General features: G+C 50.1%; 3 protein-coding genes across 15 annotated transcripts; 1 reads left to right on the forward strand and 2 right to left on the reverse strand.

Moving 5' to 3' along the window:
• Positions 1-8,133: 8,133 nt before the first annotated feature.
• On the reverse strand, positions 8,134-24,692 carry FAM186B (family with sequence similarity 186 member B). Of its 2 annotated transcripts, XM_055336997.1 has the most exons (8): positions 24,491-24,692; positions 23,479-23,704; positions 19,587-19,769; positions 15,871-17,533; positions 15,163-15,355; positions 13,518-13,696; positions 12,605-12,787; positions 8,134-8,309 (listed from the first exon to the last, which is right to left on the reverse strand). In XM_055336997.1, exons 1-8 carry the CDS (start codon positions 24,584-24,586, stop codon positions 8,150-8,152), a joined length of 2,883 nt encoding a protein of 960 aa, XP_055192972.1. In that variant the 5' UTR covers positions 24,587-24,692; the 3' UTR covers positions 8,134-8,149. The 2 variants fall into 2 exon arrangements, with proteins under 2 accessions (XP_055192972.1, XP_055192971.1); XM_055336996.1 differs by lacking the exons at positions 8,134-8,309; positions 23,479-23,704; positions 24,491-24,692 and adding an exon at positions 8,943-9,674 and having other exon boundaries at positions 19,587-21,631.
• Positions 24,693-32,423: 7,731 nt separating this feature from the next.
• On the forward strand, positions 32,424-53,455 carry PRPF40B (pre-mRNA processing factor 40 homolog B). 8 transcript variants are annotated; one of them, XM_055337268.1, is made up of 26 exons: positions 32,424-32,540; positions 38,490-38,570; positions 39,336-39,479; positions 39,790-39,855; positions 40,541-40,568; positions 40,797-40,822; positions 40,951-41,061; positions 41,344-41,464; positions 41,547-41,571; positions 41,794-42,003; positions 42,238-42,367; positions 42,450-42,514; positions 43,010-43,174; positions 43,276-43,384; positions 43,770-43,920; positions 44,648-44,781; positions 45,460-45,574; positions 45,723-45,814; positions 50,221-50,337; positions 50,566-50,703; positions 50,912-51,007; positions 51,202-51,288; positions 51,509-51,686; positions 52,031-52,092; positions 52,204-52,347; positions 52,452-53,011. In XM_055337268.1, exons 1-26 carry the CDS (start codon positions 32,538-32,540, stop codon positions 52,542-52,544), a joined length of 2,691 nt encoding a protein of 896 aa, XP_055193243.1. In that variant the 5' UTR covers positions 32,424-32,537; the 3' UTR covers positions 52,545-53,011. The 8 variants fall into 8 exon arrangements, with proteins under 8 accessions (XP_055193243.1, XP_055193245.1, XP_055193242.1 ...); XM_055337267.1 differs by lacking the exon at positions 32,424-32,540 and adding an exon at positions 32,899-33,622; XM_055337264.1 differs by lacking the exon at positions 32,424-32,540 and adding an exon at positions 53,382-53,455 and having other exon boundaries at positions 33,540-38,570; positions 52,452-52,567.
• Positions 53,273-107,717, reverse strand: FMNL3 (formin like 3). 5 transcript variants are annotated; one of them, XM_055337258.1, is made up of 27 exons: positions 107,364-107,717; positions 75,614-75,697; positions 73,171-73,251; positions 72,814-72,890; positions 69,657-69,740; positions 66,614-66,766; positions 65,314-65,422; positions 65,026-65,102; positions 64,581-64,674; positions 63,438-63,512; positions 62,732-62,842; positions 62,250-62,396; positions 61,780-61,881; positions 60,127-60,406; positions 59,598-59,666; positions 59,383-59,507; positions 58,983-59,185; positions 57,970-58,204; positions 57,775-57,843; positions 57,592-57,672; positions 57,374-57,503; positions 56,555-56,715; positions 55,981-56,082; positions 55,559-55,651; positions 55,150-55,273; positions 54,912-55,029; positions 53,273-54,197 (listed from the first exon to the last, which is right to left on the reverse strand). In XM_055337258.1, the coding sequence occupies exons 1-26, from the start codon at positions 107,487-107,489 to the stop codon at positions 54,938-54,940; spliced, it is 3,084 nt and encodes a 1,027-aa protein (XP_055193233.1). In that variant the 5' UTR covers positions 107,490-107,717; the 3' UTR covers positions 53,273-54,197; positions 54,912-54,937. The 5 variants fall into 5 exon arrangements, with proteins under 5 accessions (XP_055193233.1, XP_055193232.1, XP_055193234.1 ...); XM_055337257.1 differs by having other exon boundaries at positions 62,250-62,399; XM_055337259.1 differs by lacking the exon at positions 66,614-66,766 and having other exon boundaries at positions 62,250-62,399.
• Positions 107,718-115,864: the final 8,147 nt, after the last annotated feature.

Consider the following 115,864-nt stretch of genomic DNA (forward strand, 5'->3'; position numbering starts at 1 on the left):
CTAAAGCTACTACCTTCTGGGCACTCAGAGGACAGAGGCTCTATCCACTATTGGCTCAACTATGCCAGTTCAGAAAGTCAAATTTCATAAAGCTGTTAACCAGGACAAAGTTACCTTTGGATTCACAATGCATTTTAAGTCAACATATACTTGGTATCTGTACCCATGTTTTTTTCTCCAAGGGAAGAGAAACTATCTGCCAAGGAAGAGCCTTTACTGGAGCCTCCTGAAACAGCAATCCCTAGGGCAGAGAAGGACAGACAAACTATGAAACATGTGGCTTCATGAACATGACAAGGTGTATGCATCACAGTCCAAAAGCCAGAGTCATGCTTAATGAGAAAACCTAAGTTTTTCCCATTAAAGTTAATAAGTTAATATTCCACAAGGATGGCCCCTGTGACTATTTTTATTTAATATTGTTTTGGAAGTACTAGCCTACTTAATTACAGAAGAGAAAGGAATGAGGTAAAAAAAAAAAAACTGGAAAAGAGGTAAAATTATCTTTATTCATGAAATAATAGCCTACCTGGAAAATCCAAGGACATCAACTGCAAAACTGATAAAAATAAGACATTTTAGCAAAGTAGGTACAAGTTAATATGTAAAAAGCCAGTGAACAACAGCCAATTAGAAAATATAGGGGAATAAAATATATCATTTACAATAGCTACAGCAAAGTTAACTAACCAAGAGTAATCTTAATAAATTTAGGTGCCCAATACTAAAATGCTAGCAAAGAACACAAAAAAGAGGCTTGAATAAATGGAAAGGCATATTCTATTTTGGGTTAGAAAGACTCACTGTCATAAAGATGTCAGTTCTCCATAAATTAATCTATAAATTTAACACAATCTAATAAAAATATCAACAGACTACATAATCTGAATACAAAGCTCATATGGAAATTTCTGCATCAGAGTAGCCATGAACATTCTGAGAGAGGTGGGTGAGAGAAATATTTCTACCAGATATAAAAGCTACAATAATTAAAATAGTAAAATCCAGGAGACACGTACATACACAGGCAATTCGATCCAGAGAACCAAATAGAGAATCCAGAAATAGACTCGAGACATTTAAAATGTAAGTGTATGATAAAGATGGAATTGTCTATCAGCAGGGAAAAATGGATTATACAATAAGTGGTATCGAAACAATCGTGTGACTGCCTGAAAAAAAAAGTCGTTTCTCTGCCTTGGTTTTTACACTAAAATAAATCCATATGAATCAATTGTGTTTAAATAAATGTAAAAGGATACAACCAAAGATGTATAATGCTATAGCAGAGAAAGCATTTGTCAGAATAGCACAGAATTTCCCAAAGCATAAAAAAGAAAGACCAATTCTGTCAACATGAAAATCTATAATGTCTGCAGAGCAAAAAAAACCCACCATAAACCAAGACAAATGGCACGCAGGGGGAAATATCTGCAACTCCTATCAGACAAAGGGACTAATTTGCTTAATATATACAAAATCCCCTCAAATCAATATGACAAAGAACAAAAATCCAATAAGAGAATAGGATGGTTAACATAAAAGGGAAGATAAATGGCTCTTAGACATGAAAAAATAGTCAACCTCACAAGAAAATTGAAACTACATTTAGATATAATTTTTAAGCTACAGATTGGCAAAAAATCCAGACATCTGATAATATTCCCTTGGCATGGTTGCGGAGAAATAGGCCCTCCTATTTGTTACTGGCAGAAGTGTAAATTGTTGATATTTGTCAAAATTTAAAATGCACATAATTTCTGATCCAATATGCCTGCACCCATACAAGATAATGTACAAAGTTATCAACTATAACATTGTTTAGAGTAGCAGAGGTTTACAAATAAACATCTATCACTAGGAGGCTTGTTAAATAAATTCTGGCCCATCCATACAATGGAATATCATATAGCCAAGCTGAAGAGCTGTCAGAAAAAGCTTTGTAGGCCATGATTAAACTCATGAAGAGCTATTAAAGAATTTTTATCCAGACATATAAGATCTGGATTTGAGAAAGCTCTCTCTGGCCTAGCATGAAACATGGATTGCAAGAGTAAAACTATGGACAGGGAGTTCAATCAGTGGCCTAAATTAGGTGGTCACCAAAGACAAGTCCTATAGAATGTAGACTGGTTAGGGCTTGGGAATAGACTGGGTGTAGAGGTGCAGGAGACAAGACACTGGTGATACCCTGGTCTTTAGATTTGGTGATAGATGGAGAGTGATGGTTACACAATGAGATAGGGAGTGCAAGTGAAGAAGTTGGTTTGAGTGAGAAGGAAAGATGAGTTTTATTTGGATGAATTGAGCTAGAGATCCCAGTGGGCAACCTGTTGACACATTCAATTGAGTGTTTGGATATACAGCTCTATGACTCAGGAGAGAGACTGGAATTACAGATATATTTGGGAGTCATGATCATAGAGGAGGCCATAGAGGATGAAGTCATTTGGGGACGTCTTCTGGCATGAGGAAAGGAGAGAGGCCAGGTATTGAAGCAACCCACAGAGTATGCTGGCCAAAGACAATGAGCTGCTAGAGGGGCTACAGGAGTATAGGGACATAGGAGGGAAACCAAATATCACACGGCCAAAGTCAAGGGAAGAATGTGGTGGCATTTCAGTGGAGTCTCTTACTTGATAATGATACCCTTGACATAAACTGAGTTTTTTTCTTTGTTTCCTCCCTGTCTGTTCAATCCCTATTTTCAAAGAGTACAAGGATAGATAGCTTGCACATAATAGATAGCTCTGTGAACAATTAAGGGCATGAATGAGTAAATCCAATCAAGGCTGGTTCTTTTTTTTTTTTTAATTTTTTATTTATTTATGATAGTCACAGAGAGAGAGAGAGGCAGAGACACAGACAGAGGGAGAAGCAGGCTCCATGCACCGGAAGCCCGATGTGGGATTTGATCCCGGGTCTCCAGGATCGCGCCCTGGGCCAAAGGCAGGCGCCAAACCGCTGCGCCACCCAGGGATCCCTCAAGGCTGGTTCTTAACACTTCTTGGGTTCAAACCTTTGTTGCTGCTCTCCTTATTGGGTTTCCCTGCATCCACTGTGTAATGCCTTCACATTGCCACAGCTGCCTCTCTAAAGCACAGACCCGGAACCACCACTACTTGCTTTGAAAATCATCAGCCTGGTTCCACCCTAGGACCCAGGATCATGTCCTGAGCCAACGGCAGACGCTCAACCACTGAGTCACCCAGGTGCCCCCAAGGACCTAATTCTATTTATTGTAGCACTCCAGTGCTTTGCATATGGTCTGTACCTTACATCTGCAGTAAGATCCTTGGGATCTTCCTTTATTCACTTTTATATCCTCACTGCCCAGTTAGAGCACCGCTCCTCAATAGGTGCTCAATAAATGTTTGACTCAATAAATACTCATTTAATTTACTCGCAGAAGCCTCCAGAGGGGCCAATGGCTTTGGCAAACTGTTTTTTGTTTTGTTTGTTTGTTTTGTTTTGTATGTGCTTCCTGCCAGTTCTGAGAGCCTGTGTTTGCAGGGCAGTGACAAGTGTGTTTTGTAAATGTGGCACTACTGAGGGACTGTGAAGTGCGGCCAGCAGACCAAATTAGGGCTGTTGTAGTGGTAAGACGTTTAACACAAAGATATGGCTCTCCAGGCAGAAGCACAGCCCAGAAGCAGCCTCTGAGCTAAGAGTAGGCAGGTCAACTAAGGACGGATGGGATCACTCATTCCTTGGGGAGAGTCTGACTTGGTTTCTATGTGCACAGCCCTCTGTGCTGGGAGAAGCTACAGCTGTGAAGCAACTGGGCATCTGCTCTTCAAGAGCCTAAGGTCTGGTGGGGCTGAGGACAGGCCTGTCACTAATCCCAGAACAAAGACAAGGTCGACCAAGGCTGGGTGATGCTTGAATAAAAGGGATTTTAGGGAGGATTAGGAGGGGAGGGCATTTGAGCTCCCTTACTAAGCTTTCCTGAACGGGATGGGAATGGTAATAGCTTCTGACTGGTCTCTCTGCGTCCCCCTCCCAGCCTTCATCGCTGTTTTCATCACTGCAGCCAGAGGGATGCTTTCCCCCACCCCATTGCCCAGTTTGTTTTTTAATTATAGTTGACCCACAAGGTTACATTAGTTTCAGGTGTACCAGAGCGATGCTCTTGAAGTGTGGCTCGGATCATGTCACTCATTTGCTCAAAATTCTGCAGTGGTTCCCATTTCATTCAAAATAAACGTGGCTCCCGCTCGTTCAGAGTGAAAAGGAAGTCCTTACCATGGCCTGCAAGGCACTGAGCTGTCCCCTGGTCCCCTCTCCCTCATCCTTCCTTCTGTTCCCCCACTCACTCCCCCGGCCCAAGCCCTACTGGAGGCCTGCTGCCCCCTGAGTTGGCCGGGCATGCTCCCACCTCGACTGCTCCCCTGCCTGGTGTGCTCTTCTCACCCCACGGCGCATCTCACCTCCTCAAGACTACTCAAACGTCACCTCAGTGAGGCCTGACGTGACCTATTTTCAATGGTAACCCCTTTGTTCTGGTACCTTACCCTCTTGAAATTTGTGTTTCTCCACCGCATCTTTTACCGTCTAACGTGTGGTGTATTGTATTTTTTTTATGTATTTTTAATTTCTTGTCTGTTTCCCCGCAATGGAATATAAACTCCATGAAGACACTTAAAAAAATTGATTTTCTTCAAAACTATGTGCCATGCCTAGAGCCGTGCTAAGTGTTAAGTACCCGATGTGTTGGATGAATGAATGAATGAATGCGTCACCTGACGTGACGCAGGTTTGAGGAAGTGTCCAGGAAGGGCCTCCTGGTATTCCTAAACACAGTTGCCTGAAGAGTCATTTGCAAGGAGAGCTCCCTGAACTGCAGAGCTGAGGACCAGGCCCGGGTGGGCAAGGGAGGCGCAGGGGGCCCCAACGGAGGGAGAGGCCTCTGGCTACCAGAACTGTCCGCAGGATCCAGATGTCTGAGGTGAGTCGAGAATCCCTCGTCTCTTTGCTCTACCTTTGCCAGACTCGCTCTCCACACTCAGCCGAGCACCTCCTCAGGCCAAGCCCACCAGCTTCACTTGTGTCCCTTTTGCCGGCAGTTCTCAGATTTTATTTTATTTGATTTATTTTATTTGTTTGTTTATTTATTTATTATTATTTATTTATTTATTTATTTATTTATTTTTATGAATTTATTTTTTTATCGGCGTTCAATTTACCAACATATAGAAGAACACCCAGGGCTCAAGTTCTCAGATTTTAAATCCAGCCCCTGGGACTCCAGGCCCGCTGAGGCCCTGAAACAAGCTCTTTGCCGCCTCCTTGTGGCTCCTCTAGTAAAGGAAGTCTCTCCTGGAAGGCGAGACCCCAGAAGCCAACACAGGGATACTCTGAACAGGGGTTGGGGGCGGACACCTGAATCTTCCTGATCCCTGGCAACTGTCTGCCTCTCGTAAACGTCGCCACCAATGGCAAAGACCATCCACTCAGCAGAGCTCTGACAGGTGTCCCAACTGGACTCGGGCTGGTTGTTGGAGGCGGGTCGTGTTTGGGGAAAGGATTCCGAGCCACAGTCAGATCCCGGGGCCCACCTTGACGGGCACTGAGGCCCGTGGACTAGTACGTTTAGCCTCTACGGACTCTGCCTCCTTCCAGGTCACAGCGGTAAACGGTCGCTGAGGTAGCCACAGCCAGCTCAAGGCGGGGGGGGGGGGGGCGTGAGGAGAGGGGGCCTGGGTGTGGCGTGGCGTGGGGAGCGGGGCTGCAGGCTGTGAAGAGAGCCGGGGCCTGCAGGGTGCTGCTCACCCGCAGCCCATTGTGTTTTGCAGGTAACAGAAAACTGCCCAAGCTATTGGTCTCCAAATGAGGAAACGTCCTGGAACGCTCCTGGGTTATCCCGTGGTCCTCTCAGGCAAGGGTACAGCCGGGCCTCAGGAACCATCTGGCTGAGTTTCTAATACGACTGTTTCTTGTTTTCCTATGTAATTTGTTTTTCTTTCTGGCCTTTCTTTTCTTTTTTTTAAAGATTTTATTTATTTATTCATGAGAGACAGGGAGAGAGAGGCAGAGACACAGGCAGAGGGAGAAGCAGGCTCCTTGCAGGGAGCCCGACGTAGGACTCGTAGGACTCGGCCCTGGGACTCCAGGATCACATCCTGGGCCAAAGGCCGCGCTAAACCGCTGAGTCACCAGGGATCCCCTTTCTCTCTTTTTCTTTCTTTCTTCTTTGAGAGAGTACACAAGTGGTGGGGGGACAGAGGGAGAGAATCCAAGCAGACTCCCCACTGAGCATGGAGCTGGACAAGGGACTGGCTCTCACCTCCCTGAGACCATGACCTGAGTCGAAATCCGGAGTCAGACGCTTACCTGATTGAGCTACCCAGGCGCTGCGTCTTTCTGGCTCCTGTCAAGATGTTCTCAGGTTTCAACAGTTTGACTATGATGTGCCTAGCTACGTTTTTCTTCCTGTTTATCCTGTTTGGGGATCTCTGAGCTTCTTGGATCTGTGGCTTGTTGTCTTTTGTTATTTGGGAGATTCTGAGTGATCATCTCTTCAAGTATTTCTTCTGCCCCATTCTGTCTCCCCTCTTCTTCTGAGACTCGCATTACATATGTGTTAGACCATTTGTCATTGTCCCATATGTCTTGGTACTTAGTTTTGGGTTTGCTCAACTGTCTGCTCTGTCTGCTTTTACTTTTTGTGATACAATTTGGTTCATTTTTGTTGATCTAGCTCCAGGTTCACAGATATTTTTTTTCCCGTCAGCTTTTGTCCAGTTTGATAAACCTGTGGAAGGAATTCATCTCTGATATTAACGTTTTCACTTCCAGCATTTCCATTTTTCCATTTCTCTTTTATAATTTTCTATTCTTTGCCCAAATTCCCCATTTGTTATGTGTGTTGTTGACCTTTGCCACTAGACTATTTGTAGCAAACATAGCTATTTCAAAGTCCCCGATTGACAGCTATATGTTAGCTATGCTCTTTTGAAATTTATTTTAGTTAAAAAAATTTTTTTTGGAAGATAACTCCTCCAATCATGGAGCCATGCTCATCCTTTTTCTGACTTTCCAGTTGGCCTTCCCAGTACATGGAAAACAAGACCTGGCATGGCTTTCCTCTCCCTGGCTCTTTGGCCGGGTTGTCTTCAAAGGGTTTTTGTCCTTTCCATTTTACCAATGCCTCCTTGCAGGTCATGCTTAGGGCTTCAAGTAGACCCTTTCCTCATGTTTCCTCCCTTCTTCACATTACTGTTGGTTCATCATCTTGGAGGCCTCCAAGGCCATGGGCCATGCAAACAGAGTTATGGCCGACTCCCAAATCTGGCTCAAAAAAATACACCAAGTATTCCTTCCCATGTCATGGGCTTCCTGGAGGCTTTTTTGGGGTGGAGGTGATATCTTATTTGGCCAAGTACATCAACTTTGCTCTGAAAAAAAAATGAGGCTCATGTATAATATAAAAAAACCTCATAACTAGATAAACATCATATATATCACATAACATACTAGAGAGACATGGATAGAGATATATCTCCTTGGTGTCTAAACCTCTAGGCTTCACAGGTTGGACAATCTAGGACTTCTTTGCCTTCCAGGAGATGAAACTGTCAACAAGAATCTGTCAGACACTCTGCTTGTTTGCCAGAGACCTTGCTAGAGTATGTCCAGAAAGTCAAAGTCCTCCATCACCAGAGCAGGTGGAGCCACTAGGCACCTCTAGCACAGTGCCAAGAGCCTACAAAAATGTACAAAACCTTTAAAATGTCATTGGCGGGGCAGCCTGGGTGGCTCAGCGGTTTAGCGCCACCTTCAGCCCAGGATGTGATCCTAGAGACGGGATTGAGTCCCGTGTCAGGCTCCCTGCATGGAGCCTGCTTCTCTCTCTGCTGGCGTCTCGGCCTCTCTCTCTCTCTCTCAGTCTGTCTGTCATGAATAAATAAATAAAATCTTTAAAAAAATAAATAAAATAAAATGTCATTGGCATCAAAATACAAAAAAATGTAAAAATCTTAATATGCAATTGTTTACAAAACATTCATTATACCGTCAAATTTAGTATTAAAATATTCTCATTACATTTACAAAACTTGTTATATTTCATCTCTATGCATGAAGATTGTTGAGAAGTCACAGCCAACAACATGTTAAAAAAGCTCATAGCTGATTTTCCAAAGAAAAGTTATATAGGGATCCCTGGGTGGCGCAGCGGTTTGGCGCCTGCCTTTGGCCCAGGGCGCGATCCTGGAGACCCGGGATCGAATCCCACGTCGGGCTCCCGGTGCATGGAGCCTGTTTCTCCCTCTGCCTGTGTCTCTGCCTCTCTCTCTCTCACTGTGTGCCTATCATAAATAAATAAATAAACAAACAAACAAATAAATAAATAAATAAATAAATAAAAAAGAAAAGTTATATAAATCCTTTCAAATGACTTAAAGCAGTACATTTAGTGTGAGGGCATTTTATTATATGGGATATGATTGGGATGAAGCCTCCAAAGGAAGGATAAGCCTGGGATCTGAAAGGCCAGGAGTGGTGTGGTTACCACGGCTGTCCTGTGTAAGACCTGCATCAGGATTGTCTCAACTTCCTCCTGGACCAGGCATCCTTGCCACATGTTAAACCATAGCTCAAAAGTCATTTTCTACTCTGACATCATCCAAAGGCCAGCTGTTCACATCCCATGTCCTCCTCTTCCTTCCAGAGTCTTGACCTTGAGTGGAAGCCAGGATGGGCACCATTCCTGATCAATAGAATCACTGGATTGCGGGTTCTCTGAGGACAGCGTCATTTCCTGACCAATGTCCCTAGGCCAGGTGTGCTTGGGCCAGTGGAAAAAAGGAGGAGGGTGAAGGCCAAGTGCGAGATGAGGCAGATGGCTGAGTGCCAGGGAGGTTGGGGTGAGTGGCAGTGCTCATAAGCTGAATAAATTCTCGAAAGTTGTGTTGTGACTGGATTGAAGACAATTGCCAGAGACGGCCTCCTTAGCCCACACCATCTAGATTTGGAACCTCTGTGTCTCCATTTCTTCCACCTGTGTTCTCACTCCTGAGACATACACGCCTCTGCCTCCCACCCAGTGACACTTGGCCTTGACTGGTACTTGGTATCTCCTTTTGTTCTTACCTTCTGAGCTTTCAGGCTAATCTTCAGCACACCAGTTACTTATCTGTCCATGTCTCTGATTAAAAGGGACTGGTGCCTACTGTGTGCCAGGCACTAATTGTGGCCATCTCAGCTTATTGGCTTCCAAAAGGTAGAGACCCCACTGGGGGGATCCCTCCTGATGGGCGTCCAGCTCTGGGGCCAGGTGGTCATGGACCTGGTTCCAAAAATGAGTTCGGGAGATGTGGGTTTCAGAAACAACACAGAAATCTTTAAAAATAAACACATCTCTATTTTATTAAAAACGTACATTTTGGGGACTGAAGGGGGAAAGGAGTGTTTCTCAAAGTTCTAGGGCTACTTAGCAATACCCAGGATGTTTAAAAACACCAGCTGGAAACCTGCATTTGAAACAAGTTCCCATGTGATTTTTAGTCACCCTGAAGTTTGAGAATCACTAAGGGAGGGAGTGGGGACTGAGATTGTCTCGATCCTTCTGGCTTTTTAGGGCTCCAGGAAAGGACTCATTTGACTTTTTACAGACAAGCTTGGCTGACTCATCTGGGGCTTCCTGGTGTTCCTTTCCTTCAGCCGTCAAGACACTGAAAGAGTTAAGTCAATCATGGATTGGAGAGCAGCTGAGACAATGCCCACCCAGCCCACCCAAGAGCTTCCCTAGTCACCTCTGGGAGGCAGTCCAGAGCTGTGCCCAGACTTGATCCGGACTCGGAACCGCTTAACATAACATTTCTGCCCCATCCCACGGGCTCTGCTTCTCTTCTTGTGATCTGCCTTTTGTCTCACATCACAGAATACTTCCTCTTCCCGCCCCTCACTCTTCCCTGCTCCTTCCTATCCATCCGTGTTCCTTCCTCTCCATCCGTGTTCCTTCCTCTCCACTCCCATCTACTCTCCTTCTCAGAAACCAAGTTATAAGCCCTCTCCTCTGTCTGCAGCAGGTTGGAGGTCTGTGCTCGCTGCATCTCGACCACGCATGTGAAACACTGTGTACTTTAGCTGTGCAGGAATAGGCCCTGAGCAATGGAGGGCAGGGCGCGTAGTCGGGGTTAAAATTCTTCTCCAGCTGCAGGCCATATTTGGTATGTGCAGGCACACAGCTATCTTACCTGTCAGACGGAGAGCCCAGGGGAGATGTTTATAAGACAAAACAGAGAAAGCTCTTGGAGGAGGAGGTCTACTGATTTTTGAGGGACACGACCTTTCTAGTTCCCAAACCATAGAGGGAAGATGAATAGCCTTTCCTCACATTCTGAGAGGACATCCCAGGGGCTGTAGATAAAGCCAAGCTGTCCATTTCAGGCAGGAGCATGGGGCAGGTGGTGTGCAATTGGTCCTAGTTATGAAACTAGATGGTGCTGTGACCTGGGTCAGGGGAGCTGATAGAATTGCAAAGAAGTGAGTGACCTGAGACCACACAGCTGCTGGATGTGAGTATTCTTGGTGAGCCAGGGACAGGCAACCAAAGAGAAAGCACACTCTAGGAGTGGAAGCAGAATGTGTCTATGCAAGGAGCCCTCACAAAGAAAGCAGCATGGCTACCCCACCCCCACCCCAGGCAGCAGTAGCTTGAGCAGCAGAGAACGTTCATGAGAGTAGCAGATCCCATGCCACAACTAATGGGGTCCCAAGACAACACCGGGAGCCCCCTCACTGAACCATCCAGGACCAGACTGACATGCAGGTAGGTGGTGCCAACCTGGGATGCAGATCAAGAAGAAAGAAGAAACAGGGCCTTGCCTCTATACCTGATAGTAGGATACACTGAATAAACTTGCATGGAGTTTTATTTTTTTAAGAGAATTTTCTTTTTTTTTTTAATTTTTATTTATTTATGATAGTCACAGAGAGAGAGAGAGAGAGAGAGGCACAGAGACATAGGCAGAGGGAGAAGCAGGCTCCATGCACCGGGAGCCCGATGTGGGATTCGATCCCGGGTCTCCAGGATCGCGCCCTGGGCCAAAGGCAGGCGCCAAACCGCTGCGCCACCCAGGGATCCCCTTGCATGGAGTTTTAAAAGGGGGAAGAAAATTGTATTCACCTAAATTCCCCTGGAAAGGAGAAGCTGTCTTTGCCGGGAACAATATTTTGATAAGTGCTTAAGCCTGAAGCTGAGATCCCAGTGGAGGCCTGCGTGTGGGTGGAACAGCTCTGCATGAGATAGGAAGGAGTCTTTGAGTTTTGCATGTTATGCCAGAGAGAGGGGAAGAAAGGAGGCTGTTTGGTGCTGTTCACTGTGATTCCCTTTCCCCAACAGCCCCCACTAAATCTTCAAAAAGGTACCATCATGAAATGCTCAGGGCCTAAGTGGAGTACGTATTCTTGATATTTATATATACGTATTTATGCATGTGGGAGAACATAGGGGTTGGGGCCTCAGATTAAAGCAGGTGCCAGGCAAAGCCCAGGCCCTGGCAGGGAGGCAGAGGAGGAGCTTGGGGAGAAGAGACTGTTGGGGGGGGTGGGGCTCTGGCAAGTTTAGCCAAATCTTAGTGGGGCAGGGCCCTGTTGACCCCTGGGTTCCCGAGTTCTGCCACAGTATTGTTTTGGTGACTCTCAATTAATTGCTTTATCCAACTCAACTAACAACATACACATATACAGGTACACAGACAAACACCTACCTCTCAGGATTTCTCCAGGAACTGGAAACCAGGTATCTGTGTACTAGCTGGGACCCTCAGGCCCACTTCAGAGCAGAAGCAGAGCCAAGGACCAGCCTTCTTTGACATTACCATGTCACCCTGTCTTCCCTAAATCCCTGTCTGGAGGACAGAGCAGCAGCAGCATCTTACAGCCTTGCTTCTGGTTAGATCTAGACTGGCAGGCATTAGTGCCCTCTATCTGTCAAAGATCTGTATTTGGGGCAGAGCCTGTGTTGCAGAGACAGCTGGGATTGATTCTAAAAATCTAAAAAGGCTCCTTCAAAGACACTTGAACTTCAACGGTGACGTCTCCAAGTCCGGAGGGGCAAAGGAGAATTGAACCTTCCTAATTAGAAAAGCCTCTTGTTGGCCCACTGAGTCCTGCCTCTTCCCCTGAGCTGCTCTTCCCAGGAACAATTCTCGAAGGCAGGAAGGAAATGAGAATGCCAAAGCCAGGGCCAGGCCCGAGTCTCAAGCTCATCACGAGATTCTTGGCTTCCTTCATCATTCCATTCCCGCACCTGGCTCTCCATGAGAACAACCCCCAGGCCTTGGGCAGAATTTACCTCCTGAGCCAACTCATGTGCAGCTCAGGCAACAGTGGGAAGTGAACACCTGCACAGCAATCTTCTGACACACTACGCAAAGTCCTCTGAGAGGACTGGAATGGTGGCATGGGGACTCAAGCGGGTGGCTGATGAGGCAGGTCAGCATCTCCCTGGCTGAGGTGCTACAATAAGTGAGGTTGTTATGAATGTTTGAAAAGAGATGTCTTGGGCAGCTGGACAGTGATAGTATGTATACTGGCCTCTGCCCTCAGTGGGAAGGTCTCCCCGAATCCAGATTAACCATCCAGGCTTGCTCCTTACCCCTTGAGGGACCTTAAGCTTTTTTGGAAGGATGAATGCACATCCAAGGCCAACAGCCGGGGAATATCTGGGTACCCTCCTAGCTGGTCCCAGAGCAGGCTGGGGGGAGTCTTCTTTTCTATCGGGTGACTGGAGGAGGCCACATCAGTCTTCCAGACGGCCTCCATCTGGTTCTCCTGATGGCTGGGGCATGGAGATTGAAAATGTAGAAAGAGACAGAGTGTTAGATACACAGAGGGAGGGAGACTGTGAAGTAACCAGCTCTCCAAGGCCATAAGGCCCAAGACCTCAGATCTTGTTTTCTTTCCCTCTTGAATAGTTGTCACCACCATCCTGTCATCTATCTTCCCCTTATCTCTAAGCCTCACCTCCCTGGAGCTCCTCTGGCTGAGGAGCTGCTGGAAGGGTGCTGGGATAGCCTCTCTTCTTCTAGGCACATGCTCCTGGGCTGCCCTGCACAGGGCCATACTTGGTGAGGTTGGGGGTCTTCTTGACTGCCCAGAGGTTCATGGTATCTCTTTCTGAGCCTGGGGGTCACATGGTGGGAAGGATCAGGCTTGTTTATATGGGCAGACCAATAACAGGTGCTAGACCAACAATGCACAGGGCAGAAATGGTTGTAAGCTCTCAGCTGTGGGTCCTCAGAGTCTTTCAGTTGCAGTTTGACACCTGCTTGGCTGGGCTGGCTTCTGAAGCCCACGTCATCTCACACATACATACACACACCCTCATCTGGGCCAATGGCCAGAGCTGAGCAGGGCGGCTGAGAAGACAGACCTCTTGCAACTCGTGAGGTGAGCTTTGCCTGTCTGTGCTTTCACCAAGCTGCCAATCTCCCCAGTCTGACCACCCCAGCCTGTTCCGTCTCTCCCCACCCATCCAGTGGGTCGCCCACCAGCTTCCCTGCACCTACCGGGCCATGCGCAGGGGCACACATTCCCAGTGCTTGGATGGGAAGTGCTCTGGGGACTGCTTGCAGGAGGGGTTACAGGAGTGGGTGTGCTGGAGGTAGGACGGGGGTGGTTTGCTTTTCCTTGACTTTGGGTTGGTGACCACAGGAGTGTGCAGATGAACATTCCACTCCAGCTGGAGCTAGAGGAACCAGCAGAGAGGCATCAGGGAGACAGGAATTTATCCCCCCTCTAGAGCATGTTCCTGACTCAGGGCTGAGAAGAGAAGGTAAGCCCCAGGGAATCCCTCCCATCAGAGACTCCTGGGGTCCCCAAGTCAAATTTCCTAAAAATTCCTTGAATTATTACTTGGTACATTAGTTCCTGTTTTCTCCTTTGTTTTAGAGAAGCTGGACAATGAGCAAAACAGTAAGGAAAAAACAAAAGGAAGCCAAAGCAGCTGGAATTCGAGAGGGCACTCAGCGTTCATGTCATGAGGCCAGGTTGTGCCTAGAATGATCTGGGCATCTTTTTATCCAGCTCCTGCCCTGGCTCTGTGTAAGGGGCTGAGGGAACCCTCCTAGTTACCCAGAGAACTTCATATAGTCCCTTTCCCTCTCAATCTCAAAACGAACTTAGCAAGTCAAGATACCTACGGGAGATGACCAGAACTAAGAGAAAGTGATAGGAAACGGACTTTGGGGGATGGCCTCAAGGCCAAGGCTCCTCCAACTGCCCAACGTCAGCACCTACACCGCGTGCCTCAGTGCACAGCTTCCCCCAGACTTGGGGTGGGGTGGGTTGCCCTCCTGGCCCAATCCTAGGGGGATTCCCTGGGGAGTCTTAGCCAATGCTGTGATTTTCCAATCCCCACCCTCCCCCACCCCCCGAACTGCCAGCTAGCCCCCTGTCTGTGGACCATGTCGGTATTTGCTGCTTCTCTGACCCCTGTTAGCAGGGGAACCTGAAGCTGACCCTCAGAGAATAAAAACAGGCCAAACCCATGGATCAGGCCTCAGAGTGACTTTATATTGTCAATGGCAACACCAAAACCTAGAAAGCATTGAGCAGAGCTGTCAAAATTGAGATGGAAAATGAATTCTAACCTAGACTTCTGTATCCAGGCAAACTGTCGGTTCAGAGTGAGGGTAGGAAGTAAAGACATTTTCAGACTACCTGGGTCTCAGTGATTTTATCTGTCAGGAACCTGGGACCAGAAGTGTCCGGAGGAGATCTGGCATCTGGAAAGCAAGGGAGCCACCCCCAGAGAGAAGCAAAGTGAGAACCCAGTGTGTGGGTGAAAAGGACAGCTGTGACCAAGCAGGGAAAGCAGCCAGAACCCACAGGGGCAGGACAGAGGGACCCATGCAGGAGGGAGATCTTGAGCATGAAGCTGGGACTGCAGGGTCCAGCTGCCTCCCCTCTCCAGAAGAGTCTTTCTTGTACAGCTTTTTTTGAGGGTCTCTCTCTCCCTCTCTCTCTCCCCATACATGGAAATTGGAAAGCTCCCCACTCAGGCACCTCCAGCCTTGCCTCCTCCTGGCTCAGAGGCTTTCACCTGGCCTCTCGGTTCCCTTCTGCTGCCTCCTTTACACCCCACAGCCCCACGGGCTCACTTCCTGGCCCCCTCCCTGCTGGTCACGCTGACCCCTGACAGGAGAGGCCCACCTTGGGGAACATGGTCACCATGCTGCTCAGGCACTCTCGGCGCTTCTCCTCCACGTCCTTCTGCTTGTCTGTCCAGGCCTGCAGCCAGAAGTTCTGCAGATTGTCGATGTTTTCGAGGAAGACATAGAGGTTCTGGGCCTTGTAGGTAGTCCCTGTTTCTCGGATGACTTGTATGTGGTTGATCACTTCCTGTCTGGGAAATGAAGGAAGTGATTTACGTGGGTGAAAGGGCCTCCTGCTCCCTCAAATCCATTAACCAGGTAGGACCCTATGTTTGTAATGCCTGATAGCAAGGAGAGAAACTGAGGTTGGTGAGAGCTGAGGAAAGTAGGAGGTAGAGAAGTGCAAGGTGGTGGCTGATGAGGAGCCTTGGGGCCTGGCTGGAAACAGGAAGAGAGGGTAAGGCAAGCAGGGGAGTGCATTAGGTGCCTTATGGATGGGGCGATAGGAAGAAGTAAGGAAGGGGGCTCGGAGGTAAAGCCCACTGCGGGAAGAGCAGAGTGTGTATGTAAGCGCCTGACCTCCCACACCTTCAGGGTTGCCCAAGGCCCCAGGGTCAGACGCTCTTTGCCAGTCCCCTCCCTCAGGAGACCTTGTCCTCATCTGGGGTATCTTCTCCATCCCCATTTGCCCTATACTTCTCCCCTCCATTTGGGTTTTGGCTCTGCCCACACACTTGCAGTGGGTGCACATGCCAGGAGTACCTACCGGAGCTTCTGGAAGCGCCTGTAGAGGATGTACCTATGGCACAGGCACTGCAGCCGGAGCATGCTCAGCTCCATGGTGGTGGTGGTGAGCTCCAGTGCCTTGCTGCGCAGGTAGTGGGGCAGCCCCAGCTCAGCCTCCTCACTCAGGAGCTGCAGGTTCTTCCTCTGGGCCTCCACGTCCATGCGGTATACTTTCCCCTTAAGAGTTACTGGGGATACGTGCAAAGGAGGCCGGGACACCTTTTGGATGGATGTCCCCGAGACAGGGAAGGAGGCTAATTTCTTGGGTTTGGTAGGAACCTGGCAGGCCCGTGGTTTCTGGGCAGACTTGGCGGAACTCAGGTTCCTCTGGTTTCTGGGGGCCGGCTGCTGGGCGCTGGGGGACAAGTGTGGCCTCCCGCCTGGGTGAGCAGACTGGGTCCGGCTTGGGGGAGGCGCCAGGGATGCCTTCTCCAAGTCCCTCCAGCGCCTGGTGGTCATGAAGAGCACCCTGTCCACGTGCTCCCCTGGCTGCCCCGTCTCTCTCCGTGGGCCCCCTTGCTCTTTCTCCTGCTGGCCCAACCTCTGCTGCTGCTCTCTCAGTGCCTCTTCCACCTCCCACTGATGCAGCTTCTCCTGGTGCTCCTGCTCTAGCAGGGCCCATTTCTTCTGCCGCTGTAGCCACATCTCCTGCTCCTCCAGCCACTGCTGCCTCTGCCTCTCCCAGCTGAGTTCCTCTTCCCTGTGCTCCACCTTGCTCTCCAAGCCCACCTTCTCAGAACTCTCTGGGGACAGCTGCACCCTTGAATGAGCCTTCATTTGGAGGCCTTCCTTCTCCTGGGATGCTTTCTGGAAGTCTGTCTGGTCTTTGACTTGGTGGCCTGGGCTCTCTGCCACAGGTCTTTCCCATTTCTTAGGAAACCTGTGATCCACGGAGGATGGCAACATGGACTGGAGATGCTCAGTGTCCTTGCTGCTGTACACATCTGCAATCCTAGACTGCATGGTCATGATGGAAAGTGGCTGAGACGCTGAAGGCCTAGGATCACTGTCCCAGGCTGTGGCCATGGAACCTGGGGGCAGGGACAAAAGCAACTCCTCCTTCTTGTGTTCCTGTTGGGTCTCCTCCGTGATGGTTTCTTTCTTTGAGAGGGTCTCTTTCTCAGGGGGCCCCCGGGAGTCAACCAAGATTGTGGCCACTTCTTCTGCCTGGTTTCTAGCAGACTGTGCCTTCTTCAGCTGGAACTCTAAGGAGTGCTTGATCAGGAGAAGGTCATGGTATTTCCCCCCTAGAATCTCTACCTGCTTTAGTAGGGCATCCCTCTTGGTCTGGAGAACTTGGAGGGAATTCTGGAAATAGAGCCGTTGGCTGCTCAGTTCCTGGGTCATCTCTATTTTCAGGTTCCTATATTTGGTCTCTAGGTTACTGTGCTCCTTGTGCTGGAGGATCAAGGCCTTGTTGAGGTTCTCCACCATGGCAGACATGTACCTGATGGCTCTGACCTCCCCCTGGTTGAACATGGTGGAGTCCAGGAGCTCCTGCAGCATGGACTTCACCTCAGAGACCTTCATGCAGGTAGTGTGCTTGTCCTGGAGCATCTGCTCTGGGCTCAGTGGCTGAGGGTAGGATGTAGATTTGGGGGGGCTTTGTTCCCACCAGTTCTGCCAGAAGGTGTGTTTGGATACTAGGAGAGAACAGAGGCAGCAAACTCCCATGGGTACCAGGGATTATACTGATACTTCACACCCTGCGTGGCCAAATTCCCCATTCAACCCTCTTAGGCCTTTGGCAAGAATAAGGAGCTGAGGCAATACGTGAGGCTGGGGGAGATGCTGTCAGGAGAGGTCTCTGCCAGGTTCAGAGCTTTCCCAGAGCTTACCTGCCAGGGTCTTCAGCCCCGAAGCACCCGCAGGGCCCATGGGGCCTGAAACCATTCAAGTCAGTTCAATTCAACTCAATGGACTTCTGATCCTATACATTTCTCTAGAGTAAAGTAACTTTTCTAAATCATGCTACTTCCCAGCCTCAGTATCCATGTTTGGCTCTTTTTGGCCAACTACTCAAACTCTGGAAGCCTATTCGGCACTTAGATTCCAGACCACCTGAGAAGCTGTTTCCCTTGCCTGTTACCAGAGAGAATTTATCACAGGGTTCTGCAACTGTTCCTGTGTTGGGTTTTTTTTAATGACTAATTTTTTTTTTTCCCAACTGAGGGGTCATGAACTCCTTTGATACTTTAATGAAAGCAGGGGACCTTCTCCCCAGGAAAATGCACGTAAAGACTGTGTGCTCTGTTCAAACCTGTTTATAAACCTCAGCTACTCAGGGCTGGGTCATGATCATAGGGGTACCCCCTTGATCTACCATATGTAGGGCTGCTGATTATTTTGGAGCATCCATTCATTTGCCTATTCAACAAACATCACTGACAGAAAAAAAACACTGGCTAACTTTGGATGAGAGGCTAAAGGGTATATGGAAATTAAATGGCATTGAAGTCAAGCTAGGATTTAGCTAATGTTGTCAGAGAGACCATATGGCCTAGTGGTTCAGAGCTTGAATTCTGGAATCAGATAACTTGGGTTTGAATCCCATCCTTACAACTTGCTTTAGGCAAGTTTCCATCTTGGTGCCTCTGTTTCTGAAAAATGGGGATAACCACAGCATCTACTCAGAGGACTTCGCTAGATCATGCATGTCTAGTGGCAAGCACAGTACCAGGTACCTAGTAAGTGCTCAATAACTGATCCCTAGGAAGGAACAAATAAGACATAGCTTTTGCCCTTCAGGAGTTTATAATCTAGTAGGGAAATGAGTATACAAATAACTATATTTCAAGACATAATGTGGAAAGGATTGTAGGAGAGACTGTCTCCTCCCTCCCCCAACTATCCATCTTGCTTGATAAGGAACCTGGCCATGAGAATCAATGGCAAAACACTAATGTGACCTACTGTTTATTAAGTCCTGAGCATGTTTTAAGCTTGGTGCCAGGTGCCTCATACCCAGTGGAACCCTGCAAATGGGCAGTGGGCTCCTCGTTTTGTATATGAAGAGAGTGAGTTCAGAAAGATGAAATAACTTGCTCAAAGTCACTAAGCCAGAAATTGGCACACAGGATTCAAAATCAAATCTATCACACGGTGAAGCTCATGCTCTGGCGTAAGATTAAAAGCCAGACAACCTCTAAGTGTGGGGTCTGGTTTTGCCATAGCTTCTTGTTTTTTGTGGTCCTTTCTCTTCTCTGAGCTTTCATGTTCTCATCTACAAAATGTAGGAGTTCATAATCTCAGGTCCCTACCAGTGCTGATAGGAGTAAAATTTCAAGGTTGAGACATTTCTGGAGCAGCCACAATTGAGAAGGTTCTGGAAGGGCCTTTGGCTGAGTCTTGGAAAGGAAAGTCTTTGGGTTCTAGCTACAAACTCCATCCAGCCTTCCTGGCCTTCTACCCTTGATTCCCAGGACTTCCATGAGGCTACAGCTCCAGGAAGCACCAGCAAGGATCTGTCTCCACATTATTCCTTCCTCCAGCCCAGAGGGACAGCACAGAACTACTCAGTGCTCAGCCTGGGTTCAACATCCCAGCCTCTCACTATTGCCTCTCCATCTCATATAAGGCTTTGGTATGGAGGAGAGTCAGAAAGACCCCTATAGACCCCAGTATGTGATTGTGACTTCTTCCTCTGAGATGGCATCCACCCACCCAGCACTCCTCCCAGGTGCTCTTGGAACCTACTTTGTGTCCTTTTCTTTTGTCCTTCAATGAGAGTAGAGCAAAGGGAAATGAGAGACTCGATGCCTCCTTTGGTGGCAATGAGGGAGAGAGGTAACACCTTTTCCATCACATTGATCCATTCATCCAGAGCTTCCTCTTCCTCCTTACCCTTCCTGTTCCTGAGCTCATAGGTCAGACTGTCACCTGGAGAAGGAGTGGGAGGTACAGGCTGAGTGCAATCTGTCCTCTAGGGAGACCCAAGGAGTTGGGCTTTGAGGTTGGACTAGATTCACCTCTGACTAGCTGTGTGATGTTAGGGAAGTTACTTATTTCTCCGAGTCTCAGCATATGTGCCTCTAAGAGGGTTGGGTAGGGATTTAAATGAGATAATACGTGTGAAATGATTGACATGAGGCCTGATGTGAAGAAAATATGCAATAGACATTAAACAGTATTGTTGTTTAGCTATAAGGCCAAGGATGTGTCTGCCTTGCTATTGCTCTATCCCCATTGCCTAATTCAGTATCTGGACAATTGAATTAACTGGAGTGAACAACCCTGCTTAGTTTATGGGGGCAGGTGAAGGACCACAGAACTGAGAACTCCTTGGGGGCAGGGCAGTATGAAGGAAGTGGGGCACATTCCTTTATACCATCTTATTCCAACAGCAGCATCTGCCCAACTTCAGAGCAGAGTAAGGTCTTGTGAAGGTATAACTCTGATCTTAATGGGGATTGCACCTGGCTCCAAGGCTGAAGTATGGTTGGTCCACACTCAAGTGGCTACACCAATTGTTTACAGCTGGCTTCAATGCTGTTGCCCCATTGCCCACGCAGTAAGGGTCATTAAGTACTTTGAATATCACCTGTGGGTTCCTCTATGAAATACCTGGCGTATTCCACCAAAAAAACCTATTAGAACTAATAAATTCAGTAAAGTTGCAGGATACAAAATCAACATACAAAAATAAGCTGCATTTCAGGGCACCTGGGTGACTCAATCAGTTAAGCATTTGACTCTTGATTTCGATTCAGATCATTATCTCAGGGTATTGGGATTGAGTCCCACATCAGGCTGCACACTGGGTGTGGAGCCTGCTTGGGATTCCCTCTCTCTGACCCTCTCCCCCATTGCATGCATGTGTGCACACTCTCTCTCTCAAAAATAAAGAAAAATAAAGTTCTCTTTACAAATCAGTTGCATTTCTATATACTAACGATAAACCCTCTGAAAAAGAAAGAAAATAATCCCACTTACAACAGCATCAAAAACAATAATATACTTAGAAATAAATTTAACCAGGGAGGTGAAGGATCTCTACACTGGAAACTGTAAGCCGTTGATGGAAGAAATTTAAGAAGACACATATAAATGGAAAGATACTCCATGTTCATGAATTGGAAGACAATACTATTTAAAATGTTCATATTGCCACCTCAGAGCCATCTATAGATTCAATGAAATCTCTATCAAAATCCCAATGGTATTTTTCACAGAAACAGAAAAAACAATCCTAAAATTCATATAGAACCACAAAAGGCCCCAAATAGCCAGAGCAATCTTGAGAAAAAGAACAAAGCTGAAGGCATCATACTACCTGATTTCAAACCATATTACAAAGTTATAGTAATCAAAACAATATGGTATTGCCATAAAAATAGATATAAAGGCAAATGGAATAGAATCAAGGACCCAGAAATAAACCCATGCATTTATGGGCAACTAATATTTGACAAGTGAGCTAAGAATACAAAGTGGGTAAAGGATGGCTCTTCAATGAGTGATGTTGGTAAACCTGTACATTCATATGTAAAAGAATGAAATTCAACTCCCATCTTACACTATTCACAAAAAATTAACTTGAAATGGATTAAAGACCTAAAACCCTAAAACTCCTAGAAGAACATAGGGATTAAAGACCTAAAACCCTAAAACTCCTAGAAGCTTCTTGGGACGCCTGGGTGACTCAGTGATTGAGCATCTGCCTTTGGCTCTGGTAATGGTTCTGGAGTTCTGGGATCAAGTCCCGCACTGGGCTCCTTGGAGGGAGCCTGCTTCTCCCTCTGCCTGTGTCTCTGCCTCTCTGTCTCTCATGAATAGATAAATAAAATCTTAAAAAAAAAAAAAGGATGCATTTGTTATTTTTAATTTTCTCATTTGTAATATCAAGGATATAGAGCCAGATTATATCTATTATTCCATTCAACCCTATGATTAAACACCTACATGAAAGAAATAAAGGATCTGAATAGACTTTTTTTTTTGAATAGACATTTTTCTAAAAAAGACATACAAACAGCCAACAGGTACATGAAAAGGTGTTCAACATCACTCATTGTCAGGGAAGCACAAATTAAAACCACAGTGAGATATTTCCTCATACCTGATAGAATGGCTATTTTGAAAAAAGACGAGATAACAAGTGTTGGTCAGGACGTGGAGAAAAGGGGACCCTTGTGCACTGCTGGTGGGGATATAAATTGGTACAACCATTTTGGAAAACAGTATGGAGATTTTTCTAAAAATTAAAAATACAATCACTATATGAGCCCACAATCCCACTTCTGGGTATATATCAAAAGGGAATGGAGTCACTACCTCCAAGAGATATCTGTATGCCAATGTTCACTGAAGCATTGTTCACAAGAGATGAGACATACAACCAAGCTAAGTGTCAGTAGATGAATGAATGGTTAAAGAAAATGTGGTATATACAATGAAATATTTAATTTTTTAAAAAAGATTTTATTTATTCATGACAAACACACACAGAGAGAGAGAGGCAGAGACACAGGCAGAGGGAGAAGCAGGCTCCATGCAGGGAGCCCAATGTGGGACTCCATCCTGGGTCTTCAAGATCACACCCTGGGCTGTAGGCGGCGCTAAACCGCTGCGCCATCGGGGCTGCCCTAAAATAGTTTTTTTTTTTTTTTTTTTAGTTTATTTATTTATCTCTACTCCCAAGTGGAGCTTGAACTCATGATGCCTAGGTCAAGAGTCACATGCTCTTCCAAATGAGCCAGCTAGGTGTCCCCTCTATACAATGAAATATTATTCAGTCAAAACAAAGAAGGAAGTCCTGTCATTTGTCATAACATGGGTGGACCCTGAGGGTATTATGCCAAGTGAAATAAACCAGACAGAGAAAGACAAATACCATATGATCTCACTTACATGTGGAATCTAAAAAATTGAACTCACAGAAACAGCCATTAGAATGTTGGTTATCAGGGGCTGAGGGTGGGAAATGGTGAGATGTTGGCCAAAGGGTACAAAATTTCAGTTATAAAATAAAAACGTTCTGGGGATCTAATGTACAGTGTGGTGACTAAACTAACAATGCAGTACTATATACTTGTGATATGCTAAGAGAGTAGATCTTAAATGTTCTCGCCGGAAAAAAAAACGGGGGTAACTTGTGAGATGATGGATGTGTCAACTAACCTTATTGTGACAAGCATTGCACAACATATACGTCTATTGAATCACTGTATTGTACACTCTAAACTTCCACATGCTATTTGTCAATTACATCTTAATAAATCTGGAAAAAAATAAAATAGCTAGCATGAGTTTGACTTTAGTTTCAACTCTGCTAAAAAAATGAGATGTCATAATGGATCTGTGACTTAGGCTTCATCACACATGCAGCTAATGTTCATAAGCTACTGTTTTGGACAATTATATGTTTGTCCCTCTGGGGAGTAGATGTGATTGCTGGGACAAGATTGGGGGAATGTCTCAGTGGAGAGGCACTGCAGTGTGTCTTTTGCTCCCTCTACACCTGCTGCCCCACATTCCCCTCCCAGGGAGAGCTGATCTGGGGTGGGGCAAGGAGGAGATGGGAGTAAGTGTGGGACCAGTGTCCAGGAGGGGAGATGCCCACTCTCAGACACCCAGTGTCCAAACTCACCCCAGTCCCCCAGCCAGCGGAGAATTTCATACAAGTGCTTCTCTTTGGTCTTAGCATCTTTTGAGAAGGAGGCAATTTTCTCCAGCAAGATGAATCTGTTCTTGCCCTTTTGCTCTATCTGGTCAGATTTTACCTTTTCTCTTAAATCATATCCTAATTCTTCCTGGAAGCGGTTGATGACACAGTTGACGTTGTCCAAGATGTCTGAGAGCTGGGAAGAAATATCCTATATGGGAAGCATCAGATTGTAGTGTTTAGGGGTGTGAACTCTGGAGCCAGAATACCATGTCCTGGCAGTGTGATCTCAGAGAAATCAGTTCACCTTTCGGGGCCTCAGTGTTCTGACTTGTAAATTGGGGATCATGATGGTTAGCTCTTCTTAATGTCAGTTTGATTATTAAAACAGGTCAGGAAGGGAGAGGATACTAAAAATTCAGAGCATACATTTCTTCAGAATTTCAAAATTTTCTAGGGACTTCTGGACATCTCTCCTCCCAAGGATCCAGAGACAACAGACTGGAAAAATGAGGGCCTAAGAAACCCTTAGGATCAGAGGCTCCCATTAAAAAAAAAAAAAAAAAAAAAAAAAAGGACTAAAGGTTCATGTGCAGGGTGATTTCAGCCTTTAGCCATTTCCCTGTAAGTTTCTAGGGCTTAGCTTGAAGGAGTCTTGACAGGCTGCCAAGAATAGACCTGAATCAGGAACTCTGGGCTCCTCCTCTTGCTCTGCTAAGACCTACCACTGTGTGTCTCAGAGGCATCCTGGGGCTTCCTTATTGTGCTGTTCCCTTCCTGTGCCCTGCCTCATGTGGGTGGTTTGATTCCAGCTCACCCTACAAAGGCCAATCTAGGAGATGGGTATTTTGGATTAATCTGTCTGCAAACCCAGCTTGCTGAGGATCCTGAGGACCCTTGAAGGCTCAGAGTTGGAATCTTGCCCCAATCTGGGATTAGTTCCCAGTCTCCATTTCAGATCCCAGTAGAAGGGTGACTTTTTCATTTCAGGTGTTACCTCCTGAGCTCGTGTTAGTTGGGCAGCCTCAATCCTTGAGATGATGGCTTTCACTGATGCAGGGGTCATCAACTGTGGAGGCCTGTCTTTCTCCATTTTTGGATCACCCTGTCAATTGCAAAGATGTCCCTGTGTCTCTGGTACCCTGGCCTGGACATGTGATGCTGGCTGCTTTGCAGTTAAGGGCCCCAGGGCAGTAACTGAGTACCCTCTGCCTGTAACTGCCAGACATCAGGTTCCAACTGACCTTTTCTCCAGTGACATCATCAGTTTGATTAGAAGAATGGCTCCTTCTAATCTCCTTCAACTATCTGCTTGGTTATCTAGCTTATTATCATTACCTAATATATATTAAGTTGACCTATTGCTTTTTATTTAAGTCATTAAATATTCTGCTACCAAACTAAATATTATTGGCTAAAAATAGGAAAAAGCAACTAGGCTTTTTTCTTTGTCCAAAGAGAAGTTTTTTTTTTAATTTTTATTTATTTATGATAGTCACACAGAGAGAGAGAGGCAGAGACACAGGCAGAGGGAGAAGCAGGCTCCATGCACCGGGAGCCCGACGTGGGATTCGATCCCGGGTCTCCAGGATTGCGCCATGGGCCAAAGGCAGGCGCCAAACTGCTGCGCCACCCAGGGATCCCCAAAGAGAAGTTTTTTAAAAAAATTAGAGCCCATTAATAACTGATGTTGATATGTTTGCATTTGCACCAGGGGTCAAGGCTCTGTCAGCACTTGGTATCAGGTGCCCTGCAAGATGGCTTTTAAAAACAAATGTCTAGGGAATCCCTGAGTGGCTCAGCGGTATAGCACCTGCCTTCGGCCCAGGGTGTGATCCTGGAGTCCCGGGATTGAGTCCTGCGTCAGGCTCCCGGCCTGGAGCCTGCTTCTCCCTCTGCCTGTGTCTCTGCCTCTCTCTCTATGTCTATCATGAATAAATAAAAAAAAAATCTTTAAAAAAATGTCTAGGAATACCTGGGTGGCTCAGTTGATTAAGCATCTACCTTCGGCTCAGGTTATGATCCCAGGGTCCTGGGATTAAGCCCCTCGTCAGGCTTCCTGCTCAGTGGGAGGCCTGCTTCTATCTCTCCCTCTACCTCTGCTTGCCACTCTCCCTGCTTGGCGCTCTCTCTCTCTCTCTCTCTCTCCCCCTCTGTCAAATAAATAAATAAAATATTTAATAATAAATAATAAAGTTAAAAATAAATGTCTAAAATGGATGTTGTTGTATGCCCAGGACCTAGAACCAAGCTTGGCACTCTGTAGGCACTTAATAAAATGCTTATTGAATGAATGCATCTGTAAGAACAAAAACGTTTACTTGCAAATTGTTCTTCCATGCTACCTAAAAGTATTCCCATTTAACAGATAAAGAATTAAAATTTTTTTTTAAGAATTAAATATTTTAAGTTCAGTTCTTAGCAGGGTCATGGCCACTTAATAACTTGTCACCTGACACCCACTTTTCATTCATATATTCAAAGTTAGTTCTTTTATTGCCTCTTTCACCCAATGAACACCTACTGGTAACATGCCAAGCCTGGGCCTATGTGCTAGAAATAAAGAAATGAGTGAGATCTAGTTCTCTCTTTGAAGCGCTCATACCCTAGTTTAGATATACCTCTCTATCTATACATTTGGCACTGGACAGTTCTTTAATCCCTTAAGATTTCAGAGCATGTTGTAGTTTATAAATAACTCATTCATCCTTAAAAACATGTATGAGCTAGCTAAGGCTCAGAGGAGTTATGAGATTTACCTAATGTTATAGAGCCAGGAAGTAGAGTCTGGACTTCACCCTGGTTTCCCAATTCCCATTCTGGGGTCCTTTCCTTTTTCCCACTTCTTCCTCCCTTTCTTCTTTCTTTTGAACCTGATCATATTGATAACTAGATTACATATAAATGACCTAAGAAAGCTAATTAAAAGATAGAGATTGTAAGGTTCAATATAGAAAAACCCAAGACATACTTTAAATAAAAAGACACAATAGATTAAAAGTAAAAGGATGGAAAGGGATAAACCATTATAATACTAATGAAAAAGAAAGATGGGGTGACTATATTAACATCAGACTTCAGAATAAGAAATATTAGCAAAGATAAAAAGGGAGGCACATTCCATAATAATAAGTGCCAATTAATAAAAAAGATATAATCCATTGCCCCTGGGTGGCTCAGTCGGTTAAGCATATGCCTTCCACTCAGGTCATGATTTCAGGGTCCTGGGATTAAGCCCCATGTCAGGCTGCCTTCTCAGCAGGGAGCCTGCTTTTTCCCCCTCTCTCTCCCTGTCCTGTGCTTGTACTCTTTCTCTCTCAAATAAATAATAAACAAAATCTTAAAAAACAAATGATATAATCCTTTATGTGCATGCACCTAATAACAGAGCTTCAAAATTTATGAAGCAAAAAAACTTATAGAAGTGAAAGGAGAAATGTACAAATCCACAACCATAGTTAGAGATTTCAATACTTCTTTTGTAGGAATTGGTAGACGTAAAAGAATAAGTAAGGGCTTAGAGGTTTTGAAAAACACTATCAACCAACTTGATTCCATTGACATTTATAGAACACCTCATCCAACAACAACAGCAGAGCACATGTTATTTCCAAATGCATATGGAATAATAATTTGAGCCTTAAAATAAATATCAATAAATTTACAAAGATTAGAATCATATAATGGGACACCTGGGTGACTCAGTCAGTTAAGCGACCAACTTTTGATTTCGCCTGAGATCATGAAGTCATGTTCTCATGATCTCAGGACCATGGGATAGAGCCTGGATTGGTGCTCCTTGCTCAGGAGGGAGTCTGCTTCTTTCCCTCTGCCCCACCACCTGAGCATGTGGTCTCTCTCTCTCAAATAAATAAATCCTCAAAAAAAAAAAAATGTTTTCTGACCATAATGGCATTAAACTATAAATCAATAATTGAGAAATACCTAGAAAATTCCCAAATATTTGTAAATTAAACAACTTTTATATAATCCATAAATCAAAAAAGAAAGCCCAAGGAAAATTATGAAATATTGTGAACTAAGTGGAAATGAAAACATGACAAACTCTTGATTTCAGCTCAGGTCATGATCTCAGGGTCATGAGACTGGCTCTGCGATTGGTGTGTTTAAGATTCTCTCCCTCTTTCAGTGCCCCTCCCCACACCTTCTCTAAAAAGAAAAAAAAAAAAAAAAAGAGCCACACTTACATGATCACTAGCCTAGGAAAAATGTTTGTAAAACTTTTTTTTAAAAGCAGCCAACCTCCTTTTTCAAGCAAAGCCTTTTGTAGAATGAACCTAGTATCTAAAACAGATAAAAGTAATAGCTTAGTAGAATGCATTAATATTATAAGTTCAATTTCATATCTCACAAAATCATTCAATGTCAATAAGGCTGTTTTGATAAACTGCAAAATTTGATGATATGTAGGACTTTTGAGTGTATACCCGACATGGGGCTCAAACTCATGACTCTGAGAGCAAGAGTTGCATGTTACACTGAGCCACAGCTAGGCGCTCCTTGAGTATATATATTTTTAAACTACTGTTTTAAAAACAGATAAAATATATTTAAAGCTTCTGGGTAAAAATGGTAGATTGAACACATGTATCTAATTTTGCTCTACTAAAAATATACTAAAACTATAGCAAAAGGATTTTTTTTTAAGCCATAAATCCACAAGGACAGGGAAATAGGAGAGGAGACAGGAGCAAAATACTTTAGGAAATTGGAAAGCATATGGATGAGTGGTTATTGACTTAGACTAGAGAAGGATGGGTCCTAAGGCAGCAATGGGGCAACCAGATGGCAAATAGAATTGGTTGCACCAGATGGCTGACCAGTCCAGAAGGAAGACCTAAAGATGTTAACATCAGAGGCTCCCTACAGTGAAGCTCTTGGCCGACAAGCCCCACCCATATACTTGAGCTCATAGAGCACAGATGTTTCCAGTTGGCTTTTTCGTAACCCATCTTTTATTTTTTTTTCTTTTCTTTTTTTTTTAAAGATTTATTTATTTATTCATTCAGAGAGAGCAAGAGAGAGGCAGACACACAGGCAGAGGGAGAAGCAGGCCCCATGCAGGAAGCCCGATGCGGGACTCAATCCCGGGTCTCCAGGATCACACCCCAGGCTGCAGGCGGCACTAAACCTCTGCGCCACCGGGGCTGCCCGGTAACCCATCTTTTAATGTAAGCAAACAACCAAGGATTATAAGACCTCCAAGAAAAGAATCTAACATGAGAGAGACCAAAACAACAGAAAAAGAAATTTAGAGCAAACAGATTACAGAGAAAGAAGAAACAAAGGTACCAATAGTAGCTTCGGAGATAAGATAAACCATTTCAACACTGAAAAAAAAAAAGATGCTATAGAAAGGAATACTCGGAAAATAACAGTAAAGTGAGAGTAATAAAAATCCTTACAATATTGAAAAACTCAGTAGAAGAATGGGAAGAGAAGATTGAGGAACTCTCCCAGGGAACAAGGTAATAACGATGGAAAGTAGGAGAGAAAAATAAGAAATTGGTATGAGCAGTCCATCAAATCCATCATCTGGATTATAGGAGTCCCCAAAAAGAAAGAACGGAGAGAATGGAAAGGAAGAAATCACCAATGGGATGATTCAAGATTATTTCCCAGAAGTGAGGGGCCCTGAGTTGCCCAGCACAACAAACAGCCCTCTCACCAAGATATATTACAGCCATCTGAGAACACTGGAAACAAGAAGAGATTCAGAGTTGGGGAATAAGTCACTTACAAAGGATAAGAAGTTAAAAGACTTCAGACTTCTCAAGACAGTGAAAGCTAGAAGGTAATGTCACAATGCCTTCATAATTCTGAAGAAATTCAATACCCAACCAATCAATCAAGTGTCAGGGTAGAATAATGACAATGTCAAACATGTAAAGTTTCAAAACAATTTACCTCTCCCTTTTTCATGAAACTTCTGGAAGACGGTCTCCAAAAAGAGGGAATAAATTAAACAACAAAAAAAGAAAGACACAGAACCTGGTAAATAAAAGATCCAACAAGGGAGAAATAAAAAACAATGCTAGGAAGATGAGGAGATGCCAAGTTGCCAGATGTTTGGAGCAGAAGAGGCTCCAGAAGAGATCTCTTCAAGAAGATGAAGTTGAGGGGATCCCTGGGTGGCTCAGCGGTTTAGCACCTGCCTTCGGCCCAGGGCGTGATCCTGGAATCCTGGGACGGAGTCCCACATCGGGCTCCCTGCATGGAGCCTGCCTCTCTCCTTGTGTGTCTCTCATGAATAAATAAAATCTTTAAAAAAAAACCAGATGAAATTGATAGAATATCTGCCGTGTCTAGATATTCTGAGGAGATTCAGGCAAATAGGGGAAGATTTTGAGGCAGATTTTGTGATACATTCATAGAAAGCTAAACAAGTGAAAAAGCAACGTAAGTATTAATTCTAGGAAAAAAATCAAAAGTGCAGGAGAGGAAGAGTAATCAAAGTTTTCTACATGGCTCAACTCTGAGTAGCACGTGTAGTCAGTATTATAAAAGCTGAAAAATGAGCTGACAAAAATCATTGCATTAATTTGGGCGGATGGGGGATGAGGTATCAGAGGGCAGGGTAGGAGACCTGAAGGGAAAAGAGTTAAATTCTCCAACCTAGGGGCACCTGGGTGGCTTAGTGGTTGAAGGTCCGCTTTTGGCTCAGGTCCTGGAGTCCTGGGATCGAGTCCTTCGTCGGGCTCCCCGCAGAAAGCTTGCTTCTCCCTCTGCGTCTCTCATAAATAAAAAAATAATAAAATCTTAAAAACAAACAAACAAAACCTCTCCAACCTATCCCTCTTATTTATGGGAGCTGGGGCAAGACTACAAATGGGAAACTTACTCAAATATTTTAATGTTACAAATTAAGCTAACAAACTTAAATAAAATACCTTCTAAACTTTTTTATTTTTTTAAACTCTTTTTTTAAAAAAAGATTTTATTTAGTTATTCATGAGAGACACACACAGAGAGAGAGAGAGCGCGGCAGAGACCCAGACAGAGGGAGAAGCAGGCTCCATGCAGGGAGCCTGATGTGGGACTCGATCCCGGGTCTCCAGGATCACGCCCTGGGCCCAAGGCGGAACTAAACGCTGAGTCACACAGGCTGCCCACCTTCTAAACTCTTAACTTCATAAGGACCTGGAGAGCCTGGTTCTAAATTAGAATTTTGGAATTTCTGGAATCCTCAGAGTCTACACTAGAAGATAGGAGCCCCCAGTCCCTGGCTCTTGCCTCACCCCCTTCTCCTCTGCACTTGCCTCTGTCCTACATTGAGAAAGCCTCACACAGGGTCCTGCGGAGACCCCAACTTGGGCTCTTGCCTCTAGCTTCTTGCTCCAAATAACTGCCCCTTGGCTTTCCCTCAGGCCTAGCGATGCCCATATCATCACCAAGATCCTTCTGGAGAAGATCCTAGGAGATCCAAGGATCTTTGAGAGATCCAAGGAGGTAGGCTGGGCAGGGAGATCCAGGGTCCCAAGTATTTAGGATATGGCCTAGAAGGGGGTAGGTGGGCTTTGGATAGGCATGTCTCCTAGGATTCCTCTCCCTGTGGGGAGGGATGCAACTGAAGCAGGGCCAGAGCAATGAAGGTAAATGCCAAAAGAAACAGCTTAACAGAGCTGAAAATGCCTGCCTCCAGGGAGGGAGATGATGGAGGCAGGGCGCTGCTATTTTTACGAACAAACCATATAGGATTATTTGCCTCTTTAAAATAGGTGCCTACGTATGCTAAGAAATATCTCATTAAAAAAAATTAAAATGTGACTGGTAAAGGTTTATGGCACCTCTGACCACTTCCGCTATGCGCAGAGGCCTCAATAATCAAGTTTGAAAACCACAGGACTAGCCCTTCATTTGAGGCTTTCTAGGTTTTGTGAAGAAACCCACAATGAAGTTTCTCTCTACCAAAGGCCCCCAGAATGAATCCCTCTTCCTTCCTGCCTATTTGTCCCCTTTCATCGAGGAGGAGTTCTGCTTCCTGTGGATCGTTTCCCTGTTTCTCCCGGGAGACCCTGAGCCCCTCGCAAGCAGGGTCACCCCCTGCACAGCTCCGAACCTCCAGCCTCTTGCATTGCACCAAGAGCAGAGTATACAGGTCAGCTGCTGACGAATAAAGGAAAAAGGAAACAGCTTTATCCAGGCTTTGGAGAGCAAGATGCTCCATCCCCTTCTGCACCCGTCTCGGGAGCCCCGTCAGTCACCAGCCCTGAAACCTTCCGCATATTCATAAATAGTTTTGGGTTGCAATTCCCTGATCTGAGCAACACAGCATTTAGCTCACATCTTTATTTTTTTATTTATTATTTTTAGCTCACATCTTTAAGGCCCATAGATGATTGCCTCGCTTTCACCGCTCGGCGGGAGCCCCAGCTTAGAAGAAGTAACTCCAGGCTCACCTGAGCAGCACGTACGCCCCCCGAGGGCAGGGATTTCAGGGGATCTGCTTTTTTTTCACCTGCCATTTGCCCCGTGCGCTGGAACAGTTCGTGGCACGTACCAGATGCTCAACAAATACCTGTTTAATGAATGAATTTAAAAGTGCAAAAAAAAAAAAAAACACTAAACAAAACTATGCAAAGAATAAAAAAGGCCTCTTAGCGAGGTGCAAAGATACCCCTACGTTCTGAACGACACGTCGGTCCAGCCCCCGGTGCCGGGAGCGAGCGGCGGGCCCGGGTCCGGCGGCGGCCGGCGGGCAGGGCGGGAAGCGGGGCAGCCGCCGGCGCGCGCTCCAGCGCCTCGGGCCGCGCGTCCGGAGCCCGCGGCGCCCCGCCCCTCGTGGGCGGGCCCCGGACCTGGCGGCGCGAGGGCGGGGCCTGGCTCTCCGCGCCGGGGGCGGGGCCGGGCCGGGCGCTCGGGGCCGGTGCAGGGCCGGGCTGGTCCGCGGGCGCGACCGGGGCCCCGGCCACCAAGGGGTGCGACCCCCCACTGGCCCCGCCCTCCCGGCTGCGGCCCGGCCAATCAGAGCGGCTCTTACTGGCGGGTGGGCCGAGCCGGCCCAGCTGCTCGGAGGCTCTGGCATGGTAACGTCCCCGCGCGGGGGTGGAGGGGCCCGGGGCGGTCCCACAGCGCCCCCGGCGGCCCGGGCCCGGGCCGGGGGGGCGGGGAGGCCGCCGGGGGTCCCCGGGACCCCGGGGGAGGGCGAGGGGCCTGAGGCGTGAGGGAAAGGAGCCCGGGAGGGGGAGGGGAGCGGGGATTTGGGGGAGAAGGGGCGGGGAGGCCATGATGGAGGATGGCGGGGGTGGGGGAGCGGGGGGTGAGGGGAGCGGGAGTTGCGGGACGGGGTGAGGAGGAGGAGGGGAAGGAGACCTGGTGGGTTTGTGGAGAAAGGTCGGCAAAGGAGAGGGGGCGGGCATGTGGGGACCGAGGGACCGGGGGAGAGCCGGGGGCCGCAGTCCCCCTTCTAGGGTATTCGGCGTGCAGCACGCCCCTCCCCGGCCCCAGCGTTTGCTTCCTTCGGAAGCCCTGGATACCTCCTACAACCCCCTGGGGACCTCCTCCTGCATTTCCCCCGCATTGTCTCCTGAGGTGAGGAGGGGGCATTGTCTCCTGAGGAAAGAGAGGCTTCGGCCCCCACCTCGTGCTGGATAGTCCCAAGAAACGAGAAAGCAGAGGACCCTTGGTCCCAACCCTGGCTCTGCCGCCAACACACTGTGTAACTACTCCGTGTGACCTTGGGCAAGTCACTACCTTTCTTGGGGCCTCAGATTTCCCATTGGTTTAAAAAACAAAAAACAAAAAACCCACAAGGAAAATGTGTGAGAATGATACCCCAGATCTTTTCGAGCTTCGGAATGGGGTGGTTCTTGAGGAAAGAGTGCAGGAGAGTGGGTTCTCGGGTGTGGGCAAGCAAGGCAAAGCAGGCTGAAGATGGAGGCGAGGCCTCCCGGCTGGGGCCGCAGAAAATCCCCAGGGAGGTGGGGGATGGTCGGCACAAAGCCTCCAGCGGGCTAGCCAGCGCCTCTGGAATCCTATTGGAGGGAAGGGAGAACCCTGGACGTGGCGGAGGAGGAAGAGACCTACCCCAAGAAAATGAAGACCAGAATGAGGTCTTCATCCTGAGGAGATGGCAGGACCAGAGAGAAGCAGTGGAAGCTATTTTCTAGTAAGACAGCCAGTATCTTTGGGGGAGTAGGATGACTATAGGAAGGCAGGTGTGGAGGAGGGGGGACTAGGATCGGTCTTGAAAACAGAAGGGCTGGGCCTCTCTGGGTCACCTGCGGCAGGTGAAGGTAGACCGCAGGGTAATAGGCCGGTCTTCTGGCCTCCACGGTGTTTTTCTTTTTGATGATAGGTACTCTTTCTGAGAGGTGTGCCTTCCAGTTTTCATTTTCAGACACAGATCCCTTTAGGGAGTGAGTCAGACCGGGCCATCCTTGGAATCACCTGGAGGATTTCGGGATTGTGTGTGGATTGGGGTGACAAGAAAACAGGAGCACCAATCCGTAAGGAATAGCTGTGGCACCACCATCCTTGCTGAGAGACAGCTTTGTGGAGGAGTTGAAAGCACAGGCTTAGGGCGTCAGGCTGCGTGGATTCCAAACCTGCCTTTAATCCTTTAGAACTTTCTTGGAACGTTGGTCAAGTTACCTAATTTCTCTGAACCTCAGTTTCTTAATTTATAAAATGGGGACAATAATAAGCTTTGAGATGGTTGCAAGGATTAAATGAGTGTTTGGCATGATTTCTGGCCCATAATAAGCACTCAATAAATATTAGTTGTTAGCTGTTCTCTCTTGCCATGCTCTCCCCTCATCTCTCCATTCTTGTTCTTTTCCTGTTTTATTCTTTCATCTGAATCTTTAGTTCTGACATGCCACTTAGATGTGAAGGCTGAGAAAAATTGATTGCACCTTCGGGAGGGGAGGCTGTCCTTCCACTGGCCCAGGTGAACACATGATGGTCAGATGATCAATTGTCTCTTCGTCTCTCTCCAACCCACAAATGTGTTTTTGTTCCAGAGAAGACACAGGATCTGTTCTTTGAGTCCCCTTTCCTATATCCCTTTGTCACATGAGTTACTTCAGTCTCGCCCCAAAGCTGTCCAGGCACTGCTGCAAGTGAGATAGGGGCAGGGGTGTTCCAGGAAGAAAAGTATACACGTTGCACAGGGAAGCTCAGCAAAGGGAGGGCTGTGGAAGTTTCACGGTAATTTATGTTCATTCCATTGCTCTGTCCTCTGCGGGAACTGTCCAAAACAGTCCAGCCTCTGGATCCTGGCCAGTGGTCTCCATTCCTAGTTAAAGATGGTCAGTGCTCGCTTTGGCAGCACATAGGCCAAGTTAAAGATGGTCATATACAGTTTTTTTTTTTAATTATTTAGGTTTTTCCATGCCAGTATTTGATTCTAGTTCCCTTTCCCCAGCCGTACAGATAGCCAAGCTGTCTGTCTCATCACAGGCCACCTTTACCCAGAGAATTTCTACGAATGCACCCGGGCACATGTGTACAGATGCACGCATTTGCCTGCTTTAGGATACTCCAGTATGCAAAAATTTAATAAGGTTAAGGATGAGTCTGCATTTTACCACAGCACTTTGCATGCAGGGCCCTGATTAGACATTCAAGAGGAGGCTCAAAAGGAGAAAACATAATCCCTGAATATAGAGAAATGTCCTCCTGAGTAGGGAGACAAGCGGTCCTGTGGGAAGCACCCAGCAGCATCCACAGAGTAGTGTGTCAGCAGTGCCAAGTAGTGCAGCATTTATCCTGGGGACACAAGGAGGTAGGAGTATGTGTATGTGTGGAGGATAATCATAAAGGTAGTCTGAAGGGGGGGAATATTGACTCATCTTGAGCAAAGTGAGAGACAAAGTGGAATAAGAGAAACACATGGCATAACCTAACAATTGCTGTGCAGAGAGGAGGGAAGCCATTTAATCAGGCTGAGCCAAGAAGAGCGGCTCACCTAATATTGAGACTGTTAGGTGAGATTCTGTAAGGCGAGCAATAGGGAGTTCTCAAGGAAGGGTTGGATCCTTGCTGATTTAAGCACATGGGTGGTGGGGAATATGCGAGAGTGAAAGAACAGACCTGCTTCCTGCCGCAAGGACTATGCTGAAGGGGTAGATTAGAGCCAGTCCTGGCGCAGACCATGGTGGACCCGGGGCCTGATAATTCCCCTTAGGTTTCTCATCGGAGAAAGGGACTGCCGTGGGTGGTTGCCAGAGTCCCCTCCAGCTCTGACATTCTGTGTTCCCTGAATAACTCCTAGGCCTTACCAAGGGCTGTGTTTTTGTGGGACCTGCGAGACCATTAAGTCAACAAATATTAACACCTTCTCTGTTGCAGTTGGGGGCAGTGAGGAAAATACACCGGGGATAGGACAGCAGCGTGAGCCAAAACAGGCAAGATCCCCACCGCTTAAAGTTTAAGGTCTAGTGGAGGCGGCAGGTAATTCATTGATTCCACTCACATTTTAACATTTTTTTTTGTCAAGATACATCTTAAAATCAGTGGAGTATCATAGTTTAAGTGGGAGCATTTGTTTTTTATTAGTGGCCACATAAAATAACAGGACCGTCAACATTGTGCAAGTAACTAAAATTCCAGTGGGTAATTGCTGGAGGGGAGGGTGCATGGTACAGCCTAGACCACTGCATTGGGAGAAAGCCTTTGCTGAAGAGGCGATGACTGGTAGACGTGAGACCTGTAGGCTAGGTGTGTGGCGTTGGCAGGAAGTGGTGCCAGGCACAGATGCATGCCTGATGTCGGGGAACCGAGAGGAGGTGAGCGTGGCTGGAGCACAGACCCAGAAACTCAGCAGGGATGAGGCTGGCTAATCTGTTGGGAAGCAAATTTCCCACAGCCTTCCAGGTCTTGGGGAGGAGTTTTGGTCTCTACCCTAAGAGCAGTGGGAGCCATCGAAGAATTTTAAGCGCGGAGTAATGTGGTCTGAGGTGCATTTTGATGAGCTTGTGGATGAGGGGAGACTACCACAGAAGGTCAGATGAAAACAAGAGGGGTGGGGGGATGGCGGAGGAAATGGAGAGAAGTGGACAGATTCAAGAAATGTGTACGCGGTACAATTAGTAGGACTCGGTGACATATTGACAGGGAAGAGGGAGGTGTGGAGAATGACTCAAGGGTTTCTATCTTAGACAGCCGTATGGACGGTGGTGCCAGTCTCAGGCAACTCTGGAGCCTGGCAGGACCCAAACAAAGGTGGTTATGTAGCATTTGGGAGGTCAGAGAGGATCCTGAGGCAGCTTGAGGTGGATAAGTGTGGCCCAGAGAATCGGGTTTCCTCCCATATTGATGAATTTCTGACTTCCCATGCCGCAGACAGACTTGGGGCAGGAGCAGGTCTGAATACGGGGCCAGAGTAGTTGAACACTGAGAAAGGTGATTCAAGGTGGAATAATGTGGCTTCTCCACTTCTCTCCTTAGAAGATGGGTGGGAAAAGAGGAAGGACAGATATTACTAGAGGTAGAGATTAGAAAGCATCTTCACATGCTGAGCCTTCTCAGCACAGGGGTCATTGGGGAAGTAGGGAAATTGGGCAACTCCTCTTTAGCCACCTACCACCTTTCCCTAGAACTCCCTAACACCCCGTAACCTGCATGCAAAAAGGAGGAAAGGCAGGGCTTTTTAGCTACATCTCCAAGCCTTAGTTCACTTGAAAAGTATTTGGTTTTTTTTTGAATGGGTAATATAGTCACGTGGATGCATATTCAAAGGTTACAAAAGGGCATACGTACAGTGTGAAGTCTCCTCACCTCAGCCCCCCTGCTGCTGGTTTCTGTCTTGTATGTCATCTTTTCTCCAGTTTTCATACAAATGATCCCACTTTGCTGTACTTTGCATTTTTTCCACTCGTTAATGTATCTTAGAGATTGCTCCTATCAAGACAAGCTTCTTCATTTTTTGACTGCATAGTATTCCATTTTCTATTTGTGTGTAATTTTCATAGTTACTTAGTGATGGATATTTAGGCTGATTCCAGTCTTCTGTTTTAACGTATGATGCTGGAATGGAAACGTATACACATCATTTGGACCATGTGGGGCTATATCTATAGGGTGAAATTTTAGAATTATGAGTGTTTGTTCCTCCATTTGTTCCTTCTTGCATTCATTCAATATTTATTGAGTACCCATTATGTGCCAGACACCGTGGCAGGTACTAGGAGTCCAACTTTCAACAAGTCATACACGATCCTTGTCCTCATGAAACGTTATGACATGTTAGTAAGGGGAAGTGTAATAATTACGAAAACTGTATACACCAGGAAACTAAGAAGGGAATTAGAGAATAAATTCACCAGTCAGGAAGGCTTGGTGGAGCGAGCGGTATTGAAGCCAACAGCTGAGGAATGGGATGTGGCAGCCAGTAGGCGGAGGACCCCGAGATCTAGGCTGTTCATAGTCTCCGCCTCAGGGAGAGGAGTTCGCGATCTGTAGGGGCGGGGCAGTAGAGCTGTAGAGGAGGGGATGATGGGGAGTGGGAGGTGTCAAAGAGTGAGCAAGTGAGTTGTGGGGAGCCCTCCCCACAGTGAAGAGAGAGCAAGGCTAGTGCTTAAGCAGGCTTGGTGACTAGGTTTAGAGAGCTTTGGGGTTGAATCTAACTGGGTGAATTCAGGTAGGGGGATGGGACAAGAGGTCTGCTTTGGGAATGGGAGACCTCTGTTGAAGGTTTGAGGGAAGTACAGCCTTGCCCACAGATGGCAGAATGGATGAAAAGCCTCAGCAAGAGCCAGACTGTGCCTGTGGTACAGCCGCCTCCATCTTTTCTGTGGCTTTGGCGAGATAAAGACAACACCGAAGGGGCACGGCTGGCTGGCTCTTGGCTGGTGGAAGAGAGCAGACCTAGCCAGGGCTCACTCGGAGCTGGGCATGGGCAGGAAACTGGGCCAGGAGACCCTTCCTCTGAACTTTGTGCTCCTTTTTCATCCTCACCGCTCTGCTTCCCTTCTGCAAAAGCCCATCTCTTTGCCCGTCCTGGGTCCTATGACTTTTCTCTCCCTCAACAGTCGGTTCCCGATTCTGGTCCCCGGCCCCCAGCAGCGCCTGCCCCCTTCCCACCGGGGCCCCCCATGATGCCACCACCCTTCGTAAGTTTTATGTCTTTCCCTGGGCTTGGCTTTTCCAGCCTGCACCCCCTACTTCCCAGTCCCTAGCACTGCTGCATCGCCAGCACGGTTTCGTGTAACGCCCCCTCTACTGCCCTTGGAAAAGGGGTGGTGTTGCTTGGGCATTGGGGTGGGAGGAGCTGCTGCTCCCAGTCCATAAAGTTGACAGCTCCCCCTTTGACTTTTCATCCTTGGGATACATTGGGGCTGGGGTAGGAGAAGTGGAAGGGAAAAGACCCTGCTAGTGTGAGGGCATGGTGGGGCCGCCTGTCTCTTTCACTACTCCTTCTCTGTGCTTTCAAAGTGCCACAGAAGTCAGGCTGACATAGCAGCTGGTGGTCATCGAGTTGGAGCAAAAGGGATGGGAGGCAGGGGACTGGGGCATTTGGGTACCTGGGATGCTGCCTTCTGGCCCTGCCTCTGAGGGGCCTCTTTGGGGAGAGTCGCTGAAGAGATGGAGCCTTCCAGCCACGGTCTGGTGGTGGCACTTAGACTTTTCCCTCTCCCTTCCCTACCTCTGAAGAAGCGGTGTGCTTGCCTGTTAGACCCAGAAGCCCGCCCCTCCCCCCGTCTCTCTCAGTGGCGAGGAGCAGGCAGTTTCATGCTTTGTGCTTCTCGAACTGAAGCCTTGGAATTGCCTCAGAGCTGGGGTGGAGGGCTGAAAAGGGCGGGAGACAGGCGGGTGTTCCCTGGCAGTCTAAGGTCGTGTCCAACCTGCTCAGTATCCCTTCCTTTCCTCACTTTCAGATGCCCCCTCCAGGAATCCCCCCACCCTTTCCTCCGATGGGACTGCCCCCCATGACTCAGAGACCACCAGCCATCCCCCCGATGCCCCCCGGCATCATGCCCCCAATGCTTCCACCAATGGGGGCACCACCGCCACTCACGCAGGTAATCCTCTCTCCTCCAGTAGTGCCACAGAAAACCCCGGGTGTCCAGTGGGAGGGGGCGGAGGTGAGAGTGGGCATCTGGACTTGAAAAAGTAGGGAGAGAAGGGCCGCGCTTGACTCGGCCCATGCAGATTCGTCTGCTGAATGACTAGAGGATGCTCTCCTGCTAGCCCAAGCGCCCAGAACCTGGGGATTGTCTGAGGGGGTGCCCGTGTGAAGCTCATGGCCCCTGGCGGGATCTCTCCGAAGCCTGCCTTGCCTGCGCCTGCTCTCACTTTGGTAGCTGTTTTTTGTGTTCTTTGTATCCCTAGATACCAGGAATGGTACCTCCCATGATGCCAGGAATGCTGATGCCAGCGGTGCCTGTCACCGCAGCGGTAAGCACTGGGGCCGGCAGGAAGCAGGCTGTGTCCTGCAGCCCTGTGGGTCTGACTTGGAGTACAGGGATATGGCCTCCATTCTTTCCCTCTTGTCATCGGATCCATCCTGGGCCTGGCAGCGCCTCCCCACACTCAAGTCCTCCTCTCCAGCCCCGTGTTCCACTCTTTTAGTTTCTCACTCCTTCCCAAAGGCATGTACATTCTCTCTTGTTACTCTTCACTGGGCCCAGCTCCCTTAAGGAACACATTCGTGGTACACTGCTTACCCTTGCAGAGCCAGCACTGCAGACACTTGAATACAGTTCCCTCGTCACATCTTCTTTGTCTCTGGAGGTAGCAACAGCACCTGCGAGTCTCCCCGTGCCTTCTTGTACCGTTGCTCAGTGTAGTAGAGTCTGGGTAGGATGTAGCATTTGGCATCCACTGTGGAAGAGGGGCCTTGGAGGTTGACTCCACAAAATACTCTCACTTGAGACAAACCGAGAACAGAGCTGCTGTGCAGTTCCCCCTAGGATCCTCTAGCCACAGCCCCAGAGGGTGGGGGATGCCTGTTAGGGAGCAGAGGTCCCTGGGAGCAGGACACATGGATCCTGGCCTGGCCTGCTTCTTCATCCCCCATGGCCTGGGTCTTGGGGGCCACCGGGCTTGGCCCCAACCCTTCCCCCTCCTCTTTCTTCGGCAGACGGCTCCGGGTGCGGACACAGCCAGCTGTGAGTCTTCTGGGGGTCTGCTCCCCCCAGGCTCGGAGGTTGGGGGGTACAGGGGAGAGGGGACCATGGACTAGAGCCCACCCTGGATCATGCCTGTTGGGATGCCAGGGAGCCTGGGATGTTGATGGGACCAGGGGATATTTAATGGGGATGGAGTAGGGGAGGAATAGGTGGGATAAGATGGGGGTCGGGGCAAGGACTTAATGTTTCCCTTGGCTTCTTTTCTAGCTGCTGTGGCTGGGACAGGCCCTCCGGTGAGTTCTTCTAGCTCAGGGGTCTCTGGGTAGAAAAGCTGGAAGTTGGGGGGCTGACAGTTCAATTTTGGGGTAAGGAGGAGAAGCTCTGGGGAAGGGGCCTTGACCACCGTTCTGTGCCCCCCCAGAGGGCCCTGTGGAGTGAGCATGTGGCCCCTGACGGGCGCATCTACTACTACAATGCTGACGACAAGCAGTCCGTGTGGGAGAAGCCCAGCGTGCTCAAGTCCAAGGCAGAGGTCCTGAGCGGGGCTTTCTGGCCCTTCCTTTAGGCTGCCCCGACCCTTCCAAGTCCTTGGCCTCCCCCTGTGTCTTTAACCACACACATGGTTCCTTTGATCCCAAGATCCCTGACCACTCCCCCAGCCTCCCTAGGATCTCCGGAAGTCTCCTTTCCCCCTTGTTGAGCCAGGCCAGGTGGTAGCTAACAACTCCCTACTCACTGGATCCCCTGAGCTCCCCCAGCTGTAGTTAGAGGGCGTGCCCAGCCAACTGACATCCTCTGACCCAACCTCTTGCAGTTGCTGCTGTCCCAGTGTCCCTGGAAAGAGTACAAGTCAGACACGGGCAAACCTTACTACTATAACAACCAGAGTAAGGAGTCTCGCTGGACCCGGCCCAAGGACCTGGATGACCTGGAGGGTGAGGAGGAGGTGGGGTCTGGGCTGTGGTTCTGGGGGGTGGCCCTGGCCCCCCGTGACCATGGTATCTTTTCCCATTGCAGCTTTAGTCAAACAAGAGGCTGCAGGGTGAGTGACTTGCCCATCTGTCCACCTGTACTTGGGGCCACCTGAGGGGTGGGAGCAGACCCTCTCTCCGTGATCCCTGCTCAGTGGACAAGCCAGCTCTCCGTTTCCTCGTGGAGTGGTCTGCTCTGGCCGCAGTCCTTCGCAGGATCGAGAGAACAGCTTTCCCCTGGCTGTCCCCTCTCTGCTCCACTCCTGGACACTGCCCTTCCGGCCCACCTGCAGGAAACAGCAGCAGCAGCAGCAGCCCCAGATACTGCAGCCGCAGCCACCTCAGCCCCAGCCTGAGCCCCCGCCTGGGCCGCCTGGCCCCACCCCTCTGCCCCTGGGCCTTCTAGAGCCTGAGCCAGGTGGGAGTGAAGATTGCGATATGTCAGAGGCTGCCCAGCCTGTGGAGCAGGGGTTTCTGCAGCAGCCGGAGGAGGGCCCCAGCAGGTGAGGGCTGCCCCCGAGGCATTCCAGATGCGGACCTCGAGCTCCCAGCCTGGTTCCACCCTTGACTTCTGCCAGGCCTGTGGGGAAGGGTGTGAAGATCTGGGCCTGGCCTCTGCAGGGCAGGAGAGGGCTGCTTTGGGAAGCCAGGAGAGGGTGGCCTACCCCTGATCGCATAGAGCACTGAAAGCTGTGGGGACTGGGAGGCGCTGTGGCTGAGCCCCCTTTGCCCCCCAGTGCTGCTGGACAGCATCAGCCACCACAGCAGGAGGAAGAGGAATCAAAGCCAGAACCAGAGAGGTCTGGCCTCAGTTGGAGCAACCGGGAGAAGGCAAAGCAGGCCTTCAAGGAGCTGCTGAGGGACAAGGTGCGGGGGTGGGGCTCCCAGGGTAGGCCTGGAGGGTGCTGGAGGGGGGCAGGCCCCATGACCCCTGCCTGCTCCATTCTAGGCTGTCCCCTCCAATGCCTCGTGGGAACAGGCAATGAAGATGGTGGTCACCGACCCCCGTTACAGGTAGGCCTGGGCAGAGGGAGCCAGGCCCTCCAGAACGCGTGTGTGAGAGCAGCTGGGCCAGGGCCTCCCTGAGAAGCCCCAGCTCAACACTCTGGCCCCAAGGGGATCCGAGTCAGGAGAGTGATAGAAGGGCAAGGATGCAGGGGAAGGAGAAGCTGGAGGGCCTCCAGGAGGAGGGGGGGAAAGGTATCTGACGTGAGACCTTCAATAAATGCTTGTTGAATTGAATTGATTCGAATTGAATTAATTGGGGTTGAGGGGGCTGGATAGGGTGGAGGCCTGACTGCACCTTGAGAATCCCAGAGCAAAAGGGCCCAGCGTTAGCAGTGTCTTCCCCTCACTGCCTCATCCCAGAGACGCGTCTGGCCTCCCTGCAGCCTGCTGTGCCCGTGCATGGACCCCTCACTCAGTTCTGTGTACCTGCTCGGTGGGCTGTGCGGGGTGGTTCAGGCTGACTCCTCTGCCCCCACCCTGCTCCCACCCTCTCCACCCCAGTGCCTTGCCCAAACTGAGTGAGAAAAAGCAGGCATTCAATGCCTACAAGGCGCAGCGGGAGAAGGAGGAGAAGGAAGAGGCCCGGCTAAGGGCCAAGGAGGCCAAGCAGACCTTGCAGCATTTCCTGGAGCAGCACGAACGCATGACCTCCACCACCCGCTACCGGTCAGGGGGCCGGGCTGGGGCGGGGCCTGGGAACCCCGAGAACGCACGGGCACAGGGTCTCTGTCCCCTGCCTGCCTACCCACAGCCCGTATGCTCCACAGGCGAGCAGAACAGACCTTTGGGGAGCTGGAGGTGTGGGCTGTGGTCCCTGAGAGGGATCGAAAAGAGGTTTATGATGATGTCCTCTTCTTCCTGGCCAAGAAGGAGAAGGTAACAGTCACTGGCTGGATCAGTCAACCCGTCTCACTTTAGAGTCTTCGTATCTTTGCATCCCTGTGGACCCCGGCCATTCACTTCCCCACTGCTCCAGGCCCTCAGCTCCTTCCTGGGAAGCTGGCGTGGCACTTGCACATCCCCCCCACCCATCTCTGCGCTGGGCCTGCAACCTGGGTGTGGGAGGGCAGGAAGGCATCTGTACGGGGTTGGTCTGGAACCGGTGTTCCTTCCCCCTTCCGGGGATGTGAAGGTCTTGAGTCTGGTCTTCCTAGGGTTCACCTAGCTGCCTGCCTTGCCCCAAATGCTCCTCTGCCCAGGCCCACTTGAATATCTCTGACCTGCCCTACCTCACCCTGACCCTGACACTGTGGCTCCTCAGGAACAAGCCAAGCAGCTCCGGCGCCGCAACATCCAGGCCCTGAAGAGCATCCTGGATGGGATGAGTAGTGTCAACTTCCAAACTACATGGTCCCAGGCCCAGCAGTACCTCATGGATAACCCCAGCTTTGCTCAGGACCACCAGCTACAGAGTAAGCCCGGGTTCTCCACTCCTGCCTGTCCCTTCCCCTTTCCTCACTGACCTGGGATCCTGGAGCCTGCCGCATACCGCTCCCCACTGCACTTCCTGCCCTCCTGGACATCCAAGGGTCCTCAGCACTCACTCAATCCCTGTATCTCTCCAGACTCTGGAGATCCCAGAACACTGGGGCACCCCCTTCCTCTCTCTGGGGTCCACTGTTGACCTGGACGTTGTGTGTTCTTGGAGGAAGAGCTCTGGGATAGGTGTCAGATGACCAGGAGAGAAGGATGATTTTTAGAACTCATCTGAATATGGTCTTAAATTGTTGTGGTGCTATGGACCACAGCTGGTCACGTGTGTTCTGATGAGCTGTTGTTGGCCTGTAGTCACTGACAAATCAGAAATTTACCTTTGGAACCTTCATCAAAGCCGGATTGATTCCATAGAACATAAAATCTCAGATCGCAAGATTATTGGTTTCATAAGATTACTTCCAGTAAGTGAATTCACAGGGGCTGAATACTTGCTAATTTTTTTTCTCGTACGTTAATGAACCCTCCTCCAGAACCACCATTCCAGTCTCCTCTCCCACAGAGGCCTCTGCTCCTCTGGCCCCACCACACTGGGTGACCCTGGCACCTACTGAGGCAGCATCCTTGAACAGTAGGGGTGCCAGGGTCTGGGAGGGAGGGTGTCCCACCGATGTGGTGCCAGCTGAGCCTCTTCCCTGTGCTTAGACATGGACAAAGAAGATGCACTGATCTGCTTTGAGGAGCACATCCGAGCTTTGGAGAGGGAGGAGGAGGAGGAGCGGGAGCGGGCCCGCCTTCGGGAGCGGCGTCAGCAACGCAAGAACCGGGAGGCCTTCCAGGTACCTTTGCCACCTGCCCGCTGGATAGGAGCTCAGCTTCGCGCCAGACCGTGACCTCTTTGCCCAGGCCCTGCCGCCCTGCCTCCTCTTAGCTAGGCTGTTTGTGCTCTGTCTCTGCCCAGTCATGTGCTTCCTCCACAAGGCCGCTCTGTGCCTGCAGCTCCTGCTGTGTCCCCTCAACTCTGGGCCAAGCTCCTCTAGGGAGGCTGTATGTATGCACCACCCAGAAACTGCCAGCAGAGAGCACCCTAAAGGCACAGCTTAGGAGCTTAGCCGAGTTCATTTCCCTTCTGCGGGGAGCTCGATAGGCAGAGCTAGCTCATCCCGCAACACACACAGCTTGGAGGTGGCGGCAGAGGTGGTATGGTGGGGGTTCTTAGCCGGAACACATTGGGAAGCTGAGAGCAAACCACAGGAAGGACAGGCTGCAGACAAGTTTCTGTTTTTCTGCTCCTTGTCTCGTTTGAGTCTATCCTGCTCTGTATTTGCATTCTCTCTGTTTTCACTGCTCTCTGCCTCCCTATCTACATCTCTTCATCTCTGCCTCCTTTGCCTGCATTTCCTCAGTCTGAATTGTCCCGGCCTCCCTCTCCCATCCATCCCCTCTCCTCCTCCCCAGTCTCTGGCTGGCCCCTCTCCGTGTCTCACTAGCCCTATAACTGGCCTCTCTCTGCTCAGACCTTCCTGGACGAGCTGCACGAGACAGGGCAGCTGCACTCTATGTCCACCTGGATGGAGCTGTACCCAGCGGTCAGCACCGATGTCCGCTTTGCCAACATGCTGGGCCAGCCGGGTAAGGCAGCCAGGCTCCCCTTCCTCTGGCCTGGCTTCCTGCCCTGCCAGCCTCTCTGCACCCCTACTCCCTGGTCCTGTCCTCGACCCTACCCCCAGGCCTCGGGAAGCTGCCGCCCGCCAGGCCCCCCTCCCTCCCTCCCCCGCAGGCTCCACCCCTCTGGACTTGTTCAAGTTCTATGTGGAAGAGTTGAAGGCACGATTCCATGATGAGAAGAAGATCATTAAGGACATCCTTAAGGTGAGGGGAGGCCCAGGGTTGTGGATGGATGCAGACTGGGTGCAGGGCATACTCTCTGGACAGGACTCCCTGATAAGTCCAGTTCTGTAGGAGCGTTGTAGCTCAGTTCAGCAGATATCCACTACGATCCCTAGCTGTTCACCTGGGACACGGAAAGATACAATTTCTGTCCATAAGGAGCTCATGGCTTAGTAGGAAGAGAAACATGACACCTATTATATACAGAGGGGCAAATGCTGTTACAGAGACAAGAATCAAAAGAATTGACATTTGAACTATGCCTTTAAGAACAAGTAGGTGGGGGAGGATGGAGGTCGTGGGCACAGGGTATGACAGGAGCAGAAGCAAGGGAGTGGGAAGGGCACGGCAGGTTTGAGGAGCAAGGGGCATGGCTCATCACAAACTGATAGCTTGTGGATACGTGTTCCTTCTGGCCCGTACAGCATTTTAGCAAAATTCCAAATTGGCCACTAACGTTTTAGAACTTAGGAGATTGTACATAAAAATCTGGGTCTTCAACTTTTCTTAAGCTGGGCTGGTTTCGCAAGGCATTCAGTGGACTCAGGCTGACGCCATCCTTGTCCTCACCGCTCCCGCCACGGCTCTGGCGTGGCAGCGGCTCCCTCAGCTCAGGCACATACATGGCTTATCTTACGCTGGAGAGAGAGTTCTCCAAGTCTCTGTCCATCAGAGGTGGATAAAGGGTTATTGCAGCGAGAGAGCCTTGTGTTTCAGAAGGAAAAAAACAAAGAGGAAGCGTATTCCTTTGTGGAAGTGAAGAGCATGCAAAGGCCCTGGGGAGGAGACACGCCCGGCAGTTAGGGGCAGCGCTGTGCAGGCAGGCTGCTCGGGATATGAGGCCCGCTTAACCACTTGCTAGCTGTGTGACCTCCGGCAGACTTTTTAAGCTTTCTGAGCCTCAGTTTCCTCATTGGACAAAGGGGTTACTTTCCACCAGCACACACCTAGTTCCAAGGGTTAGAGTAACTGGGTACCTGGGATGAGAAGGGTCTGAGAACAAAGCTAAGAATGTCCCACTTGCACACACAACACTTATTTTTTCTAGAAGTCTTGTGTCTTGACTTACAGATCCGGGTGTTGCATCTTATTACCATATTACTTCTCTGTTCAATGTAAACTTCGTGTTTTAAAATTCCTTACCATTAGGTAGGACAGGCCATACTGTCCCGTGGCTTCCTCGGTTTCCCTGGAACCCTACGTCCCAGTTTGGAAGTAGAACCCTATGTGTAAAATACCTTGAATGCTAAAATAAGAAATTTGGATTTTTATCTTGTAAGTTACAGGGAGCCAGGGAATGATATGGTCAGATGATGTCTTGGAAGAGGCACAGGGTCAGTGTAGAGTCACACCTCTCAGACCAAGGGCTTGTGTCCTAGGGGATGGATGGCGGTAGGACAAAGCCTCGGGACACTGAAAAGTCTTAGTGGCAAGTGATTCAAACTGATTTTGAGCTTGAGCCATCCTCTTCTGACTCAGCCCCAGGCTCTCTCCCCTGCCGTTAGGGCCCTTTGGTAGAAAAGTTGGAGCAGTGCAGGACTCTGGGGTACGGGTTAGAGGTGCAGGAGGGGAGAAAGGAGGCCAGACAGGAGGTAACCTAAGTGGCAGAGGAGCTCGGCAGGGGCAACAGGGGCAGCAGATGAGGGAGGGCTGTGGTGCTCCATCTCTCTTTTTCTGAGACACCCTCCCCACACCCCGGGTTTCTTCAGGGGTGCCTTGGGACAAGAAAGGAGGGGATTTTATACTCCTTCCTTTGGTTTTCAGTACAGCAGCTTTTCTTTTATATATGGAGGTTTTACATAAGAATTTTTGTTGAAAAAATGTTTCTGCTGTTAAAAAAAGTTTAAGATCAGGAGGATAGTCACTCAGAAGTTGAATGGACAGATTGTGTGTGTGAAATGGAGGGCAAGGGAGGAGTGAGTTGAAGTTGGTGGAGGAGGAGGATGGTACCATTTGTGAGGATTCAGGAACAGGGATGGAGAAAAACAGGAATTCTATCTGGGGAATTAGTCTGAAAAGTACCCTGGGGCAGGGAGGAATATGAAGCAAATGCCATATTTTAAATAGGATAACCGTGTGAAGTATAAATATCTAATCCCGGGAGAGCTAAATTTTATTGGATGCTTACATTTTAGCCACAGAATGGCTGGTCCTGCTGACAGGCCTGTAGGCGTCCTGTCCTCGCTGTCTCTCCACGTCTCCTGAGAAAGGGGCTTCTTTTTTTTTTTTTTTAATTTTTTTTAAATTTTTTATTTATTTATGATAGTCACACACACAGAGAGAGAGAGGCAGAGACACAAGCAGAGGGAGAAGCAGGCTCCATGCACCAGGAGCCTGATGTGGGATTCGATCCCGGGTCTCCAGGATCGGGCCCTGGGCCAAAGGCAGGCGCCAAACCGCTGTGCCACCCAGGGATCCCGAGAAAGGGGCTTCTTTAGACAGGTCCCTACCTCTTCCCCCTTTTGGGCTCCTGCCTATGGAAGGCCGATGAGCCCAGGAGTTCCTGTGATCATCCACTACCCCGGGACACTGTGAGGGCACCTCTCACCCCATAGGATAATGCAAAGAGCCCTGGACTTGGAACAGCTGGAAGCCAGGAGATCTGGCCTGGGAGATCCATGGGGGTGGGGACAGAGGTGGCTCACAGGGAATGAATTCTCTTGGGGTCTGCTAAATTAGAAGTTTCTTTGAAATAGTCTATTATGGGTCTGAAAATCAGGATGGAGGGAGGGCTGGGATGGCTAGGGACAGTGTAGATGGAAAAGACCAAGTGCTGTTCTCCAGGGAACTAGCACATGCAAGAGAGGCAGGAAAAGAGGTCAGAGAGACAAGAGGGCAGTTGAAGTGAGCAGCACCAAGTACAAGGACCAGTCAAGTGAGGACCAGGAAGGGGCCCTTAGAGTTGTCTATGGGGACATGAGCACTTTTAGGAAGGCTGTGTCCTTAAAGAGGGATGAGTGGCTACAGCACAGACCTTGGAGTGTTTATTGGTTGAGATCTCTGCAAGTTATATAATGTGTGAGCCTCCGTTTCCTCATTTGTACAATAGGGGTAACATATGCGCATGGTTGTGAGAAGTGGTAATATTTGTAAAGTGTCTTGCGTATAGTAGGCTCACTTCATGTTAATTTGTTTTCCTTTATGCTGCATTTAAAGATTTTGAAACAAAGGAAAAGCAGCATGGGTTGTTAGCTTGAGGAAGGTGACCACAGAGGGGACGGGGATGTTCCCAGTTAAGCGAGGTGTGAGCTTGACGGAAGGAGCCAGGGGAGAAGTGGGATCGAAGCTTTGGGTTCCCTGACAGAGACTGGTGGGTCTGAGAGGAACCTGAGCATAGGTTGAGGAAGTGCTCTTGGAATACACGAGAAGAGCATGCTCTCCATATTACAGATCTGAAAACTTAAATACAACACTGTATGTTAACTAACTGGCATTACAGTAAGAACTTAAAAAAGAAGAGCTCGCTCTGCCATGGGTGGGAAGGCCAGAGCAAATTAGTGCCGTGTGGAGGGAGGGGAGTGGAACCGGACTTCCGCCCCCGCTGACTCAGACTCCAGTGGCTCCACTTTTCACCAGGTCAACTTGGGCCAAGTGTCGACCTAAGCCTCTGCTTTATTGAGGTGTTGGGAGGCGTAGAGGACAAGCTCTGAGCCTGGCCCAGGGTGTTTCGAGAAGGGGAGGTGTTTTTAATAGTGTTCTGGAGTTGTACACCTGAGGGCCACGGGATCTGTGGGTGTAGTGCTTCCAACTGTGGGCTTCGGTGCTAGAAGGACCTGGGGTAGAGTTCTGCGTCCACTGCGTATTAGCCGAGAGACTGTGGGCAAGTGCTCTCCTCTCTCCAAACCTTGGTTTCTCTTGCCACACAAAATTAGGAGGCCAGGACTTAGGCTTAAATTTCGATGCTGAGGATTAAGAGAGAGATCAGGTGTGCAACGCACTCAGCACGGTACCTGGCACCATAGTAAGCACTCGAAATAAGCCAGAGGACGGGACCAGCAGATGTTGACTGAGAACGTGGGGAAGTTACTGAGCAGCAGGAGGGCCCAAGTGGGGCCCAGCCTTAAGCCAAAGGAACAAAGAATTAATTGTGAGAAACTTAGGCGTCAGCAGACGTGGCGCACACACCCCGCTCCCCGCGCTCCTTGTGATCCAATGCCCCCCTCAGCTCCCTGTGCGTCCAGACCAAGGGCAGGCATGGGAGGCTCAATCGTCAGATGGTGAGGACTCGGACAACCTGGTTTCAGAAGTGCATCTGAGTCCTGTGGGTCTCTTCTGGGGCCTGGGGGATTCTAGAGCATCCTGTAGTCTGCCCGTCTGCCTGCCCTGGAGGCTGGCTTCAGGCTTCAGGCCCGCGGTGGCCCCTGCTTCATGTGCCGCTGTGCCCACAGGACCGGGGCTTCTGCGTGGAGGTGAACACAGCCTTTGAGGACTTCGCCCACGTCATAAGCTTTGACAAGAGGGCTGCTGCGCTGGACGCAGGCAACATCAAGCTGACCTTCAATAGTGTGAGGGGCCGGGCGGGGCGGGGCTGTAGCCAGGGCTCCATTCTCAAACTCATCCCGTGTCTCATTCCATTCCTTCTCACGCACTGCCCCAGTGTGCTGTTCCTCACCCCGTTCCGGGGATGGCGGCAGGAGCCCAGACCCCAGCTTCCCATGTCCTACAGCATGCCTGAGTGGGGCCTGGACACCCGCCCTCCCGGTGACCCTGCCTCGCGTGCTTTCTGTCCTCAGCTGCTGGAGAAAGCAGAGGCGCGGGAGAGAGAGCGGGAGAAGGAGGAGGCGCGAAGGATGCGGCGCCGGGAGGCTGCCTTCCGGAGCATGCTGAGGCAGGCCGTGCCGGCCCTGGAGCTGGGCACTGCCTGGGAAGAGGTCAGGGCCGCAGCCTGGCACCACACACCACCCTCTCAGTCCTGAGGGCAGCGGTGCTTCTCCACCACCGGGGGCCCGCCCCAGTCATGGCGCAGCTCGCGGCCAGCTCCGGCTCCCTTCCTTCCTCTGCCCCAGCCCTGCCCTGTGCTCATGGCGGCGTCCGTGCCTTGCCGGGGCTGGTCTGATCAGCAGTGCTCTCCCGTTCAAGGTCCGTGAGCGCTTTGTGTGCGACTCAGCCTTTGAGCAGATCACCCTGGAGTCGGAGCGGATCCGGCTCTTCCGGGAGTTCCTGCAGGTACTGGAGGTGAGGCAGGGCTTCCTTCCCCCGACGCGTGTCCCAGCTCGTGAGCACCCAGTGCGGCCTCCTGCCCGTCGGGCTCTCCCTTCCCTGCCGTGTGGCAGCGGCACTGGACAGGAGGCGAAACCAGATTTTCGGGTGCAGGGTGCTTCCTGTGGCTAGCCCTGGTGCCCTCCTCACCCCTCTCTCTGCCTCTGCAGACTGAATGCCAGCACCTCCACACCAAAGGCCGGAAGCACGGCAGAAAGGGCAAGAAGCACCATCGGAAGCGTTCCCGCTCGCCCTCAGTGAGTTGGTGGGCAGAGGCGATGGTGGGGAGGGGTGGCTGGATCCTTAGGGAAACAGGAGTCACGTTTCTTGTCTTTTTCCCTACCTCACCTCACCTTGGAGCGAGATTTGAAAATTCCTGTGGCCCTGGATCCTCCTCTCTGTCCCCAGTTCCCAGACTTGAGGGCTTCTGGAGGCCAGGGAACCTGTGCGCTGACAGGTATCTGCTGATCTGCCCAGGGCTCCGAGTCGGAAGAGGAGGAGCTGCCCCCGCCGTCTCTCCGACCCCCCAAGCGGAGAAGGCGGAACCCCTCGGAGTCAGGCTCTGAGCCCTCGTCCTCACTTGATTCGGTTGAAAGTGGGGGTGCTGCCCTTGGAGGACGGGGCTCCCCGTCTTCTCGCCTCCTCCTTGGATCAGGTGAGCCGTCGGCATTTGGAGAAGTCGACGCAGCCTCGAGGAGGCAGTGGCCCGGGGGTGGAGTGGATGGGGAGGCCTGCATCCACCGCAGTAGGAAGAACTGCCCGGCCCTGCCCTGCGCGGCCCTGTGCAGCGCGGCCCGGCCCTGCCCTGCCCTGCCTTTCCCTCCCCTGTCTGGCTTTGCCCTGCCCTCCCCTGCCCGGCCAGGAACTGGGAGGACGAGGGAGAACTGGGCTGAGGAGACTTCTCAGATAGTTCCGTCTGAAGAGTGCAGACGAGAGCAGGGAGACGAGTGAGCCCGCCCTCCTCCCGCGGGACTTAGGGGCATTTTTCTCTATCTCCAGATCACGGCCTTCGGAAAGCCAAGAAACCAAAAAAGAAAACTAAGAAGAGAAGACACAAGTCGGTGCGTAGAGAAGGGCCTTCTGCCCAGGGCCCTGCTGTGCTGAGAGCTCTCCAGCCGCCTCCCGGGGTGTCCTTCACAGGAACTGAGCAGGCGGGCTCTGGACTCTTACAGAACAGTCCTGAGAGCGAGACAGACCCCGAGGAGAAGGCTGGCAAGGAGAGTGATGAGAAAGAACCCGAACAGGACAAGGACAGGGAGCTCCGGCGGGCGGAAGTCCCTAACCGTTCCCCAGGTTTTGGGATCAAGAAGGAGAAGGTGAGAAGTGGGCGCCCAACCCCAGCCCAGTCAGCACCCCCTCCAGGCAGGCCTCCGTGGCCCCCGGGGCAGGCTGTGGGTGAGCTGTGCCTTTGCTCTGCCAGACGGGCTGGGACACGTCAGAGAGCGAGCTGAGCGAGGGCGAGCTGGAAAGGCGGCGGCGGACGCTCCTGCAGCAGCTGGATGACCACCAGTGACCCGACGAGCTGCTCTGCCTCGGGTCTGTGTGGGGCCATGGGGCCTAGGTCACCCTCGCCACCTGCGCTAGACTCCTTTCTCGGTCTGGTCCGTGCCCACCTGTCCTCAAGTAACCCCACCCTGACACACCGCCGCCGGCACCTCCCAAGGTTGCTCGTGGTGTTCAAGGGCCCCCTGCTTCCCAGGCAACTAGTGTAGTCCCTGCCCTCACCCCGGACCGGAGATCGGAGATTGGTATGCCACATGGAGGGGTGGTGCCACTAGGAAAGACGCGAGAAGGGGCCTCGAGGGGAGAACGACAGGCTGGTGACAGGCGGGGTCCTTAGCCTCTAGCGTCAGTGCCTGCTCCTGCCTGCCTGGGGCCTTGGGCCCCACCACTCCTTCTTTCAGCCCCAAGACCCCGTGTATCCGTGTTTTGTTTTGTTTTGGTTTTGTTTTTTAAATAATATTTATAATATGGCCAGTGGCTCTTGTCTTCTCCATCACTGCTGGGGCATGCTGGGGGCCCGGCAGGCGTACGCGTGGCCAGCAGAGAGCACCAGTGTCTTGTGGCAGGCCGGCTTCCCTTTGTGTGCTGGGAGCCCACTAGCAGGGTTCCCCTTCCCCAGGCTTTTGTGCTCACCTCCCCCAAGCAGAGGGCAGCTCCCTGGGGCCTCCTTTCTGTCCCCCTGGCCCAGGTCACGCTAAATGGCCACCCCTGCCCCGAAAGAGGAGACAGAGTCAGGCCTGGTGCTTCAAGCCTTTGTTGAGAGAAGGTCGGTCTGAGATTTATGTACACGAGAGAAGGGAGGCGGTACATGTACAAAAAAGGAGTGGGTCCCTGTATTTCCCCGCAGGGGCTGAGAAGAAACTGGCAGGAGACTGAGAACAGCCAGCCCAGACCACCGTGCCTCCTTGTCCCCTGCCCGAGAAACGCCCAGCTGTGGAAAGAGGAGGATGCTGATGGCACACCCCTTCTCTAGCTGTCAGGGGAAAAACCTCTACCCCTCTGCCCACCCCTCAGGAACAGAGTCAGCCTAGAGTGGAAAGGGCGACGCGCGGGAAGCGTGGAATCTCTCCCCTGCCCGTATCACCAGGGCATGGCCAGGTGGGGTCCAGGCTTCCGTGGGCCTTGCTCCTGGCAAAAGATGATCCGAGACGGGTCACGTCCCGGGGCTCCCTAAGTCTGGACACTTCCAGACCACTGCTGACCATGGGCCTGTGAAAAGGAAGCGGGGGAAGGAAGAAGGGATACTTGCTTCCTCCTCTTGTCCCTCTGGCCTAGTGACAGAGGGGCCTGCGGGCCCCTGTATGGGCTAAAGCTAGAAATGATTTTCCCAGCTCTGAGCTGACCCCTTGGTGACCTTTCAGTCAGGAAATGAATGGAAGGCCCTGAGGCCAAACGAAGTGCAGTGCTGGAGGCACCAGGGAAGTGCCAGGCCCCAGAGACCCAGTGCCCCCAGGGACGTCAGGCACATGCAGCTTTGAGAGCAGCATAGCCCTGCGCTGTGCCTTCGGGGCTCCAGGTCCACAGGTTGGACCTGCAGGACTCGGGAGAGCTGAAGTGCTTCTGCCTTCGGGAGGGCCTTAGTGGGGGCCTGGAGCCCGAGGGGGGCCGGTGGGCGGTGCGGCACTCCTGGCTTGGCGAACGACAATGGGCTGGCGGTGGAGACCTGTGGGGAGGACGGAGGCCTGTGAACACGCAAGGAGGCTGGGCCAGGCCCATGTTGTGTGGGAACAGCCCCCTGGGGAGCAGCCCCTCAGGGCCAGAGAAGAGCCAGCCATGAGGCCGAGGAAGGGGAAGCTTTAAGAGGCTAGAAGGGATGGTGAGGGAGACTGCTGGGGCTCTGCATCTTCAGAGGACCAGGTGGGGGTGACTGGAGGCCCCGGGCAGTGGCAGAAACAAAGCAAAGTTGGCAACAGCCAGAAAGCCAGGGAGAGACCCCAGGTAGACTGAATATCAGGAAACCGGTCAAGGGGCATCTGAGGCCCCTGGGCAGGAGCTACTGCCAGAGCTCCTACCGGTGGGTGTAGGGGTGGTGGTGAGGGGACAAATTGCCCACAGATACCCGGGCCCGGGGATGGAGCCTCAGCAAAGAGGGGGTGGCCTGGTCCTGCCTGCTCTGGAAGCCCCCAACCCTTGGGTCTTAGTAGAAGCCGGGGCAGCATTAGTGGGCGGGCTACCACTTCCCTGAGGGCACATGCAGGGGACAAGCCATGCTGCTCAAGGCATGGGGCATGGGGCATGCGGGTAGAGAAGGCTGTGCCCCCATCACCGTGAGGCTGCCACAGGGTGGTTCCAAGTCATGCAGGGGAGGAGGTCCTGTGGGCCCAGCAGCAGTCCCGGGAGGCGGGCATGCAGAGGGGGCAGCTGTCGTGCCCAGTACCTGTCAAGAGCCCCAGCCTTGGGGGGTTAACAGTTTGACTCATCATGGTGGGCTGCATCGCAGAAGAAGCGTGAGCCCCGCTTGGCAGTACGGGCCGTGAAAGGGACACTCTTCAGCACTGTGGCCCGGGAAAGAGACACAGCGGTCAGGCCTCATGGGGATGGGGTGGGAGGAGGGCCCGAAGGAGTTTGGGAGCTGGGCCTAGGGGCCAGACCCAAGGGAGGGACGAGCGCCCCACCTGTAATGATGTCCTCAATGGTACCATCCTTCCCCTCGTAAACAGGCCGATGCTCCTTGGCCTGGCGCCGCCTCAACTCTGCAATTAGCTCCTGCTGCTGCCACTTGTTCCGCTGGGATGGGGTCTGGGGCCGAGCATTGAAGGGGAAGGGGGTCATCACCAGTCTACTGTGGGGCTGGTTTCTGCCCCAAGATGCAGTCTGAGGATGCCCGTGATCACACACGGCAGCCCGCTCCCATTGCTGCCTGGGACCCCCCTCCCAAAGCCCCTCTCCCCATCCCTCTGGACCAGCCTCGGACCCTCTGGGTGGTCTCTGGGCTCCAGTTTTCCATCTCTCGGGTTCTCTCTCCACCCCCTCCCAATCCTTCGGCCCACTCTCCTCCAGGCCCCAGCCCTTGGTCCCACCCACCTTGGCATCCAGTTTCTTGGCTTCCTGAGCCAGCTGCTTCTCCCGCATTACCTCCTCCTGCTTCTTTCTAGCTTCATTCTCTTGTTCTGCTTCCTAAGAACCGTGGGGGGGTTGGGGGGTGAGGCTCACACAGGCTGAGGGGAGGGGCTGACACTGAGGGTGGAGAATGGGTGGCAGTGGGACCAGCAACCCCAGGTGGCCACCCTGGAGGGGCACTTCCTGCCCTGAACAATGACAGGAAGGGCCTGGGCCCCCACCCTGCCCACCCGCTCACAGCTGAGAGGCCTGTGGCCAGCTTCCATTGCTCCCTCCCAGGACTCCGAGGAGGAGACAGAGAAGGCCCAGCCTTGGAGCCCAGCCCTCCCTCCCCTACCAGATTTCTCTGAGCCAAACTTCTTTTTCAGAGCCTGGCTTCCGCTCACCTTGTACGAACGAATGAATCGGACAAATACTGGGAAGAATACAGAAGGGGGTGTGGTCTTGGGACTCTCGCCAAAGTAGCGCACGACGGCGTTATAGGCCTCCTGGGGAAGCGGCGGGCAGAGGGGTCAGTCTGGCCCCCCAGCAGGGACAGGGGGTCCACAGAAAACAGCGCGTAGGGCCAAAGCCCCTGTGGGCCTCCCAAAGCTCCTTCGAGTCTGTCCGCAGAGGCAGCTGCCTGCCACCCCCAGTGCCCCGTCTCCCCCACATGCAGCCAGCCAACCATGTGGTAAAAGTTCTTTGGTCCAGGGGCGCCTGGGTGGCGCACTTGGTGAGGCGTCTGACTCTTGGTTTTGGCTCAAGTCATGAGATCAAGCCCTGAGTCGGGCTCCACTTAAGACTCCCTCTCCCCCCTCTCCCCCCGTCCCTCCCCCATGCACGTGCTCACTTTCTCAAATAAATAAATCTTAAAAAATTCTAAAAAATTCTTTGGTCTAAGAGCCAGAACAAAGCCCATGTAGAGGGGCCCGGTGCCTTGGCCCTGGCTGTCCCCACCCGCCTCCACCCTGTGCCCACCTCAGCTGTCTTGGCATCACGCTGGAGCTTGTCCAGTTTGCCTTCGTTGGTGCTGAGGAAGTTCCGGAGGACAGTGTTGTCGTGTATGCTGCATTCCCGCCGAATCAGCTCCATGCCCCGGCCCAGCTCCTTCACATCTAGCAGCACGTTCTCCAGGGACACTGTGGTCACCAGAGCCTGGGCTGAGGCCTGCTCGGGGGCGACGTGCCCCCCTCCCAGCCCAGGGCTACGTAGACCTCTGGCCCTCCCCCGAGCAAGGGCTCACTCAGGTTCTCAGGCCCCTGCTTCCGGGGCCACCCGGTGGACACAGAAGGACACACCTGGCTAACGAGGCTCCCGCGGAGGTAAGGAAAAGGAGCGGGGCTCTGAGCTCCGACCCCAGAGAGCACAGGAGCACAGGCAGGCAAGCCAGGGAGACGCGGCTCTCCAGAGCGGAGCTGCCTCAGGCCTGCGCCAGTTTTCATGACTGGGGCAGAAATGTCCGCTGCCTTCCGTCCGTGGGCCCTCAGGTCTCTTCCTAAGCCCTTCGCATGCATCACAGAGAGTCTCCAGGGCCAGCCCGAGGGAGCTGGGAGTGCAGAGCCACTGCTGCCTTCTGCCCGCACCCAGGGTACCCGGGTGGGAAAGGCAGGCCAGGCGGGTGCCTCTAGGAAGGCTCCCTCTGGGGTGGCCTCTACCCACGGCCCCAGCGGAAAGCTGTGAAATAGCCAGAAAGGAGATAAGCCAGAAACGAAGGGACCCAAGTGTTCTCTCTCCTAAGCTTCCTGGGATGTCCTGGGCCAGACATGAGGGCAGGCTGGCGGGGCCGGCTCCCCTCACCTGCCGCGGCCTTCTCCACAAAGTGGAGCTCGTGCCAGAAGTTGGCCAGGTCCGGGTATTTCTCCTTCACCGTCAAGGCGATGAAGTGCAGCAGCGTCATCTTCCTGTCAGTGGACTTGGTGTCCAGCAGCTGGGAAGGGGGGCAGGGGGTGGTGAGAGAGGGCCGAACACCGCGGCTGCTCAGGCTTCCGGACCCCGGGTTGCCCCCACCGTCTCACCAGATCCAGGCTCTGGAGCTTGAAGCCGTACACAGCTCCTCGCTTGCTGCTGTTCATATAGTTCCCCAGTGCAAGTATGATCTGTCCGGAAGACGCACGGGAGGAGGTCAGGCTGGGCCCACGGGCCCCTTCCCCCACCCAGGCCCAGGACCCCGGGCGCCCGCACCCGCAACCTCTCCCCACCTCCAACATCTGCTTCAGCTTCTGTGAGGACTTGACAGAGGCAGAGGCTGCGATGATGGCGTTGAGTTGCTGGAAGGCAAGACGAAGAGCTGCGTAAGCCGAGGCCGGAATGGGGCGAGGCCAGCCTGATGGGGCAGGGGAGAGGACGGGGGCGGGGGTAGCCGTGGACGACCCGGATTCGGGCGGAGGCCGTACCGGCGTGAGCATCTGCAGGTTGTCCTGGAAGTTGCCCAGGAAGGCCATGCCAGCCATCCGCTGGGTCAGCCGCTCCACCTTGCTGAAGAGCAGCATGAAGCGGTCCTCGGCCGCCAGCTCGTCCAGGGGCTGCCGTTCCCGCTCGTACTGCCGCAGCAGCTTCACCTCGGCCTCCGTGGGCAGGAAGCGCATCAGGCACTCCACAAAGTCCACCGGCAGCGTCTGTAGGTCAAACCTGTGTTGGAGGAAGGAGCCACCTCAGGTCTTGCCTCTGCCCATTATCCATCATCCCTCTCTTCTCCAGCTCCTGGAAGGACTGGGGCTGGGGTCTGGGAGCAGGACTCAGCCAGAGGCAGAGGGCCCATCAGAGCATGAGTGACAATCCTAGGGGGACACTCCATGGCCTGTTTTAAAACCCTTCAATGAAAAAAAAAAAAAATAAAAAATAAAACCCTTCAATGTCTTCCCTCTACCCCCAGGGAGAAATCTTAACACCTGGACATGACTTACGAGGCTCAGCAGACAAGACTGCTGTCCACCCGTGTACCCTGTCTCTCCTGCTCCCCTCCTACACCGAAGTCATAATGGGTTTTTCAGTACCTGGGGCATCAGGCTTCTCCCTCCAGGCACTGAAATGGACTCCACATACTTCCTCAGGTCACATTGCAGGTGAGACCTCACCTCCTCTGGGAAGCCTTCCCTGATAACCAAGCTTGCTACCTGGCCTGCCCTGTGCCCCCTAAAGCTGCCTGTACCGCCACCACCGTGGTGGTTATCACCCAGCTACTGGACTGTTCTCCCGAGACTGGCAGCAACCTGAGTGAAGGTTTGGGCTGCGTCCCCAGCACCTCACCCAGTGCCTGGCACACAGCACAGATGCACTGAGTTCTGGCCCAACCAGTGGATCACTGATGGGGTGTGAGACCCACAGAACCCAGGGAAGGCCAGGATCCCAGCTGGAGAATTGGGATGCCAACTGACTGGGACCAGGGCGCGGTCAATGGGAGCCTCACGTGTGGATGGCCCTGCAGATCTCCTCGGCCGAACGGCCAGCCTTGCGGAGGGTGATGGCTAGGTTCTTGGCACGATTGGCTTCCAACAGGGTCACCTTGCTGGCGGCCTTCTGTGCTGTCTTGCTCTTAGAGCAGATGAGGTCAAGGGCAGGGCCCTGGGCTTTCGTCTTGAACAGTTCTTCAAATTTGTCCAGGTCTAGGTCCTGGCAGGGGTTGACAAGAAGGGACAACGTGGTGGCTTACACTACTGGAAGACCCTGGCAGGATGCCCAGCATCTGTTCAGCTCTGGCTCGTGGACGCCTGGGTCTGAGGGTGTCTCCAAGGCCGGGAGATCTAGCGAAAAGCACAATCTGGTCCCCCCAGCCCTCAGCCCCGCCCCCAGGGCTCCAGGCCCGCTACCTCCAGGATCTTCTCGTCATCGAGTTCACTGAAGACAGTGCCGCTGATCTGGTTGGGTTTCAGTGCTGTCCAGTTGAACACAGGCAGCCGGAACTTGGTCTTGATAGGTTTCTTAATGCGAATGGCTATTTGGAAGGAAGATCAGTGAGGCACTGAGGCTAATGACGTTCCGCCTCCATCCTACCAGCCCGGCTCAGAGCCCTGGGGACACTCACCTGACAGGCCTACTGTCAACACCACAGAGGGAGCAGCGCCAGGGAGAGGTGGGGCTGGGGGACACTTGTCTAGGGGAAAAAAAATGGCACGGTGACCCAGGGCCTGGAGACTCCCCAGAGATCCCTCCCCCAATGCCACCCCACCTGTCCTCAAAGCCTCCTGAGGAGAGAGGATGTGTGAACTCCCAGCCCCTCCCACGCCCCGGGGTCCCAACTCTGGCAGGGCTGGTCTCGCTGGCCTCCGGCCCACTGTCTCCTGCTCTGGGCTAAGCCCTCTCCGTGGCCATCCTCAGAGGCAGCAGGAGCAGCACCTTTATGATCCTTAAAGCAGACCCATGTCTGCCCTCAACGCCCCTTCCCCAGTAACTTGGGCCTCCCTCAGGTCCTTGCCATCCCTCAAGCCTTCCCCACCTGCCTTCACATCCTTCCACCCACTACCCTGGCTTCCCCCTAGGGAGGCACTGCGAACTGGGGGTTTGGTCTGGGCCCGAGATGAGGGGCCCCTCAGGGCTCCCACGGTCCTCCTTACCTGGTAACGGGGGTGGAGGAGGGGGCAGGGGAGGAGCCGGCGGTGGAGGCAGAGGCAGCGCCTCCTCGGGCGGCGGGGCTGGAGCCAGGAGGTCCAGGTCGGAGGGCAGCATGCCCTCGCTCAGCTCTGCAGGGCCTATCCGGGCCAGTGCCTCACTGCCCACGGACTCCAGGCCGCGGGCTCCAGGTTCCAAGTGGCATCGGCGCTGGAAGGCCTCCTCCTTCTCTTTAATGAGCCGCCGCAGGGTGTGGACCTGGTGGCTCGTGTTCTCATAAGTCTCCTATGGGGAGACAGGGCCATTAAGGAAAGGGTGAGTGGAAGGTGCAGCAGTCGTTGCCTCCAAGGGGACACTTCCTAGCCAAGGTTTCTCAGCGAGGGTCTCTGGGAGGGTGCCCAGAGGCAGAGAGCAGCAGAAACCCACGTGGGGGCCAGGGGAAGCTGCTGCACACGAGGGGAGGTGAGCTGAAGGTGCTCACCTCCAGTGGGCACACGAGGGGACCCAGCCTTAGCCTCACTGGTTCCCCGAGGTCCAGGCCAGAGGCTGCCCCTGGGCACGTCTCCTGGGCCCACCTCCAGCGTGCATACTGCCCTCAGCCCCCTGTGCCGTGTCTCCACGGCCTTTGGCTTGGTGTGATCACTCAGGTGGCAGCCCCGGGGATAAGGCCCCGCCCTAGCCGTCCCTGTATCCTCCACACTCCCCAGAACAGCACTTCAGACTCTCAGCAGGGGCTCGACAGATGTATAGCAAGCTCAGAAGAGCCAGGACAACTGTATTCCTCTGGAAGAAAAGGTAGGTTGTGGCATAATTTTAGAACTAACATCAGGGACGCCTGGGTGGCTCAGCGGTTAAGTGCCTGCCTTCAGCCCAGGGCAGGATTCCGGGGTCCCGGGATCGAGTCCCATATCGGGCTCCACACATGGAGCCCGCTTCTCCCTCTGCCTGTGACTCTGCCTCTCTCTGTGTGTCTCGTGAATAAAAAAATAATAAATAAATCTTAAAAAAAAAAAAAGAACTAACATCAAGTGAGGCGAGGGACAGAAAAGACACTGATATGAACAGCCCCTGGTGTCCCAATAGGATACCTGGTGGACAGCACCTGGGCTACTCAGTGTGCCCATTACGGAGAGGAAGGAGAAGCAACAGGACGGGCCCGAGGAGGAGGCCTGGATGCCAGAAGCGCCTGTGGATGCCCCATCTGCCCCTACCGTCCTCTGTGTGTGTCCAGCCCACTCTGGATTCAGTTTCCCTCTCCAACTAAAAAATGGGGTGAAATCATCAGCCCACTCTCTTCTGAGTGCTGACTCAAGTGTGAACCAGGATCTGGATTTTCAAAGACTTGACGTGACTCAAGAAAGAAAAGGCAAATAACTACAATTTTCACATGCATTGCTTATAATAGGATGGAGCTGACTGTATCAAAGAGCAAAGAGTTAAAAAAAAATAAATCGGTAAGAGAAACATCAAGAGAAAGAAAGAGAGAGAGAGAGAAAGAGAAAGAAAGAAAGAAAGAAAGAAAGAAAGAAAGAAAGAAAGAAAGAAAGAAAGAAAGAAAGAAAGAAAGAAAGAAAGAAAGAGACAGAAAGCAAAGCCAGCTCCCCAGGCCCTGGCGCCCAACACCAGTCAGGGCCTCCCTTCCTCAGATTACTTGGTACCTTGACACTCTCCAATTCCTTCTCCCGCTGCAGCAGCTGCTTCTCTAGCTCTGCCACACGCATCATGTTCTCATTCTCTAGGTCCAGAAGCTTCTCCGTGAGCTACAGGATGGGAAGAGCAGGTCTGGTGCTGGCCCTAAAGCCCAGACACTTTGCACAGCCTGAACCTCAGTCAGGACTTGGGCTCAACCCCTGCATCCAGGGCTCCACAGGCAGAGGGGCCTGGTGGCTTCCCTACGTCACTCCCGTGGGCCCAGGGCCTGAGACCACATGAACCAGACCACATTGACTCTCTCAAGCCTGAGGCCATCTCAGCCCTGGAGGTCAGTGTGTGTTCCAGGACACATCCAGGGCCTCGGCCAGAGCGTGCTGGGTTCGGAGGCTTCCCTGCGCTTCAATCTAGAGCTGATATGGCCCCGTCCTCTCCCCACCTTCGACAGTAGTTCTGGCAGCAAAAAAGGACTACCTACGTGGGACACATGTTCCTCTAACTCCTCCACCTTCTCCAGGGCCACATTCTTGGTCTCAGCATCCTCCAACAAGCCTCCCACATCAAACACGTTGTCCAAGTATGCCTGGATCTGCACCTGCAGCTTCTCGCTCTCCGTGTGCCTTGACTTCTGGGAAGAGCAGAGATGGTAGTAGTCAGGGGAGCCTCCTGAGAGAGACCTAGTCCTCATCACCCTCCATGACCACTTCCTAGAGGGTAAGACCCCGTGGGTGCCTTCTGCAGCTCTGCAGAGCCTCATCCAATGGAGCTGCCTGATTGGAGAGCCTCCGCCGCCCCCCACTCCCCCCGCAGGAGGGCCTGAGACCCAGGCTGCAGGAGACAGGCAGGGTTCCCAGAGCACCCATGACAAGGCTCTTGTAGAAGAAAAACCCTTGGTGCTATGACTAAGCTGGTCCTCTGCCTCCTAAGCTCCTCGCCTGGGAGGACAGGAGCCCAGCTCACCTGCAAGAACTCCTCCAGCCCCAGCTTGGTAAACTCGTACTGCAGGTGGACCCGGAAGTTCATGTCCTCCACTGAGTGCACCACGATGTTGATAAACTGCATGCAGGCCACCTGGGGAAGCAGCCGCCCAGAGGGTCAGAGGCGGGAAGGGCAAGGAGAGCCCGCAGAGTCGGGGTGTTAGATCCAGTATTGTCAGGTGGATCATCAAAAGGAGCAAATAAAAAAATTTTTTTTGAGTCCTTCTGGGAATGACAAGAGTATTTTAACTTAAAAAAGCAAACTTAATATTCAGTGTACAAAGACAAGTAAATTACGTGAGAAATAGATGGAAATGAAGATACAGCTGATTTCCTTTGCACATCAGCAGGTGTTTCTGGAGACAGTGCCTCTTAACTGAAGACCATAGGCTGAAGGGAAGAGAAGCGAGAGGGAAAGCTTGGGTAGCACGAAGCAGCTTGAAAGAATCCGAGTCAGGGGCAGTGAGGCCAAGAAAAGGTGGAAAGGAGGTAGACCCAAGCCACAAAAATGTCATCGTCCTGAAGATTCTAAGAGCTCTCTGGGGTAGGTAAGTAGACAAGGAGCATTTATTGGGTGGAGAGAATCATTCTAGGTTCTGAGCGGAATATCAAGGAATGCTGTAGGGCCCGCTGTCAAGGAACATGGGGACCCTGCTGTGCACGTGCCTGACCCAGACCCAGTTCCTCACCATGAAGTCGATGTTGCTGTCCTCATTCCGGAAATACTCCATCAGCTTCTCAAAGCGGTGTAGCTCCTTGCATACCTGAGCAAGAAAACTGTCTCGGTGAGCAGAGCTATCCTAAGCCCTTGAGCCCAGCTCCCAGGAACATCAGGGCAAAAGGGACTGTTCAGACTAAGCCTAGCCACAGCTCTTTATGTGCAAGGAGCCACCTGGCACGTAGAAAAAAGCCTGTGGGTTTAACAAGCTCTCCAAGCAGAAGAAAGCCTGGGGCTGGCATTGCCTTGGGGCCCTGGTCCCCCGTCAACTTGCTGAGGGAACCCAATAAAGCTGGTAGCCATGAGTCTGGGCTTCATGGGTCTCTGGGGGATAGGCCAAGAAGAAACTGAGTTGCTCAGTTATTGAAGGAAGAGGGGTGGAAGGAGGAAGGTTGGGGGCCATGGCTGAGGTCCTAGTGAGGACACAGGAGAGAGGCCAGGGTGCAGGAAAGCCCCCGTGCTGAGAGGGGTCCAGAGACTCCTCTGAGCCTCTGGCTTCAAGGAGGAAGAGCCATTTCCTGGCTTGAACAATGGATGCTAGGGAAGAGGTCCACAGAGGAGGAAGGGGGTGGGACCAGCAGCTGCGACTGGATGTCGAGGAATCCTATGTTCAGGCAGATGATGGTTTCAGAGCCAGGCCCAGAGGCTGGGGAAATTCCAAGCAGGAGCTTCCTCTCCCCTCACCAATAGCAGCCAACGGCCCAGGAGGATCCTTGCTTGCCTTCTCCTCCCACAGCAAACACATGTGCCTTGGGTTCTACCAGTGGGTTCACTGCCTCAGAGCCACCTGGAAAGCACAGGTACTCAAGCCTCCCAGGAAGAAGTTGGGCAAGCTCCAGGTATTCTGATGCATGGCCAGGTTAGGGCCATTGGGCCAAGGCTCTCAACTGAGGGCCTCTTTAGCTGGCCATTCAGGTGGTTTTGGTGTTTTTTTTAGAAAAAAAAAGGCAGAGAGGGCAGGAGACTTAGTTAAGCACGAGATGTTAAAATCATCACTGGGATGTGTGAGGATCACAGGAAAGGGTGCTTGCCTCCCAACCTGGCTCCCCACCTCCTCACCAAATACACACACACACACACACGCACACACACCCCACAAATGTAGGAGACTGACCTCTTTGAAATTGTCAAAGGCAGCGAGGATGATTTCGTGACCTCCCCGCACCAAACACACAGCTGCCAACAGCTCCAAGACAAGAGCTTTGGTTCTAAGGGGTGAAAAAAAAAGATGAAGACCTAACTCCCCACCCTGGCTACCACACAGTTCACTTCCACAACTAGGTGGGTCCTTTCCAAGTGGAGACAGCCTCAGAAGTGAGAGGAGTGGGTTCTGGAAAGAAAGCAGGGTAAGGGAGGCTTGCCCCCTCACTAAGCTGTGCCAATGGGAGGGAAGCCAGGGACCCTCCTTCCCCTCCAGCTGAAGTGAGGGAGCAGACCCAAGGCACTGACCTAGGCCACGGGACCCCGAGACCAGGCAGGACTTCTTGGCAGGGACAGGTGGAGCCCAGATCACCAGAGCTCTGGGCACAGTGAGGGGGTGGGGGAGGGGAGGAACTCACCTGGGATTCTTGTTGTTGAGGCTGAGTGCGATCTCATTGACAGCGTGGGGGTGGGACATGACCAAGTTGAATCCGTACTGTAACAAGGGGAAAGGACACAAGGAAGGAAGACCTAGATGGTGGGAAGCCCCTTGACTACACGCCCGCCAGCACACTCGTCTTTTACAAGCTGGTGCCCTCCTAGCTCTTCTAGTTTGGCAGGGGAGGCAGGGAGGGCAGAGCATCCGGGGCCGGCGCTGCCCCCTCACCTGATAGTTCATGAGGGCAGAGCATCCGGGGCCCCCTTACCTGATAGTTCATGATGGCTCTGAGACACAGGATACAAACGTGGACGTCATCCTTCTGGCTCACCAAGCGGGAGTTCTTGAGGGCCCTGCGCCCGGGGAGAGTGCTGTACCTGGGAAGAGGGGGTGGCCGGTGAAGGGCCCAGGAGTGCTCACCATCACCTGGATGGCAGGCTGCGCCTCAGCAGCAGCAGGAGAGGGGGGACAGGGCACCTTGAGCCACAGTCTCGAGAGCCGTGGGAGAGGAGGGGCCGGGGTGCTCAGCTGTTCTGTTTCCCCTCTCTGCCAACAGGCCTTTGTGAGTAACTAGCCAGGATCCCAGCTTTATAATCAGTGTCCAAATCATCCTGAACCCGGGGGGGGGGAATCCTCCCCAAAATACAACAGCAGGTGCGCAGGCCTTTCTAGTCCTCAAGATGGATCCAGGGATCTTCCACAAATCCTTGGCTCCCATCCCACTTGTAGTCTCAGAATGGGCAGAGCAGACCCCAAAGGCAATAAGAGGGCTGGGGGCTACACCTGGCTTTGCCCCCAGCGATGTTTCATGAAAGAAAGAGGAAGCACAAACGGGCTCTGCTCACGCATGACTGGAGTGATGAGCAGGGTCAGAAGGACAAAACCCAGAGGAGACCAGGAGAAAAGCATGGCCACGAGAGGGACAGAGACCACAGAAAGGGCCACGGGGCCCAAAAGAAAGTCTCCCTGGGTAGGAGGGGCTCTGAAGAGTCATCTGGTCTATCCACCTGCCTCCGGGCAGGACGGCTCCTAAAATACTGCAAAAAAAAAAAAAACAAAACAAAACAAAACAAAAAACCTGAACACAAGGCACGCTGGGAGAGAAAAGTCCTAAAGGAAAAAGTGAAAGGAAGGTGAGCAGCGGGCAGGGCGGGTGGGAGCTGCTCTCGGAGCAGCCAATGGGCAGAACACAGAGCCAGAGGGCAGCAGACCTGAGGGCAGGAGCTGGATGGCCTGGTGGAGACCAGGGAGCTGGGTGAGGCCAGGCTTGCCCAAGAGGTCGGAAGGAAGGGCAGAAGGAAAAAGTGGAATGGAGGGAGCCCCGAGAGGGGGAGCTCCAGATGGCGTGGGCCCCGCCGAGGGCGGTATACTTACCCAGGACAGATTGCTGGGCAGAATCAGGGAGACAGAGGGGACAGACCAGAGACAGACTGGCAGGCAGAGGGCAAGAGAGCTGAGCCTAGAAGCAAGAGTGGAGGGAGAAGCAATGAGCATCCCCACTGTCACCCCGGACCTGGACCGGGGGGGCCAGGGCAGGAGGCAGGCGGGCAGAGCAAGAGCACACGTACCGGAGCACAGACTGGCGCGCAGAGCGAGCGAGGCTGTTGGTGAAGGGGGCTGACAGGGCGCTGGGTGGCTGCAGGTCCTCGATGGACCTGCTCCAGGACCGGAGCTTGTCAAATGCACCATCGTCGCCACTCTCCAGACCCTCAAAGTCAAACCTGGAGCAGGAAAGGACACACAAGCGCACACACACAGAGGAGAAATTCAGTGCTAAGCCCCCGGACCGGCCCACCCTCACCCTTTAGACCTTGAAGGCAATAAGAAGCGAGGAGGGCAAGAAGAGAAAGCGGAACTGGGCGGCCCAGACCCCACCCTGCTGGGAGAGCCACCAACGCAGGGCAAGGGCGGGCGCCGCGGCACAGACAGCAACCAGGAGGGGGTCTGCGGGGATGGGACGCTGACAGAGGTGCGCTGCTCTAGGAGCGCCCGGGTTGCTGGCAGTCTTTCTGCACACCCCGCCTTAGATGGGACACCTCAGAAGCTACGGCTCCCCGTGGAGAATGTGCCCTTGTGGAAGGGTGGGGGGGACAGGCCAACGCAGGTCTTGCTAGTTGGCAAATGGCAGTGGCCAAAGGGGCCTCTCAGTGCTGGCTGGCTCTGGGTTTGGCTCATGATGGTAGGTCTGAATGAAGGGAATGGGGGTCCCAGCCAACCTGGAGGGGGACAGTCCACTATGGTCAGGAGCGCCACGCTCCCTTCCCAGCACTGGGTTTTAATGCCAGGGGACGGCTAGGCTTTCTGGCAGAGAGGCTCCTTGGGCTTTAGCTTCCCCAGGGGAAGAAATCACAGGTTGAGGGTGTGTGGACTGTGGTCCTGAGTCCCCACAGGAGTCGGGATGGTTTCTCTGTCACTTTGCACTTCCGTGACTGCCACCAGCAGTTTGGGAGTGTGTCCAGGGCAAGGAGGACAGCTCGAGATCACAAGCCCACAGGGTACTGTCCTTGACGAATGCCCACATCAGGATATACCCGCCCTGAGAAGCCAGCCCCAGTCTTCTTTCCCATCCTCTTCCCCCAAGTAGGTCATTAAGGACCGAACAAGCCTCTCCTACGGGCTCCTCCCCCGAGGAACATTCTGCTCCGACATTCATAGCCCCAGGGTGAAAGGCACAGAGGCCAAGGCTTTCTGAAATAGGGAATGATATCTGCAGATGACTGAATGTTCCAAAGGGGCTGGGGCAGGCTGCAGTCCTGATGAACAGCTGCTTCACGGGGGGCTCTCTAGTAAACAGTGGAGGAGGCTCCCCGACAGGGAAGCTTGCCAGTGGCTTCCCTCAATCAGTAAGAGTATTCCCTAGCCCCGCTACACGCAGTTTACAAATAAATGCCTTCACCCAAACTCTATTTGGCTTCACCCCTTTCCTTTCAACCTTTCCCAAAACACACTTTCTCTCCCCTTCGCACCCTCTCTCCACCCTGAATCTTTCTTTCGGAAACAGAGTCGAAAGCACTGCTATGGACACCACAGTACTGAGAATTGAGTGTATTTTGGTTTTGAGCAGCTGGGATTTGTTTGCCTTTCGAATGAGATAGGCTTATTTGGAAAAATGATCTACATCTTTTTACTATAAAAGCTCTGAATTTTTTAAAAAATCACTTCAGCGAATGTTTTTCATTTTTTTCTATAAAAAGAGTAGTTTTTAAAGGGATAGGAGGCTCACGAGGCATGAATTCTGCAGGGATGGGAATGGGGAGTCGGCCACTCTTGGTTTTTAACAGGGGATGACCTGGAAAAAAGGGACAGGCCAAACCTAGGAGAGGTGTTAGTTCGAAGCCCTCAAGAGATTAGACTGAAGATCTGCTGGACAAAGGAGCAAGCCACGTGGCAAGGACAGTAACAACAAAAGTGAAAGCCTAGGTTAGGACTGAGTCCCAGAACTGAGGAGTTCCCCAGGACTTGGGACTTTTGGTGCTTGGGGAAAGTCATGGCCCAGCTGGGGTGACTGGTCAGCTGCCTTAAGGGCTGCCTTAAGTCTCGGCTAGAAGTCTGACGAATTCATCAGTCATCACATGAATGGTCAGTATAATCCCTCTTTCCAAATATCTATTAATTATGGTAGGTTACATCACCTTGAATAATAGTAACGAACAATAAAGTAGCTAGTGCAGTACAGACTTACTACGTTCCAAACACTACTAAGTACTTTACACAAATCATCATCTCAACCTTGCAACAACTCTGAAACATGGATCCCCTCTTATAAAACAGGATGCCAATGTGCCTGAGGTCACCCAGGGAATAAAGGACATACCTAAGACCCACAGCCAGCTCTGTGGTTGTCATAGTTGAAAGCACTCCTTTTCACTAACTCGTGTTGCTTTTTCATCTGTACTCGTGTGCTTAGGGCTCCCTCCACCACCTCAAGTGCTTTTATAAAGGCTCCAGGGGCACCTGGGTGGCTCAGCGGTTGAGCGTCTGCCTTCAGCCCAGGGAGTGATCCTGAAGTCCGGGGATCGAGTCCCACATCGGGCTCCCCGCAGGGAGCCTGCTTCTCCCTCGGCCTGGGTCTCTGCCTCTCTCTGTGTGTCTCTCATGAATAAATAAATAAATAAAATCTTAAAAAAAAAAAAAAAAAGGCTCCAAATACTTCATTTTCAACCTGGGCCAAAGGTCATGACCACTGTTCCTAGGGCTCCTTAGCGATGATTTGGGGGAACCGTCTCACATCTGGAGACCCAAAGGAGATTCTTAAAGACTCAACTCTCTCCAAAGGCAAATGAATATGAATCCCACCAGGTGTCTCTTCTAGAAGCCAGGACTCTTCCTTGGACTGCTCTCAGCCTGGAGTCTGGATCCTTTGGGTTCTAATCCTGAGATCCCTTTCCATGTCTCTCTCCTTCTGCTCCCCAAAATGTACCTTCTACTCTGGCCACCTGGCATTCGTCACAGATCCCAGACATCTCCTGGGCTGTGTGTCCACTCCCACACCACTGCCTGGGCCTCCCATTCCCATCTTCACCCCTGCAGTCTCACCCTTCCTCAGCAAATCAGAATGGGACTGTGTCCTCCCTCGCCAGTCCCCAACCCTAGCCCCAGGGTGGTACTCACATGACGGAACATTGGGCAAAGGACAGGTAATCCACCAGCACGTCCAGGCCTTTGTTTTCATCATTCAGAAATTCCCGCACCCACCTGCAAATAAAGGAAACATAGTGGAGGGGTCTGCCAAAGCGAGTCGAGGGGGAGAAGGGTGAGGGGCCTCTGACCCCACCGGCTCCTGAATCCTCTGAAACTCAGCACCAGGCTGGGAAAATTCTAAGGTTCAAAACCCACGGCAGACCTATCCATGGTCACACCACCTCCACTGGTCCGGGAGCCAGGGATGGGGAAAGGCACAAGGCCTTCTAATACCATGTCAGCCACACAAGCTTTCAGAAACCCTCCCCTAAGTGGCCCTTGGTGTCTAACACAACGCCAAGTGCACTGACCCTGCCTGATGTTCATTGGCAGGACTGCGGGGAGGTGGGGGGGTTATCCAGAGCATTCACCACAGGCGCTTGTGCACGGCTGTGCCCGAGAAGGGCTAGCACGTCTCCAACTGGACTCAAGTCTCAGTCAAAAGACAGGCGGGAAGGGTCAAGGAGAGCTCTGGAACAGAGAGACATGGTGGGCCAAAGGGCCCTTCCACCATGTCCAAGACAAGACAGTTGGGCCACAGCGAGCAAAGGAGGACATGTGGGAATTCTGTGCCTGCTCAGGGTAAGCTGAGGGACAGGGAGAGGGTGAGGAACAGTCAGTCACTCGAGGAACTCCAGAACGGCCGTGACCCCTCAGAGCCAGACGGAGGACTCAGGCCCCTTCAGCCAGCGAGGCAGGCGGTGGACAGCAAAGACCCTGCAGACAATGGCCCCGGGCACTTCCCCCTTCTGCCTTCTGGGCTCTTGGCCTGAGCATCCCTGGAAGGAAGTTCAAGAGCCCATCCCAGGACTGTTCCAGAACAGGTTCATTCCACGGCACAGAGAGACCTAAACGTCTCAGGCTAAACCCCCTAGCTCTCCTCAGTGCTCTGCTCCTTTGGATGTCCGGGGTCTTTACAGGCCGGCGGCACCCAGAAGCCCTGCGGGGCCGGCCTCCCCGCGGCTGCAGCACCGGCGCCATGTTTGCTGGCCACACCCTGGGCTGCGGTGCGAGGCTGGGCCGGAGCACCAGGCTCGGCTCCGCTCGGCTCGCGGCTCGCGGAGGCTTGACACCGGAGCTGCCTGAAGTTAGCTTCCTCTCAGGGGGCCGACAGGCCTCCCGTTTCCTGTCTGTCTGCTCTCCAGCTCCCCTCCCCCTTCTCATTTCCTGTCTGAGTCTACACTGCTATTTTCGGGATCTTGACACTTTGAGGAGAGGTTAAAGGGCAGTTGGGCAAGGCAGAGAAGCCAATCCACGCCAGAGAGCGGAGGCCCTGCTGAGGCCCTGGAGCCCCGCGTCCAGCGGCCCCGCTCCGCTCCGGGGCTCGGTTCCCGCTGGGCTGCCCCTGCACACCCGGCCTCGGCAGGCCCTGGGCCTGATCGCGCTGTGCCAGAAGCGGGATCCCCCGCTCCCCGTCTTGCCCCGGGCTCCGACCGCCCTGGAGCACCCACACCCCAGCCTGACAGCAGGACAAACTCTTCCAGCCTAGAAATCTGGGAAGGAGCCTGGTCCTCCCACGTAACTACCCAGAGAAGCCACAGTTCCGGCGACAGGAGCTCCTAACATGCCAGACACTAAGCTGTTTCCTGGGAACCAAGGACCAGGTCCGGACCTCTGGCTGGGGTGCCAGCTGCCGCGAGGCCCCGAGCCTGGGAACCGTGCTGCTCTGCCCCCGGCTCCTGGCCACTGGCCAGAGGCGGGCACCAGGTAGACGGAAGGGGTGAGCGGAGGGGAGTGCGCACGGCTCCCCGGCCCTCTCCCGAGAAGAACCGGCTCCCATCCTCATGCAGCAAGACTAAGAGGAGGGCCTGAGAGAGAAGGGAGCGGAGTAGAAGGCCCGTGGGGGTGGCGTGCAGGACGGGAGCTGCCAACTGCCTCACTGCCCCCCCCCATGCAGGCGAGCTGACGAGGCCCTGCCACTCCTTCTGTGAGGATTCACCAAATCCAGCTGGAGGCTCGGGTTCACGTTTGCTAGCATGTCAGCTTTCCCTCTGCTTCACAGACGAGGTGTGGAAGCCAAATCTGGCCACCAAGCACAGCTGCGGAGGCCAGGAACCATCCCTTTCCTGTTCTCTCCCGCGCCATCCGCCGCCGCCCCCCTCCCTGACTGCTGCAGCGGCTGGCTGCAACCAGGTAAGCCTCTCTGAGGGCCCCAGGCAGGCTCAGCCCGGCGTGGACGAGCGAGCGGCGGCTGCCGTGGGCAGGAGGGAAAGGCAGATGATGTCACTCGGCTCTTTCCACCCCTGCTCTCAGGAAGCCCGGGACCCTGGGGATGGCACCTGCCCAGCCACCCCCGCCCCACCCCGGGCTCGACGCCTCTCTCGTGCAAGCTCTGCGTATCTGTGCCACGATAGCAGCCCTGCCTGCAGTTCTCCATCAGGCTTTCCCCACTGCTTTGTGTACACTCCCTCTGTCTGTCTGTCTGTCTGTCTCACTTCCACTACACATACTCTGACTGGTTGCAGGTTCATAAAACTGAGACCACGGCCGTCTTTCACTGTACCTCACGCATTCGCCTTCAGCCCGTTCAGCAGGTTCTGGTTCCCCACTCAGACCCACGCAGTCCCTGGGGACCCTGTCCACAGGTTGGCAGTAACCAAGGTCTGTAGATACGGAAGACGTTCAATTCCTGGCCCCCGCTGCCTTACTTCTACTTGCTTGGTACTCTGGGAAGCCGCCTCTGCTCGTGAACTAAGATGGTCTTGTAATCAAGAAAATCATCTTTTGGGCACCAAACAGTCCCGGAACCAGGTCTCAGCTCCCCGATGTAATATGCTCCCCCATCCCCAGTATTCTCCGGGCCTCCCTTGGCCCAGCCCCAGGCCACAGCAGACTCTAGTCTCAGCTGCTATGGGAATGTCTTCTCCTTAAAGCCACAGGCTGAAGACCCCAGGAGAGGCCCCACGCTTGCCAGCAGCATCCAGTCAGCAGCTGGCAGAGCTGAAAGGGAGAAAAGCCAGAAAAAGAACAGTCTAAAGCTCTGGGGAACCAAAAGCCATTTAGGGGGCAACAGTGCCTCCTGACAGGGAGAAAAACAAGCAACCCATCCTCCGAGGACACCGGATCCTGATGGCCGATTCTGACTCACCCAATGTGGTTGGTACGAAGTGAGATCTCCAGCTCCCTCAGTACTTTGGTTGACTCCTGCACTCTCCTCCTGAACTTCTGTAAACACGGAATTTCCTGTCACTATCGGAGGCCCCCCGATCCAACTTAATAGTACAAACGAAAAGGGCAGAAAAGGGAAGGGACGCAAGAGGGCAGTTATAAGCCTTTCCCTCTGTTGGTAGCCAGCCACTCCAGGCCCATGGCCTCAGAACCCAGACACCCAACTCCCATTGCTCAGAAGCAGATGTCCCCCCACAAGTCAAAGGGTCTGCCCCCCCCCCAATCCCGCAGGACTATAAGGGGAAGCAAGATGGGGCCTCCCTGCCTCACACTTCACCTTCCGAGTTACGCTGGGGTCCAAGAAGCTCTGGAGTTTCTGGATGTAAGTGTGGGGAGGATTCTTCACCTGGAACCGTTCCTGTGAGGGAAACACGTGTGTGTGCACAGACACCCAGAGTTCTGAGGAGAGGGTTGAGGGAGCCGAACACTCGTGGTGTTCGGTGTGAGGGGATTCAGACTCCCCAGGTTGTCCGCTGGCCCGTAACACCATCCAAAGCACGGGTCCTCTTCCTTGCCTGATTTTCAGGTGCTCCCCATCTACCGCCATCTTCCCCTTCTCTCATTAATGATCTCTGAGCCTAAAATATTTTCCTGTGTTGAAAATTATTTTAAGAGCCTGCGGCTTGCTAAGACGTGGGGATGGAAGAGCTGGGAACAGTGCTCAAAATAAAGATACAACTGAGAAATGGTGTCTGCCTAGCTGACTGATGGACCGGGATTCCCAGGGCTGTGGAGCAGGGAGCTAGGCCTCGCAGAGTGCAACCTCCTCAGCCGTGAACCCAGACTTGGGCTTCAGGCTACATATTTAGGGCTGCAGACACACTTTCTGTTCTTTGCCCAGGCCCAGGCTCCGACAGTCCAGACAACCTCAAATGCTGAACCTGCTTTCAGCGAGGTCATCCCTCGATCCCCTTCCACGGAGGGCACAGGACTGTGTCCTCCCCATTTTGGTCCAACCCCTGCCTCAGACCCAAGAGAAAACTCAGGGGAAACTCTTAAGCATCCTGGTCCCTCTAGGGCCTTCACAACTAAGATAGCTGAAGAGCTGCTGGGTGGGGGGACTGCCGAGGTTCCAGGTGGAATGATCTAAGGTGAGGACATAGCCTAGACACAAAAGGAAAGAAAAAAGAAAGGCTTGAGAAACAGGCGAAATTACGTGACCTAGAAAAGACTGAGAGATTATCAATTAAAGAAACTCAGCATCAGGGACGCCTGGGTGGCTCAGTGGTTGAGCATCCGCCTTTGGTTCAGGGTGTGATCCTGGAGTCCCCAGATCCAGTCCCACATCGGGCTCCCTGCATGGAGCCTGCTTCTCCTCCCTCTGCCTGTGTCTCTGCCTCTCATTGTGTCTCTCATGAATAAATAAATAAAATCTTAAAAAAAAAACAAAGAAGGGATCCCTGGGTGGCGCAGCGGTTTGGCGCCTGCCTTTGGCCCAGGGTGCGATCCTGGAGACCCGGGATCGAATCCCACGTCGGGCTCCCGGTGTATGGAGCCTGCTTCTCCCTCTGCCTGTGTCTCTGCCTCTCTCTCTGTGTGTGACTATCATAAATAAAAATTAAAAAAAAAAAAAAAACAAAGAAAAGAAACTCAGCATCAACAGGCTACTGTTCTGCAACCCCCAGGCGGGGGCTCACCATGCTCGCCAGCTCTGCTTATGCAGAGCACAAGGAAACAGGCCCTCCGTGGAGAGGAGGGGACCTGGACTAGGAGCTCGGGAGCGTCATTCTACCCAAGGTCAAGCAGCTTGATCTCGGAGGCAGTGGAATGTCACAGGCAGCACAGATGGAGTCGGCTCCACCGCCCCGGCTCGTATCAGGCAAGGCACCGAGCCTCGAGTTTTTCATCCATTAAATGTAAAAAGCTCCTTCCTTGGGGGTTTTGTGAGGATTAAACGAGATATTTCAGTATATGTGAAATTCTTGGTCCACAGCAAGTACTTCTTGAAAAGAAATAATACATTCGTGACAGCTCCACCGCGAAGTACGGGGTAAGCACACTGACCACACGCTGTGCCAGAGGCTTCCACACCTCCCAAGAGGTAAGGAAGTAAAAGCGGACTCTCCTCGCCGTGCAGACAGGCCTGAGTTCAGAAACTCATGACTTGTGAAATTCAAACGTGTGCAGGGGCAAGAGCCAAGCCATGGGTGCTGGTTCTCGGTTCTGAGCTAAGTAATAATCCCTCCCCTCTCTTCAGCTGGAAACACTACTCATGTAGGGAGAGCTTCCAGTCCTCCTGTTCTGAGATTTGGGAACAGTGGACTAGGGGACTGGGTCTTCTCGTTCATAGAGGCCGGCAAAGAATGAGAAAACCCCTATGTGCCAGGGCCGGGGCGGAGAGAGAAGGAAACACCCCTTTGGTCTATGCTGCAGGCAGAGGCCTTACCCTGGGGAAGGGCAGGAACAGGCTCTGCCGGGAGAGTGCCCAACACCCCTGCAGCCAGCCAGCCACCCAGCCCTTCCCAGACTTCTCTCAGGCTACCGCTCATCAGGAAGAAATCAAGACAGCTCTTTGCAGGAGTTAAAGGGGGACTTGGCCTACCAGCCCTGCCTCTGTTAAAGACAGTCCTCTTGGAACAGGAAGTGAGCAGGGGCTAAGGCCAAGGCCAGGCTAGGGTTTCTCAAAGGATCCCAGGGCTGCGGTCAGTGACTTTGGCCCTGCTGCCTTGCCCAGCCCAAAACACAACCCCTACTCCTGGACCTTGCCCCAAACCCCATACCTGGTCACAGATCAGATCCCACTTCTTCTCGTTGTCATACTGCCGCAGGAGCCGGGCCTTGTCGGGAGGCAGGTTCATGGAGCTCTGAGGAGAGAACCTGAGTCAACCAGGGCTGAAAGCTCCCCGCACCCAGAGGAGAGAAAGGGAGAGCGCGCATACCTTTCCCCTCCAGAGGAGAGAAAGGGAGAGCGCGCATACCTTTCCCCTCCCGGGCCCTCGGCTTCACCCTGACACTGCGGCTGAGAAGGAAGGTTCAGAGAGGTGGGACAGTCCTTCTGCCTCCCCTTCATATTTGGTTCAGTTTGGTCGAGCAATGTTTTCCAATTTAGTGAGTCGAGATTAACTTTATTTTTAATGAAAACAAATAGATTAAAATAAAAGAGGCTAGAAGATACTAGAAATCACTACAAGTAGGAAGTATAATGTTTCATGAAGCTTTTGTTTCTTTTGCATTTTAAGTATATGTGTACACATGTGCACACACACAAGTCCTGCCATAAAATGTGTTTCTTAACATGGGACAGGGCAAAAAAGTTGGAAAGCCACCCGTTTACAAGAGCAACTTTCAACCTGCTTTTCCCCCATGGCCTGAGAGATGCACGGCCTTCCCACATCATACTCAACCACAGGTGAATCCTGAGCCAGCCACAGCCTGTGTAGATGCTACAAGTCTAGCCCTTCGCCCCATATCAGGATACAAATACATGAGGGGAAGGACATCAGCATAAAGATAAAGGCTCACTTTTTAAAGGAAATAATTTATCAGATTTCAGTACTTTAATTATTAGTAGCACATCACTTTGACATACTTCCTAATTAATAAAACACAATTAAGTGTTCCAAGGTTGGAACTGAAAGACACTCTAACCTAGAATGCAGAAGGACAGTCCAGGAGTCATTTTATTTTGCTCACTACTGTTTTCAGAATGAATAAAGAAATAAAAGTGGGTACGAGCAAGGGAAGTCAAGGTGCCCATGGGCTAGCCCTACCCAGGCCAGTAGCCCTCCCTTCCCCTCCTCTATCCCCACCCACCCAAGCTTCTCTCCAGTGTGGCTGCCTTTGTTGTAGGTCACAGCTCTTGCCTCTAAAGGCAGATCCCTGTACCTGCCCCTCACCCCATACTCCTGAATCAAATATGTTCTCCTACCTGAAGTGTCATAGCTGTCTGATAACCCACGTGACTTCCCACGAATCCAGCCTCTTCCCCCAGCACGCTGCAGGCCACCTGGAAGGCCTTCCTCTCATCTTTCTCTCCCTTACCTACAGCTCCATGTCCTGCTCTAACTCCCTGGTCACCTAAGTACGGCCGTTGGGTTTATATCTACCCACTCCTTGACATCGTCATCCCTGGGGACACGAATTGTGTGCATGGGATTAAACTAGTTGTACACTCATCTAGCCCCTCCCATCTATTTGTATGGTCTCCAACCCCTGATGATGTCTAATACTGTGATAGGCACCTAGTGGACAGTAAGTGGACAATAAAGCTAAGGTTAAGACATCTTGATTCTGAGTAACGGGCCAAGCTCTGGCTGGAAACCTGGTCACTATGGCTCAAAAGAGGAGTATGGCTGGGATTTCTGCTCAGTGCTCAGGGAAGAGAAGAACAGAAGGGGAAGAGGATCACCCATCACACCCCCTTTTCAGTTTCTGCGGCCCTGAGAGCCTGCCTGAAGTCCTGCAGGAAAGAGGGGCTAATCAAGTCCCCCCACACTGCTGATGCAGTAGGGATGGCTGGCTGGGCAAATACATTCCCGAATGTTCTCTCTGAAACTACTTGGCTGAGGGCCATTCTCAGCATGTCTGTATGGAGAGGAGCCCAGGGACAGGAGACTACAACAAAACAGGGACCCTAAAGTTGAAGGTGAGCACAGACCAAGTTCTCCTTCCTAACCACAGCCAGGCTGCTCTGCTAGCTGAGCCCAAGTGAGACCTCAGGCCTGCTTCTGGCTCTCTGCACATCTCGAGCCCTTCATGTCTTCTGCCCATTTCTCCCAAGTCTGTGCCATGGAAATAGAAAATAGTTGTCTCCCCTGGAAGAAAGTGACAGGCAGAGAAGGGTGGGGGGTGGCTGTCGCTACCATGGCAAACATCACATCCTGTCTACACCAACTTCCTCAGCCACCCACTATCAGCTGCTGCAGCCTCATGCTTCCCCACCAGGTGAACTGGGAAGAAAATGTCTGGTGCCCCGGGGACTTTGAAGGTGGAACAAAGTCACCCCCTTTAGGAACCCTAGGCTAAGAGCATGGAAGAGGCACATCAGGGTTCAAAACTCTAGATGCCCCAGAGAGATCCCCCCCTCCCGGGAGTATGGACAGGGGCAGCAGAAGCATGAATCAGCTCAGACCACAAGCCCGCAACCTCCAGTCTAAAGATCTGGGCAGCACTTTCTGGTTTCTGTTTCTTTGGGGCCCTAGTGTGACGGGGAAGGAAGTGGGTACAGGGGGAACTCCCCCAGCCTCTAGCACCCTCCCAAGAGACTGACTGGTCCCCGACTGCAGGGTGGAAGCCACCCGCCCGGGTTTCTCTCCTTGCCACACAAGGGCATTAGGGCTTCTGCAGCCACCTGATGATGTGCGCGAGTCCAGCAGGGCTCCGACGTCCCGAGGAAGGACACCTTCCTGCGTTCTGGGCACAGCCAGGGGACACACCGACGCGTGCCGGTCTCAGTCAAAGGTGTGTTTCCTTGACGTTTTTGTTCAGTGGTTCCACAGAGACAGTGACCTCTCCTGGGTTTATATCCAAGAAGCTCGGCTAAGTTCTTGCTACCTCCTCCCCCAAACCCTTGCAGAACAGGAAGGGGACACAGCTGTCTTGGAGCAGAGGCCCTGAATGCGGAGTCAGGGAGACCGAGATCAACACTGGGCTCTTCAGAGCTCATCCATAATATGGAGATAATCTCGCTACTTCACAGGGTTTTATGAGGATTAAATGATAAATATTTTATAGCCGTACGTGTCTGGGACGCTGTGGGTGTTCTTCAGTTTCCTTCCCCTTCCTCCTGAAAATCCCGTGTGATGTTCTGACACCCCGAGGACCCCTCTTGCTTCTGGGTTGCCTCTGTCTCTGCCTCTGTCCCCCCTTCAGGGCTGCTTCTCGACCACTCAGGACACAGCCGTCCTTTGCACCTGCCCCCACCTCTCACCACCCCCCCATCAACCCTAAGACTAGGAAGCAATTAAATACCAACATCCTTGAGGAGCGAGACCCCGGAGGGATGGGAGGAGACAGGGAAGATGAACTCACATTGAGGAACCAGCCAGAAATCTAATAATAAAAACCTATAACGGGAAGCAGCAGAAAGGGGTGGGCCTGACGCTTCTCCAGCAAGGCTGTCCTGGTTTACTGCCAGTTTGAGGTCAGGCATGGAGCCCTGCTCAGTGCCTAACCCCTTCCTGGGTTCTGGGGGAGCAAGTCTTCCTTGCTCCCCACCTGACCCCTGTCAGCCCCCGGTGAGGCCAAGGAGGAGGGAGGTGGCTGTGGTCACAGAGGTTCCCTTCCCTTTCCTGCCCTGTACCCCTGGCCAGTTAGCCCCTCCTCACTTCCTTCCCATCGCAGGGGAAGGGAAATGCCGGTGGGGTTGGAGTTTCCTTCGAAGGTGTGGGTTCTGCTCTGGGACTCACCCCTGACTCTGTCCGTCTCCTTGGGCCGGGCCTGGGGAAAACCCAGCCAACAGAAATAGGAACCACCAAAAACTCCCAACTATTTCTGTTGGTCGCAGTCACTCCCCATGAATCTTAGGAACAGAGAACACTGGCATAGCTCCTCTGAGCGGCAGGGAGAGGGATTCTGAAACTTTCCCTCGAAGGGGATTCTGGAGGCTTTAGGGAAGGCGGGCAGGGACTGTTTATTCTGAGCAAATACAGAATGTGAGTTGGTTTTCTTAGTGTTTTCCCCCTCGGAACTCTCTCCCCACCAAGACCATGGTGGCTGACACTTCCCCCACGTGGGGAAGGCCCAGTCCCCCGTGCTCAGCCCACAGGGGTGGGGAGCCTGGGAAGCTGAACCTAGAACTTCCCCAGAGACGAAATGAGGCACCGTCCTGGGCACCACATGCTGCAGAACGCCTGGCCACAGCAGCCAACGAGTCCTCTCGGGCACCCCGGCTCAGCCCATTGTACAGATGGACAGAGGTGGAATGTGGGGAGGAGGCGCGAGGGTCGGGCGCCCGGAGACCGTTGCAGGAGGAGCCGGAGCACTGCGCTCCCGCCCTGCGTTCCCGCCCTGCGTTCCCTCACGACCCAACATCCCTGCCCAAGTCAACAGCAAAGCAAGCAACCCCAGGCACAATGGCCCGGCCCGGCTGCCAAAAGGACAGAGCGCTGGGAGGGGCCCAGCCTGCCCTCCAGTATCTCTACCGGTGGGCAGTAGGCACAGCTGTGGCCAGCTGGCCATTGCTCCCAAAGGGCAAGAGCCCAGGGAGGTAGGAGGCACCAGCTCCTGCCGCCTCGGCCCCCTTGGCGGCCACCGCCAGCCCCGCTGCAGTAGCAGCTCCCAGACAATGAGAGTTATTTTCAGCCAGTGCTTTAACGCAAGCCAGCTGGCCGGGGTGCAGGGCGGGAGCCCTCCGCCCAGCCCGCCCAGACGGCAGCCGCTGGCCCAGCCCACGGCCTACGCTGCCGCCTCTGCGTCACTGTTTAGCTCCTTTCAGCACAGCTCCTCCTCACTGCCCACCACCCCCAAACTAGAACCCTGTCCAAAGGAAATCAAAAAAATCAGAGGGTTTGATCAAAGATCCAAGAGCTAAAATTCAGAAGGGCCGGGGCCGGGAAGCAGAGCACCCCCCAAACACCCCCACTCTTTCCCCCGAGTCCCGTGACTGGCGGGAGTAGTGCAGGGGAGGAAACGGAATGGATAGGAGGCCAGGTCTCACTGCGGCCCCCACGGGCCCAGGCCACGCCTGGCTTTGCAGCCAACCAGGAGATGAAGCTCAGCACGGCTCTCCTGGCCTACCTCCCTCGCATCCTTCTTTCTAGACCTTAGGTTTGGAGACGATCACCTGAGACAGCCTGGAATGAGCCAGAGCCAACTGTGAAAGGTTCCAGGAGAAGAACCGTATCCTGGGGCAGAAAGGCAATCACTAGACAGTTGGGTGTAGGACACTTAGCTGGAGGGCGAGGTAGCCCTTCCCATCTGTGATGGACTCGGGGCAAGCGCTTCACTCAGCCCCCTGCACGTTGGAGAGTTCAAGGATAGGAAGGGGTGGGCTCCAGGCCTCCAGCCCTGGTGCTGCCAAACCCCACGGTTCCACAGTTCCCCTCTGTTCCTCATCTCCCTCCAGCCGCAACCCCCTTGCACAGGAGCTCTGGTGTGCAACATAACTCTAGCCACACACAGTTTCATCTAGGCCTGGGCTGCCCTGTTACACTCATGGGAAAGTTGCTGGGATACCTCATGACAGCAGACATCGGAAAAGTGGGTGCGCCCTGACTTCAGTGTCTGTCGTGTTAGGTCTAGCTTGCTGCTTTTGTTTACTTGGAGCTAATCACTCTGGGGACAAACTGCCAGAGGAAAGCCAGCTTTCACAGGCTCAGAGCCCTGTCTGGAGAACGTGCTTCTGTGGTCACCAATGACTCTATAACCAGAAATGACTTGCTGAGCAGTCATGGGCCAAGTCCCTGAACAGTCTGGAGGAAAAAGCGATGGATTCACCAGATGTCTCAGGCTGAGCTCTGCAACCTACACCAGGGAAGTCAGATGAAGGAGAGGCCCTAGAAGGCCAGCATCAATCCAAGAGGTAGTTTTTTTCCAAATACAACTGTACCCCCAGAGGCCTCTTCTTCACCCTGGAGGACCCTTCCATTGGATCCTGAAAAGGCAAAGGAAGTTGGTCATCTCCCCAATGCCAGCAAACCCCCCAGTTCTACCTCTGCCACACTGTCGGCCTCATACCTGGTATCAGATAACCTCTGTAGGTAAGGGGCCCCCACATGCCAGCTCAGGGACATCCCTTCTGGCCTACTCAGTCAAGAAGCCCACGAGCTCAGATAGAGGAACTCAAGGTAGCTCTTCCCAACTGAGCCCCCAGGCCCTCGCTAAAATGCCACTGCCACAGCAACTTGATCTGTCTGCTGGCTCCTCAGCCCCTCCTCGCGGTTAGCCAGACCCACACACTCCCCAGTTACGCAGAATGGAAACTATTCTGCTGGGGGCAGCCGGATTTCCAAAGCTAAGGAGGCTTGGGGCAGAGCCTCACATTCTCCCTGTGGCCAACCAAGGTCCCCACTTCTCCTCATATTCTCCCCTCCTGCCTGGGGAGCCCTGAGAGGCAGTGCTACCTCTCAGAGGACACAATGTTTGTGCGGTTACACCACCCAAAGGTTTTCCTCTCTCCCCCCAAGACCACAGCCTATTGCTTACTGAGACCCTATACGTGTCTCTCCCAGGGCCTCTCATCCATACCCTCCCTTCCAGCCCTTCCAGTCTCACTGTCACCATTAAGTAGACCCTCATTGTTTACTCCTAACACTTTGGGATAAACTTCCAGCTAGCATCCCTACTTCCAGCCCTCCCTTCCTTCCTACCTGCACACGGATGAAATGTCTCAACTTCTCAGCACCTAAGATAAATCATGTCTCTTTTCAATTCAGAAATCTTTTCTGATTCCTTATCATTTACACACACACACACACACACACACACACACACACACACACACAACCCTGCACTCCTTGGCCTGCTCTTCTTAGCATCTTTTTTTTTTTTTAAAAAAAAGATTTTATTTATTTATTCACAAGAGACACACAGAGAGAGAGAGAGAGAAGCAGAGACACAGGCAGAGGGAGAAGCAGGCTCCATGCAGGGAGCCTGATGTGGGACTTGATCCTGGGACTCCAGGATCACGCCCTGAGCCGAAGGCAGGCACTACACCACTGAGCCACCCAGGGATCCCCTCTTCTTAGCATCTTAAAATAAGAAAGAGCTTCAAAGGTAAGACTGTCTCCCAGGTTGGCCCCTGCATCTCTGACCAGCCTTGTTCTCTTTGGGACTCTCTTCTGGAATAGCCACTCTTGCCATAGGAGTTGCTTGTAATTGATGTTTCCCCAAATCTCCCAAATCCCTATCTATTACTGACTCAAAATCCATCAGTTCTGTGACAACTCAACCTAAAATAATCAGCCCCTCTTCTGAGCTCCAAAGCCCAATCATATGTGAAGAATGATATCGCAGGGACCTTGGTATTCCCCACCTTCTTCTCCTCAACTTCCTTAGCAATGAACCCCAATGTTCAGTTGAGCACTTGGCAGCTAATGTATTTCTCACCTTCCCTTGCATTTAGGTATGGCTGTGTAGCCATGTGGGACATAAACAGAAGTAGTGTGTACGATTTCTGAGAAGTGTCATTAAAAGGAGGGAGCACACCCTTCTTTCCCCCTTTCCACTTCCAGCTGGTTGAAATGCAGAGGTAATGGCTGGAACTTCAACAGCTATTCTGAACCATGAAGTAACCTTGGAAATGAAGTTCAGATGGATGAAGCAACAAGAAGGAAAGTACCCGGTCACTGATACCATGGACCTCAACCCAAATTAAATGTGTTCCATACAGTGTCTTTCATGGGGATGTTTCCTCTGTTCACAACTAGAACATGAGTTCCTTGAGGGTAGAGGCCATGCCTTATCCCTTCCTGAATCGCGTACAGGTGCTTAATAAGTAACTGCTCCTGCTACTACCTCTTCTACCACCAAGTTCTTTTTCGACCTCTCTTTATTTTTGGAGGGGATTATCCAACTCCTCATGTTGTCCTTTCTATTTCTGGCCTCTCTCTCAGGTAATCTGCTTTATCTACTGTAGCCCAAATCACTTTCTTTACATGTTGTGTCTCCCTCGGCAAACTCCCACTCCTCATTCTGAGTTTCAAGTCTGTCCTTCAGTTCATGCCATAAATCTGAGCCACTCCTCTGCCCTTCTCTTTAATCAGACTCATCCTAGAGCCTCCTAGACCATACGCTCCCAAGCACAGGGATGACTACCAGATTATTTAACACTGTAGTGCTCAATAAAGATTGGGCAGGTTGAATTTCCCCATTCAGATACTCCTCTTCCTCCTATGCTTAAGTGTTCTGCTCCATGACACCCTAGAGAGATCATTCCCAACTGTCAGCAAGGCCTCTCCAATTCAAAATAGGTGATCTAGCAAATCTTTCATAAGTTAGAGTGGTAAGATTCACACACACACACCCCCGCCAACAGTATCTCCACACATTTACCAATGCCTTGAAAAATACATTCAGAGAGCTGTGACTTATGGCTAATGTCACCTCACCTTTTCTTGGACACCCACTAAATATCCTATCACAACCTCAGAGTGTACTTACAGCAGTGACTGATGAGCCACACTGCTCTGGCAGGAATCCTGACTCTACCACTTTCTAGTTATGTGGCCTTGGGAGAATTATTTAATCTCTGTGAGTCTCAGTGTCCTTATCTGTAAAGTGGAGGCAGAAATAGTATCTCCTTTTTAGGGTTGTTATGATGATTAAATACGTTAACATATGTAAAGTATTTATTTGTTTATTTATGTATTTAGTCTATGTAACACATTTATTTTATTTTTTTAAAGATTTTATTTATTTATTCATGAAAGACAGAGAGAGAGAGACAGAGAGAGAGAGAGAGGCAGAGACACAGGCAGAGGGAGAAGCAGGCTCCATGCAGGGAGCCTGATGTGGGACTTGATCCCAGGACTCCAGGATCAGGCCCTGGGCTGAAGGCACTAAACCGCTGAGCCACCCAGGGATCCCCTATGTAAAGCATTTAAATCAGAACCTAGGTAGTAAATGTTACATATAATGCTAGCTATGCTCTTTGTTGGGGTTTTTCATTCAACATTTAGCTGGAAAACAACTATATGCCAAGCACTAAGTTAGGAGCTGGGCATATAAAAATAAATAGGGCAGTATCCCTACATTCAGGAAGTTTATATCCAGAGGGCAAGGTGATAAGCAGACCATGGGTCAGTGTAAGCAGTGCTGCTGTGAGAGAGCTACACATGGCACCGTGCAAGCCCGGGGAGGCAACATCTAATTGGACAGAGAAACCAAGGAAGGTTTCCTGGAAGAGATCCTGTAGGATTTGGTCTTGGGACACTTGGGTGGCTCAGTCGTTGAGTGTCTGCCTTCAGCTCAGGGCGTGATCCTGGTGTCTTGGGATTGAGTCCCTGTGTCGGGCTCCCCACAGGGAGCCCGCTTCTCCCTCTGCTTATGTCTCTGCCTCTCTCTCTGTGCCTCTCTTGAATAAATAAATAAAATCTTGGGATCCCTGGGTGGCGCAGCGGTTTGGCACCCGCCTTTGGCCCAGGGCACAATCCTGGAGACCCAAGATCGAATCCCACGTCGGGCTCCCAGTGCATGGAGCCTGCTTCTCCCTCTGCCTGTGTCTCTGCCTCTCTCTCTCTCATTCTGTGTGATTATCATAAATAAAATAATAATAATAATAATAATAATAATAATAATAATAATAAATAAAATCTTAAAAAAAAAGGATTTAGTCTTAAACATCAAGCAGGAGGGATTCAGGTAATGGCAATAAAGGAAGGGAAGATGGTGATATTCTAGGCAAGGAGACAGCAGCTCCATGACATGGAAGCTCAAAGCATCATAAAAAGTCCAGAAGTCCCTAAGCGATTTGCAGTAATGAAATGACAGTGTATAGGAGGAAATTAGAGTAGGCAGCAAACAGTCAGAAGACAAAGGGTCTTAGGGGCTAAGGTAAGTAGGTGGCCATGAATAGGATAATAATGATACCACTATTAAAATGAAAATAGTAATAATGGCAAAAGCTACCATTTATTCACAGAACTGTGATAAGAGCTCTCTATGAATTACCTCGTTTCATTCTCACAACAACACCATGAAGTTGGGACTATCATTACTCCCGTTTTATTTTTTTATTTTATTTTATTTTATTTATTTTTTTGATAAAAAAAATAGTCAGAGAGAGAGAGAGAGAGAGAGAGAGAGAGAGAGAGGCAGAGACACAGGCAGAGGGAGAAGCAGGCTCCATGCATCGGGAGCCTGACGTGGGATTCGATCCCGGGTCGCCAGGATCGCGCCCTGGGCCAAAGGCAGGCGCCAAACCGCTGCGCCACCCAGGGATCCCCATTACTCCCGTTTTATAGCTGAGTTAGCAAAGGCTTGGAAAGCCTGTGGAACTTGGCCAGATTCACAGAGCAAATCTGTACTGGAGCTGGGATTTGAACCCAGGTCTGCTTCCAAAGCCTGAGCTTGTAACCTCACACAATGAGGCAATGAATTATATTAGCCCTTCTCTGTGCCTTTTCAAAGTTTACACATCCTTCCAGATCAACTTCCCTCATGGAACCTCCCCAAACTACCCAGAGTTCACACACTCCTTCCTCAGAACTTGCATGAGGTTTACTGACCTTCATCTCCTATTGACAATCATATTCAATCACATCTTCAACAACTTTGGGGACCTTTATGTACTACACGCTGTGCCAACGGGAAGACATGTTTTGCTTTGTGGTAACTCTTATATATTTACAAAGAATGGGGAAATTGCAGTTTATAAACATCTGCTCTGGGCCAGGCACTGTGCTAGATCCTTTAATTACAGGATGTCATGGAAAAATCACTTCTCATATTGTTATTCACCCTTCACATTCTGCGTTATTTCCCAAACTACACTGTAAGCTCTGTGAGGGGATGGACTTTGCCTTGAACACACTTTTCCTAGACAAAAATGTCTGGCACCCAGAAGAAGTTCCATAGACACTGGGCCACCCATGTGGGCAGCAGAGGCCAGCTGGGGGCAGCACTCCATCTCACCCAGTACACTGGCGAGGGACCCAGCTCTGGCTTTCTCATTATAAAACTAAGAGCTTATTATCAAACCATAAAACTTAATGAATCCCTTCCTACTTCCAGACTATATGTGGGACTCTTGCTTTATTGGAAGGATAAACTGAGGCCCAACACTGGGCGCACGTCCGTCCATCACAAGTCACATGCGCTGGAGAGAGGCACCACAAGATTTCTGTCTCCTCTTCTTTCTCAATTGCTCTCACATGTAGGTCTGTCCTCAGTGGTTCAGTGCTCCTGTCCTCTTTGGAGAGGAACAATAATGACCCCAGTCTGCTCTCTTCCCAACATTGTCCCTCTCGTGCCTTTAAGTAAGGCCAGAGCTTGACACACCGTCGTTGGTGCTCACACCCCAATTTCATCTGTAAATGTCCCAGATCTTTTAGGTCTCGTTTGATCATCCAGCTAGGAAAACAACAACAAAATCTCTTTGGAGTTAGCCTTCTGACAGTTCCCACCCCATGACCAAAGAGACCTTGAATTTTCTCTGCTTCTTGCGACATCTGGCCCCCTAAGTAACAAATTCACTGCAGGCTACAGATGGGGAGTTGAACGTTCCTGAGCATCTCTTACACGCCAGGCACTTTTCTCACCTAATCTGCCTTACTGCCTTCGATAACCACTGCAGGTAAATGTTATGCTTGTTTAACTGGTGAGAGAATTAAGACTCTGAAACCAACTGGCTCGAGATCACACAGACTGGTATGACAAAACTCAGATTCAAATTCAGATATGTGGCCTCCAACGTAACTGTTGCCAGGACATGGTTTTTTTTTTTTTTTTTTTTTCTACCATGTCCTGCCATCTCTTTACCAAAAAAAAAAAAATCTCCATTTCTAACTTGGGAAGGTCCATCTGGATTTGTCTGACTGGCTTTGGTTGATCATTAAACAGTACTTCCCTGTCCAGCACAACTGGGATAAAACCAGCTAAACAAGGTGTGCCAGACACCTAAAGTTCAAGGTTTCTGTCTCAGAGTACAAAGGAGACCATGCAGGGCAAAGAGACAAGGGCATTGCCTTCTTGAACACCATGCGGTGACAATTCCCTCATATATGAATGGCATTTTAAACATTCAGAGGGCTATGGATAACAGCATGGACTTTGGAATCAGGGGTGACCTAGATTTGAAGCCTGGTACTTTTTATGAGACAGAGGGAAAGTTATTAAATTTCTTTGAACCTAAGTTTCTTCATCTATAAAATGTGGATTATGGTATCTACCCCTTTTAAGAAGTGAAGGGACAAATGAACGAAAAGGATTTTGCACAGTACCTGGCCCAGGAGAAGGACTCAATAAACGGTAACTGGGGTGAGCTACTCCAGGAGACTCAGCTGACTTGAGTTAACTTCTAAGGATACATTCAAAATACGGTCTCATAGTCCTTTAGAATACATAAAAGTGAGAGTAAATGCTGTAGTGGAACAGTATAGGTTAAATATATTTATATGTTTCTTAACTCTCTAGGTTACAGCAATTGCACATACTCCCCTTGGAAAGATAGGACTGAGACACGGTGGCTCAGCGGTTTAGCGCCGCCTTCAGCCCAGGGCGTGATCCTGGAGACCCGGGATTGAGTCCTGCATCGGGCTCCCTGCATGGACCCTGCTTCTCCCTCTGCCTGTGTCTCTGCCTCTCTCTCTCTCTCTCTCTCTCTCTCTCTGTCTGTCTCTCTCATGAATAAATAATTCTTAAAAAAAAAAAAAAAGACGGAGACACCAACAGCCACCCAGTAGATTCACAGGAAAGCTGGGACCACGGGATGCCTGGATGGCTCAGTGGTTGAGCATCTGCCTTGGGCTCAGGGCGTGATCCCGGGATCCTGGGATCGAGTCCCCCAGGGAGCCTGCTTCTGCCTCTGCCTCTGTGTATGTGTGTGTGTCGTGAATAAATAAATAAAATCTTTAAAAGACATAAAAATAAATAAATAAAAGCTTAAAAAAAAAAAAAGAAAGCTGGGACCAGAATTTGGGGAGATGCAAACGAGTCACTAAGGTGCCCTGCCGAGTGATCTGGGACAATTCCAATTCCTCTAACCTTTCGGAGTTTTGGCTAAGCTACCTTTAGTGTTCCTCCTTGTCTCAAATCCCTCATTTCCCCATTATCTCCTGACTTCCTCAGGTTAAATCTGCAGTCCGCAAACCTGAGGTCTGATTTCTACCACAAATCTCTAAGCTTGGCCCCCTCGACTAACCACTCTTCCTAGCAAGTCTGTCCTTGCCTTGTGGGAGTGCACGCCCTCCCAGCCACTCAAAGGGCCATACTGTCTGTGGGGACGGAGACAAAGGTATGAGAATGCTTCGGCCCCCAATTTTATTCGACCAGTAGACACTGAAAATTGTCAAGTATTAATTGCTATCCCAGACTTCTCCTTGGAGTTTCAGCTTTAAATAGCCAACTGCCTGGTAGACATTCCACCTGGATGTCCCCAGGTTCTGAGACCTCACACGCCTCCAACCGGCCTCACCACTTTTCCTTCAACGTTATTTTCTCTCCTGTGTTCTCTTAACTAGTAGCACCCCCATCTCACTGATCTAGCAAGCTAGAAATCTGGGTGCCATCCTGAAATCCTCTCTTGCCCCTCATCTTCTCAATGTCAAGTCTAACCAGCTGTCAAAGCCCTCACATTTAATTTTTGTCACTACCTATGGACTCTGTTGCATGCTTCTCCATACCAGCCCTGGCTCGGGCTCCCACTAGCAAGGCGGCACTACCAAGGCCTCCCTGACCACGCTCACTTCTCTGCCCACCAATCTGCCTGACGCCTCCCACTCCAACAACCCTCGAGCGAGCATCTGCATGAGGACTCCTGACATGCCTGCTCTGCGTCGCCTGGCTGCCTCTGCTCGTGCTATCCCCTCTGCCCGATCCTCGTTCTCGCCTACACGTCTCTCCCACTCCTAATTCTCCCTTTAGCCGCAGATTTCCTCGTAAGGGTAGCATTCCCCCGCCTCACCTCTACGCTGGGCTCCCCAGATGCTCCTGCATGATCTCTAGCACTGCACTTCCCAAGCTGTATATTGCAATTACATGTTTCGTGTGCTTGTCTCCCTCTCTAGACTGAACTCCTGGGGGCAGACACTGCCTTAGTCATCTCTACTTTTCTGGCACTTAACATTATTCTAAGTGCTCAATAAATGCTTACAGAGTGAATGAAGGCTAGGCTGCAGTCAGTGAGTCTCCCAGGGCTGGCACTGGGTCCTTCCACCCCTTCTCCAGGCAGGAAAGATGACACCATAACCGTTCTCAGTTCACAGCCTCAGGCCCTCCAGAGTACTGATGTGAATCTTTTCACCTGCCTTGCCATAGAGTAAGGATGGAGTAAACTGTCTGCCCTCTTGCCCCCAAGACAATCGGAAACAACTGATAGTGTTTTTATACGGTTATGACACCATCTTGATATTTCCCTGGGCATCTGCAGCAACAGGTACTGGATGAGTTCTTTACAATTCTTGGAAAGAATCAACTGAGTAGCCAAATGCCACCATAGCCTGTCTAGCTGGCTACCCCTCACCTCCTGAGGTTATGCTCAAAACTTTAAACAAGGATACTCTGGGGAAATGACAAATAACTGCTTTGGGAGCTCACCAGGACCAGTTGCCCCATAAAAGCACAGATTCTTAATTCCTCAGTCACCCACGATGCCAGCAGTAATTAGCCAACCCAAAGCAAGTAATAGCTGCTGTTGGACCATCATTCTGGAACTCATGCCAGATGCATTGGAAAATAATCTGCAGACGTGAGCACTTCACAAGGGATTCACCAAGTGCCCTGACTGCCAAGGACCTGAGGATAATGAGCGCTTGTGTGATGCTGATTCCGCTGAGCAGCAAGTAAAAACAAAATAACCACAACCACAAACAAGAAGCTTGTCCAAACTAAGAGGCTCAAGCATATCCTGGACACATAAGGCTCAAATAAAGACACTCTTTCCCAGTTAGCTCTGATCCATCTATTCTAGAACATTATCTGGGCCTCCCTCTAAGGCTGGCATCAAGGAGAGGGGAGTATGTGATCTGATTGCCAGTCTGCATCTGGCACATTAAGAGCGGCCCCCACCACCCTAGAGTTCCCTACTGTCCCAGGAGCACGGATCTGGCCCAGGCAGGCCTATTCAAGCGATTCTGGCCTTGGTACATGCCCCAGTCCAAAAGGCTTTTATTTTTTTTTTTTTTTGATTTATTTATGATAGTCACAGAGAGAGAGAGAGAGAGAGGCAGAGACACAGGCAGAGGGAGAAGCAGGCTCCATGCACCGGGAGCCCGATGTGGGATTCGATCCCGGGTCTCCAGGATCGCGCCCTGAGCCAAAGGCAGGCGCCAAACCGCTGCGCCACCCAGGGATCCCCCAAAAGGCTTTTAATGTCCAGGGCTGTACAAGAAATGAAATTGTGCTAAACAGCAGGCAAGGGTTACACGTTCTGAAAGGCCCTTAGGCCTGTGGATAGGTCAGGACAAAGCCAATATCATCAGCTGGGAAAGCAAGGAGATGACTGGGTGGCATGCAGCTCAGTGATTTGACAACTTGTGGTACATAAAACCAGTCCCTACCCATCAACAGTAATTCAAATTTCTTGAACATTCTTTTTCGGCTCCTTAATACTAGATCCATAACATTAAGAAGTTAGTGGTCTTAAAATATTTCTACTTAAAATTTATTAAGTGGCCAGTATGCCAAACACTGCCCTGGATCCTTTATATCCTCACAAAATCCCTAGAAGCTAGGTATTATTATCCTGATTATACAGATAAAGAAACTAAGGCTCAAAGAAGTTAAGGCACTGGCCCAAGGTCATAAAGATAATAAGTGGCAGAGCCGGGATCCAAATCCAGATTCACTGAGTCCCAAAGCTCTTGAAAAAGGCCTGGCTGAACAGGCAAAAGGAATCCCTGAGCTCCTTGTAGTTTCCCAGCCCAGATTTCTTATTTCTCTGCCAGTCAAGAACATATAGAGTGGATTCAGGAAATCTTTAGAGAATCAAGCTTGAGGAGCCCTGAAAAGACAAGTATTTAAAGACCCTACTTCTATCCCTAAGAAACAAGACTGAATAATACTGACTTCACAGGAAGCCTACAACCTTTTGTTGGACCCAACATCCCCTCCAAATATCTCCCTAAAGTCCTGCACAGGGCAGCCCGGGTGACTCAGCAGTTTAGCGCCGCCTTCAGCCCAGGGCGTGATGCTGGAGACCCAGGATCGAGTCCCACGTAGGGCTCCCTGCATGGAGCCTGCTTCTCCCTCTGCCTGTGTCTCTGCCTCTCTCTCTCTCGTGAGTAAACAAATAAAATCTTTAAAAAATAAAAATAAAAAAAAATAAAGTCCTGCACAGCTCACCCGCAGACCTATGAGTCCCAACCCTGCCCAGAGCAGGTACTAGAGGGAGAAAATGGAACAGCACATAGGGAGGAGACACATTTCTCCTCCACTTAAATACAGCCCAGGACCTCTGCAAATTAAAAGCTCCCTCTTTACTGAATCCACTCAGCTTTAGTTATAGGTCGCACTTTTTATTTTTGTAACCAGCCAACCCGCCAAATTATAGGCTCAAGCCACCAGTAGGCACGCCAAACACTGGGGCCAGCCTAGCAGAGGCACTGCCCTTTCTGGCCTGAGGGTGGGTAGAGGAGTGAGGACTGAGCACCAGTCAAACTTGAAAAGGCAGAGGGTATGATCACTGTGCTGTGGACAAAGTTGAGTGAGGAGGAGGACCCTGGTCTCACTCAGACCACCATGCTGCCCAGAGGGGAGCCAGATTCCAGAATTCTCCACACAGCAGCCATAGTGAACTCTTAATACTATAAAGCAGATCAAGTCATTCCACCTACAATAGTACCTAAACTCCTCACCAAAGTTGACAAGGTCTCCCGTGATCTGGGGCCCTGCTCACCTCTCTCCAGCAACCTTGTCAATCAATCTGGCACTCCTCTGCGTTCTCAACTGTGCAAAGCTCCTTCCCACTCCACAGCTTTGCACAGATTGTTCTCTCTTCCTAGAAAACCCTTCCCTGAGGTCTTTACATATGGCTACACGATGGATCAGGACAGGTGGGTCCGCACGACCAGAGTAGAGAGACCACAGAGGGATCTGCTACAATACACCAGGCAAGCAATGAGGACCAACTATGGCAGTGGTAGTACATACAGAGAGAAGGTGGGAGGAAAAACAGCTTAGCGTGACTCCCGGGAGTCTGGCCTAGATGACTAGCTGGAAGAGGCTGCGGGGCCACCCTTCCACCCTCTACCCCAATAGTGTGTAAGGAAACATGAGCGGGTAGAAAGTGGCTCACAAACACCGGACACTATTACTACACAATGAGCTACACTTATTGGGTACCTACCACGAACAAGCCATTGTTAATAATACAAATTATACAATGCAAGACAACATTTCATCCTAAAGGAAGGCATAATAGATTTAGCAAAGGAAAGAATTAGCCCCAAACTTGGTGACTAGTAATGGAGTCTTCTAAATTTTTGGACTTCTGCAGTTCAGAGATAACATATGGATCATCCTCTATCCATTACCGCTTACATCAAATTATTCTGATTTTGTAACCTATAAGGACTGGGTCTCCATGTATTTCTCCCATATGTCAATCATTCAGTTTAGGGAACAAACCCATGAATGGCCATGAACCACTTGCCAACGATCTCTTTTCCCCGCTGAAAGCCCAGGCAGGAAGGCCTCCACAGCCTTCTCTAGCAATCAGGGACACTTCAGACAAAACTCTCTACCAACTGCCCCTCTGACCTGATCCAAGCTCACCTCTCTGTTTGTACCTGGGTTCTTCTGTCCCAGCAGCAGGGCTTCTGGCTGCCCCTCACATGCCTGGCTCATTCTTCCCTTTAACCTCCTCCCCTAAGCTCTGGCCTGCAACAATGTCCTCACTCCTTATCTACAGCTATCCCCTTTAAGACCTGAATGAAAGTCCATGTCCTCCTCAGAGCACCGCCTGATTGGCAATCCTCTGCCACAGGGACCCTTCCCTAACTCACCAACACTTCAGTGCTTGTAGCTGTGTGACACTCTGTGACCTCATGATCTCCTTTGGTCTTCCCAGATGGGACTGGGCAAGACAAAGGGCATCCCCATGCTATGGATAAGATAACTGAGGTATACGAGAGGTACATGAGGAGTCTCGTAGACAATCTGAGGACACACGCTTGTTCTAATTCTCTGGTTGTTCAAAGTACAGTTCTAGGTATATGCTTTGTCTCTCCAACTTAGATAGTGAGCATTGTCTTCTCTTTCTTGGTATTCTCCAAAGTACTCAGGAAAGCGCTGTGTTGACAGCAGGCACCTAAGACACACTTCCTTAATAAATCAAGAAAGGAAGGAAAATGAAATGAAAGCAGAAAACCGCTCATAAACTTCCAAGGCTGTTTCTGGCATTCATTTAGAGGGAGCCTTTGTTATTGCTCTCTCCTAACTACTTGTTCTTTGCCTCCCAAGGACATACCATAATTTGCAATTAATTATTTATTTGCTTAATATCTGTCTTTCCAGGGGTGCCTAGGTACCTCAGTCAGTTAAGCCTCTGCCTTTGGCTCAGGTCATGATTCCCGGATCCTGGGATGGAGTCTCACTTTGGGCTCCCTGCTCATCAGGGAGTCTGCTTCTCCCTCTCCTCCTGACCTGGCTTGTACCCTTTCTCACTATAAATAAAATCTCTCACTCTCTCAAATAAATAAAATCTAAAAAAAAAAAAATCTGTCTTTCCCTGTAAACTCCACCAAGGTAGAGGCGATATTTGTCTTTTCACCACTGTATACCCAGTGGTATTGCTGGCACACAGTAAGTAAAACAAAACAAAATAAAACAAAACCCTCCAAAAACTGAAAACCAAAACACTTGAATAGCCCATGTCCTAGTGGGATAAATCTGACTGAATCCAAAGCCCAAATCTTCCTACCACACCTCTTAGCAAAGGACGCCTTGTCCTGGAGCCTCCCATATATTCGGCTATAATCTACACACCCTCCTCCAAAGCAGCAACCAAGGGAAAGGAAGCTGACCCCGGGAAGAGAAGGAAACCCTAGCTCACAACAGGGGCTTGGAGTCAGACTGCTTGGATTCAAATCCTAACTTCACCACTTACTGTGTGATCCTAGTGAGCTACTTAACCTTCCTGGACCTCAGTTTCCTCATCTATAAAATGCAGATAATAAAATTACTTCATAAAGTTGTGATGATTAAATGAATCATGTGTGAAGAGCTTTGCATGGTGCCTGGCATACCATTAGCCCTGGAAATGTTAGCTATGAAAATGATTAGCTATCTGTATTCCCGGGAGATAAGAATCTAGAGAATGTGGCTTCCGTGGGGGTCAGGGCTGCTAAATGGTCTTGACTTTGAAAAACTTAGCAGCAGTGAAGTCCAGAGCTCACATTTATTCTCTTTGCTGACTTCACCTGCTACAGCTCTGCTAAGGCTGGAGGTGCAGCTTTCACTGGCCTAGAAATAAAAAAGGCTAAAAATACACAATGAGGCTGTGTCTGGGGGACCAAGATCATGCCTACATTAAAGAATTTAAAATACAACCTCAGGGCAAAAGAGCATCTCCTAAGATTCTTTCTACTCTAAAAACTAGTGCCAGCTCAGCACAGGGCAGGGAATGGGCTGTGGCCAGTTGCTGACCTCACTGGTGTCCTTTCTCCCTCTTGCTCACTTCTTTTGGCTCAGTGCAGGGAATAAGAAAGAGGAACTTTCTTCTTTGCAATAAAAGTTGAGTGCTGGGATGCCTGGGTGTCTCAGTGGTTGAGTGTCTGCCTTTGGCTCAGGTCATAATCCCAGGGTTCCTAGGATAGAGTCTTGCATCAGGCTCCCTGCAAGGACCCTGCTTCTCCCTTCTCCCTCTGCCTGGGTCTCTGCCCCTCTCTCTGTGTCTCTCATGAATAAATAAATAAAATCTTAGAAAAAAAAAAGTTGAGTCCTTCTCCCCTGTTGTTTTTTTTTATTGCCTCCTCTTCCCTCAGAAGAAAAATAAATACATGAGTACATACTATAAAATTTTTTTTCAATCAACTCAAAAGCTTACAGAATAAAAAATGAGTCACTCATCAGCCCCAACTCTATCCATTGCCTTCCAAGGGTCATCACACAATTAAGTCTGCTGTTGATTCCTTCAGACCTTTTTTCTATATATTTACATATAAACATGTGGCTTATAAAGCATTATACACAGTCTCCTTTTAACTGCTTTTTAGATTATTTTATTTACACACATGCACATCTTGGAGATTCCCATCAGCCACCGCCATTTATTGAGTGCCTACCCAGTGCCAGTTATTTGGCTGTACAGTGATAAGCATACATAAAGTCTCCACCCTCCTGGAGCCAACAGTCTCAGGGGACAGATAATAAATAAGTAATCAACAAATAATTTGAAAATGAAAATAATACAAAAGAAATAAGTAGCATGTTAAGATAGAAAATAAAAAGTGAGGGAGGCCTCTCTGAAAGGTGGCATTTTTTTTTAAGATTTTATTTATTTATTCATGAGAGACAGAGAGAGACAGAGGCAGAGACACAGGCAGAGTGAGCAGGATCCATGCAGGGAGGCTGATGCGGGACTTGATCCTGGATCCCAGGATCATGCCCTGAGCCGAAGGCGATGCTCAACCACTGAGCCACCCAGGTGTTCCACATTTTTTTAAACTGAGACCTGAAGTATAAGCTGGATCAAACCGCATGAGGATTCAGGGAAAAGGCATTCCAGAAGAGGAAGCAACTTGTGCAAAGGCCCTGAGACAGAGAGGAGCTTGTACTGAAATGAAAGAAGGCTAACATGGAGTGTGGTGAACAGGAGGGTGAGTGAGGTTGAAGAGGTCAGCAGGACCAAATAATGCACAATCTTAAGGGCCAAGGCCAAGAGTTTCCTTTTTTCCTATGTACAAAAGGAAGCCATTAAAGGTTTTAGGCAGGGGAAAGATGCTATGTGATTTATATTTTAAATTTGGCTGCTTTGTGGAAAATGAACAGGGGGATGGAGAAAGGGGCAGTAGAGGAGGCCAGTTGTTGGATATAATAGAAGCAAGAGCTGATATTGCTTGGACTGAAACCATGGTAGTAGAGAGAGAATGGATAGATCTGAGATATATTTTTGGAGATGGAATCAGGTATGGGAGAGAGAGAAGAAAAAATTAAGGATAACTGCCAACACTGGCCTTGAGTAACTAGGTGAATGGAAGGGAAATAGATTTGGACACAAAACAGACCATCAGGTTGTCCCTAGTTTTTTACAGTTAAACAGTGCAGCCCTGAGGATCCTTTATATGTACCTTCCTGCACATGTGTAAACAGTTCTGTAGGAGTTTCCTAGAAGATGGCCTGGTCAGAGGGCGTGCCCATTTGAAATGGATAGACACTCTAAAATGCCTTCAAATATGCCTGTACCAAATTACCCCACCATTAATTGTGTATTAATGTACCATTAAGACACCCATAGACATTATCAATCTCTCAAATTTCACCTAGATGATTAGTAGAAAAAGCGTATTTTTAAAAAAGATTTTATTTATTTATTTGACAGAGAGAGACTGCAAACACAAGTAGGCAGAGCAGCAGGCAGAAGGAGAGGGAGAAGCAGACTCCCTGCTGAGCAGAGAGACAGATGAAGGGCTGGATCCCATGACCCTGGAATCATGACCTGAGCCGCAGGCAGATGCCCAACAGAGCCACCCAGACTCCCCAAAAGCACATATTTTAAATATTCATTTCCTTGACTTCTAGTAAGATTAAGAACCTTTTTCCTTGACTTTTTTTTCCCTTGACTTTTAATTACATAATTAACACACAAGTACACATTCTCCTTATAAAAAATGTAAACATTTTATAAAGCTAAATTAAATTCAATTTGACTTTCCTGTTCCTCCCAATACGGTCCCTTCCCTCCCTCCATCCCAGAGGTAACCACCGTATACTTCCAAAATTTTTCTGTGCATTTAAAAATCTATACATACGATCAAGAATTAAGCGTTTTTTAGAAGTTGTATTCCAGCAGTCCTTTTAACATGAACAAAAAAAACTGAAAATTTTTGCTTAAGGCTCCTCTAAGTAAGTGACATTTAAGTGGAGACCTTCTGCAGGTTAGTTAACCGCTCTGAGCCCTGGTCTTATCACCTGTAAAGGAGAAGTGACACAAATGCCTCACAGAGTTGTTGACAAGTTAACGGATGTGACACATGTAACAGCATGCGGCATATACCCAATAAATGTTGTCTTTCGTTAACCTATACAAGTTAAATTGAGGCATTTGGTGGAGACCAGAAACTGAGCCATTCCTATAAGGATGAGATAGGAGACTCTACCCAGAAAAAAAGTTTTTTCATAATAAGGCCCCTAAAACCTCTGAATTTTCCTTCAAAAATTTTAGTATGAAATGTTCTGAGATGTCAAAAAAAAATCTTAAAATTATTATTAGTTCCCCCCCCCCCCATAAGGTAGAAAGCAAGAGGATTTAAGCATAAAAGTAACTCCTAGAGACTGGCTATTCCCAGTTCCCTCTCAGGCACACCCTGGGAAGCTGACTGCCTGAATATTCCCAGAACTTGGGCCTGCAGGAGGCAGTTGCTACATTAGGCAGGTAGGACCGCCAAACACAGGATATGACCTAAACTTTGGATCTCACTGCAAGGATGCCACTGGTTCCCCTGGCTCGTCAAAGTACATCCTGTCATCCCTAAACTAGATGTTCCTGGAGGCTGAGTGTAAGGACTGACCCTATCACAAAGTGTCCTTAATCAAAAATAAATCAAAATGTCCAGGGGCAAGAATATCTCCCCTAAATGAGAGTCAGCCAAGTTTCAACATGCTCTCTTGTTTGGAACCACCACCAAGAGACATCATTTTATCTGAACTGATAGCCAGGGCTGCTTCTCCTTACAAAATATCAAGAGTACTTGTATCAAGGGACTTCTGTGGCTCCACCTTCTCCCTCAGCTCTACCTTCCCATTCCTCTAGGCTCAAAGCCAGAAATTCTTTAGCAGATCCAAGAATAAGCTTTAAACCCCCAGATACTGTGTGTGTGTGTGTGTGTGTGTGTGTGTGTGTACACATATGAGTTAGGGTGGGGAGAATTAGGGGTCACAGGTCTAATCAGATTTTCAAAAGGGTCAGTTACCCACAAGATTCAGAAGCATTGTTCAAAGATCTCTCAAACATATTCCCAACCTCAAAGAATTTTTACCGTGGCTTGAGGAGCTAACCAGGGGTAGGTAAAGATCAGCAGTGGAGTATGCATACCCCAAACTGCTCCTTGATAAATTTATGGTAGGGCCCAAAGTACAGAGGGGATCAGGGAATCGGGCCTTAAACCTAAAGACAGAAGTCATAAAAGAGATCCATTTCTTGCCTGAGGGCATAACAGGAAGTGGGGAAAATCAAGAAAGTACCAAAAAACTATGGTTCTGCTTTCACTTTTACTGCTCCCCGAAGCTTAATCCCCAACTGGGACACGGGACAAGGGAGGTATAGATTAGTAGAAGATGATTCTCAGCAGGGGTGCTGTCAGCATGTGGACAGGAGCATTCTTTACTGTGTGGGGCTGCCCAAACGCTGTAGGATAGTTAATATCCCTGGCCCTGCAGCACTAAGTGCCAGTAGCACCACCCAGTCAGTATGATAACCAAAACATCCTCACTTATTTCCAACAACTCCCTCCTGGGATCATACCACCCCCACACGACAACCACTTTTATTTATGGGAACAGAGATTGGTGTAGTGGGTAATGTATATGCCACAAACATTTATTTGTAGAACCTTTGTAGGTTACAAAGTATTTTTTACTATGCTTTCTACTTTAAACAGCCTCAAAATCCTGTAAGATAGGTATCATCATCAGCCATTTCATAAAGAATGAAATTTGCTCAGAAAGAAACATTTTTTAAAGATTTTATTTTAGGGGTGCCTGGGTGGCTCAGTTGGTTAAGCATCTGGCTTCAGCTCAGGTCATGATCCTGGGGTCCTGGGATCGAGCTTACATCAGACTCCCTGCTAGGTGAGGAGTCTGCTTCTCCTTCTCCCTCTGCCCATCCCTACTGCTTATGCTCTCTCTCTCTCTCTCTCTGTTCTCTCTCACAAATAAATAAACTTTTTATTTTTAAAAAGTTTATTTATTTAAGAGATAGAGAATGTGGGTGCATGACTGTGAGGAGGAGCAGAGGGAGAGGGAGAGAAAAACTCAAGCAGACTGTACTGAGTGCAGAGCCCAACATGGGGCTCCAGCCCAAGACCCTGAGATCATGACCTGAACCAAAATCAAGAGTCATATGTTTAATCGACTGAGCCACCCAGGTGTCCCTGTAGGTAGGTAGTTCTTAAAATAACCATCTCCTAAAGTAGGGAAAACCAGGCTCACCCAGCTCTTCTTAAAGAGGCACTGGGCAACTGCAGAAGGGGTATAACATAGTCTAGACCTGAGTAGATGAGCAAGTAGGGAAGGAAGAGAATACAGACCAGCTCTGTTAATGTGTTTAGGGACCCAGAGGCAAGATGACCAGCCCCAACTCCAGCCCCACTGGCAATAACACTGGCTTAGGGTGGGAAGGTGGTAAAAGAAATGGGGAGGGGATAGGAGGAAGAGATGAGGACAAGAACTGAACCACCACATTGTAAACAGACTAAACCCTTCCTCTCCTGGCAAAATTCATCATGTAAATAATTCTGCTAGCCCCTTGGTTCTGAATATTATTTACAACACCATTCAAGGACCTCAAAGTACTTTATAAACTAAGAAGAATGTGCAAATTCATAAAGCAGGGCGGGGGGGGTATACTGCTTCCAAAACACCCTCTCCAGGTCCTCTCTTACCAAAACACACAAACTCCCAGCCCATGACTTTGCTGTGAGGGGATGAAGGACAGAAAAGGCGAGAGAATCTGGACCGAGGGGGCTCTGAAAGATGAAAAGAGAAGCAGAGAGCAGGCTGGGAGGCAAAGGCCAGCAGGGTATCTCAAGGACAGGGAGGCAGCTTGACAGTTCGACGTCTTCCTTGGGTGATTCATTTTCCCATGTGGAAGGAAAACAACACGCAAAGATGCGGCTTTGCTGAGGGAGGCAAAAGAGAGACTGGAACTGGGAACTCAGGAATTCTAGCTGCTTAGTTCATCTCTGTTCCAGAATATACTTTTCTTTATGGATGACGATCTTAAAACCCTTCAGTCCCCAACTGGTGCTGATCAAAGAGGGAGCCCTGAAGCACCCAGCGAGGAGCAGGAGGTGGGGGTGCTGTGTGGAGACAGCACCCTCTCTTATCTTCAAAGTAAAAGGTCCTTCCTCTTCTCTGAAGTGCATTTCCGAACTGGAATGAACCCCCGGCCTTTCCCTGGCACTGCTTCAGCTCAGCTCAGACTTGGAAGAAATGTTTCCCCAGGACTGAGGCGACCAGCCTGGTCGACCAGTTAACACTCTGACTTCAGGCAGCCAGCGCTGCCGTCCCCTGAGCCCACAGTAGTCAGTTGTGGGGCGGAACTCTGGTCTTGACCACAGAACCAGGCCCTGGCTCCAACCAGCCTTCCCAGGCAACCTCAGGGGCACGGGAGGATCTGTGGTCTCATTTCCTCTCCACCTTGGCTTCTTTTTTCACTTCACTGAAGATTAGCTATTTCCACCACGACTAGTTCCTGTTCTCAGCAGCTGTCGTGGTTGTTTCCCCACAGACAGAGCTCTGAAACACTGGTGTGGCTGCCACCTGGACCGTCCCAGCTGCAGACTTGTCCCAGTCCCAACAAGTCCTGAGCTAAAGGGTTTCTTCATCCCAGATAAAACAGCAGGGGGAAGAAATTAAGGGACAGAAAGCAATTCCAAGAACTCCACAGTAGAACACCAGTGTATCCATTTTAAACATTATTTTAATCTTATAATATGCTCTTTCATATGTGAATTTTTTTTTTAATTTTTATTTATTTATGATAGGCACACAGTGAGAGAGAGAGGCAGAGACACAGGCAGAGGGAGAAGCAGGCTCCATGCACCGGGAGCGCGACGTGGGATTCGATCCCGGATCTCCAGGATCGCGCCCTGGGCCAAAGGCAGGCGCCAAACCGCTGTGCCACCCAGGGATCCCCATATGTGAAAATTTTTATAATAAAAATGTGGAAATGTACACATTTATCACATAGAAATATGTATCTGTAATAAATACCCAACAGAGAGCAAGGATCACAAAAGATGGCCAAAACATTTATGATGAAATGTTGAAAGAAATACAAAGTAAAACACTATTTCTCATTAACGAAATTGGCAAAGGTTTTTTAAAAATGTTAAACCATCCAGTAATGTTTAGCTTACAAAGAATGGGAGAGATACATACTGTCAGTGAAAAAGCCAACTAGTATAACTTTTTTAGAAACATATTTCTCAAAAGACTTTAAAAAAGCATATCCCCTTTGACCCAATAATTATACTTCTAGCAATTTATCCTACATAAATAATCAGAGGTGCATACAGATAGTTATGCACAGGATATTCTTCACAGTGTTATTTATAGTGGCAAAAAAGAGAAAAAAGATAAGGCATTAATAAAGTACTATACTATGAAATACTACCTAGCTATGAAATCGTGATACTGAGGAATGTTTAAACAAAGGAGAAAATGCTTAAGATAGTAAAATAAAGGGGATCCCTGGGTGGCTCAGTGGTTTAGCACCTGCCTTTGGCCCAGGGCGTAATCCTGGAGTCCTGGGATCAAGTCCCACATTGGGCTTCCTGCATGGAGCCTGCTTCTCCCTCTGCCTGTGTCTCCTACCTCTCTCTCTCTCTCTCTCTCTCTCTCTATCATGAATGAATGAATGAATGAATGAATGAATAAATAAATAAATAAATAAAATCTAGTTCATTAAAAAAAAAAAGATAGTAAAATAAAAATCAGCTTACAGTACAATTTGCACAGTATGATCCCAACAGTTAAAATAGGTATAAGTACATCAAAAAGTTAATAGTAGACAGTGAGATTACAGGTGATTTTAATTCTCTTCTTTATATTTTTCTATATAGCTTATACTTATTGCATTTTTAATTTCTAAATTTGCTTAATAAACATGTCATTATTATTGTCATAATCAGGAGAAAAGAAGCTATTCTCAATCCTCCCCCCTTCCTTTGAAGATACGCGCATGCACTACTTCTTTTTTAAAAACTATTTGGAAATATGTATCGAGGACCTTAAAAACTTTATATCCTACAACCTAGCAGGTTCAATTTTGGGTTTCTATCCTATGGAAAACTCTAAATATTGAAAAAGTTTTATACATCAAGATGTTCATCATAGCATTGTTTATGATGGCAAACAGAAGCAAACAACCTAAATATCCAACAATAGAACAGTTAAGCACACAATGGTACATTCACTTGAGGAACCACTGTACAAGCATTTAAAAATGTTTACAATGACAGGCTTGGGAAAACTAGTAAAATAACAAAGCCAAAAAAAAGAAAAGAAAAGAAAAGAACACAAACAAACCCCAAACTGGATTAAAAAGTATATTCCAATATTACAACATTATACAAAACCTTATGCAGAGAAAAAAATATGAACAGTTTTAAAAACACATTGGCTCCATTTGGTAAAGGAACTAGAGAAAATATGGATGTTTTTCTTCAATATAAATCTTTAGTCTTTTCCTCTTTCTAAATTGCTCAGACTTTTCTTAGGGAATGAGTATTACTTTAAGAGGAAAAAGAAAAAAGCTAAAACTCCTTTTAAGCAACGAAAACATTCCCAAATGACAAGAAGCCCACTCCATCAGCCCTATCCCCTGAACTCCCCACACACCTCCCCCAGTCTAAGGCAGGGTCACATGGAAAGGTCAAGAGAATAAGGCTCCTCTCTTGTGGCCTAAGGTCTTCTCCATGGGGTCTCTGAGCAAAGGGGTTCCCCTGACCAGCTGCTGTCAAGGGTCCTCTCCCTCCCCCATGTCCTATTCCAGCCTGAACTAATTCACCACAATCCCCAGGGCTGGGAAAAAATTTCCATCATGGCCATTTGGAACTTGATATTTAATCCAAGTTTTTCCCATCCCCTTTCTGTGTCACAAGAGGCCCTCAAAGCCTCTTAGACAGCTAGCACCCAGACCAGCTTAGCTCCCATGTCAACGCTACACTTAGAGCAAAACCCCAAGCCATCAGTCATCACCAGGGAAATGTGAGAGGAGGAGAGGAGGACCCATGGCAGGGACAGGCTCTGTCATACAACCCCACCCTTTTGCCCTGACAGCCTTCTCCTGAGGGATATCCAGGGCTTTTTCTGGCGTCAGAACGTTTAGACTCCATTTCAAGTCCATAACAAGTCAGCAAAGAGAAAAGTGAGGGTGCAAACACAGCGTGGGCAGACAGCTATCCTTTCAAAGCAGTTAGAGATCCCTGCCTCTCCTCTCTTAGCAAAGGCCAGTACTGGCTTCTGGGAAACTGAGGTTGGGTAGTAATCTAGTTGGGACCAAAACACAGACTGGGGCTTTATCAGAACAGAGACGGGTTCTCATTCTGGTATTAACAGAGAAGCTCCAATAATTGCACCATCCCTAAACTTCTCAGCTCAACAGCATAGGAGTTGCTGTTCAGACAGTGGGTAAAGAAGGATCCCAGAGAAGGGGGGTAAAGAAGCATAACACAGCTTCACAATCTTTTTCATATCAGGGCACAGCTAGAAAATGATACTATTTGTATAGCACACCGAATAAATGATGGAACTGATCCCAGTCAGAGGTGACCAATCAGGGACCTCAGCTGCCCCCAGGTATGAGGGGATCAGTATCCGAGCACAACAGTAGGGAAGTCTTAGATTAGGGCACTGGGCCAGATTAGAACTCTTGGGATCAATGTCCTGAACAAATCATCTCATGGCCTTAGACCTTCAGCTCTACAACCTCGGCTGACAGGCTATGTGTCAGATCATGTGTCTGTTCCAGAAAACTGGGAACCTGTGGTCTTGACTCACAATGATATAACTTCCCCAGCCAGTGTGCTTTTGGGGGGGTGGGGTTGTTCCAAAGATACACTGGAACTGGGGGAGTCCCTCCATCTGACAGCAGAAGGCAAATCCTGAGACTAGCTATACAGAATAGGGTAATTGGTCTCATCATATTTCTAAACTTAAAATCCTTTTGGGGAATACAAGTGATCTCAGATCTGAGTCACTGCTGAGAGCTACAAATTTAAAAGCTACCATTTACTGAGCATATAGTAGTTGCCAGACTCTGCTCTCTAAGTACCTGACTTCCAGTTTCATTATATCCACACAGCAACTTCATGTGGCAAATACTATTATTATCCTCATTTATAAGAAGAAACTGGGACTCAAAGAGATTAAGCAACTTGCTTAAGGCCAAACACTTTTCTAACTAGAGACTGTGGAGAGGCCAGTATTTGAGACCACTTTACCTTGAAAATCCATATGCTTAACCAAGACGCCAGTATGTCACCTCAACAAATACCCAAATAACTTTTTCATAAACCAAATCAATCATAATGATGCTGACAATATGGGAAAGAAAAGAGTAAGAAAGGAGCAGCTTGTCTGACTCACACAGTCAAGAAAAAAAGCTAATCTATACTGAGTACCTCCTGGGTACCAAGGGCCTTATATACATGGCTCATCTAATTCTCATAAACCTATCAGGACAGAAATTATTACCCTATCTTCTAGATAAAGAAATCTATAAAATTCATAGATGAGGCTCAGAGAGGTTAAGACAGTTACTAAAAGAGCCTTGGCTTTTTCTACCACACTACACTTCTCCTGAATACAGGAAATACACCTGAGCTTACTCCAGGGTCAAACATCCAATGGCCAGTGCTATTTCCAAATAGTAGGTCAGTAAAAGAAGGATAGTGAAAAGGGCATGTTACAGAAGCAGAGGAAAGAGCCCCCAGACGAAGAACTCTGGGTCCCTAAGAAAGTATGATTTCTCTGTGTTGGAAAAGTGAGGTAAAATGCCCTCCTCCCATAAGACAGCTAACTAGCCCTGGCCTGCCCCGTTCCAACCCCCGATCAGCAGCAGCTCAGACACACAGAAACAAGACCAAAACAAAAGCCAAGAGGAACCAAATCAAAACTTTATACAGAAAATATAACTTGCAAGTGGGTGGTCCCTCTGGCTTGACCTGTGCTCTCTGGGTTCTCTGCTTAGTAATCAGGACACCATGTGCATGTTGTGGCTATTAAGCCATCAATTTGCCAACTAACTAAACAAACTTGTCAACCAAGCTCCAATGAGGACATGATCAACTCTGGTTCTGAGCTCACACAACCAACAGCCTGGCAGCCCTTACCTAAGGCAGCCCCTAACCCAGTCCACCTGAAACCATCGCTTTCTCTCCAACTTCTGCAACTACCTCCCGCCAACTCATGGTGGTGGGGGGGAGGAGGGGGGATTTCACACCCCCACTGGAGTGCATATTCCCTCCCACTCTTTTCCCCAACAGTTGAGCTCTTGTTCTCAAGGGCACCAAATCCCAATCTCTCCTTCTCAGCCTCTGAGTTGGCCACAGTACATTAGTAATCACTGACTCACCCATCCCCTTGAGGAGGCTGGGGGAAATGCAGAGGGCCACAGGATGTGTGGCCCAGATCCCTTTGGCCCTCTGCAGAGTTGGTGGGCAGAGAGGTTCCCGTAACACGGCTTCCCCCTGGAATACCTCTGAGCTGGCTTGCGGTGCCAGTGGGCTAATGTCAGGCTCTCCACCATCGGAGAGGCTGGGATCTCTAGACAGTCCCACTGTTGCCAATAGATCTAATCTCCCTATTCCAAGGCAGATGAAATCCAATAAGGCTGCTAAGTCCACAACTATTCCCTCCGCATGGGCAAAGGCAAAATCGGCCCTCTGGGCCGTACCAAGAATAACAGCAGCATTAACACTGCTCCTTTAGAGAGTTCTCGGAGAAACTAGGAACTATTTCCCCAAGTTTCTTAAAGGTTTACCTCTGCTAGCAAATGTCCCATCACCTAGTTCACTTTCTTTCTCCAAAACCTCGTTTTTGTTTTTTTGTTTTGTTTTGTTTTTTTGTTTGTTTGTTTTGTTTTTTACCTCCAACACATTTTCTGGCTTCATCCCAGGGATACCAGCTCAAATCCTCCCTATCCACAGAGCCAATGACACCAACGTCCAATTCCCACATCAAAGGAGAATCCCAAAGTCGGCTTAAAATTCGTCTATACAGGTCTTTGGGAAACCCACAGAAAGACTAAAAAGAAGCACAGGCAAAGAACACAAACCAGCCACTAGGGCTTAACATAAAGAGGGAGGGGAACAAAAAAAAAAAAAAAAAAAAGGACGCGGGATGGTTTGTGTATTGTTTCAATTGGAAAAATACACTGGTGAAATGGTTTATCCACATGTTCAGCCTTTTGGGTAAATCCACTAAGAACTCTGCAGGATGCCTGCAGGCCATTCTGAAAATAAGTAGAATGGCATCACCCTCTATTCCACCCCCTTCGACAGCTCCCAGCCCCCTCTCCTCCATTCCCCACCTCCCCAAACATCTGGTCTGGGCTGGAAGTGGGACCCACTCCCCGGGAAGCCTCCATGTTAACACGAGAGGCGGTCTCCCCAGCCAGAGGACCCTGACTTGGGCTGAGGGGCGGGCCGGCCCCAAGTTTCTGGATTCCACCCCCACCCCCCACCCCGCACCAGCAGGAGGCTCAGAAACGGGGGTTCTAGGGCCCCGGACCCGGGAAGGCTGTCGGGGCGGTGGGGAGAGGTGTGAGGGCTGCAGAAGAGGGAGGGAGAGGGAAGACGCGCGGATCCCGGGGAGGTCCCGGGCCGGGGACCCCTCCTCCGAGGTCGGGAGGCCAGCGGCTGCTCCGAGGTTGCAAGGGGGCACGGAGCGCGCACCGGCAGCGCCCCCCGCCCCGCAGGGCTGGGCCGGACGGGGGCACCCGGGCCTCGGGGACGGCCGGAGGGGGAAGGGACCGGGCTCAGCTCTCACCAGCACCAGGGCGAACCTCTCCTCCAGCTCACAGGGCTCGGGCATCGGCATCTTGCCGGGCGGCGGCAGCAGCGACACGGAAGGAGGCTCGCCCGGGCCCCCCTCGGCGCTCTCCAGGTTGCCCATCTCGGCGGGGCCCCCTCGGGGGCCTCAGCCCCCCACCTCCACGCCCGGGGGCCTCGGGCTCGGCCGCTCCGACCCGGCTCCTCCCTCGGCGGCGGCTCCCGGGCCCCCGCTCCTCGGCCCCGTGCGGGGCGCCGGGCTCCTCGGGGTCCCGCGGGCGGCGGCGCGCGGCGAGGGCGGAGGCAGCGCAGCGGACAGCGGCAGCCAAGCGACAGAGCCGGCGGCCGCCGCTCCCGCGTTGCCCCTCCCCGCCCCCTCGCGCTCTTTCCCGTCCCTCCCCCCCACTTCGCTTCCTCCCACCCACTCCCGGCCGCGGCTCGGGCTCCCCCCGCCCCCCGCGAGCGCCGACTGCAGCCCGCGCCGCGCGCCCCATTCATGCAGGGCCCGCCTCCCGCCCACAGGCCGCCCCGCCCCCGCGCCGGATTGACGGCCGCGCCTGCCAATCACAGCGCCTCCCGCCCCCCGGCGGCCTCGCGCCTGGCGCCTAGCGCGCCCTGGCGGCCCCCGTGCGAATCGAATCGCCGCGGCGTGGACGCGCGGGAGCTGGACCCGGTCCTCTCCCGCCCGCCGGGAGCTCGTGAGGCGCACGACTACGGAAAACACAGGGCACGGTGCAGAAGCAACTGGGATAGGGGGCTCGCTGGGTGGCTCAGCGGGTTGGCGCCGCCTTCCGCCCCGGGCGTGACCCGGAGACCCGGGGTCGAGGCCCGCGTCGGGCTCCCTGCGGGGAGCCTGCTTCCACCTCTGCTTCCACCTCTGCTTCCACCTCTGCTTCCACCTCTGCCTGTGTGTCTGCCTCTCTCTCTCTGTGTCTCTCATGAATAAATAAATAAAATCTTTAAAAAAGAAACAACTAGGATGCTCAGGAGAGGGAGAGAGACCACAACTGTTGAGCCTTATCATAAGGGACTCATTCGCACGGAGGAGTGAGGAAGACCTTAATCCACGGAGACAGGTGAAAAGGCATTTAGGGCGCACCTGGCTGGCTCAGTGGTTGAGCGTCTGCCTTTAGCTCAGGTGGTGATCCTCTGGGCTTGCGATCAGTCCCCGCATCGGGCTCCCCGCAGGGAGCCTGTTTCTCCCTCTGTCTGTGTCTCTGCCTCAATTTGTGTGTCTCTCATAAATAAAAATAAAAAACAAAGCATTTAGGAAGACAGAATCTTACCAAAGTTCAGAGGTTGATCTGGCCGGATGTGAAAACACAGGTGCCCAAGAAGGATGCTACTCTGGGCTAGGTCTGCAGGTGGGTCATCACTGATGATGTGATGAACATTGACTGTTTCTTTCTGCCAGTCTAGCTTCCATCCCTTTTCTTCCAGTAGTAGCACACACACACACACACACACACACACACACACACACACACGCTTTCTCTTAGAGTACCACCCATCCATCCCCTGTTCTTAGTCCAAATGGAGCTGAACTTCACCCCTCTCCAGGGGGCCCTATGACCTAGACCCTACCCTCAGAGACTGTTTTAGGGATCAACACTTGACCCAAACCCACAATATAAGATTTGTTTCCCAGGCTTTCACTGTAACAGGAAAGACACTCTCTTTCCATTAGGGCTGTTGGATTGTGAGAATGTAAATCTGGAGCTGCTGGTAGCCATCATGCCATCACCTGTCACACCTCAAGCATGCTGGGGAAAGCAAAGCTAAGAGATAGGGACAGAGTTCTAGCGACATGTTGAAAACCTGAATCTACCCAAGCCTGAATTGTCACCTTGACTCTTTCTTTATATATTCAACAATTTTTTTTTCTGAAAAGCTTATTATATGTCAGATACCGTTTGAGGCTTTGAAGATACAGCTGTAAACCAAAAAGGCATATATCTTGCCCTTTCGGAACTTACATTTACAACTAAACAAGTAAAATGTACAGATGTTAGTGATCAGTGTTAATAAAAATAAAACTAAAAAGGGATAGAGGTGAAAGAGGTTAAAATTTTAAATAAGGGAAGCCTCGGTGGCTCAGCAGTTTAGCGCCTGCCTTTGGCCCAGGGCGTGATCCTGGAGTCCCAGGAACAAGTCCCACATCAGGCTCCCTGCACGGAGCCTGCTTCTCCCTCTGCCTGTGTCTGTGCCTCTCTCTCTCTCTCTCTCTCTCTGTGTGTGTGTGTGTGTCTCATGAATAAATAAATAAAATATTTTTAAATTGATTTATTTTTAAAGATTTTATTTATCCATTTATGAGAGACACAGAGAGAGAAAGGGGCAGAGACACAGGCAGAAGGAGAAGCAGGCTCCATGCAGGGAGCCTGATGTGGGACTCGATCCCGGATCCCAGGATCACGCCCTGAGCCGAGGGCAGATGCTCAACCACTGAGCCACCCAGGCATCCCTATTTTCAGACTTCTAACCTCTAGAACTTTAACATGATAAATCTGTGTTGTTTTAAGACTGAGTTTGTGGTAATTTGTTAAAGTAGTAATTGGGAATGAATACACCCCTGCTGTGTGTCCCTGTTTTAGACTTCTGCTTTCTTCTATGCAGCCTATTCAAATCCCACCTAGACTCAGTATAATCTTTAGTTTTTTTTAACAAAAATGCAACAAATACTTATTGGATGCTATCATGTCCAAAGCATCTGCCTAGATACCAGTAAATAGAGAAAGAATGCAAGATACAAAGACGAATAAAAGATACCCTGACTTCAAAAGAGCTCACAGGCAAGGGAGGCAAAGTAGAGAGAAAGAATATGGACTGAGTTTGAAGGGGTCAGATGAAATCATTGCTGGATACCAGCTTTTTAAGTCCCATCCTAGAGTTCTCCCAGATTTAAATAATCATGACTCTTTTCTTGACTTTTCATTTAGAACTTTTACTTTTCATTTAGAACAACATTTACTGAGAGTCTGCTACATCCAAGAGACTGTACTAGATTCATAACTCGTGGTGCCTCCACTGTTCTGTTGTTTAATTTTGTGTCTGTGTCTTGTCTCGACTGTGGGATTTTTTTGTTTGTTTATTTAAAACATATGTATCTAGTACCTCCTTTGTTTCATAAGTATGAAGGAAGATTCAATGACGACTAGGTGTCTTTCTTTCAGGTACTCAAAATCTACTAGGAAAGAGTCTCAAAATATTTACAAAACAGTGTAGTAAGTGTTGGAATAGAGGGGTGTGCAAAATGTTCCCAAGAGGGTAGAGCTATACAGGGGGGCTTTGGAGAGTAGGCAACACTTAAGCCAGGTCTGAAAGATGAATAGATGTCCCAGAGGGAAAGATGAGACAGTGTAATGAGAAGGTGATGGAAGGAGGTGTGATTAGGAGGGGAAGGGGCATTTCAGGAAGGAGGAGAAATTACAGGCCAAAGAAGAGAATTGTGAAAGAGCAGGGATGTCTAAGCAATGGTAAGAATTTTGTGAGGCTGAAGCATAGGATGTGTGTGTAGCAGGAGGACAGTAGACAAAGCTAGAGAGACACATCAAATCAAATTCAAGAGGAGTCTTGTGCTCAGCTGTGGGTTTGTACTATGCTGTCGATAGTTCTGTATCCTAGATGGTTTTCTAGTATGCTCTTTGGAAAGGTTTCTTTATCAGTATGGAGAATACAGAAAGGTCTACAGAGATGATATGGAAAACAGAAGGGCCTAAGCCAAATCAGGGCAGGAGAACGAAGAGAAATAAGGTCGTCGGTAAAGATTACATTAACCTGCTTGGGTTGCCATAACAGAATACTGCAGATTGGGACGCCTGGGTGGCTCAGCAGTTGAGCGTCTGCCTTTGGCTCAGGGTGTGATCCAGGGGTCCTGGGATCCAGTTCTGCATTGGGCTCCCTGCATGGAGCCTGCTTCTCCCTCTGCCCGTCTCTCTCTCTCTCTCTCTCTCTCTCTCTCTCTCATGAATAAATAAATAAAATCTTTAAAAAAACCCCACACATATTTTTAAACAACAGAAATTTATTTTCTCATGGTCCTGGAGGCTAGAAGTCCAAGATCAAGGGGCCATCAGCATTGGTTTCTGGTGAGACCTCTCTTCTCTCTTCCTGACTTGTAGATGGCCACCTTCTCTCTATGTGCTCATATGGTCTCACCTCTGTTGAGACTTGGAGAAAGAGGTTGCAGCATCTCTTCTTAGTAGGATGCTGGTCCTATTGCACTAGGCCCTACCCTGTAACCTCCTTTAACCTTAATTACCTCCTTAAAGTCCCTATCACCAAATACAGTCACTTTGGGGGTAGGCTTCAACATATGAATTTGGGGAGAACACAATTCAGTCTATATCAGAGATATACTTGAGATGGTATCAAGAAGACTTAGTTATACCTATTAGATAATAGTGACTAATATTTTTACAGTGCTTTATAATTTATAATATTTTTTTCACCACCATTATCTGATTTTATCTTTACAACACTGTAGGAGGGGGATATTATCATTATCCTCATTACACAGATGAATAAACAGACTAAATGAAGTTAAATAATATGTTCAAAGCCATATGCTAGCAAATGGTGAACCTGACATCAGACCTGACCTTGGCCTCAGACTCCTATGCCATTCTGATTCTCTTGTGAGATGTAAGGGAACAAAGAAGATTGAAAAGTTGAGGCCAGCTTGAAGATGCCTTACCTTTAATCTCCAGGGAAGCCCAGAATCTCTCTCTTAGGTCAGCTGTGTCCACTGCTTTACTCGAAACATTTTCAGGCTCCTGCCTCCACTTCCACCATCCCCACGGAGGAAGTTCATACATCATCCCTGGCCTCCTCCTCTAAAGTCTTGAGAAACATACACTTCCCTTCTCCTTCTCTTTCCTGGGAAGGTGTGGAGGGTGGGGGAGGGGAAAGTGAACACAGATATCTAAAAGCTTTTCTTAAAAATGTACCCTTTTACACATAGAGTGCTCTTTCTCTCCCTCTTTGCTGGCTAATTCCTCTTATCCATTAAAATAAAGCTTACAGGGGCACCTGGGTGGCTCAGTCAGTTAAGTGTCTGCCTTTAGCTCAGGTCATGATCTCAGGGTCCTGGGATCACAACCCAGTCATCAAGCTCCCTGCTCCACCAGAAATCTGCTTCTCCCTCTCCCTCTGCCCCTCCCCACGCCCCATCCCCGGCTCATGCTCTCTCTCTCTGCTCTCTCTCTCTCAAATAAATAAATAAAATCTTAAAAAAAAAAAAAACAAATAAAGCTTACAGACACCTCTTTCATGATTTCTAAATTTAATTGAGAACATGTCCATGATCACATAGTGTCCCAACATATCTCTATCATCATACTATGAAATCATCAAATTGTGTAAGCTCCTTCAGGGCAGGTAGATTCTTAATATCTAGCAATACCACCCACTTCATGTCTGTAACATGCTCCTTGAACAAATGAATGACTTTATACATTGTCACATTCTTCCCACACAATGGCAGTCCCTTTATTCTTTATCATTCCTTCTAGATACAATCTGTCTGCTTGTATCACTCAGGGTTTAATGCAGGAAATAAAAGTTCCTCCAAGTAGTAGGATCCCACTGTAGGCTGAAACTCTGGCAAAGAAGCTGCTATGTCTCCCACAGTCAGGAAGGGTGGTGTATCTGGAGGTCTCCACTGATGACTGGGTCTAAGAACAAGTGGCTACAGGAGTGATCCAGGGATCTGGAAGCTATGATCAGGACATTGCTGCTGCTACACTCTGATGCAACCACCTCTCAATATTTACAAAGCTAGAGACATCACTGAATCACTGCTGTACAAATATATCACATCTCTATGACTTCACTTTCAGGAGAAATAGCCAAAGTCATAGTACAATGGCCTTTGTCTCACTTCTGCCTTCTAAATCTCACCCAAAGACATCTGGCTGCCTACATGGCATTCTGAGAAATAAAATCCTTAGCTTTTCAGCCTCTGCCAGTGTAGGAAAGCACACCAGAAGGAGATGAGAACCATATCCACCACTCTGCTAGTCTGAAATCTACCCAAGTCTTGTTGTTATCTACAATTGGATCTTTTCCTCCTTCCCCATTCCTCTTGCCAAATACCAACCCTGGTGGCCGATTTAGTCTTTGGTCTTGGTCCTTCAGGCTATAGTTTGCTCTTTTCCATGACCTGGATGAAGTAAAATTTATTAGCTATGATTCCAAAAGCACAATCTTTAAAAGAATGAATTGACATATTGGACTTCATCAAGATTAAAAACTAATGCTCTTTGAAAGGCATTGTTTTTTGCTTTTGTTTTTTGTTTTTGTTTTTTAAGTTGGCTCCACGCCCAGTGTGGGGCTTGAACTCACAACCCAGAGATCAAAGTCGCATGTTTTACTGATTGAGCCAGCAAGGCACCCCTGAAAGGCATTGTATTGTTAAGAGAAGTGAAAACAAACCACAAGCCAGGAGAACATATTGCAAATCACATACTGACAATGGACTTGTATCCAGAATATATAAATAAGTCTCAAAAATCAATACTAAGAAAATAAACCAGGGCGCCTGGGTGGCTTAACGGTTGAGCGTCTGCCTTTGGCTCAGGTCATGATCCCGAGGTCCTGGGATCAAACCCTGCAGGGAGCCTGCTTCTCCCTCGGCCTGTGTCTCTGCATCTCTCTGTGTGTCTCTCATGAACAAATAATTGAAATCTTTAAAAAAAAAAAAAGAGAGAGAGAGAAAAGAAACCACCCAATTTTTTTAAAATGGGCAAAAAATTGGGGAATTCCTGGGTGGCTCAGCGGTTTAGCACCTGCCTTCAGCCCAGGGTGTGATCCTGGAGTCCCGGGATCAAGTGCCACATCGGGCTCCCGGCTTGGAGCCTGCTTCTCCCTCTGCCTGTGTCTCTGCCTCTTTCTCTCTCTCCCTCTCTCTGTCTCTCATTAATAAATAAATAAAATCTTAAAAAAAATGGGCAAAAAATTTGAACAGATCACTCACTAAAGAAGATATGTGGATGACAAATAACACATGAAAAGATATTCAATAACATTAGTCATTACAGAAATGCAAACTAAGACCACAATGAGATACCACTATACACCTAAAATTAAGAAGTCTGATCTGAGTGTTGGTAATGATGTGGAGAAACTGGACCTCTCATATACTGCTGGTGGGAGTGTAAAATGGTACAACTGCTTTGGAAAATAGCTTAGCAGTTTCTTAAACATACACCTACCATGTGATGCAGTCATTTTACTTCTAGATATTTACCCCAGAGAAAAGGAAACACACGAGCATACAAAGACTGGTACACAAATGTTCTTAGCACTTTGGAATAGCAAAAGATGGGAAACAATCCCAAAACTCATAGCCAGGTGAGTGGAAAACCAAATTTTAGTAATCCATATGATGGGATAACGAAAAGAATAACAAGAAATGAACTATGATGCTATAATGATGATTGAATCTCAAATAATTATGCTAATTAAAGAGACCAAATAATATCACCATACAGTTTGAATACAGACATAAAATTCTAGAAAATTCAAACCAATGTACAAAACCAGATCAGTGGCTGCCTGATCTCTGCCTGCCTCTGACCTCTGTCTCTGCCTCCCTCTCTATCATGAATAAATAAATAAATCTTTAAAAATAACAACAACAATAATAATAATAAATACTTTAAAAAAACCAAATTGGATGCTTTAAATATGTGCAGATTATTACATGTCAATTATACCTAAATAAAGCTATGAAGGGGATCCCTGGGTGGCTCAGCGGTTTAGCACCCGCCTTTGGTCCAGGGCGTGATCCTGGAGTCCCGGGATCGAGTCCCGCATCGGGCTCCTGCATGGAGCCTGCTTCTCTCTCTGCCTGCGTCTCTGTCTCTCTCTGTGTCTCTCATTAATAAATAAATAAAATCTTAAAAAAATAAAGCTATGAAAAAATTAAAGCAGAGACAGTTGGAAAGAAACCCCTATACTCCTTGTGTATATCCACTTATATGATTGTTTGATGTCTGTCTTTCCCACTAGTGTGAAAACTCCGTAGAGGCTGACGCTGTACCTATTTGCACAAGCACATCTCTGGTATTTAACATACAATCTGGTACATATTAGGTACTTGACACATATTTGCTGAAGAAAGGAGACAGAAGACTTGAGAATACCTGAGTTTTAACCTGAGTAAAAGAGGGAATGTGTTGCTGCTGATAGAAAGGGAGGAAGGGCAGAAACGAAGCAGCGAAGGTGAAGGTGAAGGAGAGCCAAGTAGTGTGCCAGCGAAGACAAAATCAGTAACGGTTTCAACTAGTTTCAAGAAGGATTAGAAAAAGGCCATTTGATTTTTGGATTTAACAGTTAGAAGGCATTGGTGCCCCAAAGAAAGTGATTTAGGACACGCCAGGTTGTTTTTCCCTTCTCTTTCCCTCCTTGTATACAAAACAAAAACTTCTTCATACAGTGAAAGTATCCATTGGCTTCACTCTGTCTTCACTAGTTGACTCCCATCTAAGCCCTCAT

This window comes from Nyctereutes procyonoides, unplaced genomic scaffold (genome assembly GCF_905146905.1).
Source record: "Nyctereutes procyonoides isolate TBG_1078 unplaced genomic scaffold, NYPRO_anot_genome, whole genome shotgun sequence".
Classification (NCBI taxonomy): Eukaryota; Metazoa; Chordata; class Mammalia; order Carnivora; family Canidae; genus Nyctereutes; species Nyctereutes procyonoides.

Bases quoted from the DNA above. Each gene is read 5' to 3' on its own strand.
- FAM186B (XM_055336997.1), bottom strand. From the start codon at position 24,586: ATGGAGAAAGACAGGCCTCCACAGTTGATGACCCCTGCATCAGTGAAA. The intron at 23,705-24,490 runs GTAACACCTGAA...CTTCCCATATAG, and splicing joins AACTAACACGAGCTCAGGAG to GATATTTCTTCCCAGCTCTC. The intron at 8,310-12,604 runs GTAAGGAGCAAG...TATTTATGATAG, and splicing joins AGCTTAAGGTCCCTCAAGGG to GCACACAGTGAGAGAGAGAG.
- PRPF40B (XM_055337264.1), top strand. From the start codon at position 38,181: ATGGCAGAATGGATGAAAAGCCTCAGCAAGAGCCAGACTGTGCCTGTG. The intron at 40,823-40,950 runs GTGAGTTCTTCT...GTGCCCCCCCAG, and splicing joins TGGCTGGGACAGGCCCTCCG to AGGGCCCTGTGGAGTGAGCA. The intron at 41,062-41,343 runs GTCCTGAGCGGG...AACCTCTTGCAG, and splicing joins TGCTCAAGTCCAAGGCAGAG to TTGCTGCTGTCCCAGTGTCC.
- FMNL3 (XM_055337257.1), bottom strand. From the start codon at position 107,489: ATGGGCAACCTGGAGAGCGCCGAGGGGGGCCCGGGCGAGCCTCCTTCC. The intron at 63,513-64,580 runs GTCAGTCTCCTA...TTTCTTGCTCAG, and splicing joins CCTTTGACAATTTCAAAGAG to GTATGCAAGGAGCTACACCG. The intron at 61,882-62,249 runs GTAGGTAGTCCT...CCCATCCTGTAG, and splicing joins TAGAGGAACATGTGTCCCAC to CTCACGGAGAAGCTTCTGGA.